The 144,179-nt window shown below is 45.8% G+C and overlaps 1 protein-coding gene across 2 annotated transcripts; it reads left to right on the forward strand.

The window, feature by feature from the left end:
* The first annotated feature begins 26,915 nt into the window (after window positions 1–26,915).
* SHISA2 (shisa family member 2) lies at window positions 26,916–110,980 on the forward strand. Of its 2 annotated transcripts, XR_014967689.1 has the most exons (3): window positions 26,916–28,693; window positions 106,502–109,915; window positions 110,012–110,980. XR_014967689.1 is itself a non-coding variant. In XM_085621610.1 (2 exons), exons 1-2 carry the CDS (start codon window positions 28,396–28,398, stop codon window positions 107,062–107,064), a joined length of 861 nt encoding a protein of 286 aa, XP_085477736.1. In that variant the 5' UTR covers window positions 26,916–28,395; the 3' UTR covers window positions 107,065–110,980. The 2 variants fall into 2 exon arrangements, 1 of the variants encoding a protein (XP_085477736.1); XM_085621610.1 differs by having other exon boundaries at window positions 106,502–110,980.
* The last annotated feature ends 33,199 nt before the right edge of the window (window positions 110,981–144,179 follow it).

The raw sequence follows: 144,179 nt of genomic DNA on the forward strand, positions 1-144,179 counted from the left end.
CCGAGGGTCCCTGCATGCTGAGACTTCACCACGCAGCGGTCTGACATCTCGTGAGGGGTGTCTAGTTCATGACCAAGACGGGGTCCTTCATTCTCTCCCATCAGGTGATGGGGTTGGATCGTGCCTGGGGGGATTCTTGGCTCCACATCTACACACGCTCTAGGTACAGTTAGAGTAGGGTTTGCATAGTAAGAGTGTATTCGATTACTGTCTTGTTTTATATGCCTACATATATACATTGTTTCAGCATCATGGTAGAACTATATCTACTATTCACGCTTTTGGTGCTCGTAATCACTTTTATTTGGTTCTGTCTATTAATTATTGCAGCACATGTATTTTATACAAGAATTATGTTGGTTCAATAAAGTTTTTGAAAGCTTCCCACTGTGCATTTTCTGTTTACTTCTCTGAGAATAAGTGAGCACGAGTGACTGAGCGAAAGGTTCTGTACTGTTTCTACAATCCTTGAGGGGTCAGGATTGTCATGTTCAGTTATTGCCAGAAATCATTCGCTCCCTGATAAGGTTAGGGGGGCTTATGGTGACACTGTGAGCTAGGTGGTCTACCGTCCGACATATTCTGCGGTGATGTCCAGAACCAGTCTGGATGCCATGCCCCTAACTTATGTTGTCCAACAAACGCGCAGATCCTACAGATTAGTGGGAACTACATAACTGCAGCTCTTAAAAAATATTATGCAGAAGTCAAAACAGCTAAGAAAGTACACCTTGAGGGTAGGCTAGAGGAAGGAGGCAACAAATCAAGGGAAACTTTCAGAGTTGTAAAAAAGGTTATGTCCCCGGAGGCCTGCGCCAGAGTCCATCAACTTTCAGTTGAATGGTGTAACCAGCTGGCTTCTTGTTTTTAAAATAAGATTCCAACCATCCACGTTAGTTTTTCCTCTAGCACTCGGTTGGAGGAAAGTCTGATGGACATTGTACACTGTAGTACAGTCACTACTACTAAGGCTTCACTTTCTAGCTTCCAGTCTATCTCCTTGAAGTGGTCACTGGCAGCTATATGTAGACTTAAATCAGAATCTCCATCAGATCCCTGTCCTCCCAACCTGCTAGCATTGAAGGCAACTACCATTATTCCATTGGCCAACATGGTGCTTAATGCCTTGCTGTACACAGCAGCAGTCCGTTTCTCGTGGATCAAGCCTGTTAAAAACAAGCATTTGCAATGCAATAGGTCTCGCATTTTCAAGAGTTTGAGCTATTAGCATTGTAAATGACAATGCCTTTTATTTGTTTTGAAAACCTGCAAGCGGTGCGTTAACGCGCACTTTGGGCTTATAGTCCTTGCTTACGAGAAGCAAGGCTGGCAGTAAAAGAGGCGCAGTTACTGCCACCCTTGCTTCTCATAAACAATGACTAGAAGTACAAAGTGTGTGCTTACGCTACGCTTGCAGGTTTTCAAAACACATTAATAAAAGGCCTGGTAATTTATAACGCCAATAGCTCAAACTCTAGCAAATGCGAGACCGATTGCATTGCAAATGCTTGTTATGTCGTGTACTTTGGGCTTTTTCAGACGGGCCACTTGGACGGGCTCGCCTGTTTTCCGTGCGTCGTAAAAGGTTTCTTATCTTTATGGGGCCATGTGTTTGAAACCAAACACATGGCCCCATAAAGACAAGCTCCAGCGCGATCCTCTTTCGCTTTCGGCATTCCTGGGAGAAAATCCTGTTTGGATGTCGGTACTTTTTATTGTTTACTTATTTATTTCTACGTATTTCTGAGCGTACTATGCTTCTTTTGCCACGTGTGAAGGCGAAGAACCATCTTGCTCATAATTGTATTTCATGCGGTATAGCCAATGGCTGTCTACAACAGAGGGGTAAGTGTAAAAAAAATCAGTCATTCTCCAGGTACCAGAATCGAACGAAACACCTGGGCCTGTATAAACTACTCACTCGTGACATAGGGAATCTTCGGATTTGTGGTTGTAGGGGAGTGGAAGAGCTGGCTTGTATCCCACCGATGCATTTAAAATCTGCTGTCCTGCTGTTTTAGAAGCAGCTACTGCATAGGGAGCGCTTTGATGTCAGACCGCCAGGCCTCGACCAGTGCTGGCAGATTCCTTCCCATCTCATGTGCCTGGCATGACTGACTCCGTCCACCCCATCAACCTCTCAAAGGTACGGGCCTGTCAAGAAACTCGCCCTTTTGCCTAGTGACCTACCCGTTTCTGGCATTGCCGTGGTCCGAGACTGGAAGAGAGAGACTGGTAGTCGGATGCCTTAAAACGTGAGTAGCAAAAGCGGCACCTTTTTTCAAAGTGTGAATTTCACACATGTCCTTGAGTTGTGCGGTTTCCACTAAGGAATTTATTTATTTATTTATTCCATTAAATGTGGGTTCTTGCGGTTTCGGCTTCTGGGCGACTTCAGTATAAAACGGCCCTCTTCCAGCTTGCATTAATCGATTCACAACTCTTTTGTGGGGAAGTTGTGTGCATAGCAGTGTGGCTTACATGTTTGGCTGAGTAACGTTTTTCGTGTTATCGTTTGCATGACAGAGGACGGCAGGGAATCAGAAACGGTAGGTCTGTGTTTATTGTAACTTTAGATAAGCCATAAATCTTGGAGTGCAATGTCAGTGTGGGAGCGGCGTGCGGGGCTCTGCGCGGTCCGTGTTTATGATAAGGCAACCAGGCAAATCACAGGCGTGCGCACACACAGTCACACCATCACACAAGCATATACCTACACGCGGAAACTCTCGAAAGCACGCAAGAGGATCAATACGCGTCTTCGCAGAAGCAAGGCTACATAAAAAAGCGGCTTTGAACATCTTTTGGAAAGAACGGGCTTTGTAAAAGAGTTCTGGTGGGACATTATGCGCAAATTAAACTGCTCTAAGGGACTGCCAACCATGGGGTTCACGCAAACTTTGTAGTAGTGCAGTATCTGTGAACACGGGCACGTGTGTGAAAGAGGAAGAGAGATGTAGAGAAGTGGGACGAGTGTGTACTCGTGAACTCTTCTGTGCTTCACCAAATATGTTCTATAAAAATGTTCAACTCAACGATACATCGCCTCACCTCGCTGTACTCAAATCAGATTTAAAACAAGCAAGAAGGGGGTGGCAAATGGTGTGCACTTTGATGTCCTCAGTGGCCGCGCGGCTCACTGAGGACATCAAAGCAAAAGTGATCAGGCAGTGCTTTTCAGGCTGCCAAATGGTGCGCGCGCCCGGCCGACGCACATGCACTGTATTTGGAGGCCTGAAAAGCCACTGTTTGCACTTCCAAAACTCGCTTACTATAAGTCTCGCCAGAGCAGCGCTAAAGCGCTGTCTCAGACGAGACCTAAAAATGCACTTAACTGCTCCGACGGTCACTCCCTTCCTCCCGATCCTCGCCGCCTGGACGTCCAGGAACTGCTGCACACTGCGCAGGCTCCCAGCTCCCAATTCCTGAGCTGCTCATATGCTGGTAATACTATTCCCAGCATGCGAGAAGCGCTGGGATTGGTCTCGGCACCGAACTGAGGCGCTCATACATAGACTGGGAGCCTGTGTTGGTTTCTACACTCAGCTGTACAACGCAACTAGGTGGAGAAAAGTCAAGTTTACGGAATGCTGGACAATGCAAACATTCACCCCCAGTCACAAGGATCTGGATTTAATCCATCATTCTTTTGCTCACCACACCACCCCAGTTTGGACCCAGCCATATGCAAATCAGTCTTAAGCATTCCGTCCATCAATTGTTTCTTTTGCGTATGTCGCCTTAAGTGGGAAGGGTATGCCCAGATGTTGGTCCCGTGCTCACTACACCACTGGATTCAAGCTAGCCTGGCTGATGAAGGGTGATGCCCTAAAACCCTGTCCCAGGATGCTTGTCTCCGGTCCAGAGAGTACCTGGCTTGGCAGTTTGGGCTGGACTGTTCCCACAAGGAACAAGGTCAAGACTGATTTGCATATGGCTGGGTCCAAACTGGGGTGGTGTGGTGAGCAAAAGAATGATGGATTAAACCCAGATCCTTATGACTGGGGGTGAATGTTTGCATTGTCTAGCATTCCGCCCATCAATTGTTTCTTTTGCATATATACATATATATTTAGGCACACATTTACAAGCCTAGCTATACACATAAAGGTACATGTCATATTTCCAAAGCTATGCATAAACCGGGATAGGCCAGGCATAGAAGGCAAACTCAATGCTTTAGTCCTACTTTCATGCCCGGCCTGTCCCGATTTTTGCTTCTCAAAATCTGGTCACCCTACTCGGGAGAAGGAGGCGGCGCCGTCAAAGATCGTGGCGCAGGCGCCACCAGCGCTAAAGCCAGGCCTGGAACTTCGCACGTGCAGTGATTATCGTCTTGAACGTGCCACTCACGTGACCCCCTTCTTCCGGTCAGGTTGGGGTGCAGTGCAGGCAATCCGGTTTTAGCCTGGCTTGGCCACTAAGTACGTCACGGCAAGACAGGGCACCAATGGGCATCAGGCAGTGAAGGAAAGGATGGCTGGGTAGAGGCAGTCAGAAAGGGAGAAGTAAGTGACAAATGAGAATAAGACGGGCGGCGGATTCTATTAATAACTCTAAATTTTTAATATCGGTTTCCAACCTACTAATGTCTTGTTTTGATATTTTGGTTTTATAAGCGGCCAGACTGAGTATTTTCCCCCTAATAACAGCCTTGTATGCATCCCATGTGGTTTGAGGAGATACTCCCTCTTTATTATTTTCGAAGAAGATCTCCGACTCTTTAATTAGATTCTCAGTGATTTGTATGTCATTGAAAATGGTTCGATCCACCGTCCATCTTATGTTAGACTGTGCCATGCCCAATGGAGTTTTGAGTAGGACAGCGGAATGATCTGAAAGTAAGGCTGGTAAATGCTCAACCCTAATGATTTTACATACTATCGTTTTTTCTACAAGAAAAAAATCGATTCTAGATTGATGGCCCAGTCTTTTATTTTTGAACGTAAACGGGTACGTTTTATCACCTTTCTCCTTCTAGATGTCCACCAACCCCAAATCTTTTCTGTAGATTCGTAACCATTCCCTCATTTTTGGGAGATTTATGTATTTCATAGGGGGCAGGCGATCTGTCTTGGGGTCTGGAATCAAGTTAAAATCTCCTCCTAAGACCACTGGGGTTACTGACGATAATAAAAGAGTGTATAAATTTTGTAGCGAGGTGGGGTCATCTAGATTCGGCCCGTAATACCCAGCTATCGTGTATGGAGTGTTGTGGATTCTGACCCTAGCAATCGCCCATCTACCTTTTTTTTATCAACTTCAGTTCTCTCTATTCGGGCCTTTACTGACTTTTTAAAGAGTATAGCTACCCCTTTTACGACACACTCCTGATCTGTACAAACATAGCAATCTACCCAACTCATTTTTTTTATAATGTCGTCCCATTCCTTTTTTAATAGATGTGTCTCTTGCAAAATTATGATCTCACAATCTATTACCCTTAAGTATTCCAGAATTCGACGCCTTCTACTTGGTAGCCTTAAACCATTTACATTCCAAGATAATATGTTAACGTTTCTTCCTGACATTTCTTCTCTCTCCTAATCTTACAATCCGCTTTACCCCCTTTTCTCTTAATTGACCTAGGTGGTCCACAATAACTCCCATTGATGCTTTTTCTTCTATTTTTGCTGCATTCTGAGGATATTTTTTGAATTTTTCCCTAAATTACTCCCCACCCCTGTGCATTTTTTTGAGAGTTTTTATATTTTGGAATGATACATAACCCACCCTGGGGAAGCCTCCCTCTTTATCTTGTTGGGGTATATTAATGCCCCTTCTGAGCTCCAAGGCTGGCCACTTTTTTTTTTTTTTTTCCCCTTTTCTCTTCATTTTAGTATATGTGGGCTCTTCTCATCCTTGTATATATATATATTTTTGGATTTATACGGATTGTATATGTTCCAATTTTTTTTTTTTTTTTTTTTAAATAAATGTTTAGATGCCCAATCACTAGGCTAAATCACCAAGTGCTAAGTCCGCAACCCTTCACTCCTGTAATAAGTATAATTCAAACTCCAGTAGACGGCCCTGATTGACTCTTTGCCTGGTCTTTCATTTGTTCAAGGAAAAGAGCGACTTCAGCAGGGTCCCTTATGTTGTGCATTTTGTTTCGCCACATAATTCTGGGGCTGGCCGGGAACTTCATCTGTACTGAGGCTCCTAGACTTTTTAGTTCCTGCATGTGTTGACCGAGTTCCCATTGTCTATTTTGGGTAGATTTTGAGATATCTGATCTGATTCTGAAGATCCAATCATCTTTTTTATGAGGGCCTTTCTTTAATGCTTCACTCAGGATTCTTTCCTTGATGTTGTAGGTTTTAAAATTTACTAAGATTTTTCTTGGGTTCTTCCTCTCTTTATTTCTGCCAAAGGGGTCACGGTGGACTCTTTGAATATCGTCATCTAGTCCTATTTCTTTGGTCCATGGGAATTGCTCCTCGAGTAGTTGAACTGTAAATTTCTTGACATCTACCCCTTCTTTTCCTTCAGGGACATTTAGTATTCGTATGTTGTTTTTTCTCGCTTGATTTTCCAAAGATTCCAGTTTTTCACTCGTACTTTTTTCCTTCTCTTTTAGAACCCTTATATCTTTTTCATTTTGTTCTACTTTTTGGGATAGTCCCTCAACTGCTGCTTCAACTTCAGTAACCCGATCATTCAGTGCAATCATCTTAGTGTCTAGGGCCTCACATACCTCACAAATTTTTCCCTGATTCATCTCTGATATTGCAAATTTTGCCCTCATTTCCTCCAGCATCTTTTCAAGGAGCTGATCTGATGGACTTAAGCCTAAGGTCAGGATTTGTGTTTGGTTCCCCGGGACTCTATTCTCACTATGATGTGAATTCAATTGATCGTCTGTCGGAGTCAGCTGAGAGTCCACTGTTGATTTAGGCTGAGCTGGCATAGCCGAGGTGATAGGATCAGAGATTACCTCAGACATCATTAAAGAAGCTGATGGTATGACAGATTTGGAATGGGACTCAGTTAGTGCAGGGACACGAGCCAAGGAAGTTGTCGCAATTTTCGTGGAGTTGGTCCCTTTTACCACGCTCTTTCGGCTTTGTTCTTGGATGTTAAAGAAGGATCTAAGGGAGGGGGTCACACGGGGGGGGGGGAGTGCCACACTTCCACTACTCCCTGATTCTTTTCTAATCCTCCCTTTCGTGTAGAAGCTACTAGAGTCCAGCTTAACCTGTTTTTTTGAGTTTCTCTTCGTACTGCGAGGGGCAATGTGTTGTTTAGGGTCCACTGGAGTTGCGGTTTGGAGAAAGTCTCTATTTCTTAAACAGTAGGTAGGCCTGCTTTTCTCCTGCTCAATGTTTGTTATTACTCCCCTGGCTTGTGTCGTAGATTGTGTCTCTTGTAATTGAGTAAGTACACTTGGTCCTCCAGTTTTTGCAAATCCCAGGCAATTTACCCCCTCTCCCTCACTTCTTTTGCTTTCAATAGTACTTGAGTTTAACATCCAGAGCGACGCTCTGACCGATTTAAGAGAATTGGTTGTGCTTTTCTCTCCGCCCTCACTTGGGGTCCAGAGAACTCCCCTTATTACACTAGTGAGTGAACAAAACACTTTTATTTCTGAGATATTTTGCACAGTAACCCAACTCTCCTGATCCGTACTCTGCTTAGGGCACAAGTTACACAGGTCCACTAGTACTGGGTTTGGTTTTGAAAATCCTCCTTTGTACAGGTATTGTCTGACCTTGTTAGGAGAACGCCACAGCCGCTCCCCGGTTGAGTATGTCTCATACCCTGCCTTGCCTTCCGCTGCCTTGCCTTCCGCTGTTGGGAATGTTCTGTCACTGCCCCCGCTGCCTCAGAACGGAAAGGACACTCTGCTCGCGGCTCGCCGAACGGCTTTGCGAGCTTTTCGTGCAGCGCTCCACACACTCGTAGAAGGGGGAAACTTCTGCTCCTCCCGTTTCTCCTGCCTCACCTGCCGGGACAAAGTGTTCAGTGTAAGAAAAATCAGGCGCCTGTTTTGCGATCTTCCGACTCGGTAGGTTTCTGTGGGTATATTTAATCCCTCTGGTGGCATGTTGTAACCGGAGCCCTTACATATTTCATATCGGGCGTCTACATGCATGCGGGGGTCGCGTAACTGTTAGTATATTTAATAGATTTCGTGTACTTCACCCGGTGTCATGACATCTTCTTCTGCAGCGAAGAGACGGGGAAATATAGCCTGTTCGTTGATCTCACATAGGGCAGTTCTCTCGGAGCTCCCGACCTGGCGTCCTAGCCGGCCGCCATCTTCCCCTCCTGTTCCCGGTTCCCGGCTCAGGTTGGGGTGCAGTGCAGGCAATCCGGTTTTGGCCTGGCTTGGCCACTAAGTACGTTACGGCAAGACAGGGCACCAATGGGCATCAGGCAGTGAAGGAAAGGATGGCTGGGTAGAGGCAGTCAGAAAGGGAGAAGTAAGTGACAAATGAGAATAAGACGGGCGGCGGAGAAGAAAGGGTTACGTGGAGGGGAGTTGTGTCAGAGAAAAAATTGCCAAAATAGGGGACGAAGAAAATGGAACCGAAGTAGAGGAAAAGTGTCAGAAAGGGATGAGAAAGAAAGAAAGTTGAATGGTGGCGTAGAAAGCAGGGTGAGTGATGGAGTGAATAAAAATAGGGACAGAGAAAGGGGGGGGGGGACAATGGACAGCAGAAGAGGGGAAGACGAGCCAGAAGGGGAAGTCGGAGAATGGTCGTAAATATACCGGTAGCTACATTTACCTTAGAGGGAAGGGAGTCTGGGCTTGGGCTCAGCAAGGGAGCAGTACGGCTCAGAAGTAGAGGGCCCGATAAGATAAAGAGTAGGAGAGAAGAGTCAGAAAGGAAGGGGTTAGGCGACAGGAGTAGAGCGATCAGATACATAGATCAGAAAGAGAGGAGACGTGGAAATGAGAGTGGAGGAAGGGGTAAGGGCTGTCAGAAGGAGGCGGCGAGCGACAACAAGAAGAGCATACAGGGAGAGCTGAGAAAAAGAGGGCAGGGTGGAGGTGGAAGAAGAGAGAAGGGCGGAGGTGGAAGAGGAGAGACAGGTGAAGGTGGGAGAAGAGAGAAGGGTGAAGGTGGCAGAAGAGATAAGGTGGAGGTGGAAGAAGAGAGAAGGTGGAGGTAGCAGAAGAGAGAATGGTGGAGGTGGAAGAAGAGAGACGGGTGGAGGTGGAAGAAGAGAGACAGGTGAAGGTGGGAGAAGAGAGAAGGGTGAAGGTGGCAGAAGAGAAGGTCGAGGTGGAAGAAGAGAGACAGGTGAAGGTGGAAGAAGAGAGAATGGTGGAGGTGGAAGAAGAGAGAAGGGTGGAGGTGGAAGAAGAGAGAAGGGTGGAGATGGAAGAAGATAGAAGGGTGGAGGAGGAAGAAGAGAGAACGGTGGAGGAGGAAGAAGAGAGAACGGTGGAGGAGGTGGAAGAATAGAAAAGGATGAAGGTGGAAGAAGAGAGAAGATGGAGGTGGAAGAAGAGAAAAGGTGGAAAAAGAGAGACAGGTGGAGGAGGAGGAAGAATAGACAAGGGAGATGGTGGAAGAAGAGAGAAGGGTGGAGGAAGAAGAAGAAAGGAGGGTGGAAGAGGTAAAAGAAATACTATGGGCAAATGGAGGCGAGCGATCGGAGGAAGAGGAGAGAGCCACCAGAGTGAGAGCGCAGAGAGGTCAGGGGAGAGCGGCATCGGGAGCAGAGGGATCAGAGCGGGAGAGGAGGATGAAAGGACAGCCAGACAGTTGATGGTTTTGGCTGTAAATAGACTGGGGGCTGCAGAATGTGTCGGAGATGAAAGGAGCGGCCGACAGCTCGCAGGAAAAGAGGTGGGTGCTGCTGGCGGGAAAGGTGGGTGCCGCGGAGGGGAGTGCTCTGGGGCTGCAGGGAGTGGCCGCGACAGCAGAGCGCTCGGCAACTTCAGAGGGAAGAGGAGAGCAGGCTGAGGCTCTGGGGGGACGGGAGCAGCCTGCCAGTACCGGCCGGGAGGAAGGGGCTGCACCGGGCAGAGGCAGAGGCAGAGGCGAGCAGCCCGTGGAGCGGCAGAGGAGAGCGGCACGTGGAGCTCAGGCAGGACGGCAGCAGCCCGCCAGGACTGGAACAGAGAAAGGGAGACTGTGCAGCAGAAGGGCAGGACCGGTGCAGGAACCCTTCCTGCAGCGCTCACACGCGTAGGAAGGAAGGAACCCGCCTTCTGCACCAACCAGACCTCCCCCCCCCCAGGACCTGCAGCTTGGGGCACCAGCATCCAGGACTCAGCAGCCCTGAGCACCAAGATCAAGGACGGGTCGGCTCAGGACACCTGCCTGCAAGACAAGAGCAGGTCACCTTTTTGAGGACGCAACTACCATCAACATCCCTCCTCTATTAGGGCATCGACCTTCAGTACCCACCAGTATTCGCCCTCAGGACCTGCTCAGGGCACTTGTCTCCAGGATATACCACCGCGGTGCGCGCGCTGTCACTTCAGAACCCACCAGTCTCGAGCCACGGGGGCAAGGCACCTGCCTGCAGCGCCCACCGCACAGGCCGTCGGGAGCGGACCCCCCAATGCCCGGCATCCCGCGGGCGGCATGGGCCAGGCGAGGAGGGAGCCAATAGCCAGAGCCCTGCGCGCGGGGCCGAGCGCGAGCCGCCGAGACAGGTGAGCTGCGCCCGCGGCCGGGGGGATGGGGACGGGCGGGGAAATGAGGGGAGACGGGAGTTTGGAGAGAAAGAGAGAGAATGCGTGTGATGGGAAGCGGGCAGAAGACACCGGAGAGAGCGGGGCAATAATAGCTGTTGTTGGGACGGGGAGTGAAGGTCAGAAGACAGCAGAAGCTGCGCACCGAGCGGTCCGTGAGGGGGCGGAGGAGACCCAGAGCACACGGGTGGGCAAGAGAGAGTCGGGGCCGGGTGTCGGGGGCGCACAGACGGAGAAAGGAAAGTTACAGAGAACATGAAAACGGACCGGCCCTGAAGCAGGAGCGCTGAAGACAGAGGCTAAGACACCGAGGAGAGGTTTGAGAGAGGCAGGACTGGGGAGGCAGGTGAAGAGAGAGGGCCGGGAACGAGCGGGCAGGAGGAGAGAGAAGGACACACTGATATAAAGGGAGGAGACATACTGAAGAGAGAGGGACCCAGACAGACAGACAGGGGATGAGCTGAGATGCAACAACTTCTACAATGAGGACGAAAGTGAAACTGCATACTGGCTTGCTGAGGGAAGGGAGACAGGAGATGTGCACGCCGCGTGGCTGTAGGCGCGTACACCAACTCAAATCCGCCGAGACCATGCGCGTGCCCATCTCCTGTCCCACTTCCGAGGCAAGTCAGCAACAATAGATCTCGCTGGCGACAGCGCTTCGCGCTGCGTTCGCCAGGCGAGACCTAAAAAAGGCCTTGGCCGATCCAAGTGAACAGTCCAACTACAGGCCAATATCCTTATTGCCAGCCCTGTCTACGGTGCTGGGAAAATGTGTAACGCAGCAGCTCTCCCAGTATCTTGAAATCAGTGATCTGCCCCATCCTAGCCAGTCTGGCTTTAGACTTAACATCAGTACGAAGACGGTGCTAATTGAAGCTGCAGAATATATAAGCAGCACTCTGGATGCTGGGGCAAGGTCCTGTTGATTATGTTAGACCGGTCAGCGGCCTTTGATACGGCCCTTCACTCCAGGCTTCTAGTGTGTCTCCAATCTATCGGGATAGGTGGATAAGCCTTATACTGGCTAACCTCCTTTTTGGAGGATAGAGGACAGGAAATATGGGTGCCTCCTTTTTCTTCAAGATCATGTGAATTGGCAGTGGGGGTGCCGCAGAGCTTTGTTTTGAGCCCCACATTGTTTAATGTGTACCTTACACCTTTAGTCCAGCTGGCAGAAGCCTCCGGGGTAAAAGTAATCTCATACGCTAATGATACTTGGCTGTTGTTCTCCTGTGGGAGGAGAGAAGAGATTGCGGGAGAGTCCAACCTGCCTTACAGCTGTTTTCCACTGGATAACCACCCGTCAACTAACATGTAACTCAGACAAAACCCGAAATACTATTCTTCATTCAAAACGCCCTGGAAACATGGCAGACCGTTTGGCCTAAATACTCCCCTCCCCCAGGTCCTCAGGAGGGAACAGTTAAGAACTTGGGTGTAAAATTCAGCAACTCCATATCCTTCCAACCACAAATCAAGTCTGTTGTAGGCATATGTTTCGGGCTACTGTGTATACTAGAAATATTTATGCATTACCTTTCATTTTCTGCAAGGAAGGCAGTCCAGGTGCTCATAACCTCTAGGCTGGACTATGGAAATGCGCTATATTTGTGACTTCCTGACTATCTGCTCAACAGACTTCAGGTGATCCAGAATATGACAGCCCGCATTCTCCTTAGCCGGCCTCCAAGAACGCACATGTCCCGGCACCTGCATGCTGTTCATTGGCTCCCAATAAAGAAGATAAATCTCTTTAAAACACTTGTTTTGGTCCACAAGGCATTTCATCATACAAGTGCAGGCTACCTTAGAGCATGAATCAGCTTTTACATTCCCTCCAGAAACCTGTGGTCTGCTAATAGCCTTTTGGCAAGGATCCCTAAGATTCGCTGCATTAAAACTGGAGAACGAGCCTTCTCCTATCTTGGGCCATCGGCATGGAACAAACTCTTTCTTGAGCTACAATCAGTGGATGCTATTTCAGTACTCAATAAAAAGCTGAAAACCTGGGTTTTTAAACACGAGTAGACGGTACGACTGCACTCTGTGGGGTGGCCGATAAGTGAAGAGCCTGGGCACTCCTTGAATTAGCTGTGCGCCATAACAGTCGCATTTCATTTCAGTCATTCATTAATTTCAAGATCATTTCTTTCTCGGACTCAACCAAATATATACCTTGTGCTTTCATGCTTTTGCATACTCTAACATAATGTCCCCTTTTTCAAAACTGGCTATTGACATTTCACTTTAAACTGATATGTGAATGTTACAATTGTCCCACAGTAACCAGAATTTCAACACAAGGACACGCCACTATTTAAGACGTATTATGTGACAAGGCACTTTAATTATGAAAATGGTGTGCCTATCATCTCTGAGAGGCACACGTATGTAATCTCACCTGAGATGCGAACAGTGAAAACCTCCGAATCCCCTCTAAAAATCTCTGAAGTTATTGAAATGGTGTGCCTGTCACTGCTGACACTACATCAAAACACAAGAGCAACCCATACGTCCATGTGAACTGGGTAATAGCAAATCAGCTTAAGCACAATCGTTCACAAGGAACTCATTTCCAACAATGAATAATTATTTTTTGCAAATATATCACTGGTGAGATGAGCTTTTCAAGTGTGTGTGGTTTCGTCAAATCAACTGGTGGTCTCTAGCCTGAAGTATCAGTAGCTCATCGTCAGTGTTATACTCTCACCAAGCAAACAGCAGTTTCAGTTGCAGGTAAAAAGATTTATTGAATATAGTAAGCAATGTAAAAGCCCACCTGCTACCAGTAAGCCCACCTCCAACTATCTGCCAACATTAGAACCTATGCTCCTGTGACATGCCCATGAGTCCTGCAGCAGGCGCTCACCATGGCATAGGTAAGATTCTACAAACAGAGGACTGAGAGGACAGTAGCAGTACAACTAGGTAATAACAGATGTCTTATCCCCTGTCCTCCATTAAAACTATCTGGGGATGCTCTCTTGCCCTACTTACCATTGTAAATGTCTCCATCACTCAGGACATCTTTCCGGAAGCTCTCAACACAGGTCAGACCCTCCCACGCTTAAAAAAAGACATCACTCAACCCTCATAAACTCGCGAGCTATCTGCCCATCACTCACTAAACATTAATGTGCAAGAACATTTAAAAGGCCGTCTATGTTTAATTCCAAGATCACATCAATGCTAACAATCTCCTGCAAGACTACCAGTCTGGCTGCCGATCATGCTGCAGCACAAGGACCGCTACCTTATACATCGTAGATGATGGCCTTTTTTCCACAGATGAAGATGACCCCTGCCGCCTGATACCTGATATTGCTAGACCTCTCAACTGCTTTCGACACAGTCGACCAACACACCCTCATAAGCACCCTGAAATCTCAAATAGGATTCAGTGGCAGTATCATTTTCTGGTTCTCTTCCTGCTTTTCCAACTGCCACCAGTTTGTTCACATGGGCACCTCCAGGGCACAATTCATCCCTTTCTCCTTTGGAGTTCCCCACGGTTCAATACTGTAATGTGAGAAAGTGGCTCTGTATATACTGTTCCTTAATAGGTACAGGGTGTACAGAGTCCACAGTCCCCCAGGGTTTGACAGAGGTTAAAGTTAGATATAACCTTACTCTCTAAAGTGGTAGCTTGGTCGAGCAGTAAAGCAGTATCAGAGGACAGTGTAAAGCATTTATTGTACACACTCAGTCAGCAAATGGTTTCACACACTCAATAACTGAACCCTAGGCCAATGGTTTATATATAATAAATATATGCTTGTTTTATTTTAGAACCAACACTTGGGTTTAAAATATACTTTCTCAACAGTAGATGTTTCATATAAATACTTTTGCAATATGCAATAGATTTTAGTAAACAGTTACAAGTGGTTGCAGTAGGCAACTCTATTTTTAAACACAACAATACATTGAGCTCAATGGTAAATTCAAGTTATTTGCAACAGATTACTTTTTAGATTACTTTTGGAATTCCAGGACTGGATCCTAGATTCAGTCCTGGGTCAGTTCTCAGAATCAAGTGATGAAAGTCGACTTAAGTACTGTAATGATTTTTAACTAATATTTAGCTATTTTAACCCCTTCCCCACTCATGACGGAACCACTTCGTCATGAGCCACGGTCGCCGTGTGCTCATGACGGAGTGGTTCCGTCATGCTGCGGCCGTTGGCGGCCGCACCGCCCACGCGGCGCTAATTCCCCGCCTGTGCGGGCGATTAGCGCAGTGGGCGGAGTCATGACGGAACCACTCCGTCATGAGCACAGCTCAACCGTGGCTCATGACGGAGTGGCTCCGTCATGAGCACCGCGCCACCGCGCTGCCCCCAAACCCCTCCCCAGCGCTGCGGCGGAATTCCCGCCGCAGCAAAAGGGTTAAAAGTTGACACTTAGAAAATATTTCAGAGAAAACAATCAATGATTCCCTATGGAAGAAAATGCAGGTTACAGTATGTTCTCGTTACTTTTGTAATTCAGTACTGAGTGCCTAGACTCAGTACTGGGACCTTTATCCAAAACAGGTAAGCAATTACGTTTTCAGATATTATACGATTTTTGAAGAATATTTAAAGATTGCAGAAATCGACACTTAGAAGAAATTTCACAGAAAAACAGTCAATGGTTTCCTATGGAAGAAAATTGAGTTAAGGGTAAGTACAGTTGTAGAGATTTTTCAGAGTCAGTGCTGGGCACCAAGATCCAGCACTGGGAGTTCACCTAGGAACAGGTGAGTAAATTCGTTTTTGTCACTTGGCTGATTTTTAGTGAATATTTGAAAATTTGAAAAGTCCACACTTAGAAGAAATTTCAGGAAAAAGCCAGTCAATGTTACCCTATGAGGAAAGTAGAGTTAGCGGTTTAAGGGTAAGTACCCGACTGGCAGAGTTGAGGTTCTGGTCACAGACTCAGGGGTCTCCCAGGGTCAGGTAGGTACAGTTGGTTCACCCTCGGCGGCTCTAGGGCGGCCGGGTGCAGAGAGAGTTAGGCCCAATGTTATCCTATGAGGGATAGGGGGGCCTTGTTTGGTGGCTGCTGACTGGCAAGCCACGCGGCTGTGGGAGCTGGGCTCCTGGTCACTTACTCAGGGCAAGTGAGGAAGTAGGAAGGAGTGGAGTTTTCACTGCCAGGGCCACTTGGGCGGCTGTGTGCAGAGTGCTTTTGAGCCTTCGGGCGCTCAATGGATGTCAATGGGAAATCTCCGGTTAGGAAAAAGACTGCAAGCTCGGGGACGAGAACTCTTCAGGTGCCACCACCACTTCGAGAGGTAAGTTGGGTAGTTGGAGGATAGGTAGGTACCCCGGGATTGGGCACAGGGGGCCGTGGGGCGCCGCGTGCAGGGGTGCCTTTAGGTGTCGGGAAATCTTACCCTCTGTTGATCGTGGTTGGGGTGGCACCTTGTTCTGAGGCTGCAGGCTTCTTCAGGAGTGTCGAGGGAGGTCCTTGGGTGCCGGACTCGGGGTCACAGTCGCCGTGGGGTCGTCCTCAGGGTCTTTGTTCACTCTGGCACTGGCCAGGCTCGGCTGGTGCAGAGTGTGCTGGGTTCGCGGTTCCGGGCTGCTGCCAGGGATTAGAAGTAGGTTTTGAGTAGAGCCTCTACTCATGGGAGTCCCAGAGACTTAGAGCCAAAATGTAGCCAAGTCCTCCGGGATTTGTGAGGTTGCTGGCCACAAGAGATGCCGGGTTGGAGCAGGAGCAGGTTCGAGGGTCGACAGGCCGGTAGGGCTGGGGCCAAAGCAGTTGGTGTCTTCCTCTTCTTAGCAGCTGCAGGGCAGGTCTTTCTTCTTGCTTCTTGCTCTTCTTTATATTTCAGAATCTGGGGAAGGAAGGTTCAGGGTGCCCCCAAATACTAGATTTAGGGGCGTTACAGGTAGGTGAAGGGCAGGGACCAATGGGTCCCTGTCCTGGGGTGGGTACACCCCCTATCCTGCCTCTCTCCTGTGGGAGGGGGGCAGTGGCCTAGTCCTGATTGGGTAGGGCTTCCCATCTTCAAGACTTTGAAGCAGAGTTGTGTGTCATTTGCATATTAATCAATCTGGATGCTGTTATCTATGAGTACGTTATGAAGAACAAGGGAACCCAAATAAAGTTGGTCAGGGACCTTGGGTGATCAGTTATTTCTAAAGACAGTGGTCCCTAGATAAGGATTAATGAGAGCAAACAATAAATATAGACCCAATCAGTACTATATTTTACAGCTGTCCAGCCAGACAGGTGTTTTTAATATAAAGTTGCTTAAATATGCACAAAATTCAGCAAGAAAAAAATAAAGTGGGACACAAGCCGGTATCCAACTTAGTGGGAAGGACGTACAACATGAAACAAAAAGGCTCAGGCAGAGTAAATTGTTTGTATGAGACACATTTTGGTTGAACAAACAAATTATAGTGGAGACACAATTACACATAATGGGGCATATTCTCAAGGATCTATCGCCAAGTTATCGGCACTTTAGCGCAGCCAAATTCACGATAAATTTGTCACCCCATTCACAAGCTGGTGCTAACAGCCCATATCACCAGTTTACCTGCGATAGCAGCCGCAAAAAACATCGCCACAGATGACCCCGGCAACTAACGCTAATGAGATGCAGAGTAGGCGTTCCCGAGCAAAAGCCCGCGACTACACCACTTTGCAGCATTCTCAACGACCAGCCAGATCTGCGATAAGATCACAAAACAGGCGACAAGGAGCGTTAGCAACAGGAAACTAACGCCTGCTCTTACCTGGTGTAAAGTCGGATGATGACCGGCACCAGACAAGGGAGCACAGTCCAGGGCCACACATGAAGAACAACTGATGCCCAGGAGCAACTGAACATGCAGCCCGGAGCCCCAATAGGGAAACAACACCCACCGCCACCCCCCCCCCGGGCCCTTCGGACAAAGATATTGCACATCAACTCCACGAAGTCATGAACCACACAATGTGCCTGTAGTCGCACAATCACAACACCTAACATACACATGTGTGGTCAGAAGAAGGAGAATCATACATTCATCTTAGAATATCCAAATAATCGGTGTATTATAGAATAAACCCAAAACAACAATTCGGAAGAGTCATGTCGGGTCTTCTCAGGACATTCTGTAAGTCACAGCCTGCAAGACAAAAACCTAGATAAGAAGGTGTGTCATGCGCTCATCAAAGTACAGAGAGAGAGAGTGAAAGAGAGAGAGAGAAAGAGAGAGAGAGAGTGAAAGAGAGAGAGAGAGATAAAGAGAGAAAGAGAGAGAGAGAGAGAGAGAGAGGGAGAGAGGGAGAGAGGGCGAGACAAAGAGAGAGAGAGAGGGAGAGAGAGAGGGAGAGAGAGAGGGAGAGAGAAAGAGAGGGAGAGGGAGAGAGGGAGAGAGAGGGGGAGAGAGAGGGAGGGACAAAGAGAGGGAGAGAGAAAGAGAGAGGGAGAGAGAGGGTGAGAGGGAGAGACAAAGAGAGGGAGAGAGAGGGAGAGACAAAGAGAGGAAGAGGGAGAGAGGGAGAGAGAGAGGGAGAGACAAAGAGAGGGAGAGAGAGAGGGAGAGAGAAAGAGAGAAAGAGAGAGAGAGAGAGAGAGAGAGAGAGAGAGAGAGGGAGACAGGAGAGAGAGAGAGAGAGAGAGAGGGAGACAGGAGAGAGAGAGAGAGAGAGAGAGAGAGGGAGAAGAGAGAGAGAGAGAGAGAGAGAGAGAGAGAGAGAGAGAGAGAGAGAGAGAGAGAGAGAGAGAGAGAGAGAGAGAAAACACGAACGACACTGCGGACCCCGGCCTCACTGCTCACCTGCTGCCACCGGTGTGTCTCCAACCACGTGCCAGTACACACTGCAGTCCCCCTGGTCCCTCATCTGAAACAGTTTCCAGAGACATGAATGGCAGACTCCATACTGTAGCACACGCCATCATCGCTTGCCCGCCCCTGCGCAAACAGGCTGATGCACCCCAGCCCCTCCCACTGCCCAGCGGTGATTGTCTGCTCCTGCGCAACCAGGCTTCACTGCTCACCTTCCGCCACCGGGGTGTATCCAAGAGGGCACACCACATGCCGGTGGGAGCTCCAAGCCCGGGGCCCGCGACCATGGCACCCTCCAGATCATGCAGCCCCGCACCGCGGACCACCAGGTCACACACTTGATTCTGGGTCTTGATTTCGCTATGGCAGAGAACATATCAGTGCACATGGCATCATCGCAGGCTGCACACCCGCTCAGCTCTAGAGGTGCCACTAACTCTGTGAACCGCGAGGCGACGCCATGTGGTGGTAGGCCCGCACTGCCCGCTGGCTCAGGCCTACACTGTGGTCAAGCAGGGCTCACACTAATCCTACCAGTCCAGACCACCAGGACGGCGCATCATCGCAGGATGCACACCCGTTCAGGACTTAAGGTGTCCCTACCTCAGTGCACCGAAAGACACCGTCCCGTGGTGGTGTGCCTGTGCCTGCCGCAGAGTATCCGGTGCCACCAAGTCTGTGCAGTGCAAGCCATGGACCCTTTATGATTGAGTCTTGTGGTGCAAACGCCATCATGTCACCCCCGGCACTGGGCAATGTGCAGTGGCAGGGCCCTAGGCCCTCATGCATAAATGATAACCACACAGAGACACACAGTTACAGAGTGGAAATGGCGTCCAGCACGTGTGCCAGGCCCTTTATATTGGCATGGTCACATGGCCTGTGACGGCTGTGCTGGATGGGTGTGGTGTGGGTGTAAACCATCCATGAGGGAGTGGCTATGGCATGCTGACACCTACACCTGTGATCAGCAGATCCCCACAGGGAAGACCTGGGACATGTAGCATTGTCGTCGTCCCCTGTGAGCGTAAGCCGAGTGGGCTGGCCTGGCGTATGCCAGTCCAGTGTAAGGGTGTGAACAATGACCCATGGGCTCTGGGCGTGGTTCCATTCTGGCCTGGACAAGGAAGTAACTAATGCATGTGTCTCCATTCTAGTGTCGGCGCCACCCGGACCGCAATCGACAATGTGTCACCCGGTGACCCAAGTCCCACAACACGATCAACATGGACGTAAGGGGGAATCATTGACCCTACATTCATCCATACCTCCACTCTTGCAAGATCATAGACATGACACATCGGTGTGAAAATGAATGTTTAATGCATATTCTGATGAGTGTTGTAGCTGGAGCAGTACAGGGCCATGCAAACCCCACCTTGCATTGTTGGCCCGTGGAGGGCCAGCCAGAGTCCTTCAGGGAATGACAAGTAGATCAGACAAGGAGGAGTTCAGTCCGCAGTCTGATAGCTGTGTCATTGGTGACCAAACAGAATATGGCAGTCCATGTCGTGGTCCATGGTGAGTGTCGCAGAGTGCATCGGCGGACAGTGGAAGGTGATGATGCAGAGGGCAGAACCAAGCAGAAACAGGCCATATGGCGGAGATGAATGCTACTGCATCCTTCTGACCACGAAGGCAGATTCATCTGCATCTTCATCCTCTGCTGTTGCATGTGCCTCACATGTTGGTGGTGGTGTTCTGTCTCCAGCACTGTGTGTCAGTGACACCTCAGGGGCCGGAGGTGGAATGTCCGCCGCACTGTGTGGCAGTGACACCTCAGGGGCCGGAGATGTGGATGGGGTGATAGCAGCAGCAAACATCATCGCCAGGCCCTGTGGCAGCAATGCCATGAGGATGGTCTTTATGGCATTGAGGAACCCAGCTACCTCTCGCTGGTGTGCAGCCATGGCAGCCGCTCTTTCCGCCCGCGTCCGCTCCATGTTCTCCATGAGCCTCCGCATGAGTCCCAACTCCCGGGCGCGCTCGCTGGAGCCACTCTGACAAGACAGTCATTCTTGTCTCCGAGTCAGGACTCTGGCGATATCAGCCATGGTTCATTGGAGAGTATGGAGCAGAGTATAGGTGTTAATTAGGGACTGGGAGTGGTCCCTGATGGGACTTAGACACCCACATATGGCGACTAGTTTGACTGTCATGTGGTCGAACCCCACCTGCACCTGTTTAGCCAGCTTCTCCTGGCACCCCAACACACGGAGTTGGAAGGCCATGTGTTTGTCGTGGGGGTCCTGGGAGGCAGCTGTGGTGGTGGGTGCTGCCTAGTGTGTGTACTGTGCAGGTGGTGGGTTCTGCTTGTAGCAGCTGGTCTGCCCTGCTCCTGGAAGTGGGCTGCGGAGGCTCTCCATGGGCTGTTGGAGGGCGTCTGAGTCGAAGGTGTGGTGGTCCTCTTTGTCATCGGAGAAGAGAGGTTTGGGCTGCTCTGCATGAGGTGTTGGTTTTCTCGCTGCAATGTGAAGGGGAGATGCAGTTCAACATTGTGTTCACATGTGTGTAGACGCATTGTACATGTTTACATTCAGACTGCATGACAGTGTACATTTTGACTGTTTGGGGGAGCTGCCTATTTGATGGGGGACAGTGGACATTTTGACAACATCACGGATGTGTGTTTGTAGTTGCACATCATCTTCTCACATTTCCCTGCTATGCCAAATGTGATTGGCCAGTTTCTGCACACAAGCGGCACCAGTTGTGTCCTCTGTTCTGTTGTGGATGTGTTGCAGTTTGTACCACATTGTTGTCATTGTTGCTGTGCTCTGCATGTTATGTGTGTGTGCTGCATTTTGGGAGAGTCACCCCTGCCGCTCTGATTTGGATGCCCCTTATCCCTTTAATGCGGTGTGCCTTTGACTTCTGTGCTTATACAGTGCTGGGATGTTGCGGACTTGGGTACATTGGGCTCTTGGTGGGAGTTGGGACTCTGGGGCATGGTTTGTCTGCAGCTGTGCTATGCCTAATTGTGCATGTGCGCCATTGTGGCCATCTCCCCCCGTCCCCCCAGTCCCCAGTCGTTACTCACCCTGTTGCTGTTGTGTCCGGTCATGTTGAGCAGTGTCTGAGCCCCCAACTCCTGCCACTGTCTCCCCACTGATGACTGTGGAAACCATTTTCTCCATCTCGTCCAGCTCCTCCTGTGGCGCTGGGCTCCCGCCTCCCGTCTGCATTGCTTTCTTCCGGTTGTTTGCGAGTTCCTGCTTGGTTTTGCGCTTGACATCATTCCAGCGCCTCTAGACCTCATCCATTGACCTCTTCAGCTCTCCGACTGCATTCACCTTGTCCACGATGGTCTGCCTTATTCCATTTTTAGTTGCCAGTGACAGCGGCAGCGGCTGTCTGCATCCTTTACTCTCCTTGTACTTGGCCTGGACTTCTACTCGGTCTTCGCCTGGAACAAACCTCCCCCAAGTAACTCTGACCTGGATCTAGGCAAAATGTATACAGGCATACCATTGTTAATGTCCTGATTATGATCCTATATGTTTTGTTTTACGCCATATACACCTCTTTATTTAATACTTATGTGTAATGGTGTCTCCACTATAATTTGTTTGTCTTACCAAAATGTGTCTCATACAAACAATTTACTCTGCCTGAGCCTTTTTGTTTCATGTTGTACGTCCTTCCCACTAAGTTGGATACAGGCTTGTGTCCCACTTTATTTGTTTCTTGCTGAATTTTGTGTATATTTAAGCAAATATGCGTTAAAAACATCTGTCCGGCTGGACAGCTGTAAAATATAGTACTGATTGAGTCTATATTTATTGTTTGCTCTCATTAATCCTTGTCTAGGGACCACTGTCTTTAGAAATAACTGATCACCCAAGGTCCCTGACCAACTTTATTTGGGTTCCCTTGTTCTTCATAACGTACTCATAGATAACAGCATCCAGATTGATTAATATGCAAATGACACACAACTCTGCTTCAAAGTCTCCTCTGCTTCAGACATCCAATGCCTTAAACACTGCTTGGGCATCATCCAGACCTCGGATGTCCAGCATCTACCTGAAGCTCAGCCCAACCAAGACAGAATTCCTATAGTTTGCCAAGAACAACAATCAAAAACAGCACAAACCTGGCTCAATAACATAAACCTTGACTGCTTTGAACCCCAACTTCCACCATATGCCAAGTCACTTGGATTTACCCTCGTCAGCAATCTCGACTTGAAGGCACACATTGCTAAAAATACAAAGGCGGCCTCATACTCTCACCTCTGGATGTGGTAATGCCCTGCTCCATGGCCTCCCAGACTACACCCAAGCACCACTTAGTGGCATTCTTCATGCTGCAGCCTGGAGAAATGCGATCACATCAACCCACTGCGATGAAAATCCATTGGCTTTCCTTGCAGGGCCCTCTAACTTCAACATCAGCTGCATCAATTACAAAGCTACGACGACCTGTATCCCTGCTCGTCTTGCAGACAAACTCTCCATCTCTGATGGTCCTCACCACGCCCGCCGACAGGACACCATCAGACTGCAGACTACGAACGATTTTTATCATCTTTGTACCTAGGATCTGGAATTGCCCCAACACTGCTCCAATTTAGGAAAGAGTTGGAGATGCCCCTCTTTAAAGCACACTAAATGACAATGCATGAACCACCCACAAACCACCTCCCACTCCCATTTCTTATTGACTTTATGCTTCTCTTTGGCCCCACAGCTCTCTGATGCCCTTCGGCTAGGTTCACATTATAGCAATACAATATACATACATACATACAGACATACAGACATACAAACATGCTACTAGAGTTTATCAGTAAAGTAGAGTTAGTCATAATTGAGCCTTGTAATAGAATCCTACTGCTCCACGTAAAGCACCCCAATGCCTGTCGCTGCAGCTGTGCTATGGAAAAAAGACTAAATGAATTAATGAATTAATAGCTGCAAAAGTGGATAATAATAGAACTGTTTGTACAATCTTACATCATGCTATCCTTTGGTCTTTTCTAGCTGGAAACTATTTCTAAACCTAATTGCTGAGAGAATCCCTTTCTTTTAGAATATGTTATGTAATCATTCAGCTAAATGCTGTATACTGCTCAGCCACATGATCTTTTTATTTGTGAATCCATTCACGATCCATGCCCGCTTTTTGAGAATATTTACGTATTTTATGACAAATTGATTTCTTCGAACATGAACGTGCCTCTCTGCTAAACACGACCCAAGCCAATTTCAAAGGAACTGCCTTTCCAATCACATTAACTCAAACAAATGTGGTGTCCTGAAAAGGAAAGCAAAAACCAAAGCAGTCTCATAAATTCGTAGAGTTTCAGCATCAATTTACCCCCCTCCACCTCTCCCCCCAAAGTCCCACCTCTCCTCACTGCCTCTTCCAGGCTTTCCTGCGGAACCCTTCATCGTCTTGTACGCAGCGCTATATTGATTTCTGTTTGCAGGACTGAAAAGGCCTCTAGGAACTATTTCAGTAGCGTGAAGTCTAAAACAGTGTGTCTGCTGCAATGTGCGCGCTTTTCGTTATCCTCCCGCCTCTCCGCATCGACTCGCACAATTTTACACCGAATGTTTTTCATACTTACCACATATGTTTCTTATGAATGTGCATTGATGAAATCCACTGCATGGAGAAACTGAAGGAACCTGCCAGGCCTTTGGGTGGAATGCATCCATCGATGGCCGGATCTGCTGCAGCCTTCAGCTCTCCCCAACCTCACATGACCTTCAACACCATTTCACAATGCGTGCTTTTGGGAGATTTTGTACATCCAGGTGATATGTTATCGTTAAACTGAACTACAAAAGCATACAAGCGGTATAAAAATAGTATCAGTGGAAAGTGGCGCTATCATCTATACATTCATCCTCAGGAGTTTGGCCTTAGGGGTTTCCCCTGGCCAGTCCAACAATGCGCCTAGGTTAAGGAAACAAAATCAAAAAACTGGTTCCCTCATTTTTGATTTGTTCATTAACTAGATACCAACCTGAATAATGCATGAACCCATCATTGTTGTTAAATAGTTCTTTCATCAGTATTTCTTTCAAAGTACAAATAGACATTGACATGTAGACATCTAGGTAAGTATTGGCATTTATATATGTGCAAAGGTAACTGGACATTAAGCATTCATGTCTGGTTACATTTTTGAGCCACTATAGGAAGAACAAACAACGAAAGTGTATAACTCGCATCCTTGTACACTATCTATTGTACTGCAATAACAACTCCCGTTTTACATTGTTAATTCCCTTCTCTTACATGTCTATATCGATGGGTCAGTGTTCCGTGCACTTGCCCAGGCCTGACAACCAAAAGCTAGGGGTGGACGGAAATCGCAGAGTTTCACTCCATTGAATTCCACGGAGTTACACGAAAACGCCACGAGATTCCGTCAAGTTCTGTGAACGGGCAAAATTAGGCTTGATACGCCGCTCGTGCTGATTTTTAGCACCAGCAGCTCGTTCTGTGCTGAAAAATCAGTGCGAATTGTATGACGCAGCGCTCCAGAGTAGATGTTCTGCTCCAGCGACAGCTTTCTGACCTCAAACGGTCGAGACAGCCCATGTTTGGGAAATCTTGCCAGGTGCCCTCCTAGCAACTGAAAATTGTGCTAGGGGATGCCAAATCTCTCTCTAGCTAACTTACCATTGGAGAGTCGTGCATGACAAAAACCTCTGCCACATAGAGGTTGGTGGAATTTGGCCAGAACTCCGTGTTACATGTATGCATCGCTGTATGTGCCTGGGAATGGATGACATAAGGAGACCTTGGTCACATTGAGTATTTATTCTCCTCATTTGAAATATGAGACCTTGAGTAGCATGAATGGTATGTCTAGGCAACAGGGAGAAGGTTGTACATAGCAATATGCAAATATAATGCAAACCCTGGTTACAATGATGCCAGTCCAGTATCATGACGGCCCTGACATCGTTCTTTGTGTACCTACATGGTCAGCTGACATGACCCAGCAGGATTAAGACTGAGACACAATATATCACTGCACGTCTGGACTCGATAGAACCTACACGGTTAGGAGACATCTGAGACAAAAGATTGCTTGATCGATGAGTTCTGCTGATCCTGGGGTCAAGTGCAGGGAAAAGAGGATGTTCTCCAGTGGACCCAGGGCCTAAATAGCCCCCCCCCCCCTGGCTCCACCCCTTCCGCTCCATGGTCCGGCCGGACACCGGAAGTACTTCCTCCGGCCAGTATCCAATCGGGCTACTGGACCGGACTATGGGGGTATGGCGTGGGTCCAGGGGGCCGGGCCCTGAGGGCACGCTCACCGAGATCTCACGCTTTTCATAGGGTTCTGCCTGGAAGTTTGATGTAGTGCCCATCGACTCATACTACTGTAGGGACGTCTTTACTTGTAGATATGTTTTTATGCTTCCCCTATTCTCCATAGACCATCTCAAGCATCAATATAACAAAATAGGTGTAATATCTACCAAAGATCCAGGATTATCCTGTGCCAGGGTGAGTAATTATAATAATAGGGTGACAAATGGGTGAATGGCACCGCATCCGTAGCATGTGTTTGTATGAATCCTTGAAATCTTGAATAATCACTATTAGTGGATATATGAGTGTGTGAGAACTGTTCATCTTTTTGCAAATCATGGCGAAGATTTGATGTGTATGATGCACATCATCACTTTGCATAAAGTTATTGTGACTAACGCTGAGGTTCACTGTGTTATACATTAATACTTCTAGTTTGGCCCTGATTAAAAACATTTTGAATAATCAATATTAATGCACTGATGCGTGTGGGAGGTGCCAAGGTTTTTTTTTGCTAATCATGATAGCATTTTACAAACTATGGCTTTGAGGTGGCGAGTGAAGGTTTGATGTATACTGCACGATTGTGGTGTAACACCCATTCCTAACTGTTATGCCTCACTACTTTCAAATATCACCAGCCGCCACTGTGTCCAGCTTCTTTCAAAAACACTTCATTCCGTTTTAAACAATTCGGTATCCAAAGTCAAGGCGGTGCCTCTGTGCATAAATCGCGAGTTTCCATTTTTTATTTCTTGGCATGTTTTAGCGATTGAGCCGTTCAATATGCAAACAAAATAATAATTAACATTCGAAACCAATAGTCCATTTCCACACTATGCAACATGATGATTTTAAAACATGAAGACACAAATCTAAGAGTTGGGTAGACACTAACAGTATTCGAAGCAAAATAAGCGGAGCAACATTTGACGAAGATGTATAAATGATGCCCTGCGTGTTCTAGAGCTGAGTTTAGGGTCGCCGTGTCTACTCATGAGGGAAACCTCTCTAGGGGTGTCCACCTCACCCCCTGCCAGCGCTCTCTCCACAGTCCCTCCAGCACGCATGCTCCCCTCTGTGCAGGAGGGTGGGTAGGGGGGAGCCGGGCGCCTATGATAACAGAGGGAAAAGCCAGACAGAGCCACTGGTGTGTAACTTTCCCTGAGCAGGGGAGAAGGAGGGGCGAGGGGCGAGAGAAGGCTCCGGCTCCTGCACTCCTCCTGCAGCGCCTGGCTGCCGCTCACTCACTCCTCTGGAGGCTCGCAGGCTGCACACCGGCTCCCAGCCCGGAGAGCTGTCACTCACACGCTCCAGCACAGCCGGGGGAGCGGCGGCGCCACAGCCCGGGCAGCGGAGCCGCTGGGCGCGCGCAGTGGATGTGGTAACGAGAGACGCGCACCTCCGGTACTCGGGGCATGTGAACTGAGGACCGCACTAGGGAACTGTTTTTGTTCTTCACGCTGACGATGTTTAGAAACCACAACAAGCTGAATGCTGCTGGGTGTCGAGTTTCCATCCTTGTGCCCACTGTAGCGAAGAGAAGTGTTACGGTGGCGCCAGGAGAGCAAATGAAAGTTTTGGAGAACTTGTGAGCGCTGTGCCCAGGAGGAGGCGGCGAAGCTTTGAAGTTCTAGTTCAGGAAGGAGGGACGTGAGTCTTTGCGCCGGGAGGGGATGGCGGGGAGCTCTGCTTCAGGATGTCTCGGAGGAGCCGGTGAATGACGGGTGAGGGCTGCCTTCTAGGCTCTGCTGCCCGTTTCTGGGGTAGGGAGTCTATAGGACGGGAGAAGAATTCTCTGAGGAGGTTTTGGATCTTCTTGGACAACCTCTGCTCAGCTAACATGCAAGAAGAAAAGTAAAAGAAAGAGAGAGAGGAGCATCCCCAAAGCCCTGAAATAGGGCATCCTTCTCAAGGGAGACCCCGAGTGACGTCACAGCTGCAGCGGGGATTTGTGGAGAGCCTAGCACACCGCAGACATGCATGTATTGAAGGATTACATCAGATCCCTTCTCTGAGAGAGAGCCTGTCAGACTCTTCCTTCGCGCCAGTGCCCTTCACAACTCAAGTTTCACCCCTACGTTGGAAACTAGCACTGCGATCAAAGACCCTACAAGTGTAACTTTGGTGGACCCGGTCACACCGCAGCTACTGAGATTAGAGTTCTGTGTGGCCCGTGCTCAGTAAGCCCTACTGTCACCAGGACGTCCCAGGCAACAGAATCAACTCACCCGGTGCCTGCCTCAGACCTGGAGACCTGCCGCGCTCTTGGGCTGCACGAGGGGTGCTACCGACCCCAACCAACGGAGCCTCGCGAATGTCGTCCTGAACCACTACGTGGGGTTTACACTACTTTTGATCTCATTTCCTGTAAACGCTTGAGGATTATCGATCCGTTTCACCTTCTACTGCCCCTGTCACAGGGAGCGTGGTTTCCATCGGTGCAGCAGATGCGGTGGCACCGATGGCCAGTGGCTTGAGGGGCCCACCAAACCCAGATTATTGCAGTATTTCACAATTCGAATAGCAACCAGAGGGCCGATTTCCTTCCTTGAACTAGGGCCCATGATACTCTGGCTACGCCACTACCCCGTCACTGAGAGCAGCCTCTAGTCTACCTGTACCGGTGCCAACCTTTGCTGCGCGCCAGGGGGAGCAGGGCGTCCTCCCCGCAGCATGCCTCCCCGGGCGCAGGGGCTGCTGATGCTCCTGGCGCTCCTGGTTGTCCCGGCCCTAGGCTCTGGGGAATACTGTCACGGCTGGCTGGACCCGCAGAGTACCTGGCGAGACGGCTTCCAGTGCCCCGAGCGCTTCGACGCAGAGGACGCGACCATCTGCTGCGGCACCTGCGTGCTGCGCTACTGCTGCGCCTCGGCTGAGGCCCGCTTGGACCAGGGCAGCTGCAACAACGACCGCGTGCAGGGGTCGCCGGAGCACGGCCGGACTGACAAGGACGACCAGGACTCGGCAGCAGGTAAGGAGTTACAAACCATTCATTTGGCGCCTGCAGTACCTGAAGCGGCCTCGAGATGGCGGGAGAGGACGGCAAAACCCAGGAAACTTTACTGGCGCTGCACAGGAGGACGAAACTGTGCAAAGCAGAGATGTGGTTACGTTTCCCGTTCTACCTCAGAGGCAGAACTTGTGTGGGTCAAATACACCTAATTTAAAAAGCTACTGTTAAGGTCTCAGCCTGGAAACTAACAGGGCCGCCTTTGCCTCCTGCGGCAATTAAAGTCCTAAAATATTTGATCAAAATATGTTTGCTGCATATCACGTAAACTATATTGAATTATTAGTTCCGTAACTGGTTCATTTATAGCTTCCGTCAATAAAACCCGCATAGAGAACTGTAATGTTGCCCCTTTACTCCCTGGCAGTGCCCACCACAGATGACTCAGACACTGCTTAGATGTTGAGGGGTTTATTTCTTAATATGATCGCTATTGCAGGAGCGCCGGTGCGGAGCTCCGTCCTCTGTTTCAATCGGCGCGCTAATGCCGATCCTAAGATGGCCGCCGCCGGAAGTCCGGTGACGTCACGCCTAGCGTGCCGTCAACTAGACCGCAACACCACATCTCCTCCCTTTACAACACCAAAGTCACTGTTCCCCTTAACACACACAAACAGTCTTACTTGTGGTCTAGGCTGAACTCCTCAAACCTCCTGGGGAGCATTACTCTTCTTCCGCAGCGTGTTCTCCTACCTCCTGCGCCTGCGGTCGGGGTATCTCCCCCCCTCATCGGACCAGCTTCCCCACACACTTCTAGGGGCTCACTCTCACTCAACTCAGTCCCTCGGTCATCCCGTCGCGGAGTCACGACTTCTCCTCCTCGTGGACTCCCTGGTCCCTTGGGAACACTTCCTGCCTCCTTCTCTGGTCTCCTACTATCGCCTGTCCCCACCGGGGTGGCTCTGGCTCCTGCCTCGCAGTCCAGCTCCCCACTCCGCTCAGTCTCATCGATTCTGGAGCACCTAGCCATCCGATCTTGTGCCCAGATCTTCCCGTCGCTTAGTAATGCTGATGTGGAATAGGGTTCCACAACTTGGAAGGGGGGGGTGAATTTGCTGTCCCCCTTCTTCCCCGGTGAGGGTAGTTTCACCCTCACCCACTCTCCTTTTTCCAGGGCTGTTTCTTTGGTGTTATGCCTTGCGTCGTAGTAGTTCGTGTAAACGGCTTGTGCCCTCTCTAAGTTTCTGCGCACCACTGCCGGTGACCAATGACTCTGCACCGTGAGCCTCTTCCATGCTACATTGTCTCGGGTGAACGGTTCTCTTCCTCGCAGAATGCGGAATGGGCTGTAGCCTGTGGACGAGGGAGTTATCCGGTAAGCCCATAGCATGCGCTTGAGTTCTTTCTCCCAGCTTGCTCCCTGACCGATAGCTGCTTGCACTGACCCCATTATCACCCTGTTGAATCTCTCTACTGCTCCGTTTCCTGCAGGGTGGTAGACCGGTGTGTGCCTGGCGGTTATCCCATTCCTGTCCATGAAGGCCTCCCACTTGGCGGAAGTGAACTGTGGGCCGTTGTCACTGAGGATCCCCTTGGGGATCCCTTCTCTGATGAAAACTTCCGTGAGGAATCCCAGGATGGTGTCAGTCTCTGCGTTATCATCCACATGGACTTCTGGCCACTTCGAGTACCTGTCCACCACCACGGTGAGGTACTTCTGGTCACCACTGGCATCTTGTATGGGACCTAGAACGTCTATGGAAATCTCCTCCCACGGGTTTTCCGGGTAGTCAAAGCGGCCCAGCGGTGGGCGCAGCACCTTCTGCGTCTTGTCTGCATTGTTGCATTGCTCGCACGTTCTGACGTGTCTTTCCACCGCGAGATCCAGCCCTGGCCACCAATAATCCTCCTTCACTCTACCCTTCGTCTTCACGATGCCCAAATGTCCTTCGTGGGCCAAGGTTACTACTCTGGGCCTTAGCGCCCTCGGGGGCACCACTTTGTTGCCTCGGAATAGAAAACACGGGTTGTCCCCCAGCGACAGTTCTTCCCTGACTTCCCAGTATTGTTTCAGTTCTTCTCCAAGTAGCCTCTTCTCCGGCCACCCCTGTGTCACGTATGTTTTGACAGCCGTCACCTTCTCATCAGACCCATACTCTTCTTCCCACTCCTGCTTGCTGATCGCTCTTTCGTGATCGCTCATGAACGCCACTGCGTACTCGGCCCACTTCTCTGTGTCTTGCACCTCCGCCGACTCCTTCGTTGCTGCCCTGCTCAGGTAGTCCGCCACGCGGTTCTTGGTGCCTGGGATGTACTCTACGTCGTACACGTAGTCGAGGAGACGCAGGGTCATCTTCGCTATTCTTGGGGTAGCGTGCTCGTGGCCATTGGAGGTGAGCACTTTGATCAGGGGTTTGTGGTCTGTCCGCAAGAGGAACCGCCCCCCCCACAGGAACTGCCGGAATCTTTCCACCGCCCACACGACTGCCAGCATCTCTTTTTCAATCACGCTGAACTTGCGTTCATTGTCGGCCAGTGTGCGGGACGCGAAGCTGATGGTCACTGTCTCTCCTCGCGCTGACTGTTGAGTGAGCACTGCCCCGAGTCCTCGGTCGCTGGCGTCCGTTGTCAGGGTCGTGGGGGCTGTGGGGTCAAACCCTTGGATGGGTATGGCACTACAAATTTCTCTCTTCACCTCTTCGAATTCTCTCTCCTGTTCCTCCTTCCATGAGAACGCCGTTTTCTCCTTCAGGACCGCCCTCAGGTGGTGTGTCTTTGACGCGAAGTGGGGTACGAACTTGCTATAGAACTCAGCCATCCCTAAGAATGTCCGTACCTCCTCCTTGCTGGCGGGTGTGGGCGCGTCTCTGATGGCGGCTACGTTGGATGCCTTGGGTTTTATGCCTTCCTGACTGATTTCATGTCCCAGGTACGTGACGTTCCCCAGTCCAAACTTGCACTTGTCCCACTGGGCAGTGAGCCCGTTTTGTTCCAGTACCGTCAAGACACCGGCGAGCCTCCGGTCGTGTTCTTCCGTGGAGGCGCCCATCACCAGGATGTCGTCTTGGAAGAACTGGACCCCCTCCATCTTGTTGAACAGGCGGTACATCAGTTTTTGGAATACCGCCGCTGCCGAGGCGAGCCCGAACGGCATGCGTAGGAATTTGTAGCACCCGAAAGGAGTGATGAATGACGTGAGGTGGTTGCACGATTTGTGGAGCGCAATCTGGTGATACGCGGATGTTAAGTCCACTGTGGAGAACCACTTGGCGCCTTTGGTCTTAGCTAACATCTCGTTGATGCGGGGCAGAGGAAACTTGTCCACTACAATGTTCTTGTTGAGTTCCCTGAGGTCCACACATAGCCTCACCTTCCCGTTCGGCTTCTGCGCCACGACTAATGGGGACAGCCATTCCGCGTTGTCGATGGCTTCGATGATCCCGTTGTCCTCCAGTCTCTGCAGTTCCTCTTGCACTGCCTCCCTGGTGCGGAACGGGATGTTTCGCACTTTGTGGGCCACTGGTCGGGCCCCTTCTTTGAGGTTAATCTTGTGGGTGAACTTTGTTAGCTTCCCAATGTCGTCTCTGAAGACTTCGGGGAACTCCTCCTTCCACTGCCTTGCCTCCCTTTTGGGTTCGTCCTCCATCATGAGCACTTGAATGCGGCCTCCGGGGTTAAGCTTTATTTTCAACTTCCCTTGATCCTTCCATCCCAACACTGAGGGCCCCTTTTCCGCCACGTACAGTTTCCCTTCACACGTCCTGCCCATGAACTCGAACATTAGGGGGCAATATCCTACCATGGGTATGGGTTCCCCTGTGAATGTCACTGGGTGAATGTCCGTGGGGCGCAGTCGGTGTGTTATGGCAGGAGCGAAGTCCTCTTCCCATATCTTCCTCTTTATGATCGTGTAGGGGGACCCTGAGTCTGCGACCATGGTGACTTCGACGCCTCCTATTGTCATGGCGCACCTCGGTTTCTTGTCGACTGCGCCGTCAATCCCTAAGATTTGGTCGTCTATCATCAGGATCTCTTCGTCTTCCTCCTGCCCTTCTTGCTCTTCTTCCTTGGTCACATCTTGCGCCACGTATTTCACCTGCTGCCTTGACGTCTTCCTACGGCATACTCTCTCGTAGTGCCCCATCAGCCCGCAGTACGTGCACTTGGCCCGGAACGCTGGGCACCCTTTGTCATTGGCGGCATGCCTTTCGCTGCCGCACCTGTAGCACCCGTTTGCGCTTCCCTGTCCCTGCGCCTGCTGCTTCGCGCTCCGGGACATGGGCTTCCTTTGTTGGCGTGTGCCGTGCTGTTCCGCCGTCGTCGGTCTCTCGTGGCCTTTCCGGTCCTCGATCTTGCACACTGCTTGTTCTGGGTATCGGTCCTTCTTAGCTGTTTCCGCACATCTCTTGGACAATTCTGCCTTCTTCACCATGGCAATTAACGTTTTGAGGGGTTCGTCTCCGTGAGCCCACAGCTTATCCTGGATGGACGCGTTCGCTGCGTGCATTACTATTTGGTCCCTGATTAGCTCTTCCTGGAAGGCCCCGAACTTGCACGTTAGGGCCAGCTTTTGTAACGCCGCTACATACTGGTCGATAGTCTCCCCCTTCTGTTGCGCTCTGTGGTAGAAGTTGTACCTGTCGACGGCTACACACACAGTTGGGCGGTAGTGGGCATCCATGTCGTCGATCGCGTGTTGGAATACGTTGTCGTCCGCTGCGGGCCGCGCCACCTTCACCAGATCGTCGTAAACCCTCTGACCTGCTGGGCCTAAGTGGTGTAGCAGCATCCTCTTCCTGCGTGAGCTCGAGAACTCAGCACCACTTTCTTCCTCCAGGGCGAACAAGAAATTCAAGAAATACGGTTTCCAATCTTCCCATGGCATGTCCGGAACCCCTGTTTTCGTGAGGAAGGGTATCGGGTTCGGCAGGCCCGTCGACGAGGCACTCATCGTACCTCTTGCCTCCGTTCGCCGCTGTACAGGACTCGAGCCACTCGATCCCTGGGTGCTGTCTGTGCCCCCTGCGTCTGGGTCGTCGTCTTGGTCCGTGGCGCCGCCGCTCGCGTGTCGACCTGTGACCCCCGCCACGATGTGTGTGACTTCACCACGTGGGCTCTTCCTGGGGCGGTCCCCCCCCGCTGCGGGACTGCTACGGTTCGGATTCTGGTTCTGGAGGGGGCTGGTCCGCCGTGTAGCGCTCTACCTCCATTCACCGCGACACTGCCGCGCTCCTGCTGATCAGGGGTGGTGACTGTGGGCGTCGATGACTCGCAGGCACGAGGCACTCACCCTCAGAGGCAGCGCTGGGCCGTTTCACCTCCTCGTCGCCATTGTAATGTTGCCCCTTTACTCCCTGGCAGTGCCCACCACAGATGACTCAGACACTGCTTAGATGTTGAGGGGTTTATTTCTTAATATGATCGCTATTGCAGGAGCGCCGGTGCGGAGCTCCGTCCTCTGTTTCAATCGGCGCGCTAATGCCGATCCTAAGATGGCCGCCGCCGGAAGTCCGGTGACGTCACGCCTAGCGTGCCGTCAACTAGACCGCAACACCACAAGAACGTCCTGATTGCTTTTGGGCACATTTTAATCCGTTAACTTCTACTGAATATGAGCTAAGTAAATAGTGTCGCTCTAATAGCAGCCTCTTTATTACTAGGATTGGAGGCCCCAGTAGGAGTTAAGTGCCGCTTAAAAGTTTGTATTTATTGACTGGAAAATGCCCCAGGAATGAATACATTATGTTAATTGGGTTCTGTCAAGAAGGGAGATTGCGATTGGCTTAGCCCCTTCGTAATTGTGTCTGAAAAACAATAGCCATCTTCCAATGCACTTGGCAGTGTTTTTTTAAATTGGCAAACTGAACATCATTTCACTAGTTGAAATTTTAAATGCATTTTTAGTCAATAAAATGAGAAATTGAGGATCAAAATTTCGTGGAGGATATCCCAAGCCTGCCCGAGTCTTTGGCTGTTCTGTTCCGCCTGCTCACAAGGTTTTCTATCTCAGATTCCGGAATGATTGTGAGCAAAAGTAAACGAAAGTTAATTTGTATACTGTAGGTATCTAAGGTTTGCAGCGGCCTGACAGGCATAAGGGCATTTTTTCTGTGAACATTTAAATGTCCGAGCTCCAAATCCCTTATGATACAACTGGAGCCCGGAAAAACTTTTTGCGCCTTGCCATCTCGAATCTCCACCAGGCGTTGGTCATGCCCACATGATCTACACTCGTAACTTTGTCTGTCTGTGCTGTTCAGACCTTGAATGTTTGCACATTGAGTAGTAACTGAGAACATCCGCATCCATGAAAGAAACTCTGAGCAGGGCACTGCGCCTTGTACAGAAGTGCAGGGGCCCCGAATCTAAAAAGAAGTCTGGAATCACACGCGCATAGGTGCAGAGACCCTGCTGCTTGAAGTTCTCAGCATTTTTCCTAGTTAAATCTGTGCCAACATCGATTTTGTAGGTATAATTCTGAGTAAAATATGAATTAATTTTTCACTAACGAAAATATAACCCCGTACTTTTTTGCATGTGTTAAAAGAACAGAGCAGGTCCCAACTCAGTTGCTAACATTCGTTTTTTTCTACAAGGGGAACTCATTTTCTTTCCCATGGAGAAGTCCTTCCACTACGACCCCAGTACCCTTGGGTGTGTTTCTTCTCTCCCCACACTGGAAAGGGAGATACTGGCTATTGCCAAGGTTTGAAGGGGCAGAAAATGGTTTGTGAATACTCAGAAATGTGTATGTCTGTGGGTGTACAAAAACTTCCGGGGCATTCAGACCCTTAAACGCCACTCAGCACCCAGTGTAGAAGAGTTACTCAGACAGAAATCCTTGTGTGAGTACATCCTTTTACCACTGCAAGACTGACTTCTGTGAATTGCACGTGGTTTTACATTTGTAAAAGGCTATTTGAGCATGCAAGGCAGACTAACATGTGAAAACTAGTTTTGTGCATGAGGCCCAAGGCCTCAGGTAGATACATTCTGGCTTAACAAAGGGTCATGATGGGACCAGAAGGGTGTAAGATTCTTTATGAATTTGCCAGTAGATGTCAGGAAAAAAACATGTTTTATAAGTTGGTTATTGGCATTTAATGGAGAATTCTGTATGCAAATTGATTGACTGAGTCATGATTGGTGGTGAGACAAAAATAAAGTGATTGTATAGAAACCAAATGACCTTATAATTCAACACATTTCCGCATAGACTCACAATGGTAAAACCCTTTGATACACCAGGCCCAAAATCACATATTATAAATGGATCTGGAGAGGCGTGCGGCGGCAGCCGGGGATCAAATTAACCAAACACGTACTATGCTTGGGAGGGTTGGTTGTCAGAGTATGGCCCTGTCGCCATACTGTATGTCAATAAAGCCTCATTGAAGCTGCCTGTCCTTGCCATCTATGCTACTAAATACAATTCCACATAAAGTCAAATAAAAATAATGAATACATCCCTAGTGTAGAGTGTTATTGGTGTTTGTTCTAAGGCATTAGTTAAAGTAAGGAGGCCTACTGGCAAAACAATAAACATGAGTGTGACTTCCAAGTCAACTCTGAGACCACAATGTTTATTAATCATAGTAACTACATTGCTAGTAGGTTATTTTGCATATTTAAATAAGAAAGCGCTGTGTTTAATGGCTTGCTGTAAAGATCTATATACAACCTGATGCCCCCCCCCCCCACAGACCCTTGTTTTGTATGTCAACAACATTTGTGTACCAGCAGGTAAGTAGTGTCAGCTCTAATCACCCCCCGGCCAACCCAACACTTGTCACCTCTTGTCCAACATCTTGACCAGTCACCAGTGGTTTCTACTAGAACCAGGTGGTAATATCAGGGTTTTTTACATTGAACTGTCTAGTCCTAGTGAGATTAGTGACTTGAGTACGTGCTGGTAAGATTTATTCGTAATTTGCAACTCACAGATTTCCAACCCAGCAAGAAGATAGTGCCTGCATTCAAGATCCACATGTAACTTGCAGCTCACACGTTTCAATCTCAGCAATATAGCTCGGGTGGTTTAGCGGCTGCTGTAGAGATATGCGCAACCTGTAGGCCACATAATCTAATCCGAGCTCGGGTGCACTAACGTTGCAAGGCTATATTTGTCACTTTATACCCAGTGGAAAATAAGGGAAGCCATAGTTGTTAAATACAAAAAACAACTCAAACGAGTATATGCATGTGGAGAGAAACTGGACAGTTCTGGCACTGGATTCAGCGATTCCTGACCAGCAGTGAGGACCCACGGGTGTGAAAATCCACAGGAAGTCTGTTTCCACACCACCACCAGCCCCCTTCTCCTCTCAACCCAAAGCAGGAGAGACTTCGTCCTCTCTGCAGGCGCTAAACCCAGTAAGCTATTTTGCTGGGTCTGAAATCTGTGATATCCGAATGACCCGCAGATATAGGATTAGACAGTCAAGTGTCAACAACACTCATGCTACCAGCTGGTTCCAGTAGAATCCATTTGTGACTGCACAGATACTATTGTGGCCTAGAAGTGGCAAGTGTTAAGCTGGCCTGGGAGTGACTACAGCTGAATCCAGTCACCTTCTGTTACACAAATGTTGTTTATGTAAAAACAGGGCTGTATTTAAGGGTCTCAGTTCCCTTTAGGTCCTTAAAGCAGGCCATACATACCCTAAGCTGAGCTATGTAAATATGCAACATGACTTCCTGAAATTGTTAATATTAAGAAGTATGGTCTAACAGTTGTCTGTGAAATCACAATTATTTTTGGTAAATTCTTCTGCAAGCAGGCCTCGTATCTTAACTAACGTTTTACAGAGAACACCCAGGTACTTTTAGCTACAACGGGCACGGACAGTGTTAAGTCGCCTGCATTGGATGCAGATATTTTATGAATTATTTGTGAGGAATCTTTAAAAATATTTTTTCGTCACAGCTCTGTGTCTCTTCTGAAATGCAATTAGTGGCGGCTTTTGGCTGGTGCAGTAAAAAAAAAAAACATGGCCACATTTGGCATGCAATTAGGCACGGCCGTTCAGAGAGAGGACAGGTGCAGGCTGACCGTCGAGCAGGGGCAGCTGTGGGGGGCGGGGGCGGGGCTTACTGATGTGTGCAAGAACTGTGACGTCAGGGCAGGCAGCCGACCACACCGTGTCTCACCAACCAATCCTTTTCGAGTTCAGATTATGAAGTAACGTGTACAGCTGAATCTGGCGTGGAATAAGGACGGCCACATCCATTTTATTCATTAGAAATGGCAATCGGAATTCTCAATCTGGGAGAGCAAGTGAGATAATGATTTATTATGCACTCTACACAGAATAGTCAAATGCTCGCTCGCTCAGTGGGTTGAGTGCATGCTGCAGAGCTTAGTCTGAAATTTACAACTCACCGATGGCAGTCTCAATCAAGCTGCTCTGTTGGTTGAGCACTTGATGCAAGGATGTCTGTTTATGATCCGAGTTCTTGCCTTACACTCTCCATAAACTCAATGGGTTGCACTCATGCTGCAGAGATGTGCGTGTAACCTCCAAGTCACCAGTTTGAACCCATCCTTCCAGGTCGCCAGCTTGAAGGCAAGCCATTAAGCATTTTTAGCCCTTTTTCAAAACTAGGTTGAGCAATTGCATAACATCTGCGATCAAAGCGCTAAACTTTTCATTTCGAGATGTGTGCTATATAATGGTCGATCGTTTTCAAGAAGTATCCCAGAAAGTTTTCCAAGCCCAAAGTGCCCTAGGCAGTTTCCGAGAAGCACAGCGCGCTTCTATACTAAGGATGTCATGTCCTGAGATCTGTACCAATCTCTGGGTACCTTGTATTTATCCAGCATCACAATACAGCATTATTCTTCTGTCTTTGCTGGAGGGATTTATTGTGATCTTTATAAAATAGACAAACTCTTGCGTTGCGTTCATGACTGAATATAAGCAATGCTTGCCCTCATAGTGGGTATGAACCCTACATTTGGTTCAGCGTGTGGGAGACATGTTTGTGTCCTGCTAAGTCTCACCTAACTGATTGAGAAGGTCCCCCTTCCTGCACATAAACATCATCATCATAGTCTTTATTCGAAAGTTCAAATTCATAAAAGACACAAGTATCACAAAATTACAATTCATTAAAAACACAAAAATAGATGTAACAGAATCATAAAAGACATCATATAATAAATATTAAAATGGGTATTAAAAAAAGATTTAACAGTAAAGCAGACGACTAGATGATAGAATGTCGTATAAAATAAGGGGAGTTAAAACAGCAAAAGTATTCCATAACTCTATTATACAAAGCTCAGTTAAGAATAACAGAGTGGGCGTAACAATTTGTTCCTTAGATACCATGCCCAGCCCAAATATTTGGCAAGACCAATGGAAATAATTGGTAGGGTATTAGTGCGTAAGATCCTCAGGGCCACAATACTACTCCTAGTGCCCAAAGCCCTACACAATGGAGACAACCAAATGCGTCTTGGGACAATATAAGCGTGGCATACAAACAAGAAATGACCAATCGATTCAGACTGCGTGCCACATACAGGGCATGCATCATTACCAGCATTTGACCAGCTACTAGTCAGAGACCTGAGTGGCAAGGAACCTATTCGTAGCTGAAAATATAACTTCCTGTCACTAGGTTTGGTAATCAGGTCCCAGGAAGTTTCTAGGGCTGGAGTAATTTTTGTCACTAGGAACCAATTAGTCATCCAGGAGTTATTAACTTGGCTCCAGATCTTAAAATCAGTATGTTCCCAATACAGCATTTTCAAGGAGCTCTTAGAAGGGAATGTCGTTGTCATTGGATCACTCCACAACCCCACAAAGCCCAAGTCAACCAAGGCAGCACGTATCTTCCTAAGCCAGCCAATCTTGTGAGAAGTATCAGACTTGATAACATCCAAGAGTCCCCTGGCGTTGGAGGAGAGCTCCGGAGTAGACCACAACATCCGCCAGTATAAAACAGGACGGAGGTTGGCTAATTCCAGAATAGCTCTCCTACCTAAATCATATCTTAAGGGGACCAATGGAGTACTCTGCGGTAGGCCTGTAATACGGCGTAAGAATTTATTTTCGACTACCGTTAGGGATCTCAAGGAGTCGAAACCCGATAGTTCTGCCCCGTACAAGACAGAGCTTAAAGCCTTTGCCTCATAGACTTGAAGGACAGGTTTAATTGGCTTAGTAAAAGAGGTTTTAAACTCCTTGAGTAAAACCCCAGTAGTCTGCTGTAACTTCAAGGAGGACATCATGACATGCTTATTCCACTTATTGTCGTTAGATATGTGCATACCAAGATATATAAAGCTGTTAACCTCCTCTAGTGGCTGGGCATTCATAAAGAACTTCCTTACTCTGTAACTAGGAGGTGGGTTGAAAACCATAAGTTTGGTCTTTGAGACATTTACTTCCAATCCATGGGCTAGACAAAAATCATCAAAAACGGACAAAGCTTTTTGCAAACCACTTGGTGTTTTTGACACAATAAGAGTGTCATCCGCAAACATCAGTATTGGGGTGGCTATCCCCGCCAATTTAGGAGCATCTGTGGGAACACTGAGCATACGATCTACAATCCCATTAATATACAAGGAAAAGAGCGTCGGGGCCATAGTACAGCCTTGGCGTACACCGCGCTCGACTGGAAACTCAGGAGTGACATCATCATAACCTCCCCATTGGACTTTAGCAAAATTGGACTCGTGTAATCTCATAACCAGAGTCAGAACTTCCAGAGGAAGCCCCAGCTTTGCTAAAACGAGCCACAACCTTGACCGAGGAACTAGGTCAAAGGCAGCTCTCAAATCAACAAAAGCCACAAAGAGACTGCCTTTCCCCAGAATCACAGTCTTCCAATGTAATTGGATGAAACGGAAAACCTGGTCCACTGTACTAACCGATCTACGAAATCCAGCTTGGAATGTGGATAAAACCCCATTATCCTCTTCCCAATCTAATATTAAATTCAGGACCATCCTCCCGATGATCTTCTGTATTGTATCTATCAGACTAATGGGTCTGTAGTTACTCGGGAGAGCCTTATCGCCTTTTTTGAAGATTGGGATAATAATGGCGGCCCCCCAAGATTTTGGTACAGGGGCACCTTCAGCCACCGCATTGGCCACTAGTGCAATGTACTTACTCCAGCAAGTTCTATTCTGGAGAAAGACATCAGACGGAACCCAGTCGGATCCAGGTGCACGTCCTGTGGCTACCGAGGCCAGGGCTACAGAGACATCTTTGGGGCTGAAAGGGCCTTTGTTATAAAAAACATATGGGATTGTAACCAAATCGCTATATAAAACACTACAGGCATATTGAGGCTTAAAATACCTGAGCCATTCATCCTGGGCCACATGGTTTGAAGGGGTATCGGGCAAGCCACCCCTATTCCACTTAATAATGTTCCAAAACTTTCTTGGGTCATTCCCATAGCTTGCGCCCTTCAAATCTTGCCAAAAGAGCTCGTCCCAAGTCTTTTTAGCTTGCACAAGGCATTTTTTATAGGCCTGCCTTGCCAGCTGGGTGCGAGTCCTATTGCCACTAGAAAGGGCAGCAGCTAGATTCGTTCTTGCCTTTCTACATTCCCTATCAAACCAGCGAAGCCGCCCAGAAGGGCGTGTTTTATTTTTAACAGCTGGCTTCAAAAAGTAACCTTTTAGTCTTTCAAAGAATAACTCATGAATACCTGTAACTTGGGACAAACCTCCGTCGGAGGCCAATGCGTCCTCTAGATGCAAGATGGCACCCGCCAAATCAGAATCTATTTTTGCTAGGGACATATCATTAGCCGCCACCTCCCGCCATCTAACCCTACGCATATTATTAGAGGGCACAACTTCTGGCGGATGGAGTTCAATTGTACCTACTGCAGAGGAGGTACCGCTCCACCACTGGTGGGTGACACAAATGGGATTATGGTCACTCTCAACTCTAGATTCCACCACCATATCTTTAATGGAATGCCATAAATTATTACAGCAGAGGACATAATCAATTCTACTTTTGGAGCGACCATTATCAAAAGTGTTAGCACCCATCTTGTCACCCCGGGTTCTACCATTCAAAGCCCTAAGACCATGCTCATAACAGAGTGAATTTACCTGGACTATGACCTCAGACCAACGTTTAATTGGGGGAAGAGCCAAGGCTGGGATATCCCAAAGACGATCCTCCTCGGGATCAAGACCCCATTCTGAATCTGAGGCTGAGGGGTTCAAACGTGACATTAAAATCTCCCGCAATAATCGTGCCCTTCGTACTGCCGTAGGTATCCATAAGAGAATCCAGAGTGGCCAAAACTTGCGACCTTTTCCCCTTTGTCCCTCTAAGATAGAGGTTAAAAATAACCAGGTCTTGCATCGAGACCAAGGGCAACCTAACTAATTGAATATCTTGAGACCCAGTCTGGAACTCACTAGCCTTAGGGAATAAAGCCTGGCGAGCCCAGATGGTTAGGCCACCCATAGGGCGGCCCTTAGGGCCCTTAGCTGCTGGAATGTGGAAGTTTAAATATCCTGGCAGAAATAATGGCTCAACAGACCAGGTTTCCTGGAATAAACAGACATCAAAGTTACCTATGAACTCTAGCCATGCAAGGGAATCCATCTTCGCCTTGAGGCCAGCAACATTCCAGGAAATCAAGGATCCAGGGCTAGATCTCGACACCCCGCTCTGGGCATCAGGACAATGTGTAACTACCTGTGGACTCAGAAGCTGAATAGGCAAGTTTAGAACTTTTTCCTTGGAAGGGGAGGAAATACAAAAGTCAGCCAAGGAAGAAACATCAGAATATGCCAGTGGCAAATCAATATTAGAGCAAGCTCCACCAGGGATCGTTGCGCTAAAATGATCAACCACTGGTCAGTCTATATCATTCCAATAGCAAGTACCATTATTATCATTGGGAATCAGAGCAGAAGACCCACAGTTGAAACCTATCCCCGGCCAAGCGGGACCCCTTCTGTCCTCGTGGATGGCAGCTTGCATGTAAAAATAGTGTAAATCATGCACCTGGATCCCCGGGAGAAACCAAGAAGGAGCATGGTGACATATAAAGTTAACAACACGGCTGTCTTTAAAATTGATAATAATAGAATCGCCCGAAACATCTTTGGGTCGTGATCCTACCCAGCTAACCCTTCTTACAAGCAACATTTTTCCATCCAAATTGTTAGGAATGGGCGTATGCTTGTTTAGCCAGTGGATCACTTTATTCTTGAGTTCTTCACAGGTTTCGGGTTTTGGGTTTTTTATTTCGGGGACACCAGTTAAAACCACTACATAAGGAAGAGACTGAGGGGGAAGATGGATATGGGCCAAGGCAGGACGAGAAGTGAGTTCGATTGAACCAGTATGTGTGACAACCTCGACATCCTCTGGGACAACAATTGGCTGTAAAGCCTTCTTAGGAGGAACACAATTTTTATTCCTTAATTTTGAGGGACCCTGTCCAGAGCTATCATGTGTTAAAACTGGTCGTGTACCAGGAAGAGCTGGAGGAGCTAAAACAACCGATGGAGAGGTGACTATAGGTGGAGAGCTCCGGTTGTCACTTGCTTTTACGGTGAGTTTAACTACATTCTTTAAGGAACAGAAGTTGTCTAGAATTGTCTGCTCTAGGTTGTCAACTTTATCACTAACCAGTTTAATTCTTTCCAAAAGCGGTAGCATTAGAGAGCGAACCAGTTGCTCAATCGAGGAAAGAATATCATTGGCTTGTGACTGACCTAACGGGCAAATAGAAGCCTCAACAGGGTCTGAACGCACTTCATGTGGGGGAGTGGCAGAAATAGAAACATTCTCTGCGATTTTGGAAATTTTACACTTTCTTGCACCTTGGACGTCAATACCCCTCTTCCTTTTGGGAGGAACTGCTCTGGGTACTTTAGATACTTTATTGTTGGCCCTGGTTAACGGGGCAATGCCTCCAGGGCTTACATGACCCTCATTTGTAAGAGGGAGATTGATAGCTTCAGAGGCGCTTACACTTGTGTTTTGCAAAGATAAAATAGGACTAGAGTCAGAGATTCTATGGTGGAGCAAATTATCACATGTTTGTTCCACTGGCCTGGTCGGTGACTTAGCCCGGGCCAATGCGCCAATAGATGAACGCCTATACATAGGTTCAACTGAAAGGCGGCGTTCGGTGATAGAGATTTCATGCTCCAGGACGGAAACTGCTCTAGTGATGAACTGGTCAAGAGTTCCCGTCACTGAGGCAGTACCCGTAGTCCACTTCCCTTTCCCAGCCATGGTATCACAGTCACAAGTGCTAACAGAGTATTAAGTCAGTGGCAGAGATGGATGCGCAACCTCGGCGAAACAGTCCACCAGTCTTACTTGTGAGTCACAGGAGCTCAGAGAGGTAGGCCGACCCAGCCTCTATAAACCCCTTGCGGTCACAGGCAACCCGCCCTTTGCCGACGCGACCCGCGACACAGGGGGAGCCGCGATCTTAGAGACGCCTCTGGGCGCGTTGGCGGCGTCAGCAAGGGCCGATGGACTGATATATGGGAGGCGTCGATAGGTGCAACAGAACTCAATACATTTGGCGAAAAAGGAACTCAAACGGGAGAGAAAGCAGTTCAGAAAGGTTCCAGCATGAACTAGTAATCTATAACAAACTCAACTACGACCCTTATCAGTCCAGAGTTAATAATAGCATATATCCCAAGTGTCAATGCCGGATGGTGTTGCCGAATTCAGGTGCATCTGGGAGCACGAATGCAGGACTGACGCTGGGATGCCTATATATTCGTGTACAAACAATGTTGCTTTGATGATCAACGGAAGCGCAAGAGTGATTAATAAAGCCAAGCAATCACTGGCGGCACTTACAATTCTGATGGTCTGCGGCAATTGTCAGAGGGTATGCCCTGCCCGGCCTCGTACGGTCCTCGACGGGCAAGGACGGGCCCGCCCTTGGCCCGGGCTTGGCCCGGGCACTGCCCGCGCGGGTCCCGCGCTGCGGGGCACTCCGATGGTTTAAATGCAGCCCGGGCGCTGCCTGATGATGTCAGCGGCAGGCGCCCGGGACTGGGAGCGCTGGGTAATGTAGTCGGTGGAGTAGACAGGAATAGGCAGGCAGGAGACCGAGGTTACGTGCTCCCCACGACAGGCCGTTCCCCTCACGGCGGTCTTGCTAGAGGATTCGTCACACCAGGGCTGAAAGCGATTCCCGCGCTGCGGGGCACTCCGATGGTTTAAATGCAGCCCGGGCGCTGCCTGATGATGTCAGCGGCAGGCACCCGGGACTGGGAGCGCTGGGTAATGTAGTCGGTGGAGTAGACAGGAATAGGCAGGCAGGAGACCGAGGTTACGTGCTCCCCACGACAGGCCGTTCCCCTCACGGCGGTCTTGCTAGAGGATTCGTCACACCAGGGCTGAAAGCGATTCCCACACCGTGTCTCACCAACCAATCCTCTTCGAGTTCAGATTATGAAGTAACGTGTACAGCTGAATCTGGTGTGGAATAAGGACGGCCACATCCATTTTATTCATTAGAAATGGCAATCGGAATTCTCAATCTGGGAGAGCAAGTGAGATAATGATTTATTATGCACTCTATACAGAATAGTCAAATGCTCGCTCGCTCAGTGGGTTGAGTGCATGCTGCAGAGATTAGTCTGAAATTTACAACTCACCGATGGCAAGCTCAATCAAGATGCTCTGTTGGTTGAGCACTTGATGCAGGGGTGTCTGTTTACAATCCGAGTTCTTGCCTTACACTCTCCATAAACTCAATGGGTTGCACTCGTGCTGCAGAGATTAACCTCCAAGTCACCAGTTTGAACCCATCCTTCCAGGTCGCCAGCTTGAAGGCAAGCCATTAAGCATTTTTAGCTCTTCTTCAAAGCTAAGCTGAGCAATTGCATAACATCTGCGATCAAAGCGCTAAACTTTTCATTTCGAGATGTGTGCTATATAATGGTCGATCGTTTTCAAGAAGTATCCCAGAAAGTTTTCCAAGCCCAAAGTGCCCTAGGCAGTTTCCGAGAAGCACAGCGCGCTTCTATACTAAGGATGTCATGTCCTGAGATCTGTACCAATCTCTGGGTACCTTGTATTTATCCAGCATCACAATACAGCATTATTCTTCTGTCTTTGCTGGAGGGATTTATTGTGATCTTTATAAAATAGACAAACTCTTGCGTCGCGTTCATGACTGAATATAAGCAATGCTTGCCCTCATAGTGGGTATGAACCCTACATTTGGTTCAGCGTGTGGGAGACATGTTTGTGTCCTGCTAAGTCTCACCTAACTGATTGAGAAGGTCCCCCTTCCTGCACATAAACAATCATTTAAAAAAAAATGCCCTTTGGAACTTCTATGTGTGTTGCATTAAGCAGCACACATAGAAGTTACAAAATGGCATTTAAAGATTGTTTATGTGTGGGAAGGGGGACCTCCTGGCACATAAACAATCTTCCCCTGCACGCAGACACCGGGGTGCAAGTGTGCCCGCGTTAGCGCTAGGCTGCCAAGTGTAGCGCCAGTGCAGGGGAAACGCAGGGCTGCACCATATTCTTGTAAATATGGTGCAGCCCTGCGTTTCTGAAGTGGCGGATTGAGGCGTTAAGCCAGGAAGCCTAACGCATCACTGCGCCACTTCCCTTGTAAATATGCCCCTGAGTTTAGTACTTCCTAAGAATGCGAGTTTGTAGATCTCTCCGGAAGTGAGAGGGTTCTTAGATGGAGCGCAGCCATCCCAGTAAACCAGTTTGGGATTTTGAGTGGGGCCTCCGAGAAGGATTACGGAAGTGTTCCTGGAGTTTTTGGATGTTTATCTCTCCTGGTACCCCTGGTACAGGACAGTCTTTCTGTGCAGCCTTTTTGATCCCACCATGGGGAGGTGTCGGGAGTTGTGATGGGAGCCGCTTCAGATTCAGCAGGGCACCTTCAAGATTGGTTGTCCTTCAAAGGAAAGCTAGTGGGGGGAGGGGGGGACTCTGGGATTGCGGTGATGTGATCTTTGTGGTGGGTTGGGTGCCCGAGATCTGGGGCCGCTATGCTCTCCACTGTTTGGAAGGACACAGCTGTGGATTGCTGGGGTGCCCCAGTAGGACATTCCACAGTTGATTCTGGTTAGGTTAGAATTCGGTTTCCATCCGTGATCTGAAGGAGTACAGAGCCATTGGCGAGCTGGGCGATCTTGGACAAGTTTCTGTATTTCTGTGCCTTTGATTCATCATGTAGAAATGCGGGAGAGGGACTTGAATGGCCACCCACCCTGACACTGTCATCCTTTCATTGCAGGCGCGCTGAATTTGCTTTCAGAGGGCTGATCAGTTCCTCCCAATTAATACGAATTATATTTATACAACAAAGTTTGCTCCTTGGCTTCTTTACCCTGACATGTGCACATTTTCTCCATGGTCACCTACTTGCACATTGGACAGGGGGCTCTGAGACTACTTCTCACAATGGGTGGGCCGGGCCAGGGCGGGTGTCGGGGGATGTATTTAGATGCAGAAGTTTGACAATTACCTGTGCGTGTCACTTTTGCAACTCATATGTATGAAAAGTGGGTCATGCTGCCTTTGAAATAGTTTGCCCTGGATTTTTCATTGCTCAGGGAGCTGTCAAGTAAAAGAAACAGGATCAGAGAGACTTCTGCTTAGAAGGTACAAGCCCTGCACTAACAATACAAACATGGTTACATTCCTGCCGCTTACTTCTTTATTAGTATTGCAAACTTTTCACGCCATCTGGGTTTTTGCTGTTTTTCTCTTTCTAATGCCATGTTTTTAGGGCCTGTTTTTTTTTTGGATGGATGTTAGGCACTGGCTGCACCTGTGAGTTTGTGCTGAAAAGTCAAACCTTCATTTTTGAACACTTGTATCAACGAACCTGGGAAACAGATTTGCACCAAACTGTGAGCTTTCTTATAACTTGCGGCTGCAGTGTAAGATCTAACGATTTAGACAAAACCATTTTACAACTGTTTTAAATGAAACAGCCCTAAAATTAGGGTTCTGCAGATTGTTCTTATTTCTGAGTGAATTTTTGCTTAAATCCTGAGTTTTGTCCTCACAACACCACAGTTTTCTTCTTCAATACGTCTAAGCTCTCGAACAGACCACTCACCCGAAAGTAGCAAAACATTCTTGCAACTGCTGGTTAGTACTGAGAATTGATGTGCTTTTTTAGGTTTTGTATGTGCTAGCACATTTGCTTGTGAGAGATATTGTTTTATAAATGGGGTTTGGACCCCGCCCATTGCTCACCATTCGTGAGTTAATTGTCTCATTTTGTGCCTCCTAATTGGGCAACGTGTGCTGGCCTCACTTCCTTTTCTTTTGTTTGGAGCATGGACCAAGTACTGATTGCTTCATCTGTGATAACGTTCCTTCCTCTGCTAGTGCTGTGATTGAGGTAATATTTTTCTTTATTGCTAGCACACCCATTATTGTTACTTCTTCCCTCCTACTCCCTCTCTCCGTTTTGCTTCTTCCTTCCCATGCCATACCCCCTTTGCCTATGTTCCTGCTTCCCTCCCAATCCCCACCCTCCCATTGACTGTGTTGATTCTTTCCTCCCAGCCTAACTTTGTCTATGTTGCCTCTATCCTCTACCCCCACCCTCCCGTTGTCCTTGGTGCCTCTTCCCACCCATCCTCTACCCTTCTGTTGCCCCGCACCGCACCTTCATCTGCCATAAGGGGGAAAAAAGGTGCTATGGCGTGACCAGTGCTGCCAGCATCATATGTCTTTTTTTAGCTTCTTGTTCCTGTGCCATTGCACTTTAAAAAAAATAACTTTTAGCCACGCTGCTTTACACCCTGACTAAAAGACAATGGCAAAGACAATAGCTCTCGTATAGGTGAGACCAATTGACTTTGCCAGTGCTTGTTTCTCACGCGTTAAAGCCATTTAGATTGCGACTTTGAAACTGGTCTTTGTTTCTAACAACTTAAAAGTTGACGTGAAAGCACACATTTTTTATATGCGAAAATACATAGTGAAAGTTTAGCAGCCTTATTTCAGTAACCGTAGTATTTACGAGAATTATAGGAAGTTCGGAAGAGAAAACTTTACACACCCATAATTAAAGTGATTGCATTCTCCCTATTTTTACCCTGTCAAGAACTTCTTTATCGAGAAACAATACACACTCTAGTTTCCTGCTCGTATTTACCTCATCATGTGAACGAACAGAAATCATTGCATTGCTTCTGCTCTATAGCATAATGACATGCCAACTCACACTATGCCACCATGTGTCATGATATCAGAACTCTTGGTCAAGGGTCGATGCCACATGGTGAACACAGAGTGAGCTGAAAACCCCTGCATCTAGTGGGTTTCCAGTTTGTGCGTGGGGCCTCTGCTCTGCACGGTGGTAAAACCTTCATTTAATAAGGGCCATTGGAATTATGCAGTAGAAGAGCACCACATTCTGCCGTAGGGTTGAATAAATTATGTGGCATGAAAAGGCAAATTATGCAGCATAATAGGGCCTATTTTATGATAGTATTACTTCATTATTTTGTCATTTTGGGCCATATTAACAGTGCCTTGGCCAAGGTTTCACCCCATTTGCACCACTTTAGCATACAAATGCGGTAATAAGCTACTGAAAGATGAGAAGTCCACCTTTACGAAGGGTTTCCCTTTGCACAGCGACAAGTGGAACTGCTTTTTTCATAGGAAACTTTGAACCGTTTGAGCTAGAAACATCTTTGTTTGTTAAAATCTGCAAATTATGCAGCAGATGATGAATTATGTGGAAAAGGTGGCACATCCATAATTATACGCAAATTTCCACAGAACTGCATAACTTCTGTGGCTCTGCCTATAATATGCAAAGCTATATTTTGGGGGACAGTAGGAGTGTTTGTATTGCCAGTGAAGGGCACAATGCCCCTCCCCTTGTTCATGGCTACATTCCCCCCAATGTCCAACAATGGCTTCTCATGCATTGATGGACTGTAAGCTCCACCCCCTAACTGAGCCCCTCCTCTCTCACACGGTGGAAATCTGACCAAGGTTGGCAGGTTTGAATATACATTACCCACTCTTCCTGGCATGGTCTGTGCATATGGTGCTAAAGGTCTATTTAGTTGTATATGCTTCTTTATGATTCCCAAAAGACACACATTTCTCCCCTTTATATATATATAAAGTAATTTTCCCCAAAACAATTTTTTGTACTGCTAGTGGTATGTATGTGGCTGGTTGTGTCGGCACACATCTTCCTGCAAATCCTAAAGAGGGTAACAGGGAAAATTCTAAAAGTATGCGGCCTTTGCAGACTCTGCAAAATACCAATGTTTGTAAAGATTCATGAGAAAAAGAGACTTCTCTTATGCTGGCCTTTTCCCAACCCCAGTCTGCCAAATAAATAAATAAATAAATAAATAAATATACATATATATATATTTTTTTTTACTTGGGAGAGGTAAAAGTGTCATCGGGGAGCATACATTATAAATCCGAATGAATAGAACCCGGATCTATGGAATATAATGCTGCAGATAGACCTTACTGCTTCAGGAAAACCAATAGTGGCCACATTTTGCAGTCTTACGTTTGGGGTTAGGGATGGAAACATTGGGGTCCTTAGGGAAGGGGAGGGGTGGCTAGCAATTGGGAATGTGTTGGATACCCAGAAAGAGGTAACTGGACGGATAGTTATGAGCCTACCTAATGATTAATTATACTCACACATATACAGGGCTAAGAAATCCTGGAGCAAGTTTCAAAATTGACTGTGAAAAAGTGTAAAAAAAAATACACATTGTGAGGGAAGGGGAGAGTGGGATTTTCATGTGCAAAATATTTTCCATGTGCAAAATAAAATAAGAAACTTGGATGTGCTTAAATACATGCCAATCAATACTTAAGTCATCCTGCCTGCAATCTGCTACCCAGTGGCCTATTATCAGTGCAGAAGGTGCAGTGGCAACAGTATCGCTAGGGACAGACAACAGACTTGCTTATACCTATCATTAATTACCCAACTGGGTAAGGGCAAATGGGGTATTTTCTGGGCATGCATCAGTGCCCCTGGGAACCTTGCTATGACACTGCAGATATCACGTGGTACATTAACTCTCATGGCAAAGCGCTTTGACAATCACCATGGTAACATGATAATACCACTACTATGGTCATCATGCATGACAGGAAACACTTCTTACATAGACCACACTACAAACCACCACCATCCCAACCAAGCACTCTCTATTGGAGTAGTGTGCTACCCACCAGCAAAGAGCTTTGACTCCTCATCAGATGTGAGAAGCACTGTGTAAATATAGGTATAATACAATAAATGAATGCCTCACTCGTACATCAAAATTACTGGAGGATGAAGCTTTACCAGAACTTGTAAACTTCTGGAGACCCCGGGTGAATAAGTCATATATGCAAAAATGCCATCTGGTCGTTTTAGGTCTGGCTTGACCGTGGAGCTTCTGAATGACCTATGCCTATCAATGCTTATTTACACAAGCCCGTGCACCGCCTGTGCGTCACTTTTAATATGGGCAAAGTGACGTACCGGCGGCGCAAGGGGCTCGTAAATAAGCACCGTAGAGTGGCTTTTGGATTCAGCCAGATGAGTACTACTCTTTCAGGGGGCTATTTTACTTCTGAAAAGTACAATAACTCATCACACTGTTCAAAACATTCAATTACTTATCTCCTGTATGTATTCTGCACAGAAAGCAGTCCTTTTTCCTACTTTCTCCCAGCAATGGAAAAATCAATAGAACAGGATTTTATGCCATAAAAACGTTTGTACATGCTGCTGCCCGAGTAAACAGAATTTGTGAGCGTCTTTGTTTGCTTGTGTTGGCACGTGAAAGCCAAACCTGCCAGTTTTGTTAATGCTGTTAATCTATATCTTGTAAATAATGTTCCCAGAGATGAGGGGTTCGGGTGGCTTCTCGGATTTATAATAAATAGTAATAATAGTGCTCGCAGGGTGCGCCCGTCCGGGCCCCACGCGCACCAGCAGGATCAGTTGTCACGCGCACATGGCGCGAGCGAGGCGCACATGGCGCGAGCAGGCTGGGCCGCGTTTCAAGCACGGTTGGTTTCACTAAGCGGCCTGTCCACCCTGCTGTCGGCGTCATCATTCAGTAGCACTACGTATACATAACCCAATTGCGCAATATAATTGGTTCAAAATACGAACCGCGACCCCCGTGCTCTCCTTAAAGTGCACACTGATTTAATTTCTGGAAGTGCTGAACTCCCGAAGGGAGGCTAATGTGGGTTCGTGTCTGTCGCAGGGCACACAGCGTGTACTAGGGTGACAGGGAATAGATTATTCTCAGTGAGGCATCTGTCCCGTCCTCCTCAGCAAAGTCACTTCAATCTTTCTGGTCCTTCCTACCCAGCACACGATGAAAGTCATTCACTCCACCTGGCAGGCAGACCACTCCACGGGACGTTTGATCTTGGGCCCGAGCAGCAAGTACTGCTTGGAGGCCCCTTTCTGTAAGGGACGCCCCTCACAGCCCTGTACATAATTGGCAGCGAGTCGGTGAGAGGGAGACCACACACAGATTTACAGGTTCGGAAGAGCCCAGGGCACAAGTACTAAAAAAAGAAGTGGGGTGACTAAGCTAGTTAGGGAGTATGTAAGTGACCTCACGGCGCGCAACATCGTGGCACACATCACGGCGCATGACATCACAGGAATTGACGTCATAGGAAGTGGCATCACAAGCCACAACTTTACAGGAAGTGGCATCACAAGAAGTGACATCAGATCTTAAGCCCTCACATATATGTTTAGCAGGTCTATCATGAGTACAATTGAGGGCAATTCCAGTAAACATGCAAACCCTCCTGATTATGGGAGAAGATTCACACTTTCATAAGCTACATATAAAAATGTTTGCCTTTTGTCAGCGTAAAGCTTCCTTTACCCAAGGATTGAACAAACTAACTCTCCCGCCAGCCTACTCAACCAGGCATAATATTCCATATGCAGCACATTTCCATGTAGATGTGATAGCTTTAGCTGCCTGCGCTCTCCAGAGGTGCGACCATTCTCCTATGTAAAGTATTCTTACTCAGCCTTACACACCTGATCCCATTTTAAGAGATCAGGGCTAATTTTTCACCAGCAGACCATGACTCAAAGCAAGAGAGAAAGACAGAAAGGGAAGATAGGAGAGAGACAAGAAAACAATGATGAATGCATAAAAGGGGCTGGAAAAAACCCTGCAAGAGCAAGAATAAGAAATTTTAGGGTATTGAAAGAAAAAGGTTATTGCAACCTTGACATTCAGCAACATACCCAAAGAAAAAGTTTGTGTATTTTTGTTTCTTCCCAAAGCCACGCACAAACTATTCTATGAGGCTATTTGTTCCTTGTATGTGTGCTGCTGAATGCAGCTTACAAGCAAAGAGGAAATAACGAGGAGAAAGGGATATATTTCTTTTTGCTACGACTTTACAAGTCTTTGTAAATATGGTTCTGTGTCAAAATACATCGATGAATGCATGGGGACGCCCTAGCACCACCCATGTAATACCTACCTAACGCAAGGCAGGGCAATGTGTGGCACTGTAAATCCCAAAACAGATCTTACGTCAGGGTTGTGCCAGAAAAGTGACTTAACCCTGCCTCTAAATCTTGGCCTCAACTTATACATTTATTTTCATTTAAACTCTGCCACAAAGAAAGTGGCAACAAGGAGAAAACTAACAGTAAATCTGTTGTGGTTAATTGGTTGCAAAGACTGCATTTTAAAATATCAGTCACCTGCTGCAGAGTTCTGTGTTTTCCAGTAAATCTGAATAAATAATAATTGTAAGATAAACTCAGGATGGAGGTTAATGCACTTGCTGGAAAGATCTGTGGTTTGTCTAGCCTCGGTTTTGACTCAAAGTAGCATGGAGGGTTAATGCAAAGCACATGTAACATACAAACAACAGATTTTATTTTATGTAGCTAGGGAAGTGGGTTACTTGCACTTGCATTGTAAACCGTTTAATGGAGCACAGTGAGCTATGCAAGATATGTGACTTCCACACCTTGTAATCCCCACTGCTCCGTGTAACACAACCCATACAATGATTTACAAATACATATGATTTATTCTAAATGTAAAATGTATGTGTGATGTAATGAGTTCTGACACCCTACATTAGGATGAGTAGCACTATACAAGAAAACGTAGTGGCACTTATATTATTTCAACGCCTCCTCAGAGGTAGTAAGCGCTATATAAATTACATTTATTTTGTGTACATACTGGGAAAGACCAACACATCTGACATTCTTACAGTGCATGCATATCTCATGAACAGAGCCTGAACAAAGTGAAAAGCTACCTCTTTAAGGTATATGTGAAGTGCTACCAAGGTGTGAGCCTGTGTTTCCCCTCTGCTGCAGTTGCTTCTAGGTGTGAGGCTCCTGACTGCTCCCATCCAGGAGACTCTAACAAAAGGAGGCCTTTGTTATGCGCCCAGCAGGAGTCTGAGATGCCCGTCCCCGCCTGCACGTTGTTGTGGATCGAAAGCATACAACGTGCAGGCGCTGCTTAATGTGTCCCTGTGCTTGAAGATTACACCGGGACAAATTAAGCACATTATTCAGGGTGTATGGCGTCCACCCTGTGAAAATAGTGGGTGAACACCGTCAACCCACGTGCACCCCCGTCTTGGACATTAGTGGCAAAATTTAGGCGAACATCATACACTGATGGACTGTCGCACGAATGATCACATTCTAGAGATGCTCAGATTTGTTTATGTTGCCTAATAACCATTTACATCATTCGCTTTGTAGGTTTCTTGTGTTTGACGTCTTAATATTGTATTAATGAGTGGGTTAGAGTCTCCAGTTAGCATGTAATGTTTTCCCTTAGTGTGGCAATGATTGTATACCCACAAGCAGGCTTTGGGCCTAGTCCTGTAAAATGGGCACTTGTGGTCAGGTAACTGGATTGGAGGGCGGGGGTTGTGCATTTCCAGCTGGATAGCAGCAAGTCAGCTTTTAGAATGATAGCCTGAACGCAGAGCTGGCTCGTGCATGAGAAAGAGTGCTGGTCCACAGGAAGGCTGAGTGTGATTGGGGGGGGTCTGAAGGCATCCATCCATCTTTTGATTGGCCCAAAGAGTCTGCCAACCATGAAGTGAGCGCCGTAAAGGTGCTTCCTGCTTGCGAGGTACAGGAAGGCTTGAATTCACACCAATGACCCTAAACGCTGTGAATATTGTTCAGAATCAGAACATCGAGAGTTATACACATCAACGGGGCTGTTTCTTTTTGCTGGTATTGCAGGGAAGCCTTTCTCAGGCAAAAGTGGGAGCATCTTTTTTTTAGGCCCAAGGGCATGGAAGCAGTTTTTCACACTTCCACGATGAAATCTCGGCAGGATTTCTTCTGAGGGTAGGAGGTTTTGCTGTGCATTAGGGAGACCTATTTGGCACCAAAAAGGACCCTCCTCGGCTACCATAAAGGAATCTTGTAAAACACCTCTCTAGTGTTGCAGGCTAGAGAACGATTTCCAAGGCCTCGTGTGTACAAGGATGGGTGTGAGCCCTCTAGTTCATCTGTGCAAGTGCTGAAAATGTTTGACCCTCCAATTTTAGTCGTTTGTGAAAGAGTTTGCGTACATCAGTTTAGGAGTAGACTGGGTAGAGGGTAATGTATTTCTGTTGTTGTTAGATCGCCAGAGCCCTTAAAACACATATTTTTAATTTAGGACTGGGTAAAAAATTGTGTAATGTATTTTTCTAAGTCCCCTCTACAAGCATTGGCACAAGCAAGCATTGGTTGCCTGGAGCACTTCAGCAGACTGAACCTGGCGCTTACACCCATTAATGACTCATAAGTGCTGGTGACCTGGGCTGTTTGTTTCCTTGAAGGGCTGCCTTTTATTTGACGCCTCTTTTGGGCGTATAGTTACAATTTTTACTGACCACAGCTCTTTTCCATCCAAACATTTCCCCAAAAGATTCATGCTTGCGCCAATAAGAAACATAAGTGTTTTTCATGTATAAAAGTGCAACCACCCTGTGAATGACGTGTCTCTGCGGCAGCAGCGCCAGGTTTCCAGGCCTGGACGGATAATCTCCGGTGCTCATTCAAAGGTAGTCCCTTTCCCAGGAGTCTGATCCCAGTGCGCTCAGTGTGTGCGTTCAGCCGAGTCTGGCAGGGGGGCCTCTCCGTCCACACGCTCGTTCTCGGCGCAGAGAAGTCTTTAACCTGAGGCCCCATCGGATGCCGAGTTATTTTAAAAGCGGCTGCAGTTGTGGCGCGATCTCTTTCCCAGGAAAGCTGCGACCGCAGGCATAATGGATGCTGGCAGGGCTCTTTCATGTGGTGAGGCGGGCATGCTTCAGATTGCTGAGGCGGGGACCGTGCACCACCGACGAGCAGGACTAGGAGGGCAACATGCTGGTAGACAGGCCCCCAAAACAAGACGCGCTGTGATAGGCCCCCAGGAACAAGACGTGCTGTGATAGGCCCCCCACCTCCCATACATCCCGCTGATTTACACACATGCACCCCTACAAGCAGGGTTGGACTGGGATTAAAAATCGGCCCGGTTACACAAAAAAAATTGGCCCACATTTGCATATCGCCTTTCCTCAAAACACTGATTCGGCAAAATGTTAATAAAAAAAGAAAAAGGGGGGGGGGGGGGGAGGTTTAAAAAAAAAAATCACGGATTAGTTTACACTGGTGAAACACACCTGAAAACAAGTGAGGCCACTCTTGCTCAGGCCCCCTGCCCCCGCTCAAAATGCACACATTAATTGGCCGGCCCAGCGAGAGAAAGGGAGTGACACCTCTGCTGTTGATAAAAGGGAGGTAATGGATCCCCATCTGCCTCCAGAAAGGCCACTCAGGCACCCACTGGGCCGCCGGCGGCATCGAACAACGCAGAAACTGCCTCAATCGGCCCCCCCAGGCTGCTCCAAAAAGCAGCCCACAGCTGGAATTTGGCTACCGGCCCCTCGGGCATTGCGCTCGTTACCAATCAGACATTGCCTACAAGGACTATCGGCTCGTACAGCAAACATACTGTGCCGTGCGCAAGGCCTTCTGGGAGTATACTCACACATCTGAATGGTTCTGAATTTGTATTAATTTTGTAATTGTGAGACGCTATGGCACAGTTAAGCTGGAGGAACTCTCCTTTAGCTGAAGTCAGTGACAGTAATCTATTTGACACACACAGCGCATGCTGGCCCAGTGCAAGTGTACCCCCGCTGCCCTATCTAGAAACGGAGAGCCTGTCACCAAGGCTTTAAATGGGATGAAAAAACTGGAGGGGGGGGGGGTCTTTTAGAGGGGCATGGCCGATGTAATTAAGGGCGTGGCTTAAAAGCACCTAAGCTGAACATTTATGCTTAGGTTTGTGGTATTTCGTTACTCCTGTCATTATATATATATTGATTGATAGATATAAAATACAACAAGTAGCATTACACTTAGAACAAGCCAGTACTATTGAATAAGCATGAATAAGCAACAACCATGGATTCATAACATAGAATATTGAAAATGCATCAGTTCTGAAATGGTAGGACTGTGAAAGAACTATAAGGAGTCTCTTTGAAGTTACTTCACAGGCAGTGAAGGGTGGCCCGGCTGCAGAGTTAAGGTTTATGTTTTTTCATCCTGAGGGTGAAGGCAAAAATGGAGAGTCCAATAGGGACCCGTCTCAGCACCTGCTTTTTAGAACTGCCGGTGCTGACCACTTAAAGCCCTGCCTATAATGTCAGTGAATAAGTACCCCCTCTGCCCTACCTAGAACCAGCGAGTAGATAACGCCAAGTGCAAGCGCACCCCCTCTGCCTTAGTTAGAATCTGGTAAGTAATGCCAGTGCGAGCGTACCCCGGCTTCAATATTTGGAAATAGTGCACAGGTAATGTCAGTGAAAAAGCACCCCTCTTCCATATTTGGAAAAGAGGGCAGGTGATGTCAGTGAAAGAGTACCCCCTAATCAATATTTGGAATTAGAGGACAGGTAATGTCAGTGAAAGTGTACCCCCTCTTAAATATTTGAAAATAGAGCAGGTAATGTCAGTGCGAGAGTACCCTCTCTTCAGTATTTAGAAATAGAGGACAGGTAATGTCAGTAAAATAGTACCCCATCTTCAATTTTTGGAAATAGTGAGCAGGTGATGTCAGTGAGAGAGTATCACCTCTGCCCTATCTGTAAACAGAGGGCAGGTAATGGCAGTGAAAGGGTACCCCACTTTAATATTTGGAAATAGAGAGCAGGTAATGGCAGTGAAAGGGTACCCCACTTTAATATTTGGAAATAGAGGACAGGTAATGTCAGTAAAATAGTACCCCATCTTCAATTTTTGGAAATAGTGAGCAGGTGATGTCAGTGAGAGAGTATCACCTCTGCCCTATCTGTAAACAGAGGTCAGGTAATGGCAGTGAAAGGGTACCCCACTTTAATATTTGGAAATAGAGAGCAGGTAATGTCAGTGAGAGAGAACCCTCTCTTCAGTATTTGCAAATAGAGGACATGTAATGTCAGTGAAAGATTACCCTCTCTTCAATATTTGGAAATAGAGGACAACTGATGTCATTGAAAGAGTACCCCCATCTTCAATATTTGGAAATGGAGAGCAGGTATTGTCAGTGAAAGAGTACCCCCTCTGCCCCATCTGCAAACTGAGAGCAGGTAATGTCAGTGAAAGAATACCCCCGCCTTAATATTTGGAAATAAAGGGCAGGAGATGTCAGTGAAAGAGTACCCCTCTGTCCTATCTCGAAACAGAGCGTATGTAATGTCAGTGAAAGATTAAACCCCCTGCTCTACCTGCAAACAGAAAGCAGGGAATGCCAGCGCAAGAGTACCCTCTCTGCCCTATCTGCAGAGAAGGTGATGCCAGTGAAAGCATTACCCCCTGCCCACAAAGAGAGTAGATGTCATCATCATCATCAAAAAGCTTTATTTCGGTTATTTGCTAACCATAAAAGACATACATAAAATATACAATACATTATCACAAAAACACCAACCATTTCATCATAAGAAAGTGCAATAAGAGAGTGCTTACAAGGTATGGACACAAACGAGGGAAATGGTTTCACTGGTCCAGGCAGTTTCTCAGTCTAATACATAATTTTAAAAACTCCTTAATTTGGAGAATACTGTCACTGTGCAAAAGCTGCAAGTACAAAAGTGCCGGTCTGATTTGTTTAAAACCAAGTTTTTTTAAAAGAGTCACTAAATATAGTTTGCGTGGAAATTCATAAAATTTACATAAAAAGATAAAATGCAGCATATCCTGCGGAGACTTTCCGTCGCAGCCGCAGGGCGCTGCCAATTTGTTAAAAATGTCACACTTAGGTCGAATAAGCAGGTGATGGAACTGGTTGAACCTAAATCTGGTCAGTAAAAATTTCTCATGTGAGGACAAAGACCCTTCCAAATATGGTTCGATGGCCGCAGTAGTCTTAAGCATAACAAACTTTCTCACACTTGGTTTCTGAAGCTCCACTTCTTCTCTCATAATCCTCTTGTCCATCAGAAATGTTTGTTTAATGAGCTCCAGATCTCCCCTTGTAATTAATTGTGGGTTGGCAAGGAGTTCAGGGCGACCAAGTTTCTCGAAATTTGATTTTAGGTAACTTAGCCAAGGAGAGCTCAGTGCTTTGTCCAGCGACAAGAAATCCTTTATGATTAAATGTGTTAGGGGTATGTTCTCATTTAGCCAAATTTTAAGCCAAAACATCAAAGGGCGTAAGGAAAGCAAGTCACATAAATATTGAGACCCCAACTCCTCATGTACAGCAAGATTAGCCGTACCAGGAGGGACACACAATAGACGCTTCATAAATCGATTTTCAGCAATCTGTAATTGCTCTCCGTTGACATACCCCCAAAGTTCACTACCATAGGATACAGTTGCCACAGACTTAGCATTGTACAATTTCAGCATAGCACAAATTGGCTTTTTCCCCAATTTAGTGGCAAAATTAAATATTGATGCGTTAACCCTCACCATTTCACCTTTTTTCTTTGCAAGATGAGGTTCCCAATTTAATTTTGTATCGAAAAGGACTCCTAAGTAAGAAAATGTTTTAGTTAGAGGGATTATTTCTCCACCAATCCTAAATGGGAAGGGTTTTCTTGGTTGCTGACCAATTTGTAATACAAAAGATTTAGTGTTATTTACCAAGAGGTCTCTATCTCTCATAAATGTATTAAACGCTGTTAACAATGATTGAAGTCCCCTCTCTGTTCTAGATATAAGTACTGCATCATCTGCATAAAGAAGTATTGGAATTCCACGCCTACCAACTCTAGGGCAGTCAGCACAAACATCCTGTAACACCCCATCTAAGTCATTAATGTAAAAGTTAAAAAGAAAGGGGGCCAGAATACAGCCCTGCCGGACACCCTTTCCAATACTAAAATTATTTGATACACTCAAATCCAAGGAATATCTTACATTGGCACTGGTATTACAGTGTAGGGCAACCAAAAAATCAACCAAGCCGCTATCAACCCCTTTCAACCTCATGGACTGCCACAGCTTACCCCGGTTGACGCAGTCAAACGCGGAAGACAAGTCCATAAAGGCAAGATGAATGGTACCTTTCTGTATTATAGTATATTTGCTTAGGATCAGGAAGAGGTTAAGGCATTGAGTAATTGTCGATCGGCCTTTACAAAATCCGTACTGCGAGGGAGACATAATATTCTTTTCCTCCACCCACTCTACCAATCTTTGCAGTACAATTCTTCCTACAATCTTGACCATAGAATCTAATAAAGAAATCGGTCGATAGCAGTGTGGGCTGCCCTTATCCCCCTTTTTAAAAACCGGGACAATTGTGGAAACACCCCATGATCGTGGACATCCTTCTTTTGCAGCTGCATTAAAAACAGACTCTAGAATGGGTGCCCAAAAACTAGGATCGGATTTAAATAAATCAGGGGGCATCCCGTCCGGGCCGGGAGCTTTTCCACCTGTGATACCCTGTATGCCCTCCAAAACTTCGCCTCTATTAAAAACAATCTGTGCACCAATTTTACTACAGTCAAAAGTTGTATCCATGTCCCCTGTGCAGCAGTACAACTTCTTAAAGTGCACTTCCCACTCCTCCTTAGATATATAGCTTTCAGTACCATTTCCCGGGTCCTGTGTCAAAAATGGTTTTCTCATCAAGGCCCAGAAAGCTGTGCTACTTCCAAGGGTGGCAGGATCTAAGATCTCTGACCACGCCTCTTCCCTGAGAGATTCCTTATGTCTTTTAATAGTTTTTTTGTAGATCATTCTACACTGCTGAACATCAGCTTTTATCCTAGGCTTAGATGTCAATGCTACTCTTAAATTTCTAGCTGCTTTTGAACAATCCTGATTAAACCACCTAGGACCTTTTATGGAATCCGATTTTTTTATAGGTACTGATAGTAACTGAGATACCTTCACCGCTAAACAGTTGAAGGCATTTAGGACAGTGTTTGGGAGTGCACCCTCTTGTGTGCATAACGAAATTTCGTCAGCACAAGTGGTTTTAATTTTGATGTACAGCTGATCAGGGGTTACCATGGACCATCTCAGTCGACGTCTGCCATCTGTGGTATTCACCCTACTAATAAGGGGTTCCACTCTTTCTTTAACTATCAGTGGACCCCTCATAAGAGCAGTGAGAGGATTGTGGTCACTGAATTCACTGACTTCAATAGAGAAGAATCCCACAAAAGACTGCATTACAGGTGTTAACAAGATAAAATCTATAAAAGTTGCCCTACCGTTCCCCTTAAATGTTGGGGTATCAAAGCACTTATTCGGGGCCATCAATGCCATCATGGGAGTTAATTCTAACTCATTAAGCATATCATTGAGGTGTTCCCCCTCAGTTGAGTGCTCAAAATGGAAATTCTCACAGTACGGGCAATTAAGTTCCGTAATCATTTTAAAAAGAGGGTCTCCACAGGGATGAACATTAAAGTCACCATGAGGTTATGAAGACAGTCCTTCATGGAGTTACTAATAAAAGAATTCAGTGTAACTATCTGACTAGAGTTAGTACTACAATTAGTGGCATTATAAAAATTTACCAGACCGGCCATACAGTTATCTCCAATTAAAACTAATCCAATAATGCCAGTGTGGTTTGTTGTAATTCTCCGAACCTTACAACATAATACTATCGAGATAAACACAACCAGGCCCCCTTTAGGTCTGCCCCTAGTAGTTGCTACTGCCGGGACATAATAGGCCTTATACCCTTCCAGGAAGTAATTACAATCGATTGACCAAGTTTCCTGTAGACAGATGACTTGGTACTTTTTAATATACTCAATCCAGTTGCAATCCTCCATTTTGGTGCCTAAACCCGCAATGTTCCAAGAAATTATATTATTAGAGTTGTTGACAGCCGAGATACATTCCGTACATTCCAGATTCACTGAGCCACGAGTTACCTGCCCAACGGATACCTCATGTCAGTCACATAGCTCTAATCCCGAAAGGGCATCAAATCTGTTGTGAGTTACAATGTTAAAACCATTACCTCTCTGTAATCCCACATTGTGAACATATTCCCCATTGGGAGGCAGTGACTGTGAGGGTATACGCGATCTAAAGGGGCCAGGGGTTGGTGGATTTCTAATCAAATGGGAGTAAAAAAACCCCAGTGGGCGTATGCAAATACTATTAGGTATGTTGGCCAATGCAGCAGCTCTAGGTAAAACTGTGGCAGCATGTTGAGGATGCCTAAAATTGATGATAATGCAGTCACCATTTGTTGCCTTACTAGATGATCCGAACCAGCTCACCCTTCTTGTTGTTAATATTTGATCAGCAAATTTAACGGGAAACCCACAATTCTTATTAAGCCAGAAGACCGTCCTATTCTTTAAAGAATCATGATTTTCTTCAGACACCTGATATGCTTGGGGCTGAATGGGTGGGACATTTGTAAGTACAGCCACGTAAGGTGCGCATTCAGGAGGACTATTTACATGACGATTTTTCTTTACATGGCTATAGGGCAAATTTCCCTCAAAAGTTCCAGTAACGGTGGTATTCTGCATTGTTAATGTCGTGGCATCCGATAAGACAGGATCAGTAACAACCACTGTATTCTGCGTGTTAATCTGCCTGTTTGGTGGAATATTAGGTACATTTCCTTTATATGTTTCCGGATCATCCACAGTTAATTTATTATTTGCTGCATCTAATTTACCTGATGGTCCAGCCAGGTGCGATTTTAGCAGGCCACCTAATCTTTCTACTTCTAAGGCCATAGTATCTAATTTGGCTAGCAAAGGTTGCATCAACTCTGCAATTTTTGCCTCTATTTTTCCCTCCAGTGAGTGAAATAGAAGTGTTAATGGTTCTGGGGCGATGTTAGAACTGATTCCGCCCGTACCACTACCCTCTTCTAAATTCTTTTGCAATGCCCCACTATTAGAGACTCTGTTACCCCTCCCTGTTTTACTCTTGCAATGCTTGCCCCCGCGCTTAGCTTGTACCTTCCTGCACAGTCTCACTGGTCTATGCTGGGGCGATAAGAGTGATGGCTCTTCCTCTGTTAGTTCAGATGCTACTTCTGGGTCATCTACAATCTGATCTGCGTGTATTTGTGCTGCATTAGTTACGGCAGCCCCATTTCCCCCATCCTGTCCATCTATAGGAACTGTGAATACCAAAGGAGACGATAGTTCTGCACATACGTCAGAATCATTACCTCGCCCTAGGGAAGCTCTACGGGTATTATTAATTTGGGTCACCTTTTGCACAAGATAGTTATCCATAGAACCAGCCCCCTTGGTGGGTTTATTCATCTTGACCTTAGACATATTAGCAACCCTAACAGTAATCCTTAGGTCCAGGCACGTTTTACCGGGGGCTATACCAAACAGCTAACTTCAATTAGCACCTACAGATAACCACGTTACACAACAACGTATGACGACTGCACAAGTTCTGCATTACATACGTACAAAGTCCGTGGCCCAGTCCTGTCTCTTCTGTCCTCTGAGGGCCTCAGAGGGCCCGCCCTTTGCCCAGGCTTAGCCCGGCGCCGCCCGCGCGCGTCCCGCGACGCGGAGGGAGCTACTGCTTTTACGCGCCTCGGGCGCGCTGTTGGCAGAAGTCGGCAAGGGCGCGGTGGCTCACGGGAGCTGTAGTCTCCCCTCGCTGCGTCCGGTAGCGTTGTCCTGCGGCGAGGGAGACAAACAGCGTAGGCACCCCGGTATGCTGGCCTGGTAGGTGTGGATGCGGCGTTGCAATGGCAGAATAGAGTAGATGTCAGTGCAAGTGTACCCACTGCCATATGTACACAGAGAGCGCAGGTGTTGTCATTGAAAGTGTACCCATGCAGCTATAGCTGCACACAGAATAAGCAATGTCAGTACAAGGGTCTCCATCTGCCCTATCTGTAAACTGAGAGAAGGTAATGTCAATAGAAGTGCACCTCCCCTGATCACCCTGGCAGTAGAAAATGTCAGTGCAAGTGTACCCACGCTGCCACATCCACACACAGAGCGCAGGTATTGTCAGGGAAAGTGTACCCACTGCCCTATCCGCATAAGAGAGTACATAATGTCAATGCAGGTGTACCCAGGCTGCCAACTCTGCAAACAGAAGGCAGGTATTGTCAGGGAAAGTGTACCCACTGCCCTATCCGCATAAGAGAGTACATAATGTCAATGCAGGTGTACCCAGGCTGCCAACTCTGCAAACAGAAGGCAGGTAATGACAGTGCAAGTGTACCCACACCAGAGGGCAGATAATGCCAATGCAAGTGTACCCACACTGCCATATTTGCAAACAGAGGGCACGTAATGACAGTGCAAGGGTAGTCACGCTGCCATATCTGCAAACAGAGAGCAGGCAATGTCAGTGCAAGTGTACCCACAACAGAGGGCAGGCAATGTCAGTGCAAGTGTACCCACAACAGAGGGCAGGCAATGTCAGTGCAAGTGTACCCACAACAGAGGGCAGGCAATGTCAGTGCAAGTGTACCCACTCCAGAGGGCAGGTAATGTCAGTGCAAGTGTACCCACAACAGAGGGCAGGCAATGTCAGTGCAAGTGTACCCACAACAGAGGGCAGGTAATGTCAGTGCAAGTGTACCCACACTGCCATATCTACACAGAGTGGGCAGGTATTGTCAGTGAAATTGTACCCACACTGCCATATCTGCAAACAGAACAGGTAAAATCAGTAGTGCAAGCTCTTCTATGCTGCACTACGTGTAAGCAGAGAGTGCACAGACACTGCCCCACCCACTCACAATGCACAGGCAGTTCCAATCCAGGGATGCCTCAAAGCTGCATGTACAAAGAACGCAGAGGGAGTGTCATTGTAAGTCTACACATATGCCTTATTTAACACAAGAACTAGTATGAGTTAAGACGTCCCCTCTGCTGCCGTGTCTATAAACAGAACAGGTAATAGAAGCCCAGTCATCTCCAGAGTGTGCTGTCTGCAAACAGCACAGGCAATGCCCTTACAAGTGCACCAATAGTGCACAGTCTGCAAGTAAAGCGCAAGCACAATGAATGTAGGCCTACCCACACTGGGCTTTATGGACTGTCCGTGTTTGGGCAAGTGTACTCAGAGCGCAAAGAGAGGGTGTGGACGTCATTTTGGGGTCGCCAGGCATTGCCTTTGTGACCCCTAGAGTCATCAGTGGCAAAATCAGTGGCAGGAACAGAAGCAGCTCGTCGGTGGGGGCTTCACTCAACTCGTTTTTCGTCCATTTTTTATTATTCTAATAGTGAATAATATTACATTATATGCAATTCGTTTAATAAACAAGCATTTGCAATGCAATAGGTCTCGCAGTTACGCGAGTTTAAGCTATTGGCATTGTAAATAACAATGCCTTTTATTTAGGTTTTTAAAAAGAAAACAAAAATAAAAGGCATTGTTATTTTCAATGTCAATAGCTCAGACTCGCGTACATGCGAGACCTATTGCATTGCAAATGCTTCTTTAAAGACTGCCATACCAGCCCGTATGTCAATGCTCTGATAATAGATTGCATTTTTGCACTTGATGTATTCTGAACTTTTCCAATGTGTCTTAGTACTGTTACTCACTTTTATGGTTGCTAAAAAGCTTCCGAATAAAGTTTGAAATTGGTTGATTGATTGAATTCCTGGAAATATAAGGATCCCAATTCAGATACATACTCCAGTTTACGCCCAAATGAGGACAGGTTAAACGAGTGACAACACAGAAGCATTTCACTATAAATTGAAAGTCAATTTTTTTGTCTTTGTATATTTTACATGCAAGTAATATGAAGAGTTCTAGCGAAATATTTACTGATATAATCACTTCCGGAAGTAGCTTCAGCACCACGGTAGTGTGCTGAAATAAAAGCCATTCAAGACAGGCAGAAATAGAATATTGCTGCGCAGGCGTGTTGGTGCACTTGTCTTAATTAAAATGAACCAAGACTATAACTCCCTTAATACACTGAGATATTAAATCAAATTCCAGCACTGGAAAAGTTGTGTCTGGTGACTTGGCGTCATGTGGTCTCCAATAGTCATAAGCGACGTGGAACGGCTGTGAGCGACCAACGCAGAGGTGCGGATACCACAGCCTTCTCCATACGGTCACCCTCACTAATTGTTTTGTCCCTGTTTAAATCTTGCCAGTTTTTTATTGCAGCCAGTAATATCGATTAAGTACGATATCCATAGAATTCAACAGAAACTAGTGTTTAACGTCCCCAATTCGATCTCGGAATATGGAATGACACTTCAGCTTGGACAAAAAGGCTCTTTTTTAGCATGAAATCAAACTAGTTGACTGAAATTGCCACAAATGTAACGATGAACGTTTGGTCCTGCAACGAGCGTCAGGAAGCAATGACACAGTTACACAAGAGCTCCTACATGGTAAAAATCAAAAGTTACTGTTAAAAGCGAACCAGAAAAAAAATCTTTCCACATGTTGATGCCATATACTTCCGAGGTGCTGGCCGGCCACCAGCTCCCAGAACTGGAGCAGGGGTTAAAGCCATGCCGTTCATTGAGCTGTAATAACAGACCAAGGAGGGTGACACACCGGATGCCGGATTCTGTGGCTCTTGTTGTACAGGATCACTTTTGCAAGAGCTCTGCGCTAAAGACAGCATGAGCACGCTAAAATTGTTTTTTTTCAAGTATCCACAGTGCGGTTGGACTTACTGTAGCTGCCGGCAGCCTGGCATCGTCCGGTGGGGTCTCAGTCGATGCCGCTCCTCTGGACTCTGCCTTCCTAGCTCGCGTCTGGTTCTTACAGCGAGTCAGCGCTTCCCAAACCGTGGGGCGGTGCTGGGTCCCACTGATGGTTACCACTATCTGCACCCCCACGTTTGAGCCCTCCGATCTAGAATGCCCGCCTGTGACTCTCCATTGCAAGACGCCCCTATGCCAAGACCAGCCCCACAGACTGCAACGCCAGACCCACCCACCGAACTCCCATATTCTGACCACACCTGGCTACAGCCGACGTCAAACCCGCTAGATGCCAATGGGACAGCCCACTGCACACCCTTCCCAATCGCCACTTCCAATACAGTTCAAGTTGTTTTGTTACTGGCAGATGGACCGAATACTAAGCGTGCGTGTGGTGAACGCCCCCATTCTTGTATACTGCTATCCTCATTAAGTATGCATGACATCTCGAAATTATGTCATCAGCAATGTTGCGGCCGATGACGAGATTACATTTGAAACACCAAATACAATTTGTTTAAAAAAAAAGATATATGAGGATGATGAGAGACAGAAGGGTGGTTAGAGAGAAACACAAGAAGCGGCAGGGAGCCAGCGAGCGAGCAGGACGTATCACAAGACGTGTGCACATCTCATGTCCTCTGAGTTATGCTAACGCCGCTGTACACGTGAGAGCAAGCAAGGAGGAGGCGTGTTAATGTGCCGTGAACCTTACGCGTGCACATCTCCTGTCCTTCGAGTTCTGCTGATGACGCCATACGCGTGCACGACTGCTGTCCTTTCTACGCGTGCAGATATCCTGCGTGCGAGGAGGCGTGTTAACGTGCCGCGAGCTGTATGCGTGCACATCTCCTGCCCGCCGAGTTCTGCTGATGACGCCATACGCATGCACGACTGCTGTCCTTTCCACGCGTGCACATATCCTGTCCCCCTTCATCAACGAAGTGGACAACAATAGATCTCGCCAAGGCAAGCAGCGCATGGGCTGCGTCGCTAGGCGAGACCTAAAGATGGGGTACACATAGCTGGAATATGACTTTACCTTGCAACTGATGTAACTTCAAAAAACTGCTTTTAAATGTATGTATGTTATGTGCGTGCTTGCAGTTTTGAGTGTGTTTATGTAAGAGAGAGTTTATGTGTTAATGTGTGTGCATGTGTAGGCAGAGTGCGTGCTTGTGTTAATGTGTGTGTATGTGTGAATGCATGTTTATATATAAGCATATGTATTTGTGAGTGAAAGTGAAGGTCAAGGGGCATGTGAAGTCACTTCGGCTACCTCTGGCATTTTGGTGAATTGACGTCCATGGTGTGGTACCACAATATTGACATACAACAATATCGACTTGCACAATATTGTCAAGGTAGGTAGATGTGGCATTAGAATAGCACACTTATACTCCTCTATGAATGCTTACCTTGATGACGTTGTACACGTTGATATTTTGGAGTCTACATTGTTGCAGGTTGATATTTTTGTGGTCGATATGCTGACATACAACCCATCAAAGCGGACTACAGACACTTAACAAGCTGTCGTTGGTTGCATGATGTGGTTGATTCTAGTTTAATATTGTCTTGTTACTTACCGGTAGTCTTCATTACCCCGATTAAGGTCCTCCTCGTCCCAGCTCTCACCAAGTGAGGCAATCGTGCCTCATGACAGCCAATAGGAACGCCAGTATTTTTTAAAATTAAATAAGCCCCTCCCACCCACCGCAATGCCTGTTATCAACAAGTCCAGACACAAACACAGCCGGAGGGAGGGAACAGGACTGGGATGAGGAGGACCTTAATTGGGGTAATGAAGATTACCGGTAAGTAACAAGACATTACCCGAGGAACTCACAAGCAGAAAAATAAGAAGAAAAACAAAAACCCACGGCACCGTAGACCTCTGTCTAAACAGGAAACACGGCACAGCACACAGGCTTACCGACCAACGTGTCGGGGCAGGAAAAAAACCAAGCATTACAGTGGGTGGGAGGGGCTTATATAATAAAAAAAACAATACTGGTGTTCCTATTGGCTGTCGTGAAGCAGGATTGCCTCACTTAGTAAGGACTGGGACGAGGAGGACATATGAGGGGGTAATGACCTTGAACCTGGTGTCTGTCCCAGGAGAGTCTAGGACTATAGTTTGCTCCTGGAACAGCGAGTCCCTCAAAATGCATGAAATAGGTAACTCTGATGTGGTGGTCACAGAGGTGAACTAACTCTAGTCAGGGTGGGGCCTTCTGCCAGAAGCCTGGCTCTGGCTCAGCTCAAGGTCCTCCTGGAACCTCATGTCAAAACGGGAGATGATGTAGCATAGCAGCTACAGGTACGGAGATTGCAGCATGGGAAGGCAGGTTTGAATCCCTGCCTCGCCTCACGATCTTATACATCTTCCTGTGCTGAAACAAGAAAAGTGTAAGCAGGCGCGCAACGCCCATTGGGCTCAAAGGGCTTCAGCCCCCCACCTCCCCCGCTTCGTGTGTGGTAGCCCGGGCTGAGACAGGTTCTGGGGCACACACACAGCCGCACCCGAGTACTCCACGGGTCTTTAAAGGACCATTTACATGTTAATGAGGCTTTGTCGTTTTTCACCCCTTCTTAGAGCCCCTGCATCTCCACACTTCCTACTGCTGGAAGAATTATACCCCCCCAAAAGTTTTTTTTTTCTTTGTAGCCCCCCCCCCCTACCCCCCCTGAAATTTGGCTCTAGTTGCGCCTCTGAGTGGAAGTAATCTAGCTCTGTTGTGAAATGCTCTTAAATCCTTGGGGTTGTGCTGTGTAAAACTGTCCAAATAAAATGTGCATTCTGTCTGTCACCCACACTCTAATCTCATTTTCCAAGCATTAACGTTTCATGTCAGAAAGAGAAAGCCATCTAGTGGCTGAATTTGAAAGTGAAACTGGAAAATCTGGGATAAATCCCGGATTCACTGCTTGACCAAACTGTGTGAGCCTTGGCAAATATTATGTTCCACCGAGCCCTCTTTTTGTTCATCACATGTTCCCTATAAAATTACTCTTTTTTTTGCTTGAATAGCCTATAACGTGAGATAACGTGGCAGGGAGTGACAGGCAGTGAATTAAAGAGGCCTGAGGTGGATTCGGGACTGTGCACCCTTGCTGTTCACGCTCTGACATTTATTATTTGACAAATAAACCACTGCAGACAGCCAACATAATTTACAAAGAGTATGTGAGGACGTGTTCACTGGTTTTATGAGTGAGGCTGGGTTTTGCTGACTGACAGAGGGATGTAGTTCAAGACCTGGGATTTTTGTTAGAAAGGATGACAGAAACATATGTTGTGCAAAGCAATTGCACAATGGGTGGTTGCAACTCCCTGACTATGCCAGTCCCGGTGCCGCATCATGAGGAGGACTGACATTGTGTATCAACTGGGAAGACTTGGGGGTTTATTTACAAGCCCCTTGCGCCGCTGGTGCATCACTTTTTATGATGCTCCTGTGGCGCAGAGTGCAGACCCATATCTGTGAGGCCACGCAAAGCCACTTTGCAATGCTTCCATGGCCTCGTAGATATGGGGTAAGGCAACACAGTGCAAGTCGCCGCGTTGCCTTACACTGCATCAGGGAGGAGAGGAGTTCCATGGATGTTGCGTGGGTGTTCCCAGGCAACACCCATGGGTTTTGATGCATTCCCAGATTTACATGGATCTGTAAGCCTGCAAAGGCATCCAAACTGTACGCCTCCCCAAACGGACCGGATGGGCAGCAGCAGGCACCGGGCTTTTTCCAGATGGGCTAGAAGGGTGGGGGCTGGTTTTGGACCAGTGGGGGGAGTGTTGGTACAGGGGGCCGGTTTTGCAGCGGACTGCAATATTGCCCCCCTGTACCAAAAGCAGCAGAAGTGTTTCCCATCAATCCCACCTCCCCCCTCGGGCCGGTCAGACTTAATTGCCAGGGCTGGTTTGCATTCCCAATCTTGCTCTGTCCCAGAGGCAGGCGTAATGAGGAGAAATATCACATAGATTGTTTTTGTGCGGTAAGGTGTCCCTTTCTGCATACAAACCATTCTGACAACAATGCAGACACCTTTGCACCATGGTGCAAGGGTGCCTGAGTTGGTGTTAGGCACCAAAGTGTGTGGACAGGAATGCACAGTATCTCGTAATACAGTGCATTCCTGCCATTTCGATTTGGCGTAGGGCAGCGCAGCAAAAAGGCTTGTGGGACTGCCCTACGCCAAATCATTGTAACTGCATCCGTGTTCAGCTTCTACACTTTACACTTTTGGGGAACTCATGCTTTGCCTTGCATTACTAAGCTGCATCTCCACTCTTCATTATTTGCCAGTGAATTCTAGTCTGCGGTCACCTGCAAAACCTTTTGGTCTGATTATTTTATGCCTAAAGCAGTGTGATGGATTTTCAGTGCCAAATATTAGGTAGGGCGCCCTTACTGTATTCTGAGATGGTTAGGCCCCCGGAGGACATTTTGTCTATAGTGCAAGCACCCCCACTATGTCCTATCTTTAAAGGAAGCATAGTACAGACACTGAAAGAATTCCCATACTGCCCTGAGTCCAAATAAGACGCAGGTGCAAGTCCATGTTTAACCACTCTGCACAGAAGAAGAAGATGTTAGCATAGCCTCATGTCTTACAAACAAATATATCAATACTGGCTCATTTAGAGTGACAAGTTAACGCTCGCTTTAGAAATTTGTGGGACAATGTGGAATAACAGGCAGTACCACCGTTACCTCACACTTTTGCTTATTTAACCTCCCCCTCATTGCGTTTTTATTTCTGAAGTTAATGAAAAATGTGTTTTTGGTATGCTTAGTGCAAGTTATTCACTTCTCTAATGTGGGAATACTGCATTCCCCTTAGCAGTCTTACTATTAAAGTCTAAATGCATGCAAATTGGAAAAAGCTAGGTAATCTGGTAACAGCATATTTTTCCCTACTTAATTAGGTAACTATCCTAGATGAGATTGCGGGGATGTTAGTTCAGGTTAATTCTTAAAACTATTCAAACCTAAAAAGAGCAGGCCATCATATTAACCCACACCGTCCTATCCCTCAGTAGATGCCGCAGGCGCAGTGTTGGGGCAAGTTTACCCATTCTGCATTCTTAGCCACCAAAGTGCAGGCAGTGTCAGTACAAGAGTACCCACACGCCCAGTGCCAGCCCACTCTTGATCAGACTATCACTTGGGCGGTAGGAGGGAAAGAAGGGCTCTCCTGCTGTTGACCGTACCATTGTTTACATGGTAGGAGGGAAGGTAGGATTGCTACTCTTGAGCATACCACAATTTAGGTGATAGGAAGGATTCCCCACTCTTGACTGGACCACCACTTAGGTGGTAAGAGGAAAGTAGGATTTTCCGCTCCTGACTGGAACTCCGCTTAGTTGATTGGAGGAAAGACAGGCTTCCCTGCCCTTGATTTGATCATCACCTGTGTGATTGGAGGGAAAATAAAATCCCAGCTCTTGATTGAACCACCCCTTCGGTGGTAGGCGGGATGGTAGCGTTCCATGCCTGCTCAGTCACTATTCTTTCTTCTGAGGCTGCCAGCTAGGGAAGTGATGGGTGCCTATTGGGATAGACTTTGTTGTGAAATCTGTTATATTAAAAACGAATTGCATATTGGATTCTTCCCATTCTTCCCCTTCTTGAGCAAGATAAAAAACATGCACCGTATTTTTTTGTAAATATTGAATAACACATAGGAAATCTCTAACACCATATTAGGATTAGAGTTACAGCCAGATGACAGAGTTCTGAAAGCCCAAACATCCTAATGTATTATCAAAGGGAACAATTTTAGAGGAATTTTCTTTATTCTACACGTTCGCTCGCTACTCGAGTCGAAAGATATCTCATCTGCGGCGTGCCAGCTCTCTGCCAGCTCTCTGCTTGAAATTGCTAGGAATCCACAGACTCGCCACATATGCTGGCTCAGCACGTCACTGAAATATGTTTACTGGAAATGTAGTCTCTCTTACGTTTGTCTACTGTCAAACTGCAAAAGGGTAAGGATTCTAGGACGAAGTAAACTTTGCAATCATTTTTGCTTTGAATTCACAGTCTTTCATCGCTGTCTTCTGTTTAAATTAGCATCCTGGCCAAAGCTTAGAGTTCATCTCAGCAATGCAGCTGCTGCCAGATGGCAGAAAGCCTTATTCAGCCGCGTTGTCCTTATGGTAGGGAAGTCCTACCCCACCTCACTGGGCTCTTCTGCACACTTTATCTATAAGCAGAAGCACAAAGCAAATGGATATCACATTTTGCAAATACCTTTGCCTGCCTTTGAAATAGTTACTTCTATGCATATTGTTTGCAGTTGTATATGACTTAGATATCGACCTTAGGTGCATCGCAGACTCAAAAGACGACTGAAATGCGAAGTAAAGATCCTAACACAGTAGCCTTCAGCGATGTACAGAAGCACAGTTCTAAAGAGTTTAAAAGATTAAACATAAGACAGTAGCCGACAAGAGTGCATACATTTCTGAGCAGGTCAGCCATCATAACTATCATCCGCTGTTGAACTCTACTGTTAGGGTATGACAGACAATCTGGGCCCCAAAGAACTGCTTTTGGATTTTTGTCTTCCTTTTTTGGGAAGGCAAATAGAAATACAAGAGTGTCATTGGCTCAAGGTTTCCCTGCAGTAACGATTCAAAACCTATTGCTCAGGTTTAAATGTTGAACTGCGTTGGACGCAAGTTAAAACCATTTAGAGTGGGTACATGCATTCACCTGTGACAAGTTCAAATACTGTAATGCTGGGGAGATGAGATTAATCAAGGAAGCATCCAAGACCATTGGATTCACAGAATGTTGAATCCGGATCTTATCCAAGGAACCAATGCTAACCATAAGGCCCATCATCACCCCAGAAGAAACCGCCACCACCAGGACATCCATCCACTCCGGGGCCCCATCGGACCCCTGTCCCCACCACGACTACTCCAGAAGACTACAACCCATAGCGCCATGCTCACACCCATTCCAAATGCTTCAATCTCTTCGGCGACCTTCCCTGATGCTTGGAAAAGGCAACTTTAAGCCCACTGCTGAAGAAACCCTCTGTGAACCATTCAATGCTCGCCAACTACAGACCGATCTCCCTGATACCAGTTCCAGCCAAAGTCTTAGAAAAAATCATCAACATACGCCTCACTGATAACATCAGCATATACTTTAATTTTAGTTATCCCACTTATAGGTGACTCTGTGCTCCTTTCTGCACAAATGTCTATGGTTAAGCGCCCTTTAAAAAGGAGAAAAAGTATAGGTGAAAGGGCGCAGCCCTGTCTCGTTCTCTATTAACCATACAAGAATCAATATCAACAAATTTAATAATCAATCAAGTTACTGCACCTATATACAATTGAATATAATCTGTATAAAGCCAGTGGGGAAACTGCATTCAGTTTTTAAAACCTGGTCTGGAGAATCAGAAGAGGGTTATTTGTATTTTCCAAGAGTGTCATGCTTTGGGTGGATATAAGACTAATTGGTTAAAAACAAGTTTTTATTATGTAACTGCACGTTGGACACTTTATCCTCTGAATTTCACCCTCTTGTTAACTCCAATCCAAAGTGCTACTTAAGGATTTATACAACTGTGAATATTAATGATCTATATGCACTGAACTACCCCCCTTTGATTAGTAAACTGAAGGCGCTTTATATGAGATGGCGCAATCTACCAATATCGATAATGGGGCGTATTGCACTGATCTGTATGTCGGTCCTACGTCTGCACACTTTCTTATTTGCTTCAATCCCTTGTGATCTTCGGAGGAAGTTTTCTAAAGAGATATAGGGAATGTGCTCCACCTTTATCTGGTCCAATAAAGCACCTAGATTGGCAAAAGGCACTCTCTATAAGCCCGTCAATAACGGGGACCTTGCCCTCCTCGATTTAAAAGAGAATTACTTAGCAGATTTTGCACATTGCTGTCATAGGTTTTTGAAGTCCAAAATGGATGGATAATATTTCTTAAATTAAATTTTTCAGGAATATAAGATAAATGATTTCTTACGCCTTACCAGATCGCCCAGAAAGGTTAAATACAAGATTTTGCAATGGTCCCTAAAACGAAAGGAACAATTATTCAAACATTATGATATATCTGCCATTAGCGGTGTAACTCATTTAGCGGATATCTACATCTGCCACCTTCCTTTAAAAGATAAAAAAATGCTTTCAGTTGGGAGAGTAATGGCTATCGAAGTATTGTGGAATTTCTGAATCTGAAAACCTAGAAGGATTAGACCGAAGTTGTTCCCACCATTAGGCACTCTAAAATGATGATTCAATGGCCATTTATCCACGTAAGACACTTTCTAAATGAGAGTTGGACCCTAGAAGAATTATGGTAAGTTTGGATTTAGTCAATGATCCGATAGAGACTAAGAGATAGGAATGACACCCACCGCACCACACACGCTAAGAACCTTGGGATTATCATCAACAGCAAACTCACCATGACTGCTCAAGTCAATGCCATCACCGCCTCATGCTTCCATACCCTGAAGATGCAAAGGAAGATTTTCAAATGGCTCCCAATCTGCACCTGGAAAACCATCACACAAGCCCTAGTCACAAAAAACTGGACTATGGGAAGTCCTTCTATGCCGGGATCAACAAAAAACTCACCAGAAGGCTGCAGACCATTCATAACACAGTAGCCAGAATCACTCTCAACCTTCAATGCTGCACTCTCATCACACAACACCCGAAGGAGCGTCAGTGGCTCCCCATACACAAACGAGCGCAATTGAAACCCCTCACCCTCACTTTCAAGTCACTACATAACGCTGACCCTGCATACCTCCACAATTGCATCTGCTTTTGCAAACCTTCCAGACACCTCTGCTTGTCCGATTTCCTGCTTGCACAAATGTCAGGCTTATGGAAAATCGGATCTGGCGGTTGAGCCTTCTCCTACATCGCGCCTTAACTATGGAACGACCAACCGCTACACATAAGAACCTCCGCCTCACTTCTTGAATTCCACAAGAAACTACAAACCTGGCTTTTTGGGTAGTCCATCTAGGCCATAGGCGTGGTTAGAATCACACCTGCTCAGCAGCAGGATACCTTTCCGGGTGATAGTGGGCTCTACAAATCTGGAGAACATAACAATCTGAGCTAGAGTAAATTAGTCACATTTTCAAGTTTAAAAAAATCTGGTTTTCCAAATAAAGAGTTGACTAAGGATTAAAGAACAGTTCTAAGATACTTTACCAAAAGAAGTGATTTTAGATTTTCCAATACATAGGTGCACAATTGATCTTTTTTACTTGGGTGGACACTTAGTATCTGCTCTGAAGTTTATTGCAGAACTGAAAGGACTTGAACTATCTCTGAAAATGGAAAGCTATTCTCTGTTTTAGATACAAGTTGACAAAGAAAAACTGGGGATTCTCCAGATCGGTCTTTATCTGGGTGATGGAGAACCCTAGAGGCTGGATGGGCCGTCACCGGTGTCTAGGCCACAAACACAATACCCTCCAGAAAGCAATAGACATACGCTCCTCTGGCAATACAGATGCTCTGCCACCAGCAGCAAGACTTTACTGAAGAGCCTTAGGCCAGCATTCAAGTTGAGTGGCAGGCAGTTATACTGGAAACTCCATCCACCACCATAGACCTGAGGAATTTCTGATGAACTTTCCAAATGGAAAGATGAAAATAAATGTTATTGTTATTGTTAGATTATATTTGTAGAGCGCCAATCACCATAGGTCTCTAGGCGCTAGTAGCGTGGACCGAAGTCCATCGGTCCCAAGTGTAGTCAGCGCACTGTAGGAGGATTAGCCGAATGCCTCAGTAAACAGGATGGTTTTTAGCTTTTTCGTGAACGGCTGTAGCAGGGGTTCCCTCCGCATGTTGTCCGGGAGTCTATTCCAGATCTGAGGGATCACGACTGAGAAAGCCCTTCCCCCCTACGGTGGTTCTATTGAAGCGCGGGCAGGCCAGCAAGCTAGCCTCAGATGACCAGAGATGCCGTCTAGGCACATAGGGCTTCAGGCGATCTGTGATGTATTTGGGTGCTCTTCCGTGATTGGCTTTATGCGCAATACACAGACCCTTGAACTTGACCCTCTGCTTGATAGGGAGCCAGTGTAACTGTTTTAGCAGGGGGTGGCATGTGCTCTTCTAGGTAGTTTAAAAGTCATCCTTGCTGCATCATTAAGACCACATGGAGTCTCCCCAGGAGATTTTCAGGGAGCCCTATGTATACTGCGTTGCCGTAGTCCAAGCGTGACAGTATTAGGGCTGTCACGACGTTGCGCATGGTAGAAAAAGACATCGGGTATCCAGCTTTCGGAGTGGCCACAGCAAACTTGTACAGCTTCCCACCACCGCTGACACCTGATTGTTTAGAGTAAGTTTGGTGTCTCATTTGATGCCAAGGCTCTTTACAACTGGTACTGGTGTCGGGGTGGTACTGAGCTCTTGGGGCTAGAAAATCAGTCCACAATTGTCCAAACAATCAGTCCACAATGTGTCACAGACCTTTCGCTTTTCACTGATGTCCCAAAGCCCCACTCAGCATATCAAGGTAAAAAACCACAGAAAGGCTCCCTAATCGCAACAAGTACTTTCTCAATCAGAGAAGACGTCAACAGCAGTTCCCTTTGTACAAAGATAAAGCAAAATTGTGTGTAGATATGGAACATTTTTCAAATTCTGTAATCCCAGCATCCAGGTCTAAAGAACAGAGGGAATGATCAATGGGTGCATGGGAAGCTCCACAATACCAGTGACGTCATCTCTATTATGCAGAGAGCAACATTGCACCTCCTGGAATATTTGATGCCCAAGATCAAGCTGCAGAACAGGTTCTGAAATTCCATTTGTGCACCAGTAAATATTTCAGTATGAGACTTATGTTAAAGGCAATTAACTTTGAGATGTAAGAGTTCACAGCAATAGCCATGCTGGTATCCACTCAAGCACTTCAATTCAGTAGGTGGATCCTCATTGGGTGTCTGTCCATGCTTACGGGAGGTGTGTTACCGGGGCACAGAAAATGGCAAAGACACAATCCCCTGCACACTCTGGCAGTCAAAAAAATATGACTATTGGGAGCAAAGACAATAGATGAGAACTAGATCAGTACCAGGAGATGTGTTCTGCTAGATAAGAGCTGTGGGCAAAAGAGACCCGTCATAATGCAAACCAATCAGGGCAGCTCAGGATACAAAAAGGGACACCAGGACCAGCAGAATTCTGTAGGTAAAGAATAAAACAATCTAGCAAGCAAGCACAGATAATTAGGCTATGTTTGGCTGTATACTAACAGGGTTCATTCACGCTAACACATGAAAAAACACGCTAGCAAGAAACATTCATCTGACAATTTTTAAAAGTACCCTAAACAACAACAAAAACAAGTAGCAGTTATTTACATGGAGCACAAGAATCACGACTTGAAATTGTACATGGAAACAGCAGCATTATAGTGGGTCTTGGAAGGCAGCCCACTGACACAGAGATGTGATTAATAATGAATGGCTTCAAGGTGGATAAATAGATACCACAAACAGTAGAAGAGAAAGCTCCACTTGGAAAGAAAGTACAATTGTGAGTTACAAATTTGCAAGAGGCTGCAATGAATTAGAAGATTGGGCTGCATAGCCGGGCTGAATAACACCACAGGAATCCAGACCACAGATGTAGACAACCCAGTTTCTCAGGGAATCTGTGCCACAACTGAACTCATGACTGGCTAGACTGCAGGCTATCTCAAAGGTACACATCAGAACACTGGGAAATAGTGACACACAGAAACTGCACATGAGCAGTACAAAGGCAAGGGCAAAAGTTCACTGCAGATACAGAGACCGACACTGTATACAAAGGGCTCAAATTTAAAACAAGGCACACAATACAAGAACCCCGCAATCCGCGCTAGACCACTAAAGCAGAAGCAAATTTAGAAACTCAAGAAAAAGCTGTTCCTGCAGTAGTTCTAGCAATGGATTATTCCAAGCATTTTGTCTCAAACAATTTTTCCAAGTGTTATTTGCTGCCTCCATTGAACTCCATGCGAATGTATTGCATTATCTGTGATTGGCCACATGTGGTGCTTGACTTACTCCAAGAAGAGTTAAGAACAATGGTTCAAGGATGGCCCAAAAGGGTCCAATAGAAAAGGTGACCCAGGCAGGGTCACTTGTTTTTTAAGATAAGTGAAATCAATTCCGTAGGGAGCAGGAGACAAAGTACGTAAAGGGTCATGTAGGTCAAAAGATAGCAGGTATTTATTTAAACAAAGTCAATTTTAGAATGCTCACAAAATAAGAAAAGCGTGGTGTGAAATAGTGATAGTAGTTTTTAAAAAGACATCGCATTGACAACAATATAGTAGTTGAATTCCATAATTGATCTTTACAAGTTATAAAGAATTCATGTTGTGGGGTGGTCGACGGCGTTTCGAACCCAATTATTGGGGTTCATCTTCAGGACAGTGGTGAGCATGTATTTTGAAGTTAAACTGCCCGTAAAGTTCCTAGAGTCTCCAAAGTGGGAGGCAGGGGCTTCAAAGGTTAATTATTTGAAAACAAGCAGCTTGGCAGTACATAGATCCGCCTGGAGAATGTAATTTTCTTTAGAGGGGCGACAGGGCAGTGAATGGGAGCCTGAGGCCGAGCAGTCAGAGACGTCCTGCAGCTGTTGGGGCTGGCTGATGAATGACTTACTCCAAGGCATTTGAGCCTGTTTTGTTACTATTAATATTGCAGCAGAGGTAAGCGTGTACCATGTGGCTAGCAGTTGTCTTTGTCATTTCTAGATGTGTTTTTGTATTAGTATGTCCCTCCCTATTCCCATCTTTAAATTTCCATAAATACCACCCATTTGGTAATAAATATTTCCCCATTCTCCAGCCGCTCCCCCTTGCCCCTCCCACATTTAGTAGAAAAACGTATACCTACATGTGCATATATAAATGCACATGTGACAGAGATTTCTGTATTGAAAAGGTAGGAGAGGCGAAGGTGTTCGGCCAGAGGTTTGTGAATTCAATTTTGCAGAAAGCAAATAGTACAACCGGAGTAATGCTTTACATACTTCAAAATGCAGTTTGTCAATTGGGCCCAAAGTGCATAATTCAGTGTGACCACACCCATGTAGTTCTGTGCGAGAAAATCTTATTCTGAATGTTATGCCTCATTTTCAAGTTGAAAACGCTGTACAGGATATATTCAGGGCCGGACTGGGAACTGAAAGCAGCCCTGGCAAATTTTGGCAGACCAGCCCCCGTCCGGCGCGTAGCGAGCGCGAGCAGCACGCGAGCCCGACCGCTATCTCCCCCCAAGAAAATTTTGGAAAACGACAGATCAAAATGGTGAATTTTACAGCACATTTATCATTACATATTCAATTGTATCAACTTTCAAAGCACAGTAAATAGTAGGTGATGACCTTAAAGAGAACCAGGTTACCCAGTCATATGTACCCATAGACATTCTTTCAGAGAGCACCAAAAATAGACAAGTAGTGACTCAGAGGGAACAAAGTAAAAGTTAGACCTGCCCACCACATGGTGTGTAGCGAGCAAGCACCCAGGCCAGCAAGCATGGAAATGTCTCACATGAGCCACCAGCTCCAGGTCACTGAGGCCAGAAACTAAGGAAATAGTCCACATAATTAAGCACCCAGGCCAGAAAGCATGGAAATGTCACACATAACCACCCAGGCTGACAGAAGGCATGGAAATATCTCAAATGGCATGGCACCCTGGCCAGAAAGCATGAAAAATTAACACAAAGGCCCTGGCCTTGACATGACACATCTTTAAATAGTGTTGCAGGTCCACTAGCAGCATTTAATGTACAGTCCCTGGGTACATGTAGAACCACATTTCTAGGGACTTACAAGTAAATTAAAATTGCCAATTCGGTGTAAGCCAATTTGACCATGTTTGAAAGGAAAGAGCGCAAGCACTTTAGCACTGGTTAGTGGTGGTAAAGTGCCCTTGGGTACTCGTGGTGGCACTGCCCTTGTTGGTTTCTACCCCGGCATCAGGGCTAATGGAGAAGGCAGGAGCAGAAAAGAAACTAAGGAGGGTTTTAAAGGACCTATTGGTGTGTGAAGTGCCCCACACCTGACGACTTAAAAAAACTTTTCACTGTAAGAGAGAGGAGGAGGAGGGGGCATAAACAAGGAGCCTCTCCCCTAAAACTCGCGCAAAAGCTTCAGAGGCTACCACTAATTTCCTAGGGAGGTTGCAACCCCCTTTATGGACGTCAGCAATGCAGAGCCTCCACACACGAGCTGGAAGGCTGCTTTGTGCAAGGGTTACCAGCTCACCTTGTCTAGCACTATGATAACAGCTCTTGCCGACCATGTGAAGGGAGCTAATAGTGTGACACGCTCACACCGTGTGAGGTAGCAGTTCTAGCTTCCACATCTTGCCCTTGCTGCCCCTGGGCCCTTAGGAGCAAGTAGGAGGCTGTTGAAGGGCTTGGGCTGGGATCAGAGATCAACTCTGTGATGTCATCAGAGGATTGGTGATGTCATTTGCCTAACACTGCGCCTTCTGTAGAGAACTCTGTGCAGCAAATTTGTTACAGATTGGAATCGATGAAAGGCAGACCCTGCCTTTTCAGCTTTCTGAGGCCAAAAAGCACAAATACTATTCAGCTGGATATTGTGTTCCTTAGACATTGAAATAGAAACATCATAGAACACACAGGGATTGGGTATTATGAAACAGCAAGTCTCTTTCGAAAACTTCTGTCAGATTGCACACTGGGAACTGCAGCTACCGTCACTGTGGCCCGATTGCATCTTGTAGAAGTGAACCATCCGCTGAACAGTGAACATTGAACACACAAGTGCGCATTTTAACAGCGCAAACTCCTTTCTTGTGAAATTCGGACTGAAATCCGAACAATTTAAAAAAATGTAAGTCACGAACCAACTGAGCCAGCATCAAGGGAACGCACTGAGGGCTCCTACAAATGTACACGTTAGCCTAAGCGGCAAGTGCCAGTGGCAACACCAGTGGCCAGTGGAAAACAAAACAAAAGGACTCACTCGTGTAAAAAAGAAAGAAAAAAAACACTAGAAAGCCCTGTTGTCTGCTTAAAATATATTTTTCAGCACAAGCCCCAAGTTTGGGCTTGTGCTGAAAAATATATTTTAAGCAGACTTGCTGACCCCAACCTTTGCCCCAGTTACAGCCCCCAAGAGTCAAGCAGCACAGCGCCACCAAAGGGAGCACACGACATGTATCCTGCCTGCTGGCTCGGAACATTTCAACTGGCCTGGCCCTGCTCGGAGTCTGACACACACACACGAACAACAGACAACACCTGACCCTGACGAAAAGAAAACCCATTTTTACAGAATCTGACCTGAGCGCATCAGGGTTTGAATTCAGTGCTGCGCTGCTGGGGGCAGCGGGCGGCCCGTGGGAGGAGGAACCAAAGCAGGCAGGCCTGCTCACAAATAAATCCACACTCAGGGTCCAGGGCTCTAGTGTGCTGTGCGCCTGCGCTGCCGGCGCAGAACCGGGCCGGGGATTAAACAAAAAGTTATAGGCCAAGGCCCAGACTGGGCCTTAATTGAGTGTTAACAGGCATTTCCCGCCTAGAATCTCTGTTAACAGATCACCATCTGCTTTCATTTCATTTTGTCAACTCCCATTCTGCTTTTTTGCCTATTTTAACGGGCCACCCAAAGAAGAGGAAAAAATGCGGTTTTATTGACCCAGTCCGCATCACTAACTCGCACCAACCGTACGTAGCCCTTTTAGAATGCTATTTTGTTTGTTGACGTCTGATGGGGATCTGAGACCTACCTTGACATCATTTCCTGGACAGCGCCTTTAAATTTGCTGTTTCCCAGTGGGTGTCTATCATTGTTGTGTCAAAGGAGAGGATGTGGCGTAACAACCAGAGTTGCCGACTTTGGAGCTGGGGAACCGGGTTCGAGCCTCGGCGTCAGCTCAACATCCTGTGATTCTGGGCAAATCACTTCATCTCCCCGTGCCTACCAAAAATGAATGTGTTTCTTTGTAATGTGACTGGTGCTCAAGTAAAGGGCTCCAATACGTTTGGGTTGCAAAAAAATAACAAGTAACCGACTTCCTGCTCATTCGAAGAATTCCTCTGAAGCAGAAAGATATACGATGCCATTTAGAAGCTGATAGTGTCAACAACACGTGCCAACACATTTGATGTTATGATACATTTTAGAGGGCCCGCCAAGTGGATGAACGTCATTCCTTGATTGTTTTGAGCACCTGTTTTGCAAAGTACATAAAGGGCTCTTTTTATTCGGAATAGTTTCTCTGCAGTAACATACGAACCTTTTTTTACATTTATGAAGTGCAGCAGCTGATAAAGAGGGCCGCCTCGCTTATTGTGTCGCTGTGCGCGTTATTGAAAGTATTTGCCCTGTTTAAAGAGCATACCAGACTCAGAAACTCGCTGAAACTCTGAATTAGTAAATGAGTTGCAGGTAGCACAGCACAGTTTGGAAGAAATCGTGTCAGTGGGGAACCAGCTTTGAATTTGGCTGGACGTTCAAGCATCCTGTGATTCTGGGCAAATCACTTAATCTCCCCATGTAAAGTGCTTTCATACCTTCGAGTCGAGTACGCGCTATATAAAACTGCAATAAAAAATAAAATAAAAATACCGCCATAGCAATCATACCTACGTACTTCCGAGCTATGCTATGCTGTCCGAGCTCATGTTCTAATTTATACAACTCTTCCAGTTTAACTGAAAACCGGCATCATACAGTTCTCTTCTGCTCTTGTGCGCGGCGCCTTGTTCATGATGAAGCCCCGCGGGCCTTTGCTTGAACGCCTGCGCAGGCCCAGATCAGAGCTGTGCACCTGTGTCTGAATGTAATCACACTTTCTGCAGCACATGAGCTAATGGATAACATTTCCAAGAAAGGCAAGATTTGTCAGTTCGCTCATGAGGTGCAGAAAGCAAAACTTAGAAAAACCTTTTGTTTAATCCCGGCCCGGCACACAGTGCCATGATGAATCTATCCACCCCCCCCCCCCCTCTTTTCTACACCCTCCAGATGCCGACCCCTTATAGTCTATGTGTTGTCATCTGCCTGCTGGTGACAGGTAAAGGTAATGCTCATGTGAGCTGGTTACCTGCCAGGGGCAGGGCAGCCCCAGAGACCAGGGCGCAGCGGCACTCTCAGCAAAGCGCATAGAAAAGAGAAAACCGAAATGGGGCGCTGCGGCTGTGCAGAAAAAGCCGCCGGCCTCGTTATTTTAGCGCTATGTTTAATAACTCCACACATAACCTGAACAGCATTCTTGATGAAATGTCAACTTAATGTTACAAAGGCAAACAATAAAAACGCGCAGACCCGCACACGATGTGAAATGATGTCTCCAATAAGCTGCCCCCCATAAATGACAATGGAGCTAATACAAGCCATGCACGTTTCGTTCCTGCCCCACTGTGGCCCTCTGGTCTTAAGACTTCAGCTCTGCCCCTCCCGCAGTTGCCTACATGTACTTCGATCCTACGGTTATTTACCCGCGTTGACCCCGCGCTCCTACTGCACCTTCTGGCTTATGCTGTGGTATTGTGTAATATATCATCTGATTGCAAATGCAAACAATGTGCAAAAATGCAAATGGCACTCACCTGCGGGCGGCAGACAGTCGGCAGCAGGGACATTGGGACAGGCAGGGGCCAGGGCTAGAAATAATTAAATTATGGGGACGGTGCCAAGAGAGGGCCTCTCTCGTCGTCTGGCTTAGTTCTCTGGAATGCGGGTAACTCACGCGCACTTTTTATTGAGCGAGCCCTAATGCGCATGTCACCAACAGCCGCGCCCGCCCCACCCCCACCCCCCTAAGGTGGGTGAACTGTAGAAGACTAAGAGACCACACAGACGCGGCGGTGGGCGCCGGGCGGAGACATCTGCGTGCTGCGCGTGCGCGCATGACCCACCCCCTAAAATTGCACTCGCACTCCAATGCATATGCATTATTTGATTAGCAGCAGAGATTAAGTTTTGCGTGGAGCGCGGAAAGAGTGAGAGTCATCATGCAGACGCACGCCGCCGCGCAGCAGAGTACAGTAGTGACGAGTCAGTGACTACTGTACTAGTGACTGTGTACAAAAAAATCGGCCCCAACAACAAAACCGGCCCCCGGCCAAAAAACCGGCCCCCACCCCTGGCAGCCTCCCGGGGGATTGCCCGGTGCCCGGCATTGCCAGTCCGGGCCTGGATATATTTACCACGCGTGGTAAATACCTCACCTGAGGCAAGGAAATGTACTATCTGTGATAAATAACCCATCCCATTCTGCCTGGCTCATAATGTGGGCCCTGGTGTATACTGTTAGTAGAAAATACACCGACACTGAGGGATTACCTCAATTGGTCAGCTCAAAAGTTGCCCCTGTATGGTCTGAATAGTTAATAATGTTTCTTTAGCTGTGTTGTGCATGCCCTAAATCCTAGAAAAGAACAGCTCTCTCCTTTTAAAAAAAAATATTAATTAGCATTTGCAGTATTCAAGGAGTATCTAACATGCACACTTGCATTGGTTAATGGGATCACTCTCGATAATTATGCATTCTAAGCTAAACAGGAAATGTCAATAACATATATGTAAAAAGCACAGGAAGGAGGTAGCATATTTTGTGTGCCAGAGACCAGTTTGACTTTATGCTCCTGTTTGCACTGTTTATGTTTTTTGGGTCAAATCTCAGTTCAGATATTTTATATTTTCATCACAAACAGTGAGCTTGTATCTAACTTTCACCTTCTTGAAAAGGCGTAATCCCATGTAATCGACTTTTGCGTGTCACTTCTTTGTGTAATATTGTCAATGAAGACATCGAGTCATTGATGGACTTTCCAAGAGGTGTCCTGGCTTTGGCCTTACGAGAGATCACGAGATCTGTGGCCCACATTTTGTAACACTTGGGGGCATACTTACAAGAAAATGTCGGAGCACGGAGGTGCGCCAAATTTGACAGTGTCGCACTCCGACATTTTCAAAACCCTGGGATGCGCCGTATTCATAAGAATATGGCGCACCCCTGTGTTTTTCCTAGAGCTGGCGCTAACTTTAGCTGACTAGCACCAGCGCAGGCACCCTTGCACTATAAAGTAAGGGTGCCTGCGTTGCAGGGAATAATTGTATATGTGCAGGAAGGTGCTCCCTTACAGCACATAAACAATCACTAATGGCGATTTGTTACTTCTATGTGTGAAGAATCTAATTATTTAACTATTGTTTATTAGCAGGAAAGGACACCTTCCTGCACATAAACCATCATTAATTACATGTTGCTCTGTCTAAGCAAACACGAAATTAAATAAAAATATTTCTCCTCGTTTCACCGTTCTAACGCCTCCTTTTACATTGCGTTAGTTTTTGGCACTGCCTCAGATTTATACCTCCTTATAAATCTGGGGCAGCGTCAAAAGCAAGAAGTGTTGTGGTGGAACGCCCACAGCAACACCCATTGCATGCCCCTCATAATGAGTGATGCATGTAAATGGGCCTTATTTACAAGGCAGCATTAAGCCACAAAAAGTGGCTTAACGCCACTTTGTAAAGATGGAGAAGGGCATATTGCTACCAGAATGACGCTAAAAGTGAGGTTTTGGTGGCGAAATACCCTTGTAAATATGCCCCTTTGTGCTTGGTATTTGGTACTGTAGTAACACAAACCCTGTGCAAAGTATTTACTTCCAAGGCAAATCAGGATTTGTGTGGGAGAGTTGGCCAATTTTGTCAGGCGGCGTTCCATTGTTGGTACATGGGCGTTCCCAGACTATTCCAGGCTACCAAAGCTATAAGAATGACTTGGGCAACAAGTATTAGTAGTTTTTAATGTATATTGAATTAATAAACAACTGCTGTTGTGCTCATCAATAAGTCAATAAGTTAGACAAACAGTGCCACCATGTGGCAGACTGCCATAAGTGACAGTGCTGACAAATAAGTACCGGTACTGAGCTCCAGAAACCACAGGCTCAAATTAAGCACAGCCCTACAGTGTATGGCATATACCATCTTAGTTGGTAAAACATTTAGCAAACAGAATGGGGTCCTCTTTTCTGAGTACTGTGGTCGACCCCCGTTTGGATGCAGCTGCAACCCCAGTTTGGATGCAGCCCTATTTACACTGTACTGAAATAGAAAACTTTAAGGAAGGATTTATATCACCAACCGAGAACAGTCCTGAGTTACAAGACTCGGTCTTCTGTAAGCCACAGAGAAGAGACCATCTGTAGTTCTGGCAATGATTAATCTTACCCACGGCTATCGAAGGTGCACATCTTGACATACAGATAAACCACCTGAGGCAGTGGTGTTGAAGGCTTCCACTGGCAGGTAGTCCATTGGCAGGGAACTTACCTACTCATCCGTGAGTGGGATTTGATTGCTTTGGTGAGTACCTGCGCCTTGGACCTTCTGACATCCCTCCTCCTCCTCAGTTCCCACTAAAGGTTTCTTAGAGGTGCTACCACCCAGCAGTGATCACTGATATTTATTGCACAAATCAAGTCTCAATTTTCTCTGGATCCAGATAGTAAACTGCATCCCAGTGTGTGTCATTTCAGTGAAGAAACTGCACACATTCAGACAAGTCCTCTGCTTTGAAACCAGGAGCTGTGATGGTGGTCCGGGCTCAGGGGAAGTGTAAGTTTGGCAAGGGCCGGTCGACATGCTATTAAATTAAGTGTTAAACCAGTGATCCAGCCATCCAAGGAAAGCAAGGCGTGGGGGCATTTGCCAAAAGCCACATCACTTTTTCATCTCTGCACTGAAAAGTACCACCGCGTCTGGGAATCCTGTGGTGACTCAGCAACACAGAGCGAGATGGACAAATGTTAAACTCATTACCAGCATTTTTGCAGACATGCTCACAAGGGTCATGTTTACGCTATATAAAACGTTATAAATAAAATTAATAAATAAATCATCTTCCAGCAGTAACCAGCACTAAAAAATACTGTGTTCTCGTATATTACTATCATCATAGCGAACAATATAGTCAGTAGAAAAAAATACAACCTTTCTTTTAGATTAAATTGAGGCTGCTTTAATTCTAGCTTATTTATTAGATTCTGAGTTTGCGCCCAACATGGGATTATTATTCATGTACACATGCACACGGATTTTTCCAGTGCAAACCCTTCTAGCCATATTACCTGGAAGAGTAATAATAATGTAATTATCACTTTTGGTTTTACTGTTTTATAATCCCAACATTGAAACTCAGGATCGGGTGTAAAGTGGATACCAACACACAGGGTAATTACACCATTTATTGTATGACTCAGTGAGTGAGTAAGACAGAAACAACCTGCTCAAAGCCAAATCCAATAAAAGGAGAAAGTTGAGAAGTTTTGTACTGCTCTTCATTCTGTGTTTAGGTTATGTAGGTGTACTGTCAGCAGAGTGGTATTTAAGGATAATGCAACATAATACGACCCTCAGGTCTTGCCAGGAAGCTCCCAGAATCAGTGATGGATTGAGCCGAGACATTGAAAGCTCTGGGGAAACATACAAACAGTAGAGGTGTTCTACATGAATGCAGCCAATAATATAACATATCACTCAGGCATGATGAATCATGCAACGTACCTGTCACAGGCAGAATTGCTATTAATGTGTATTTAAGAGCATAGAGCGCTCATATTACTTAATTCTCACAAGGAAGTGGTGGGAAAACGTTTTGGTTAACTTATGGTTCTGTGTTTGAAAATTGGACCCCTCACTGCAAGTCATGCAGAGGGAATTATTGCATGTGACTGTGGAGTTTTCTGTAGTACATATATGATATCTCTAATATACATTTTGAAAATATAGCTATTATTTAGTGACTTTTGATCATGCAAATATTCTTGACTCACTCTCTTGACTTGCAAGTAATGCTTTTAAAAATGTGTCCAATTGTTCTTCCCTATAACGTTTAGGGGGGGAAGTTACTAACATATGATGCATACCAACGTTGCTACTCTATGGTGTAACAAAGGGAGTGAGAAACAGCATCATATATACTAAGATACTTTTCTCTCCAATGTACAAACCCTCGCACCATACTGCAGGGGAGTGTGTGCTCTGTCACACATAGGTTTTGTACTTCCAGTACAAAAACCTTGCTATGATCCTTTCCCCTGTTTGTATGTATACTGTATAATGCAGCGCTCATGCAAAGTTTTAGATGCACGAAGAACTCAAAGTCTTTCATCTCCATTACGCCTGCCCCATGGAGAAGTAAGGTTTTGGTGCAAATCTCAACCTTCATTTGTTAGTACAGAGGTATTTGTGTCGAAACCCTTGAGTGGTTGCATGGGATTACCAATTTACCACCCATAGAGCGCCTACTTGTGGCAAAGTAGAGCTACTATGCTAGTTTTGGTTACTTTGGCCAACTTTCCCACACAAATCCTGACTTGCGTTGGAAGGTAAATACCACCACAACACTTTGCATCTGGTTTGCAGTATAAAAATAACACAAACCCAATGCAAAGTGTTAATAAATATGGGCTAAGGAGCTAATGATAACCAGATATTATCTTAAGCATCTGATGTGATGCCCATATAGAAAAGCGCTCTACAGAGGCCTCAATTATGAGTTCCCTAGAAGAGAACATGATAGTTATTGTACAGTGACAATCCAATTCCTCTGGGTTTGGCATTTAATAAGTGAAAATATTGAACAAACTTTCCTAGTTAAGCCCTTGAAAGTGACATATAACATGGGGAACATGGGGCTTGCGGTACCCTCCATACCAAATTCTGCATCTCTGCATACTAGTCAGCCCGTTAATGCCTCCTTGTGGGTGATATCATTTTTTTTAAAGGTTGATCCCAGTAAAGTAAATGAAGTCAAATCCTTTTAGAGAGGGCAATGCCAGCCAGTAGTGGGAACCTAAGTACATCTTTGGGCACTGCTGGTTGTTTGAGAGGGAGTCTGTTGTGGCAAAGATCAGTTTATGACATGCCACAGCTAACTGTTACGCAAAATATCCATGGGGAAGGCATTCTGAAACCTGTTGATGGGGTCCCTTGGCTTGTGTTAATTTCTGAAAAATATATATTTTAGTAACATTTATTTTAGTAACATTTCAATAAACCAAAGAATAATCAAGATTGGTCACATAAAACCAATGACGAATTGGAAACTAATATTGCTTACATTGTTCCGCGGTCATTTTGAATAGGCTAGTTATTTTTTGCTTTAGGTTTTTATGCTGACATGCTGTTTTTTATGGTCTGGCTTGAAATTGCAGCTGTTGCCAGATTATTATGTGAGCCTTACTAGAAATGGGCTATAGCTCGCCCCACATGTTGGGAGCCAGAAGTACCTGTTTTGATGGGGAAGGAGTTGTGCGTTTCCACAAAAAAGGTGCTTGTCCTCCACTAGCTTTGGTCATTTGGTTTATTTATCTGACTGGCTGATTTTGAACTTTCAAGGGTACACACATGGCCTTGTAATGCTGTAAAAGTGTCTTAGAAACTAGGGGCTAGATGTATGATGCATTTTTGCAGTATCAAACAGCCCGATTCATGCAATCAGGATGTTTTCAAACGCACATATGCTTTTTCTGATGTCTAAATTCATGGACATTCAGTAACTTGGTACCGAATCACAATTTATGTTTTGCGATTCGGTATTTGGAAGGGGCATGTTGAAGGCTTCTCTTCCTAATACCGAATCGCAGTGTTATATACAAATGTTTTGCGACTGAAATGCAGTCGCAAAACATTCACAATTTACTGCCAACTCAAAGTTAGAGGTAATCCATTCGCAAATGGGAAGGGATCTCCAAGGGACCTCTTCCCTTATGAGAATGGTTGGAAAAATATTTGTAAAAAATATTAACCATAAATGTTTAATTTTTTTTATTTTTAAATGAAAATGGTCTGCATTTAAAAAAAAGATTGCTTTATTTAGAAGCAGTCATAGACATGGTGGTCTGCTGACCCCAGCATACACCATCCCAGTGATGGCAGCAAATCCTAGTGGGTTGCAAATTGCTACTTACCTCATTAATATGCATGAGGTAGGTCTATTTACAACCCAATAGGAATCGCTAATGAAACTCAATAGAGTTTCATACATTAGGAATAGTGATTTCCTAATTGCGCATGGAAATTGCAATTAGGAAATTGCTATTCCTATTCTTCATAAATCTATTCCTGTAAAGTGTATGCTATGTGTCTTTCTCTGACAAAAGTACAGATAGGAGGAGGCCAGTCATTAACCTACATTGAGTTTTAGGTCTGGCTCGACAGTGCAACTGTCACCTGACCTTTTAACATACACCAATATTAGTCTACAATTATGTGCTTCCACACAAATACATGTCGATCGCCTTATGATGCTTCACATTACTATACAAAATTCCTTTAAAGCCCGACCTAGTGGCATTACGTTTTGTTTCTGTATGTATTTGTGGGCTGAATACATAGATAAATAGTAATTTAACTGTATCCCTCAAAATGTGTTTTCTATGCAGACTTGCCCAACAGGTTGCGATGTAAAGATGTATTTATGTTTTTTTTAAAGTAGAAAGCCTTGTATTTCTGAAAAGTGTCCAAGTTTCAGAAAAGAACTCCACTGCAAAGAGCTTCGTCTCAATATGTAGCTAATTAGATATCATGGGATTTTTAGATTGGTTTAGTTATTCTATATCATAGGGGTCCCTTTCGTATCATAAAGGGTGAAGTGCCCCAAGTGTTTTTCAACTCTATTGTTGGTGAGGTGGAGTGCTGATCAGTGGATATGACCATTTGTAATGTTATACTGGGAGTTTACATTGGTTAACTTTTTAAGAAACATTTTCGAGTACAATAAAAAGTTTAAAAAAAAATCTTGGTGTGCTATGTAGTTTGCCTTGGGTAAAGAAAAATAGCTAAGTAAGATACTGGTAGGAAAATGGTTCGAGAAGGAAATCTCTTTATTGTCTCCTTGAGACAGTCTTTTACTAGCAGAAAATAATGCAACATTGTGTAATGCAAAATATTGTGAATTTCACAAATGTTACATATGTTCATATTTTTGCAGGCATGGATACAATTTTGCTTGGGGCATAGTATAACTATTATGAGGGAAACCCTGCACAATTTTGAAGTTATACATTTTAAACCTATATTAATAATACATTATTTCGACCAACCAAACTACAAAGCGGTATCACCAAATATCATTGTAACTTATGAAGAAAATGCTTCCTTTTTTAATACATCCATAGTCCTTGGAATACATTTTCAGACAGGAGTCCAGTAGGAGACGCCTTTCCAGAAGAAGAGCATGTTCCTGTCTCAGATTCACTTTGCCTAGTCACTTCCTGAGGTATTATTTCCGGAAGTAATTGAGACTTGCTTCTCACAAGAGTTACACGAGTCTTTTTAAATAGCGCTGTGACGTGCACCGCTGTCTCTTTACGTCCGCGTACCACTGAATTCATGATTAGTTTTTACCTGATTATTAAAATATCTTCTTCTTAATAACAACACTCCTGCCCAGAATATTGCATCAAACGACATAAATCAGAGACAGGGCGCTAAATGATGTACGCTGCAAAGATCTGTGAAAGAGGTGTGCTCTGGTAATTCTCACTGTTGCGTAAACGTTTGCACTGTATTAGGTGTGGCCTCTTTATCTTCCGTTTTCTTTGTGCTGCTTGCTATAATCATTATTGTGAGATGATTCTGTGTTGAATAATAATCAAAAACTCACAGGGAGACATTTAGAAGATCAAAATACCTATATAATAAAAGGCAAGACTACTTGTAGGGTGCAGATCACGCGTTTTGCTCAAATCAGAGGGGCATATTCACAAGGTTCTATCGCCGAGCTAACCGCACTTTATAGCAGCCAAAGTTGCGATAAACTTATCGCCCCAATCACAAGCTGGTGTAAACAGCCCACAGCACCAGTATACCCGCGATAGCAGCTGCAAAAAACATCGCCACAGATGACCCCCGCAACTATCGCTAATGAGATGCAGAGTAGGCGTTCCCATGCGAAAAGCCGCGACAACACCACACTTCAACATTCTCAACGACCAGCCAGATCGGTGATAAGAACACAAAACAGGCGATAAGGCGCGTCAGCACCCGGAAACTAACACCTGCTCAGACCTGGTGCAAAGCCTGGACCACAAAAGGGAGCCCAGCCCACAGCCACATTGGAAGGGCAACAGATGCCATGGAGCCACTGGTCATGCGACCTGGACACCCGAGAGGGCCACAACACCCACCGCCACCACCCCAGGACCCCAACACCCACCCGGAACCCCCCCTTCCGGACCACCACAGAGGCAGCGCAGACAAAGACAGCGGACCCCCGGGAAACGCACTAGCCTCACAGACCCAACACCTGACAATGTCATTGCCCACTACAAGCTCAAAAGAACAACCATCGTACGCATCCTGACCAAAATCGCCTAACAGGCCGACGGCACCAACACAGCGGACAACCAACATACCACCCCACACAAAGCTGCTGGCTGTGCTGCACCTGTTGGCCCCTGGTACTCCCCAACCAACACCCTCCAGAGTCGGAGACGTCTCACAGCCAGCCACATCCAAGTCCCTCACACCCGTCCTGGACATCACCATCAACCTAGTACCCCAGTCTCTATACGTCCAACACAATGCGCAGGATCCGCTGGATACCAAGCAAGGACCATATGCCATAGCCGGATGCACGCACGTGTTGGGGGCAATCCACAGCACACATGTCCTACCTGTGCCCCCTGGTGACACAGCACAAAATCACCGCAACAGAAAGTACATGTCTCACATCAATGTGCGGGCAACATCTGAACACCCAGGAACCTCCACCAATGTCGCCTCCAAATACCCAGCCAATGTGGATGATTCCTTCATCCTCCGACAGTCCATCAGCAACCAGCGTTTCCAGGATGGCACTAAGGGAAATGCACAGCCACTTGGCAAGTTCCAAATGAATACCCCACTCACCTCAACTCCACAACCATGCAACTCACAACTCTGGCAATGCACACGTCACAAAATCAAAACCAACATGCAAAACAACATGCCCGCCCACCAGACACGACAGAACAACTCACAATGGTAACCTGGGCAAGCCGTGAACATGAGCCCTCAACGGCATGGCTCCTCAGCCACACACTAGCCGAATGTGGGGAGAGGTGGCAACCAGGCATGTGTGAAGGATGCAGGAGAACCATGATTGGGAAAGTACGCAATGCCAAGAGTGGCGGAGATGTGCTGGACAGACTGCAGTATGCACAACACACCCATATCCGTGGTGACATACACCTCTGGTGTATGGAGTGTAGTGGACAGTGGATGCAACCATGTCACCCCAGCCAGTGGGGGAATTCGCAGAAATGTTGCCTGTTACGTCCCCCGTAAGCGTGAGCGGAGTGGGATGGCCCGGCATACGCCAGGCCAGCGTAGGGGTGTGAATAAAAAGCACGTAGCCCTGGGCGTGGTCCTCTTCCAGAAAGCCCAACGTCTCTGCCAGGGCGGCACCTCTCACCATGCCACGAGGCCGACGCCGTCCTCGTGAGCAGAGTTGCCTGCGAACCTGTGCGCCTGCCGTACCCCGGCCCTCTGGACCCCGAACCTGTCAGGCCCGCCCCTGCGCAGCCAGGCCACACTGATCACCTTCCGACACCCGCGTGTGTCAAGGAGGGCCCACCACGTGCCTGCGCAAGCTCCAAGCCTGAGGCCCGCAACCTTGGCCTCCTCAGACCATCACGGCCTCCACACAGGCCCTCTTTAGTCCTTTCTCATTTACGAACTCTACTGCCGCCTCCGGCCTACACCACGGTCAAGTAGGTCACACATTTGGAACCGAGTCTTGATTACACCATGGCAGTGAACATTATTTAAGGCAGAGTTCATGTCACTATACTGCTTTCGATGTGGTGCCACCAAGTCTGTGCATAGCATTACAACCACACGTGTCTGTGGGCCTACGTAGACTACCACCCTCGGCCTACGCTGTGCACGAGTAGTTCACAGAATTGGAACTGAACATCGATTATTCAAAGGCAGAATACATATCATCACACGCAAGGAGAGGCATAAAAGGATGACGCATTGCAGTCTGGAGGGAATAGGATCATCGTTACGGAGGTGGTCGAACACTACCGACAACTGCCCTGGTGTCACTAACTCTGTGCATCGCGAGCCGACAGGTGAGTGTGGGCCACTGCTGACCACTGCCTCCGGCCTACACTGCGGGCCAGTAGGTCACTGAGTCTTGATTTAGCGATGGCGGAGTTCATATCAGTGTATCAGCATCATCGCAGACTGCATCCCCTCTCAGCACCGGTGCCACTAAGTCTGTTCCCCGACATTCATGGACACTCTCTGGTCGTACATTGGTGGCGTCTGAGTCTATGGACTAGGGGCTAGTTTTCATCCTCATGTAGCTGATACCGAATTGGTGGTGAAAACGAGGCTGTCGCTTTCCACTCCACCATTTGCTGCTTCGGGATAACATCAGACCTTCCGCATCATGCCCTGGAGGACACCTTCCTCTGTCCCCGCCAGCCTCCACCACATTCGCCTTCGACATCGATGAGGATCCGCTCACTGCGCGTGGACCTACCTCAGTAGACCGCAAGTCACCGTCCCGTGCCATGGTGCCTGTGCCGGCCACTGTGTATCCGGGGCCACTAACTCTGTGCTGGTCAGGTCCGGGACCCCATCTTCTGAGATATTGGATGGCCTCTGAGGTGATGCCCTTAGGGTCATCAATGCCGTGTGTCTGTGGTCCTGCGCTGTCCGCTGCCTCCGACCTCAACTGCGGTCCACCAGGGCTAACACATCAAATCGAGTCCTGACCGGCCCGGATATTGCATCACCGCAGGAGGCACACGCCACCACCGCCAGGACCTCCTCCAACCGCCATCTGCCAGAGTTGAAACGGTGGTCCTGACAGACTTACGGAGTTGCTCACACCTGTCATGTATGCCATCATCAGACTGATACCCTGCTCGGCACTCCAGGTGCCACCAACTCAGTGCACCACAAGCCATCGTCCGTTACTGATTGAGTTTTGTGCTGTGGAAAGGTTGCGCAGCAATGTCACCTCCAGCAGTGTGGGAGACCTGGGACGTTGGTGAGGAAGATGATGCAGGTCTTACAAACCCCACTGCATCTGCATCAGGAATATCTCGAAGGGACACAATCCGAGACTTTTTCTTCACATGGACGCGCTCAGCTGTAGTGCCCAATCTCAGTGCACTGCAACTCACGGACACTTCTGTTTGCATGTTGGGTGTCCTCTGGACTTTCTCCGGCTCCCTCCATGTTGCTCAACAGTTGACTCTGTTATGCAGGTGTTTTTAGTTTCCGTTGCACTGGTGTCCACTGTTCAAGTGGTTGCCAGCACCAAGCACTTCATGTGGGCTGGCTTACACTCACCCCACACACATCCAGCACAGTCGTCACTATACATGTGGCCCTGCCAATAAAGGGGCCGGGCACATAATATCTGCGTGTGTCCCTGTGGTCTTGTTGTATGCATGACGGCCCTGGGCCCTACGACATTACATTGTGCTGTGTACAGCGGATGCAGACATGTCACTGCAGGCAGCGGGCTAGAACTTGGACATGTAGCTTGCGGGTGCTTCCTGCTGTGTGGTCTGTTGCAGGTTCTCTGTTCTCCTCTAAGTAGCTTGGCTGCCCAGGTCCAGGTGGTGGGTTGCGTGGGAGGTCCATGGGCTGTTGTAGGGCATCAGTGTCGAAGGTGTGGTGGTCCTCTCCGGCATCACAGATGTGTTGTCTTCTGTGCTCTGCTGGAGGTGTTGTGTGCCCCTCTGCCATGTGAAGTGGAGATGCATGTTGACATTGTGTTGACATGTATGTTGGCGCATTGTTCTGGTTTACATGCAGACTGTATGACAATGTACATTGTGACTGTTTGGGAGGTGCTGAATTCTGCTGCGGGACAGTGTACATTTGGACTACATGACGGATGTGAGGTCATACGCGTACATTTCCATTTCACAGTTTTCTGCTCTGTCAGATGTATTAGGCATGTTTCTGTGCATGTGCGGAGCCAGTTCCTCTGTTCTGCAGTGTTGGCTATGCGCATTGTACCATGTTGTCATCAATATGGGTGTGCTGAGATTGCTATGTGTGTGTGCTGCAGTGTGCCAAGGGGATCAGGGACATGATCCTGGGTAATTATGGGTGTGCAGTGTGCTACACCTCATTGTGTATGTGTGCCATTGTGCCCATCTCACCCATCCCCCCAGGCCCTGTTCGATACTCTCCCTGTTGATGTAGTGTCAGGTCCTCTCGAGCTGTGTCCGTACTCCCTACTCCTTGCAGCATCGCCACACTGTTGACTGTGGCCCCGGTTTCCTCCTGGTCCTCCTGTGGCGCAGGACAGCCACCTCCTGTCTCAGTTGCTGCCTTCCTGTTGGCAGCGGGTTTGTGCCTGGTTTGGCTGGTAGTGTTCTGTCACCTCCGTGACGCTGGTCTTGTTTTCCTGCGGTCTGCATCCCGTCTTCCTCTCCCTCTTCTCCTTGGCCTTCCCCAACCCCGTTGTTCCTTGCTGGTGGTCTGTGGGGGTTGTGGGGTTCGCGTTGGCCTCTGCGCTGGGTCAGGATGCATCTATGTTGCTAAGTGCTTTGGCTTGTTTCTGGTGTGTTGTTTCTGTGGTTTTTATGGTGCATTTTCACGGCAACGCATTAGATTTGCAGGCTGTGGCTGGTTTTCGCTGCTTTTTGTACCGCAATTGGCCTCATCGCATGAGTTTTTGTGTTCGCGTTTTGCATTTTTGCGGCGTGCGTTGATTTTAACGCTGACATTTGACACGTTATCTGGTGACTATCACATGCTACCACCGCGTTATGAATATTTGGTTGGCACGGCGTAATTTTCCCGCGATAGGCTGCGATGTTGAGAGTTGTGTTAGGCTACTCTTGCGGTAGTTATCACATGTTCTTGTGAATATACCCGAGTTGTTTATGTGATTCTACCCCACCGTGCTATGAAGTGATACCGAGGGGCATATTTACAAGGCCCCCCCCGCCAGCAGATCATCAATGTTTTTGACGCTCAGGTGGTACAGAATGCTGCCCCATATTTACAAGGCCATGCAAAGCCACCCATGGCCTTGAAAACATGGCCCCCTTTCATTCAGATCTCTGCGCCAAAGGAGCTTACCATGGGTGTTTCTATAGGTGTTTATACGCAATGCCCATGGATTCTGACGCATTCCCGGATTTACAAGGTTTCGTAAGCCTGGGAATGAGTCAGATTCTAACGCCTCCTCAGGGGAGGCATTAACGTGGTGCACAAGGAGAAACACCTTTATTTCTCCTTGTTTTTGCTCTTTCTATATGTGCTGCATTTTGCAGCAGACATAGAAGAAGGAAACGCCATCAATGATTGTTTTTGTGCAGGAAAGTTTCCCCTCCTGCACAAAAACAATCATCCCCACAATGAAGGCACCCTTGCTCGATGGTGCAAGCGTCCCTGCATTGGCTCTAAGCAGCCAATTTTGCACCAGCACAGAGAAAAGCACAGGGGTGCGTCGTATTGCTGTAAATACAACGCATCCCTGCACTTTCCAAATAATGCAGCTTGGTGAAGCAAGATGGCTTGTAGCGCCGCACTTTGTCATTTTCTAGTAAATATGCCCTCAAGTATCTGTGTTGTCATTTTGCTGGCGAGAGTTTAAGGTTTCCGTCTGACTGGGTCGGTAGGGTGCAGTGGTACAGCAAGCGAGTCATGGGTGCTGGTGGAAGAAAGGAAAGTGGCTTGGATGCAGTGGGCCCCTAAAGCCTTAGGACTCGCTATACCTACTGCACGTCTCAAGCAGCCGGATATCCGAACAATCCCACTGTAGAAACCCATAAATGATGCAGACTTTCAGGACTGAGGCAGAGTCAATGTCAATGTGGTGATAGTGGCATGGGCCGGATACATTAAAGCCTTTGGACCCTCTACCCTTCAGATTTACTCCTTTGTCACTTTAGACATTTGCGTTCTTCTCAATTAGCATCTCTAAAGGTCAGGGCATTCCTAAAGATGTGCTCTACAGGACACTCTCTGTGTTGAGCTTCTTCCTCCCATTTACCTTCTAAATAAAATTCTGACCACAGCGTGGAGAGCGGCTCGGGGCATATCACGCCCAGGCCCTTTGAGGCTTCTCAATCCACTCTTGATTCGGGACTACTTTGAGACGGTTCCTTCTTTAGATTAAGCATGTATACATGTTCTCATTCATGCAACGAGCAGCTGTGCTTTGTAGTGGACGCCCACTCATGCCTTAACCAGGAAACTCAATCTCCTGCAGTTGGGAGATTAAGAGGGAAAATAACAGGACAACTGTATTGTGTAGCAATTACTGTGGGGGCTGCAGTGTTGTGGTGGAGATCTTTCAATCCCTCAAAACAGGTGCAGATTCTCAGCAACCGGGGAAATGTTGATAAGTGCAGCAAGCAATCTTAAGCCTCAACTCAGATGTCCCCGCAACTTACAACAACCGTGATGGTCTATCATGCCATAGGCCACATTGAGTTATTCTGTGACATTGCACTCCAAATTAGTAATGATTGGATGCACAGTCTTGCATACAATTATTAGGCTCATCTCTCATAGGGCCACCAGATCACATGCAATCTAAATATATCACATGCTAAAATGCAGGCCTTTGTCACATTAAACACTGCAGGGAAATACACATGACTTATGAAGCGTTTAATTGACGTGTGCCCTATGTAGTTGTGTTTTTCCTTGTGCCACCATGCTCTCACTCCCCTTTGTACTGCCAGGTCCTTGTTCTGTCATGCCTCTGTGTGCGTGAGGCATTTCTTGTCCCTGTGCCCCATTTGCACTTCATTGCTTGTTCTTCAGTGCTCCTCTATCCTTCCATGTTCCGCTGTGTTCCTGTTCCCCAGTGTGCTCCCATGCCCAAGCTCACCCTTATCCCTGTGCACCCTTCCCCCTCCTTTCCTGTTCCGGCACGCCTGAGCTGGCAGATGTGCTTACACTACATTACTAGCTCCTGATACATTTCCCTCTTGAGCCAGGGACCCCTTCTGAGAAAGTATAATGTTACTGGAGCTTCCTGACCACCTGCTCAGTCCATGAAGAGGACAGTGAGGCGAGGAAGCAGAAGCCTCAGCGGATAAGGGGGGGAGGGTGTTGATGATGTAGATCGGAGGGAAACCTCAAGGGAAGTTTCTGCTGCAAATAGGGTGACCCCAGTGTTAACTTAATTAGCATAACATGGGGATTGTATCACAGACTGCAATGTGATACTATGTGTATGCCTTTCATGGTTAAACTCACACTTCCTGTCCCCAGTCACCGTTTGTATTTAAATGGCTAGCTAAGGTATTGCAAAACTCATTTCACTTCTGTATGGTTCATATTCCTTTATTTGGGTTTAACAAAAGATTATTGAAGAGAATTTAGCTAACTCTAGGTTCCAAACTTGTGAGTTAGTTGCTTCCTTGGTGCAGAAATGTCACTAGTTACTATCAAAAGCTCTGAACCCATTAAGTCACTCCACTTGTCCCATGATTTGTGTGTTGGTCTGTCTCCATATTTCTTGTGACCAAAATAGTTCTTTAAGCACCCTGCATAACTTTTTAATCCACATCTGTATAAAGAGTGCGAATGTAAACCGTGCCTCCTGTGGAGGCCAGCGGTGTGCTGTTGCAGGATCCACATAGACATCTAGCTAGCCAATTTTGTTGGGTAGCCCTGGGTGAGAGGGAGTAAGGAAGCCTAGATATACCTTTTGATTTAGTAGGCCTAGGCAGTGTAGTGTTATACGGTTCCTACAAATTTAGTAGGACTGTGTATTAGGTCAACAAAACTTCACAATATAGAGACTGTTCTGCTCATGTCATCAATAAATGTTGGTTTAGCTAGCTCATAGTATCGCATCTAAACTCCTGAACCTCCAGAGTTGTAAATGCTATTGATAACCCCGAGCAATTACTACTCTTATTCACAAGGAAATAGTGGAAACAGATCTGATCCCTTTGTTTTTCACTTTTGCATGTCCAAAGTTTTACAAAGAAAAGAAACAATAATACATTTTTAAATGTTTATTGAAAAGATCCAATCCTTTTGATTAAAACATTAGACAGATGAGACACATCATTGTTATAAGCATTATTAGAATGGTGAAAAAATAAACAATTCATAAATGAGTGCTAGATTTTACAAAAATGTTAAGTGCTTTATGAGCTGTAGATACTATTTATGCATTCACATATACTAGTTCCCATGACTAATTTTTAAAGATCATTTAAGATGTTATGCTCGCCTACGCATGTGTTTACTTAATCTCACTTTTCCTAAACAAATTTGAAATATATTTGTGCAATCCCCACTTGATGTGCACAACCTTGTCGATCATCTCCCAAGCCCCTCATGTATTGTACAGTGCTCTGTTGCTTCCTAGCTAAGTTTTCGCTGCATGACTACTAAGACATACAATGATGACAGTTAACTATTCCTCCAACCGTATATTTGCGTTCTGTATGTGAGGCTTATATAACTCATGTTTAGGGTTAGGAAATGTCACCAACTTCTAAAATATTTACAATTTAGTGGTTTCTCCTTTAATAATCAATACTCTTGCACATATTCTCCCACCTGCACACATCCTATCAATATTATGTACTAACACTATATTGACTGGTACACGTTAGTGCTATTTTGTGCGGTCAGTTAATGCCTTAATTAGGTGCTCTGAGACGTGCCATGTGAATTTCTTTCTAAATATTATTTTGTAATGCAGATCAGCAGTTCTTAACCTGTGGTCCGGGGACCACTGGGGGTCCATGACACGTATTCAAGGGGTCTGCGACTGCTTAGAAAATTCAATAATACTTACAGATTAATAAAGTGTATGTAGATAAAGAAGCACAATGAAAAAGTTTGTAAATGTGAAGAAATTTGAAATTGGAAGCTAAAAATTAGGTTGGTATCCTCAAATTGATTTTTGGGAGCAGTGTAAGTGCATCAAATAGAATAAAGTACAACCAATGGGTGGCCTCAATTGAGTATAGAAAACCACCAGCACTTGTCATTGAAGGGTAGCACTTCAATCCTATGTCGATGTCTTGCTTTTTTGCTGCATACACCTCCAGCAGGTTAAAAACACAAGTTATGGCCACTATTTTTATCACAGACTTACTAGTTCTCTGGTTTTGGCCTAGTTTTCCTACTAATGTTGCTCACAGTTGAGTCTTAGGTTGTTAAAGTTATGGATTGTGTAGCCACCACATACAGGGTAATGTCAGGACCAGACTAGAGTGCAAAAGAGGCCCTCCTCTCTCTTCATTGTCCCTCCTTTTCTGTCTCCTCTCTCTCGCTTAAAGCACCATCTGTTTCTGCTGGAAGAACCTGGGTGAAAAGTGCGAGAAGTGCCATTAGCGGCCCACTGGAATAAACGGCCAATCTGTCCCAGGGTCACGGGCATTGACTGTATTTCATTAAAATAGATTTCAAAAGCTTTTTCTTGTGATTTAAGGTAATTCTTTAGAGCAGCATGAATGTCATCTTATTCCCTCCAAAACTCTTTTACTCTTTGTATACTCGGTGCTAAACTCCCTGGGACACATTTACAAAAGAGATTCGGAGAGTGGGGCAACGCAAAATTTGGCAACACCGCGCTCTGACATTTTTTAAACACAGGGATGCGCCATATTGACAAGAATACGGTGCACCCCTGTGTATTCCCTAGCGCTGGCACAAAAATAGCTGCCTAGTGCCAGCGCAGGCACTCGGCCGCCATGTTGCAAGGGTGCATGGGCGATTGTTTATGTGCAGGAAGGGACACCTTCCTGCACATAAACAATCAATAATGGCGATTTGCTCTTTCTATGTGCGCTGCAAAATGCAACACACATAGAAAGAGCAAAAAACGAGGAGAAATTAATAATTGCTCCTCGTATCGCCATTCTAAGACCTGGTATTCCCAGGCGCTGCCTCAGCTTTGTAAATGTGGGAAAGCATCAAAAAGCAATGGGTGTTGCGGTGGAAGGCTCACTGCAACACCCATTGCACGCCCCTTTGCTGCCGAGGACTGCAGCAGAAAGGGGCATATTTACAAGGCGGCGTTAAGCCACGTTAAGTGGCTTAGCGCCACCTTGTAAATATGGGAAATGGCGCTAGGCCGCCGGAGTGTCAAAAAAAGAGACTCTTCGTTGGAGATAGCGGCTTGTACATATGCCCCCCGGCTTGATAGATTTGGAGTTAAGCTGTATGACTGCTCTCTGCATGTTGGCTGCATCGCCTTTCTTCCCAGGGTCCATTTGCATCCTTACTTCTGAAACGAAGCACTGGTGAGCAGTTGCTATTTTTACCTGCTGTCCTCTAAGCTTTGCTCAACATGTCCTAATTTTCGCACCTACTTCGCCGTCCTAACGAGCATGGGGAATGTTTCTTTTTTTTTACTTCTCTCTTTAACAAACTTAAAATAGCCTCTACCTCCTCGTTTAACAAGCTTCAGTGTTTACCTCATGGTCTAGTCTCACATTTGCTCCCCTGACCACCTGCCCTCCGCCTCTCTCTGCATTCCCAAGTACACCGCAGTCCCCCTGCTGCTGCCAGTCATGGCCATCAGCTGTTGCCGGTGCAGCTTGTTTGCTCTTTACTTCTTTTGTTTTCTTCTCAGTATTAACTATAGGAAACCTCTACAATAACTCCTATGCTGATCTCCCATTAAGTCTCTCTTGAATGCATTCAAGCACTTTCCTCCTTCCAGGGCTTGCTTCAACTTATCCTCTGTAGGGTTTACTCCCCGCAGTTACACGTTTCTGTCCCCCATAAGCCAGTAATGCCAAAACAACGTCTGTGCGCTCTTAAACCAGGTACAGGGGAGGCTGTGACAGAAAACAGGCCCGGGCACCAAAGTGAAAGTGCCCTCCATTAGTGAATCTGAGAGCTACAAATCTGGGCCTTGCTTATAAAAAAATAGTTTTGAATCTGTAGACACTATATATTGCATGAGGATCATTGTCTTAAGGTGCAACAATTGATGAGTAGGCTGAGGCTCTGTGTTCTACAATAATGCTTTCATTCTTTCCCCAGTCCATATCAAGTTCAGGTCGTACTCTGTTGTTGTATATAATAAACATAGATATGATATACATGTAGCAATATACATGTATTAATCTTGTACATTTTGCTAGGAGGGGAAATGTGTGAAATTCTACTTCAGTGCGTGGCACATGAAGCATGTATGAGGTTCGAGAATAGCATGTTTGGAGGGTTCCAAAATCACCCATTTTGCCAGTCAGAGGGCATTTCCGTTCTCAACCAGTTTTACATGATACAACTTTTCACATACCACTGCCTAGTCCTTGTAATGTATAGGTGTTTTGCAAGGTATTGGATACTCCATGTGCGTATGCTTGCTGCAGGCAATGCTTGCAGTAATATTGGTATTATCGACAGTACAAACCGGCCAATCGGGCCATAGCACCACATATAGCCAAAAAACTGGCCCACATGCTGGACTGTGAGACCAACCCTTCTGGCACTGCCATATTGCCCCGTAGGCCACACCCACCATCAGTCGGAACCATCTTCCTTACTATTTCTTAACGTTGCACCTGATCACATGACCAGATCTAACCTTGCCTCATTGCATTAACAGTGCCTCACTTCATGTGAGCTCTGTAACAAATTCCCAATGGTCACCCCCACATACCCTACATAATCTCTTCTCTTAGATGCGGAAGGCCCGTTTATGCTTTTATCAGTGTTTTTTTCAAATAAACGTCTCTTAGTATGTTGCACCCCTATTTATGTTTGATGTGTAATGGTGTTTGTGGCAAACAAAATGTATTCGATCCAACTATAAGGGGCTTTGGTTCAGCCTTCTTCGGCCATTGGCTTCTCAGGGTCCAGAACCTCTGCCTATTGGCTTTAGACATAGTCAATCACATCTTGGATCTGCTCACAGGAGTATTTTAGTCTCTTTCCATTGGCTGTTTGGATGTATCTTATCTCCTCCGTTATCAGATATCTGCAAAGTACACTCTGTCATTACACATTTTAAGTCAGATGTACAAAGCATATTTGAGGTCAGAAATGGGCCGATTTTCCGAATCGGGCTATTTGCAACCGAAAAAAAGCTTTTTGGATTGTACAAATATCAAATTGCGATTTGGTAACACGTGAACGAATCACAATTTGTTTTGGCTACCAAATATTGATTCAGTATTTGGAAGGGGTTTTCCTTCCAAATACCAAATCAGAATGGTATGTATTCATGTTTTGTGACCAAATTCTGGTCACAAAACAGTCCAAATTTACCACCAATTCAATGGGACACCTTCCCCTTTGAGAATGTTTAACAACATTTTTTAAGGGCAGGCCCACGGTCCACTGCTTACTCTTAAAAAATGAAATTTAAACCTTTTCTGTTTTTTAAAAGCCGCTCATTTTCCTTTAAGGAAAATGGGCTAAATTAAAAAAAAAATAGGATTGCTTTAATAAAAAGTAATCCCAGACATGGTTGTCTGCTGACTCCAGCAGGCCACCATCTGTGTGATGGATGTGATCCCTAGTGGTCGCAAATTGCAACCTACCTCATTAAAATTCATGAGGTTAGTCGCTTTACAACCCACTAGGAATCGCTATTTTAAAAATAAAATTGTCATATATGAGGAATTGGGATTTCCAATTTGCAATTCAGTAAGAATCCCAATTTAGCTGGAGGACCAATGAGGGAGGAGAGGTCTTGGAGATCAATCGTGGAAATATTCCACTGGCACTCATTCTTGGCACTTACTTACCAGGCCCTTCAGAGGCTTGTATCAGCAAATTATTGGCACCCAAAAACCCCATACTTTCCCTTTGGCTAGTCTTACCCAGCAAACAGATTTAGTTATTTTCTCCTACACCAAAGCTTTAGTGATTTGAGCATTTGAGCAGTTGATGCTGGCAGAGAATGAGGATGGAGGGGTGGGAGGGAGGACAAATAAAAAATAAAAATAAATACCACTTACCTCATCTGCCGGTCCCATTTCTCCTCTGCTTGTCCGACAACGGCGGTGAGTCCCGGAACCAGGAAGCACCCAGGCTCCCCATTGCCAATCACAACACTGCAATGCAGCATTGTGATTGGTCTGAGCACCGTGGATCGGCGCTCAGATGGGGATTGGGGGCCTGGGCATTCTTCCGACCAGGCTTCATTACACAGTCTGGTGAGGAACATGCAAAGTGCGCATGACTATTTGGCCAGCCGGAGATAGCCAGACAAACAGTCATGCACACTTGGAGTGTGCAAACCACTCCTCCCCCGTGCCACCAGCCCCGCCTGCCCTAATCAAGCCCGAACCTGTGAAAAATAAAATGATAATAACTATGTTACTATCATTTTATTTTTCCTGCTCAAAGAGCAGTGGGCCGAAGCTCCTCGGCATTTGAGACTACCTGTTCTCGTGGAAAGACCAAGCCTTTTCGTGTGAGAAAGCAAAACAAATTCAATGTTAGAAGGACACATGTATACGATTAAATAGGCATGAGTTTCTCATACTGTGATTTAATAACTTACAAAGGAACTTGGAAAGAATATCAATTAGTGCAGTGTCTTGCAGGATATTTAGGCTTTTTAAAATTAATGCTACCCGTAATACAGAATATTTACGAACGTAAAAATGCTACATTTAACTTTTTGCACTATGTACTGACAAAATACTCCTGATCACATAAAATTAATGCTTTATTGATCTTTTTCTATTCCCTGCAGTACCCATCTACGTGCCATTCCTTATCGTTGGCTCCGTCTTCGTAGCCTTCATCATCTTGGGATCCCTGGTGGCCGTTTGCTGTTGTCGATGCCTGCGCCCCAAACAAGAGCCTCAACAGAGCCGAGCCCCTGGAAACAACCGGATGATGGAGACCATCCCCATGATTCAAAGTGCGAGCACTTCACGCGGATCCTCCTCGCGACAGTCGAGCACGGCTGCCAGCTCCAGCTCCAGCGCCAACTCAGGAGCCCGGCCGCCTCCCACAAGATCACAAACCAACTGCTGCCTGCCAGAGGGGACCATGAATAATGTATATGTCAACATCCCCACCAACTTCTCTGTGATGAACTGCCAGCAGGCTTCACAGCTTGTCCCACATCAAGGGCAGTACCTGCACCCGCAGTTTGTTGGCTACGCGGTGCCGCATGACTCTATGCAAATGGCGCAAATGACTCAAATGCCGGCATTTTTGGATGGGTTGCAGGGTGGATTCAGGCCAATGCAGTCACCCTACCCCCACAGCAACCCTGAACAGATGAAATACCCACCGGTGACAGTATGAAGTATTAGGTAGCGTCTGATCACTGAAAAACAGAAAAGCACTTTGGAGGAAGTTACAGTGCTTAGTGCGTCAAAGAAAGTGAACTTCTGGCGCTTTGGACAGCCCTGCTAAGCATTTCTTGTTTTCATTGGAATGAGTTGCTAAAAACATGGTTGGAAAAACTTCTTGAGTTGACATTACCAGATAGGCTTTCATTCCAGTGGATTCCGGTGGAGGATTAGCTACAGGGCAGAATTTATTGCGCTCAAAATGGCGGCGATGCCTTTCAAATGACTGAATGTTTGCTATACTGTAAAAGCCCGAGCCATTAAGTATCCCTGCGGTACGGCAAAAGTCTGTTTTTTCCAGGTCAATGCAAGTGTTGTTTTTTTTAGTGTACATGAACTGACAAATATTTAGGTAAATAAATCCCCAGATCTGTTTAATTCTTAAGACAATCATGTGCAAAGAGTAGAATAAACAATGGAGTTATTGGCTGAAACAAATTTCCTTCCCAAGAGGAGTTCTGTGATTTTAAAAAAAAACACTGTTAATTAAAGTGAAGCCATATGTACTATTCTTGTTTGTATTTTTATGAGCAGGTTGCTTGGTTTCTGTTTTTGAGTGCGCTTGTTTTGACATTTTTTAGCACCTGCCCCTAAATTCACGAGCAGGGACACTAGAAACACCTGGATTATATGGGAATCGGTGATGCTGACATATCTATGGGTCAATTAAGGAAAAGAGGTGTTGTGTGATTTGACAAAAAAAATGCTAATTACGCTGCAAAAAAGTTCCCCTTAATATGGATAGATCCCGGATTGTCGGTGTAGTGGGGTCAGTAACACTGATTGAAGCGTCAACATATGTTGTTAAAAAAAAATTACAAATTGTGATATCTGGGTAGTGAAGGCACCACTAGAATTAACAGGAGTTAAAAGACAAGTAGGCTTTGATTTCTCATTCCACCCCCATTGGAAATGTCCATGTGCCTTCAACAGTTCGAATGTGATGAGAGGGAGAGGCCGATAATTAATACTCATAAGAAGGTTGTCAATATGTTTATTCATGCCTGTCTCACCCCCCTTTTAGGCTGAAAATCATAACAACTGTCCACAGCAGCTCCAAGGCCTGTCTTGATACCTTCACAACACTTACAGTCAAATGTACAAAGTCATTTTGCGGTCGCAATTCTCTTCAATTCTCTAAATCCTCTAAATCACAGGGTTTGCAACCTCAAAAGGTTCTTTACAATGTACTAAATTAGCATCTGCGATTTGGAAAGGAGTTGGTAACTCATTTGCAAAGGGGAAACTGTTCCCATTGCACACCTTCCTTTTGGGAATTATGTTGGACAGGCTCGGAGGCAACAGGCAGTGATCAATAGGACAATTGCCTTCTTCCCTCATGTCTACCTAAAGGGGAACATTTTTTTTAAAGCAGCACCTGTTCCTTTAAGGAAAAAGAGCAGTTATAAAAACAAAAGTTTACCGTCTGGCAATGTTAACTCAGGGATGCTGGTCTGCTGTTCCCTGAATGCAGTGCTCAATTTGTAAAATAATTAGTGCCAGGCCCCAAAGTTGAGTTCAAAATCCCATGGGCCACACTATCAAAGGATGGAGTGCCGAATACCAAGGATGCGTAGTCTGAATTGCCTCATGCCTCTTTAATCCACCAACATACACTCAGACTCTTTATCTCACTTTTAAAGGTTCTTATTCATCCCTGCTTACTTGCTTTGCCATTGTCTTTCCGTCTTTCTCTTTCTACGCTTCCCCCCTTATGTGTTTTTCTCACTCCTGCTCTGGATCATTCTGTTGGGGCAAAATTAGTGCCCGTCCCCAAAAATTTGTGCCGGTGGGCCCCACCTGCAACCACCACCTCACATTAAACACTGCCTGTATGCCACCATCTGTGTGTTTGTAGCTAATCATGTGGGCACATAAATGGGTACCTGCCTACTTAATATTAATTCGGCAGATTGTTCTGTGATGGACATTTTGTGACACTGCCTGTTAGTGCATAGATCACATTGCAAAATTAAAGCAGTTCCCAAAAAGTGGGTGCACAATTTGCACCCATTATTTGCACCCTATATGTTAATACATCTGACCACATGTATGTACGCAAATTGCAGCCGTTAAAGCTTGCATTCTAAGCCTTCTGATTGGCCGAGACAATCTCAGAATTCCATATTGGTTGCAAGTACACGTTATAAGCCATTGATTTGGTCACCTTTCTTTTCAGTTGCACAAGGTAGTTTGAGACTGGCTGGTCAGAGAATCTGTATGTCATTATGGGAGAATTAGTTCTTGTAACCCTTATTACTTCGGCTCGCGTGCTACAAAGAGTATACCATGCATTGCCTTGAGATGCTTGTACGAACTGCGAGGCTTGATTTGCCAGTGACCAGCATGACCCAAAGCCCCCTTTGAGAGTTCCATTGTAGCATACCTCTTCAGGAGCTTGACGATTGCTCATGCGTGCTTTTCGTCCAAAGTGCATAATGACAAATGTTATTGAAGAACATACTCCTGTGGGACATTGGATTGTGGTTCCATGTACGGATTCCACCCGACCATCAGTGTGTTACATGGTACAACACCAAGCTCAAATCATCAGATTCCCACAGAGAGCCTCTGCTCTCATATTAAACAGTAGCATAAACCTAATCATACGTGTCCGCAAACTCCATGAGAAGAGTGTGGGCTAATGAATGATTAATTCTAAGACTATTCCTCAACACCTTCTCCCAATGCACTTAGTAGTACTTCATTATTGGAAACTGGCCTCCACGACTGAGCAAGTTGCAGTAGGGTTGGCAAATCACTAGACTTCGGTGACGCAGTACTCAAGACTCACTATCACGGATGTGGTTTTCTGCCCAAAAAATGGGGGTGCTCACAAGCAAGCTCCACTCCACTTATACATAATGTACAAGAATGAACATTTACATTTCCCCCTGAAGCAGTGTGGAGAAGGTTTCAATTTCAGTGCCACAAGTTCATTTTGCGTCCCATAACTTCCACATATGCTGTGTGAAGGAATGCCGCATCAGAGATACAAGACACCATGACGGTAACATGTAAATAATGCAGTGGAATGTGGACTGTATAGGGTGTAAGAGCCCATTGTCACATCACCCCGATAATCATTGGGCGATTCGGAACTGAATGTACAATTCTGCCACAGACCCGAGTTTTGTCCTCTTAAACACACATGTTGACCCTGTAAATTATATTTCATAACTGCTGATGCTGAGAAGATATTCACTGTTTATCAATTGACCAACCGACCACGTAAAATATTTCCATTTACGTGTGCGTGTTTAGAGGCAAAGTCTACATGTTTGAATTACACTTCTTAGCCCCTAGTCCATGGATAGAGTCCATTATCATTTATGGCAGTGCAGTATGCTTGCTTCTGTTGGTTCCAGGAGTCGGACAGAACACATTTTATTGAGCAATGAGTTTCAGCTGCCTCACTGGCTAGCATCCTGCAGGAAAAAAGGAATATCTCTCTTCCCGACCCAGAGTCACTTGAGCAATACATATTTTCCCATCAATCAATACGGTATCCCTGTATCTTGCGAGATGCACTGTCCTCATTGCACAAGTCCAGTCACGAACACCTCCTCGGCTGATAACATTCAGGTGAATCGGTTTGTATATTGTTTACTTGTAAAAATAAATAAATTTAAATATATAGAACACGTGCTACAACTGATCTGGGGAAAAAATATTTTAAATTGTAAAAAAAAATGGTTTGTAAGAAATGTGGTGTTTTACACGTTTTATAATTGTAATGTATAATAATGTAAAACAAATGTTGACGTTTGCTATAGTTTTTAATTATTATAAAGAGCACTTGTGGCAAAGTGTTTTTTTAAAAACCAAGAAAAACGTCTCCAATTCCTAATAAATATTTTATGGTGTGATTTGTTTTGTCTCTTTAAAAAGATAAGCTTATTAATGTGAAAAGATTTTGTCGAGATTCAAACAAAACATCTGAAAGTAAGGGGCGATACAATGACAACGTTGTCATTCCTTTCAGTGATAGTGCCCAACCTGCCTGCTTCAATTACCTATTGCTCCTTCTCCTATTTCAACCTCCAGTCTTCTGTCACAACTTTCTCAAGTACCCACAGAACACTCTTCCTGTCACTCACACCCATTCTCTTTCCATTTTCTCTTTCCTCTTTTCCAACACGTTTCCAACCATCATCAACACTGTGTCTGCCTAAGCATATGCAACCCTACCATCCTGTCCGCATACTGAATTGCTCTTGACCTCGTTGGCCCTTTGGGACTTGATAAACCTAGATTCTCCTTGATGTATCATTCTGCCTTTTTAAATCCTAACCCAGTGGTTCTTGACCTGTGGTCCGAAGACCCATGGGGGCCTTTGAGGCCTACTCGGGGGTTTAGCAACTGCTTTACAAAATTAAATAATATTAACATTAATAAAGTATATACAAATAAAGATGCAAAATTGAAATTCTGAAAACTTTTTAAGTTTCATTGTGAATCAAACAAAATATTTCAATATTTGAGTATTTGTTTGGTCTAGACTGTATTTTTATGTATTGTTTTGAGCCTCAAATCATAGAAATTGCCTGGGATGCGGACCCCAGTTTCCAATAATAACTCAAAGGGGTCCTCAGATTCCAGTAATGAATCAGTGGGTGTCCACATAAGCCAAAAGGCTAAGAACCACTGTCCTAACCCATTGTCCATTGTCAATTCTCAATGTCTTTTACTGTTATATTTCCCCTGGTCATATACCATCATCTCCTTGACCTGCTCCTTGGAGCATTTACTCCTTTCTGAAACCTTGACTTAACTAGGGTTCAAAGTAGGATTTCTGCCACAATCTATTTAAATGATGAAAATCATGGAATAGTGTTCCTAGTGGTGTGTTACACCCATATAGTATACATGACCTCTGCCCGCCACTTACATCCATAGACCCAAGCCAAATGAAAGTTCCCCTCATCACTGTTACAACCTGTGTGTCAAACCATTATACATATCATGGTACAGTGTGTAAATGTATGTTCAATGCTAAGCCTCACTACAAAGTCTCTATTTCATCAAAATCTCTGTAAACACCAGTTTTGCTCATTATTTACTGCAGTGCACTCTTGGTCAAGCACCTCATGCAATAACTGCAATAATATCACGCTCTCTTAATTGACAACACCTAATTCACCAACCTTACTAAAATGAACTAATAAATATCTTGTTCATATTCTTTTATCTTGATACTGCTTTAGCGTTTACTGGGCCCTTACAGAATTTTCACTCATCTTATTCTACTCATATACTCAATTGGTCCTCCGATAGATCTTGCTCTGTGCTGAATGGGATTGGATATTCGGTGAATGGACAGGAATAGGATAACTGTATCTAAACCCAATTTCAACAACTCATAGATACATTTTCCACAATACATAGACAATTCAATTAATGTTCACTCAAGGAGTGACGAGACAGAACAGCAGAATCAGATTAAATATTAAAGTTTAGTTATTCAATCTAAAAGTTAAAGAACATTTGCATTCAATAAAGTGGTATACAGCTCTAATAATCAATTAGTAAAGGTTTTAATGAAATATACCAAGCCTCTGAAATTCAGGGAGCATAAGGTGGAGAAATCTTCCTCAGCCGAGGCAGATTCTAATCACATAATGCATATGTATTGAAAGAGATAGGTAGCCAGGAACAGCCTGAGTAAAGACTCTCAGGAGAGTTCAGCAAGGTTCCAAGTAGCCTGTCCAGTTTGTCACGACAGTGATCTGTCTCAGTTTGCAGCTGTAACAGCTAGAGTCACAGCGACATGACCTGAACCTTTTCATCCGAAAAGGTTCAATCAGCAATCAGGACACAGTCAACAGTAATGAGACCAAGTTCCCAAAATCTCAGAAACCAGTAGCACAATAGCCCAAAGACGCTCAAGGAAGCTCTCAGAAGCTCCAATAAAGCTCAAAAGGTCATAGCTCTTAGCACACAAAGCTCTCACGTTCTTCTAAAAATGAGCAATTATGCTGGAACAGTTCCGGGGTGACTCCCTTTGACATCACCTCATATCTATCAGATCATTCCGTTCATTGGTTAATCTGCAATAGGGTGATGGTGATGTGGCAAAAAGAAGACACAAATCTGGAAAATGTAGGTGAATATATTACGCAGTTCCTATGGCTGTGTCAGCATAAAACAAATTGAACAATAGGGAATTAAAAAGAAAGCAGAAGGGTTCAAAAGGTCTTTTTCCAAAGCAGTTGTTCCAGAGTGTAACAAAAAGTGTTGCAAATGCTATTCAGTCCGGGAGATGTCGAAGAAAACAGTTCTCATTTCAATACAACTTGCAATATTGAAATAAATTCTCATACGCTTGGAAGTGTTCAAGCTTTGGGATTAAGTGCTGTTTAACAGTTTCACTTTTCTAAAGAAGTCTTTCCCTGAGCCCAAACTGATGAACACCCTTAAATCACAATCCCATTAAATCCTATCAAAAGTTCTTTCCTTTTTTTATATTTAACAATTTTATTAAATTGAATGCACAGAGCCGTTCCGGCAATTTCATGTTACACATCAAGCATGGTAAACAACAATACACTACATCAATAGGCACATAGTACATAATCCAGACACATGGAAGATTAGATTTCAGTCCGTCTGCGCATTGCCATGTCTTCCGTTGGTGACGTACAGATCTCCCCCCTAAAGGCGTTCCATCCCCCCCACTTTTTATCCCACTTCTTGGGGCAAAAGTTCTTTCTGCACACACGGACACTTCTATGTTGGGGGCACCTCTTCTCTTCTCAGATCGTCCAAGCCAGTCATATTGTTTTGTACGGATCTTCCATGACAAATGCTACCAGATTCGTAAGAATACAATTCTGTATCCTCACTAATCAGTTTGTGGCAGTATAGTACCAATTTGGCTTAGGGTAATAAAAACAATCGCCCTAGTATATCAACTGCCCTTTTCCTATGTCCCCTAAAATAGCCTGGCTAGCAGTGGTTTGCTATTGTACCTTAGCAGATCTTGTATACTTTGGCAGGTTGAGCATCTGCTCCGTGAGCTTTACCTATTCCTAATTCCTTTACAGGCTCCTTAATCACTTGTTCTGTGAACTCCCTTTTGGCAGTTCACTCATTTTATAACTGACCTTAGGTATCAGGATTTTCTGTTGCAATCCACTGATGTTATCAGTTTCGGGGGGCCCTCTCTGATGTATGAAGTTTTTGACAAAACTTGAAAATCCTCCCAATAAAATCCCCACGCACTGTTAGTGTGGTGCCACGCTCAGTCTTAATAATTGGTATCACTATTGCACTTTCTGCTCTTGAGCTGTGCTTCTAATAAGTGTCCGGCCTTCTCCCCACACTCGTGTGAACTCTGCTAAATCCTAAACAATGCAAATTCTACTTGAATAGTAAATAGGTATCATACCAACGGGGTTCTCTATATGTCAATGTAGAGTAGCTTTGTTTCAGTTTTTGGTCCTGACTACTTTGATGTAAGCTAGTATTTTGATGTCTGGTTTAATTTCCAGAGACATGTATGGGTAACAATGAAGAGATTGGAGGAGAGGGCATGGAGGAGGCTGAGTTTATGGTATCTTAGTAGAGATGGTGCGCATGGTATCAATGCTATGGCCCCAACCCTTTGGGAAAGGCTCTTAGGTCCTCTGTATCAAACATTGTTGTGAAGACATTGAACTTGATTTCTGAGGATTGGAAGTATTGTAAACTGAACTCTCATAAGGAATGTTTGCGCTAATTGTGTCTAAGAAGGAAAATCTTTGTTTATGGAGAAGTGTCCATTTTAGGCCAGTTTTAATGGACCTTAGTCTGAGATGATGGTACTTGTCTTGGTTTGTTGTTAGTGCTCGCTGTTTTGTAGTATTTGGGGGTAGTTTTGAGTAGGCCAATAGAGACTAGGATCCGTCAAGTGTTTGTATACTCATCCAGGCATCTGAATTGATATGAAACTGTCTTTCTTCTACATTTGGTCAACATAAGAAAATCACACAAAAACATGCAAACCATTGATTTTGAAGGAGATTAAGTATGGTACAACTGATCAGTATGACTCCACTTTTGGTTGGCAGCACTTTGATGTAAAAATTCACCCACAGTGCAAAATCAGCATGAGTGTGGGAAAAATGTAAGAAGCACAAATCAGATACATGTGCAAAATCAGATTTAGGTGTAGAATCACCTTTGGTAGAAAGTAAGCTGGATTGTGGTATCACATTTAAGAGCATAATCACATCTAGGAAGAAAACACATTTGTTAGAAATGAGGTCTCTAGTTGGCAGTGATTTGCACTCTGTCCAAGTAGGTACCCACACTTTAGTCAGGGTAAGTGTAGTACACACTAAGGGTATTATTTACAAGAAATGACACATCGCTGCACCAAAGCAGCGATGTGTCAAAATTTCTTGCGCCGCCATCAAAAAACCTTACGACGTCCTGGATGCGCCATATTTATAATACCGGGCTCCATGGAGAAAGATACCAAGGATGCATCAGAAATTCTGACTCCTCCATGGGTAGGATGCCGCAAGGAATCCGGCCTAAAAGTGGCGCATAGTTCGTCATAAGACTGACACAACTACAGGAATGCATCAGAAATCAGAGGTGATGCGTCAGTTTTGACTGACGCAAGTAGCCTCATGTGTGTGGACCTATGTAATAGAGTATGAAAAGGTGAAAACTCACCTTGCACTCTACTACATTGGTCCTGAATGTCACGCATACATATGGGCATAGTATGTGTACCACTATGCATATGTAGGTCTGACATATCATGTGAAAGTACAATGTGAGTGCATACATGCAAGTCTGTGATGGTGTGTGATGTGATATCTACTTTGTTACCTACCTTATGTGTGCACTTATCTGTTTAGGGGATGTGACTTAATTGCAGATTTCACTGTTTCAAGCCACTTCAGCTGGTCAGATGCCTATGCCACATCCAATGCATTATTCCTATGCCTAGGTTTTAGAGGCGTAGGAATTTTGACGCATCTCAAGCTCAGCAGCCTGCTTCCCGAAGATGAGTCCCGTTTGCAAAATGTCATAACTACCACTGCATCCGTTTTATGGGGTGAACGCCTACCTTACATATATTAAAACTAATGCGACGTAGCCGATTCTGACGAGGTAAAAACCAACACAGGCCGACGAAAGGTAACGCATCTGCCTAAATGGTCACCTTGTAAAAATGGAGCAAAGAACGCTCAGCCGATGCATAAAAAAAAGCAGCAACAGTGGTGCACGCTCTTTGTAAATATGCCCCTAAGTTTACCTGTGCTCACTCTCTGGTTGCTTGGCTCAGAGCAGTCAGGCTAAACTAAAGAGGCAAAGTATTTGTGCACACAGACACACATGCACAGTAACTCAGTGAAAACATCACAAAAGTACTCCATACCAGTTTAGTAAAATAGCAAATATGTATCTGAGTAAAACAAGACCAAAATGACAGAAATCCAATATACACAAGTCAAGATATTAATTTTTCAAGATTAAATGAAATTATAGCACTTAGAAAAGCAATAGCTCCAGTCGGAGTTATTTCGACTTGCATGACAGGGATGAATCCACATGTTCAGGCCGACGTGATGGAGCGCGGGCCGGCTACGGATTCACGCAGACCCGAGTACCTTAAATTGGAGAAGTTGAGAATCAAAGACGAGGCAAGGCACCGGGAAGGTGTGGCATCGGTGAGGCAGTTGCGGTGGTTCCTTACTGCTATACAAGTCATTGGTGTGTTGGCACTCGGAGAGTGCGTTGTACAACGGAGGTGAGGCATCACTGAAGCTAGTGAGGTGTCGGTTCTTGGTGGCGGTGCAGTTGTTGAGCCACTGACACTCAGGGACGATGCGAGGAGCAAGGGAAGGGATGCGGTGGTTCCGGCATTGCGGTGGTTCCAATGGCGGTGCGGTCTTGATGAAGCATTGTGGAAAGACATTGGTTTTGAGGCATTTGTGTCACGCCATGGGGCCACAGGTGCTGCGGCGGAGTCGGAGTTGTGCGTCACAGACTTCAGTGAGGCAGTATTAGAGACTCACATGGTAGGGGTTCTTTGAAGGTGCTGCTGCAGCATTGCAGCTTGTGTTGTAAGTCGCGGGGACCACGGCTTCGGTGCAGGCTTTGGTGCCGGCTCCAAAGTGACGCTTGAAGGCACCACTTGGCCTGGTAGGGCTCTCAGCAGAGGAGCCCAGGTGCTGCAGGTTAGGTCTTTGATGGCCCTGAGACTTCCAAAAGGAGTCAAGCTCAACTCAAGCCCTTGGATAAACTTTAGAAAGCAGGATGCAGAGAGCAAAGTCCAGTCCTCTCACTCCCAGGACCGAAGCAGCAGACTATCACAGCAAAGCAAGCAGCAAAGTGTCAATCCCTCCTGATAGCACAACAGCTCTTCTTCCAGGCAGAATGTCCTCAGTCCAGAAGTTTTCTGAGTATATGGTGTCAAAGATCTAGTACGTATACCCATTTTAGCCTTTGGAGTAGGGAGACTTCAAAGAAAGGTCTTTGTAGTGCACAAGACCCTGCCCTTCCTGCCTCCAGCCACTTTACAGGAGGATATGCTCCTTTTTATGGGGACAGACACAACCCTATTCAGGTGCAAGTGTCAGCTCCTCCCACCACTCTAGCTCAGAAAGTCTTATCAGCCTGGTGATGGGACCTCAGGAAATGCAGGGCACATGTCAGGTCCCTTTGTGTGGGACTGTGTAAAGTGAATTCACAAAGCCCAACTGTCATCCAACCCAGATGTGTATTTTCGGGACAGGCAGAGGCACAGAATGGTTAAAAGTAAGAACATGCCAACTTTCTAAAAGTGCCATTTTCAGACCTGCAATTTAAAAACCAATTTCACTAAAAATATGTGTTTTTAAATTGTGAGTCTTGAGACACCAAACTCCAATTTTCCATCTGCTCCCAATTGGAAGATACACTTGTAAGCTCCAATGTTAACCTATGGAAGAGATAGACCTTGCTGTAGTGAAAAACACATTTTTTGTTTTTCACTACCAGGACATGTAAAACTCAACACTTTCTACCTTTTAAATACATTGTACCCTGCCCATGGCGCTATGTAGCGCCTACCTTAGGGGTGCCTTACATGTAGTAAAAGGAAAGGTTTGGGCCTCGCAAGTAGATGAACTTGCCAAGTGAACAAGGCAGTTTAAAACTGTGCACATAGGCTTTGCAGTGGCATGCCTGAGACAGGTTTGAAGGGCTACTCATGTGGGTGACGCAATCAGTGCTGCAAGCCCGCTAGTAGCATTTGATTTACTGGCCTTTGGCAAATGTAGTGCACTGTACTAGGAACTTATTCATAAATCAACTATGCCAATTATGGGAAACCAAACGCCATTACATTTTAGACACCGAGCACATGCACTTTATCACTGTTCAGCAGAGATAAGGTGCCCAGAGTTCTAAGACCAGCAAAAACAAAAACAGGAGGTCAGAAGCAAAACGACGGGAAAACACTCCAAAAGATGCCAGGTCTAACCATATTTAACTGCAAAATAACCCTTTGTGCGAAGTAAGCAGGATTGTGGTATCATATTTACTAGTACTATCACATCTACAACTACATTAAAGTGGTACGGCACCAAGAAGCGTGGGGCAACACTTGCAATAACACAAATTACAAATAGAAGGAAACATATTTATGTACCAAATTATATTTTAGCGCAAAATTACCCCTGGTGCAACACCAACAGGAGTATGGAACACTTTCAGATGCATACATATATTTAGATGCAAAATCACCCTGGTACACCAACAGCAGGAGAATTAAAATATTTGTAAGAGCAAATATTAAGTGAAAAAAAATAGGCTCCAAATCATCTTTAGTCACAAAATCGCATTTAGGTGAAGAGTCATCCATGGTGCAACATGCTCAAGAGTGTAGATACACTTTTAAACACATTTAGTTGCCAAATCACACTTAGAGGCAAAATCAACTTTGGCACTAAACGAACAAGAGTATACAGCCACAGTTAGGTGTAAATCACATGGATTCAGAAGCACAAATGACATTAGGCAATAAAACACCAAAGCTAATATGAATGTGGTGTTATTTAGGTGCAACCGCACACACCACCGACAGAAAAGGCAGAAGTATGCTCACCCATTACGTGTAAAAGGCCTGTATCACTACACCATCACATTTATTTGACTGCACATTTTATTTTATTTTTGTTTCGTGTTTCGCAGTCAAACACCAGTATACTAGCAAGTGCTATTAATAGAATATGAAAGACATAAGATACATAATAAAATGGTATAAAGTGTCCCATCAGGGCAACTTATCTACAATAAATATGGAGAGCCTGTACAGATGACAAAAAAAGTGGAAGGAAGATCATAAAAGTGAGGAACAGGAAAAGTCGATATGTTCGGAATAGCAGAGATCAAATGAATTTTACACAATAGACATACAATACATAATGTGCGGTCGTGCCTCATAAACTCTCAGAAATTAAATAATCCCAATTATATACAATGAAACTAGGATAGCAGCAATGAATAAAACCAAGATTTTAGTACCAAATTAGTAAAGAATGCCAGTAGCAGGAGCAAAGCATCCCTATGCCCCCTAGCTCTCTGAAAACAGATAACACAATTACAGTACCATATAACAGGCCATGCCTCCCTACCCATACTTAAAAACTTGTGGATAGCATAGATCTTCAACACCACCTGCACCCTCAAGCTATCTCAGGTTGTACCAAAAGAAGGTCGGGCCCGCCTTTTCAATTATATCCAAAAACTGTCAAGAGGCACTATCTCTCTTTACGCCCCCCAACCCGACTTGCATAAGCCTCCAAAAACGTTTTTGTCCTGAGCATTTTAATTAAGCCAGTCTTGGTATGTTAGAACCCTAGATGCTCTCCACTTTTATACAATCAATGAGCGAACAATTGAAAAAGCTGTTGATATAAACACCTGCCCCCATTGGCCAAGTTAGACCCCTGGCTCTGCTTGAGAAGCCCAAAGAGTAACAAAGAAGCTTCTGGGTCTATCTTAACCTGGAGTCCAAACCTAAGAGCGGAGAAAAACGTTCACCAAAACTACCCCAACATGTGGCAAGTATAAAAAATATGAAGCTAGTCCCCCGCCCCCCACTGCTGGAATCGAAAGCAGCGATCCTTGACCAATCGGTGCATTCTATGAAGGCTGCAGGAGTGTAATAAGCCTTACACTGGGATAAAAAGACATCCTCTTAAAATTCGCTGCTCTTAATGTCTTATAGCCTGTTACCGAGATAGTCTGCCAGTCCTCCTCAGAGAGGCGGCTGTGCAGACAGACATTTAAAAAAATACTGCCACACCCCCTGATTACATAATAACCTATACAAATTTCCGAGCTTAGACCTTAAAAGCGAGCATATAGCAGGATCAGTGTCTTGACTTCCTGTCAATTGTTCCTCAAGAAAAGGATGATCTGCTGGAAGCCCCCCAATAAAATTCTTACAACAATCACCGCACTGAGCATGAAGTTCTTGCCGTGTAATGCATTTACGTTACCCCTTAACAAAAATTGCACCAGCTTCTTAAATCCACAAGCTTTCCAAAATCTGATCTGAGTATATGGCATTGTCAGGCCAGTATAGTGGCACTCCTGTAATGTGAGATTCATGTAACCTAATGGAATGTGTTTAGATAGGTATAGTGATTTGAGTCACGCTCCTAGTTCCTGAAGCACCTTGTGTCTAGTTTTCTTTGGGTACTTCCCTGTTTTAATAAAAACTGGCCACCCAGTTTCCTCTTCCTGCATAATTTTACCTATAAACAAACAAAAATCGATCATCCACCTTCCATCCATTGTTCTTGCCAAAGCATCTAAAAAAGACGTTTCATAATATGTCTGAACATGGAGAAGCACCAGCCTTCCCTTAGAAATATCTTATTGAAGTACTGGGTTTTTTACACTAGGTACCTTCTTGACAATTTTGACAATTTTAATAATAAACTGCATGATTACTTAAAATCTTTACAGTATAAGATAAAATTAAAAAAAAAAAAGAAGCTTTATGAACGTCCCGACTCACCCCCTCACAAGTCCCATCCACACATAAAAGTGAAAGTCACTTTGGGTTAAATATTAACATATTAGTCCTGATTAGCTGTCCAAAGCAGAGTTCTTTTAAAAGGAGTGATGTATAGGTTGTACCAGTATTTCCCAACTGATAAGGGGAGGCACATGAAAGTTCGGTAGAGTCAATTCATGTACCAAGGGCTGTTGACGAAAGATGGATTCTTCGTGGGTCTTTAAACCAGCCCAGGTTAGATAACTGGGGCGGAAGGCTTCCAGTTACTTTACAGACAATGCCGTTAAGTGGGAGTCGAGTGCCATTTTTACCTGGTGTATAAATTTCGCAACTCTGGCTATCAAACAGGTCGTGGAGACTGAGAGGCACCAGTCCGAAGCCTCTCTGCAAGTTCTATAGTCCGTATTCCGTAAAATCGGAAGCAGCAAGCGATGGCGATCATTGGCCAGCTTTGTGCAGCAGCACAGCAAGTGTAGCCAGGATTCTCTGCGGTAATTGCATAGACGACAGGCCAGGGTGCCATCCGTACGGGCCCATTTGGGGTTGAAGTCCATGATCCTGAGGGCCAAAAGTCGAAAATACAAAATTTTCTTTCTCGCGCAAGTGGATACTGGATCTTGCAGGTAAGGTTGGGGTTTACCTGGAATATATGATTTGTCCAGGGCCTGAGTTAGTGGATTTTGCCGAAGAGATGCAAGGTCAAGTCCAAAGGAGATGATCCGGACTTGGCGCTTAACTACTTGGGCCCAGGCTGAGAAAGGAATTTCGTGCAGGGGCAAACTCCTTCTTTCAATTTTCAATGCTGCAATAGCTTGTCCTACCTTTGAGTACCAGGGGGAGCCCACCTCATCAAAGATTGATTTTAGGGAGTGCTTTAGCGAATGTTCTGGTGCTTTCAATACTCTAATATAGAGTTTTAAAAGGTCCCCCAGTAATACCAGCTCCGGTCGCTTAAGGCCTATTTCTAGCCTTAATCTAGTGTTCCTTGCGTATCTAGGGGCCTGTAGCACCATCTTATAGGCTTTCGCTTGGGCCGCGTTTACCACTTTGTCAAATGCACCAGGGTAGGCTATATGCCCATATGCAATGGCAGGGATCAGTTTTGCCCGGAGCACTGTCAACATTGGTTCTGCTGAGGGACTGTCCAAGCGGTGGCATAAGCGTCTTAACGACAGAATGGTTTTGTTAATTTTAGGTTTAAGCTCCTTCAGATGTTTGACTGCAGAGGCACTCTCAGAGACCCAGGTGCCCAGATAGTTGTAGGATGGGGCAGTGACGATACGGTGCTCCCCCAGAGACCATGAAGCTTCTTTTTTGAGGGGGTATTTGCCAAAAATGACGATTTTGGTCTTGCTCACGTTGATCCGTAAGTCATTTGACTTATTGTATAGGGCCAAACTGCTTAAGGCTCTTTGGAGCCCCACCCTAGTGTGGTCCATGATCACCGTGTCGTCTGCATACTGGAGTGTTCCCAAGACGAGCCTCCCCAGTTTTGGAGGTGCTAAGTTGGCATCTTTCAGAGCTGTCCCCATGTCCGCAGTATACAAGTTGAAAAGCATGGGGGCCAAGACGCACCCCTGCTTGAGGCCCGAGTTGGTTTCAATTCTTTCAGTTGTTATTGTGGGGCTTAGCTTCACCTTGACCCAGGTGCCCTCATAGAGCGCTTTTATAGCTTTTAGCAGAGCCTGTGGTAGCCCCCACGAGTCAAGTTTTGCCCAGAGCCGGCCCCTGTTCACTCGGTCAAAGGCTGTGGAGTAGTCTATGAAACAGCAGAACAGGGGCGGTTTGTTCCTCGTATTGGCCTTCTTCGCGAGGTAGGAAAGGGCTAAGATGTTGTCAAGAGTGGAGCTATGGGCCCTAAAGCCGGTCTGTGTGGGCGGAAGAATGCCGTTCTTGTCCACCCAATCCTCCAGATCCCTGAGAAGAAGGCGGGCGTATATCTTTGCTTCTATGTCGAGGAGAGCTATAAGCCTAGGTACCTTCTTATTCCAAACAAAATGCCTAAAAAGTATGTGCATATCCCTAAAATAGCTCTTACTAACTTTAATGGGAACCTTCTAGAAAATAAATAAAAGCAAAGGTAAAATAGACATTTTAATAAGAGCTACCCTGCTGATCAATGTCAGGGGAAGGAGTACCCATCTATCCAGTATACCCTCAATTTTCTTCAATATTGCTACACAGTTTAATTGATAGAGCTGGGAGTAGTTATTCATCACAAATATCCCCAAATAATGTATCGGGCTTTGTGAGCAGGCTTGCTGCTGCAAGAAAATGGAGACATTACTAGCTGAAGTATTGAAAAGGAGAAGCTCAGTTTTATTCTGATTAATTTTACCAACCCAGTTCTTGTAAACTGCTCGAATTTGTCCAGCACACCCTGGACAGTCCCCTTCGCAGGCTTCAAATATAGGATAATGTCATCAGCAAACATCTTTAATTTTGCCATACCAGACATGGGGGCCTCAATCACCTCATTACCCCGAATGCCCAGCAGCCATCATCCTGGTAATGTGCAGGTGCCCCATAGAGAATGCACATTGCGCACTTACCCCTGGAGAGAAACCTGGCGGTTCGGCCAAAGAAATCTCTTCACACATTGTGAGTCCGTCCTTGGCTGGAGCGGCAAAATACAGTTCGCTCTGTTCTGGTCCGAAAAAGGCTACTAAACATCCAGCAGTCGCTGCTTACCTTAGTCGCCAACCAGCTCTCCCCTGTCGTCTTGCCCAGGGTCGGATTGGTAATGCGGGCACTGAGGCAATGTCCAAGGGGCTGGTACCCAGTTCCAGCTGTGGGCTGCTTTCTTTAATAGTCTGGCAGGCCGATTTAGGTAGTTTCTCCATTGTTCGGCTACCGCCAGCGGCCCAATGGGTGCCTGAGTGGCCTTTCTGGATGCATATAGGTCTCCATTACCTTCCTTTTATCAAGGGCAATGTGAGCATTTTGAGCGGGGGTAGGGGGCCTGAGCAGAAGTGGCCTCACTTGTTTTCAGGTGTGTTTCACCAGTGTAAACTAATCCGTGCATTTTTGTACCCCCCACCCTCCTCCTTTTTAGGTCTTGCCTGAGCCAGCGCATGCTTTGCTCGGCGAGACATTTAGTGTGTGGGATTTTAAAGTCCGTCCACACGCTTTTGGCTGGCATAGTGCGTGCGGTTACGCGCACAATGATGAGCAGAGGCGCCATCTGGCTTTCCTCTCTCGTCATGGTGCGTGCACATCGCACACCACTCACCAGCCTGCTTTTGCGTTTTGCCGTCGCGCGCGTGCACCTCAATTAACTTTCGCACATGTCTTGGCCCTCACTCTGCTCCTCACTCCTTTTGGCTTCACTCTGCCAGCCCCGCCTCCGTCGGCATCCTTCCTCCCAATCTCTTGCTCCCTCCTTCCTCTAACCTCACTGTACCCTTTCTCTCCCCAGCCCCTCCTCTCTGCCCACACTCCTCTCGGCTCTACTTCCTACGCTCGTGGGGCACCGAGGCTTCCATCTCCCCCTTTCCACCCTCCACTTCCCCCGCCCCTTTCCTTCTGTGTTCTCCCTGCCCCTACTCACTCCTCAGTGTCTGTCACTCCCTAATGCCCCGGTGCTCTCTATTTCCTATTTGTCCTCCTCATGCTTCACCCACCTTTCCCATGCTTCATGCCTCTCCCCTCCCCGGTTTCTGTAGTGCTGTGTGTCACTGCCTTTCCACTGGTCTCTCTCCATGTATTTTTCACCCTTGGCCTCCTCCCTCCTCACAATTCCCCGTCAGTTCCCTCCCACCCTCTCTTCCCTGCAAAAACAGTGGGCAGAAAACAATGTTTAACACACTTTTTCAGACGTGTGGTTAACCCAAAATGTTAAGCAGTTTACAAGTATCTTCTTGTTAGTGTATAATCGCACTCTAACAGCAGTCAACTGCACATTATTTTAATTTTACAGAACAGAGAATCTATTTGTACATCTCATTAGGTATTTCAAAATCTTCTCCTCAGCATAGGTTATATGATGATTCACAAAATGTGACAACCTCGTAGAGGCACTGTACGCTTTTGACCCTTTTTAGGTCTCGCCTGAGCTAGCGCATGCGCTGCACGGAGAGACATTTAGTAGGGGCTTTAAAATGTGCTTCCACAAGCTGCTTTGGCTGGCCTAGCGCTTGCGTTCACGTGCGCGTGCATGTGTGCAACCGCCAGCTTTATCTGTCTTTCCTCTCACTTGATTGCTTCCTCAACGCTCCTCCGACCCTCCCCTCCCCCGCCGCGTTGCGCTGCTTTCACTTTCGCACGCGGCCAATGCTTGTTATGCTTGAATACTCCGCCATTGTTAGGTCGAGCCTAGAGCAGTGTGTCGGCGTCCATTTAAAAACAGTCAACAAGGGAAGGCTTGCATCCTTGGAATGCCAACGCTGCACAGGGACAGTGTGTTCTAGATTAATCTACCCTCTCCTGTAGTACGAATCAGGCCCCTGCTCAAAACGCAATGTGCATCGGCAACAGGACACTATACTGGATAAAAGAAAAAGATGTGCTTTCTCGTTCTTTCCTGGTAGTTTTGTGGCGCTAGCCTAAAGCAGACATTCATCAACAGAAGCAAGCAAATACCACAGGTCAAACAGCAAAACACGCAGGTGTGCGAGTCTGTAGTATAACCCCTTGCCTATTACACCCTCCCAGCTCTACTTCAATACAGACATTTTCAGGTGAAATCCATATGCGATGCTAAACCGACAAGCAGCAGGACGGAGACTCTAAGTTTATGTAGTTTTTAATGGACTGTCTCATCACTACTTACCCTGCAGCGCCCTCGGGAGGCAGACGTGCGCATTACTGCTTTGGTAGCACCAAGTCTGCTGGGACACACTCCTTCCTACTACATAAACACTGCAGCATCTGTAGAGCACACATTACCCCTTTTGAGAGCGCTGAGCAGCCATAAGCCCTTCCGCAGACAGCAATTTACTCTGGGCAGGGCGTGTCCCTGGAAGGCGTGCTTTAGTTTTGAACCTATATGAGCAGGCCTGTTATGTGTGTGTGATGCCCAGCGAGGTAAGGGGGCGTGTGGCAGGACCATCAAATCATTACACACACCTCGCGACACACACCCAACGTCCGATCTGCAATCAGTGGCTCTCATCAGACCCAAAGATCACCTTCGACCCAACACTTCCTATAGAAGCCTTTCTATTACACGTAGAAGTTGCCTTACTAACCGCCTACGCTATAATGCCCCCCTGCCCTCCCCCGCAGCCTCGTGCACACACCTCCGCATCAAAGCCACGTGGCTGTCAGAGTGCTGCCAACACAGTTCCCCGACGTAGGCCTGGCTTCAGTTAGGGGTGTGTTGGATAATGGACGGTAACTATCGGTGCGATCCTACAACCAGACAACATCTCGGTCTACAATACGGAAGCGAAGAGAAAGGCCGAGAGCTGAGCAGACTCCGGCGGAAGTGTTGAGCTGTCCCCTCACACCAGACGTTTGTTGTACACCGGTGCCGTGAGATGAAGGTTGTGTTACAAGTGATGAGATAAGAAGGATACACACAAAACACAGCACAGTGTACACAACCAACAAGACATCCGCCTTTAAGAAATGTTATGAGCCGCAAATCTTAACATTGTGAAGACAAAATTACACAATATTTCACTGGACAATTAACACAAATGAGCTTCCAAGAGTGATGCCCAGCCAGCCAGTCAAACAATGCTAAACCATAACAAGCATTGGCATAGCCAATAGGTCTCGCATTTGGGACCTTACAAGTGTTTAGCCATGCAACAGTTGATGTTGTTGCACCAAGGATATTGTGCTGCATAACAAACTACTTATAAAGTCCCAAAATCAAGACCTATTGGCTATGCCAATGCTTGTTCTGTTTTGCGTGACATTTCCAAATGTTTGTGCTCTTTCGACTTATGGAAAGTTGCCAACAGGATTTAAATAAAGAGGATTATAAAAAAGGAACACTGATAACTGCTGTCACGTGCAAATTCCACAGACTCATCCGTAATTGACTGCCAGTGATGAAAAAGAACGCCAGACGTACATTCATTTTATCTTTGTGAATGTTACGAACATGGCACTTTTGTTACTTCCGGTTAGGTTTAAGAGTGAATTTTGTGTAACATTCCCATGAAAGCTCAACTTTATTACATAGCCCTTCAACATCGGTGAGGGTTGTTGTTGTTCCGTGCCACAGTCTGTCAAACCGGAGTCCTACTTCTATTTCAGCACCCCTTTGAGGTTTGCAAATCCAGTCGCCAATCTAGGATGCATTTTGTGAGCGAATTAACCGTGTCTCACCTCCGATGCAAAGCAAAGGGCTGGCCAGGGCAGCCCCCTACCCTCACCACTTTCTGACCCTGGGGGAAACGCAAACTGCGACCTTCACTCTTTCATATTGGGGCCTTGTCACATTTCCGGTGAACGATGGCTGCGTTGCGAGTATTGATTCATTTGGAATATAAATTATACGATACAGTTTGGAATTAAATTTAGTAGAACGCTACACAGGAGGGCAATAAAGCACCAGCTTATTACTTGCCAGCAGCATGGCGGCAGCTGGCGGGGCGGAAGCCGGGCATCCGCTCTGGAGACGCAGCATTAAATATCACTCACCTCAGCCCTTCAACGTCACTAGCTAATTTTAGACGCAACATAAAAACAAGCCTTGGCATAGCCAATAGGTCTTGCCTTTGGGGCCTTATAAGTGTTTAGTTATCCAGCACAATATCCTTGGTGCAACAAATCAACTGTTGCATGGCTAAACACTTATAAGGTCCCAAAGGCGAGACCTATTGGCTATGCCAAAGCTTGTATTAATAAAATTTCGCCGAAGCGTTTTTTTTTTTGCGAAAGGCAATATGCAAATGTGGGCCACTTTTTTTTGCGTGGTCGGCCCGATTTTTAATCCCAATCCAACCCTGGTCTTGTGGTGCTACTGCCACTGCATTTGCTGAGCTAGGGCTTCTCGGCGGATCATGTGGGATCCGTACGCTACCGGCCTCTGTTTGACTGCACATTGAAGTTCAAAATCACCTTTTGTCCATTACCGACATGAGTGTGGCCAACCTGCTCAAATCAGATTGAGGTGTAAATTACTTTTAGATACAAAATCATTTGTGTCTGCAAAATCAGGCTTTGCGTACTGTAAGCAGCATTACTGCATGTTTTTGTAGTGAGATCACATAAATGCAAAATCATTTTAAGGTGCCAAATCAGAATTGGTGCAACTTCGGCAGAAGTGTGGAAACACTTTTAGAAGCACACATAAGATTAAGGAGCAAAAACACATTTAGGTGCAAAATATCACAGGTGATAAATCACAATTTACGCTGCGTCAATGAGAGAGTGGAATTATTCTTTCCAATCCAGAGGCTTTAAACGGTAAAGGAAACTCCTCCACTAACATAATGCACAAATAGAAAATACATCTTATTGACTTTTCTATGTTGGTAAGCAGTTTAGTCATGCAGAGAAGAAGAGACTAAGAACAATGGGGCAGATTTACAAGCCCCTTGTGCTGCCAGTAAGTCACTTTTTGTGACGCACTGACAGCACATTACACTGCCCCATATTTACAAGGACAGGAAAAGCCACCTTGTAAATATGGCCCCTTTTCATGCAGCACTTTGCGTTGAAGGGGCGTTCCATGGGTGCTGCTGTGGGTGTTCCCACGCAACACCCATGGAACCAGACATATTTCCAGATTTACGAGGAATCGTGATCCTGGAAATGGGTCAGTTTGCTACGTCACCCTAGGGGTGGCGTAGCAAGGCGCAACGAGGAGAAATGTTTTAATTTCTCCTCGTTTTTCCACTTTCAATGCGTGCTGCATTCTACAGCACGCATTAAAAGAAGAAAATGCCTGTATTGATTGTTTTTGTGCAGGAAGGTGCCCCTTCCTGCACAAAAACAATCTCCCCATGGCGCAGGCATCCTTGCACCATGATGCAAGGGTGCCAGAGCATGACAGCTGTTTGTGCGCCAGCTCAGGAGAGAGCACAGGAATGCAAAATATCATTGTAGATATGTCACATTCCTGTGCCCTGAACGTGCCGCAGCGTGGCGCAGCCAAAGGGCTTCCGGTGCCGCGCTGCGACACTTTCTTGTAGATGTGCCCAAATTTGCCTTGCTTCATTCCGCATATTGTATTATTGAGATACAAAAGGTAAACGATTGCAGTAAAAAGGAGAAAGAACAGATTATGGCACTGTAATTCAAACATACCCTAGAGTGAATGAAAAAATCTGGAGGTCAGAAAGCAAAGGAAAGCCTCGGTGTGACTTTTAACATCATTATATAAACATCTTTATGTACACAATTTGTCTAGATGCAATTAAATCTATTAGCAGAGGTCAACTTCCTTTTCAGTAATAGCATTTATTCATCGTGTTTTCTTGAGAACGAAATATTTGTAATTCAGTGTGATAGGTTGGGATCCATTCCCAAACACCCCTGCTCTTCTGGTGTCACTAATAATGACTATGAGGCAGTTCAGCCGGGATAATTGAGGAATAGATTGTAATCAAAGCAAATGTTGGCAGAGGATTGTCGGTGCTTGCTGGTGATTGTCAGTCATGGATAGAATCCGCTTTCAGCAGACTTGCCAGGCTAACTCGTGTAATTTATTGCAATGAAATTATACTGAATCCTTCTCCTTTGCTGTCAGCTGTTCAGTTCCTTATTTATGACAGGCGGACAGGGATGTTTTTCTTTTCAAAGACAATCGCTGACACAATATTAAGCAGCTACAACAATGCATTATATATAAATACCTCTGGTAAATGCAAAATTCAGCATTCCACTTCCTGCTTTCACTATACTTTAAAACACAGACAGAAAAACACGTGCATAAATCAGTCACACAATTAAATCTACTCTGATAAATGTCATTCGGATTCTTGCCTTTTGGAAGACTTCAGATTCACCACTATGCAGAGGTGTTCAAGAGACCTGTAACATGATTCTGCAACCCTCTGGTGCCTGGGCATTCCTAACTTCACAAGAGGCTCAGGGAAAACTATTGAGAGGCAGGGAAGCACACAGACCATAATATAAGTGTACAGAGTAGGAGTAGCAGCAATTCTTGAAGTGAGTTCCCATGCTGCCTAAAAAGCAAGGCTCACAAGCATAAACACAATTGTTCTAGGCTTTGTCGGTCCACAGTATCACTAAGGGAGTATCGAGTGGTCACAATATTGTATAGATTTTCTATATGTATCTTCAAGATACGTAGCTGTGGAAGTAACATACTAAATCAATATCTTGCCTGCCAAGTATGGCACATGCAAAAACAACAATTGATGGAGCGAATGCAGAACAATGTCATACATTCACCTCAGTACAGAGATCTGGGCCTAAATCCATAGATTATTTGCTCCCCATGCCATTCCAGTTTGAACCCAGCCATATGCAAATCAGTCTTGACCCTGTGTCCCGTGGAAACAGGCCAGCCCGAACTGCCAGGCCAGGTCCTCGCTGGACTGGAAACAAACATCCTAGGACCGGTCTCACCCCTCTTCAGCCAGGATAGCTTGACTCCAGTGGCATGGGGAGCAAAAGAGTGATGGATTTAACCCAGATTTCTTGACTGGGGGTGAATGTTTTGATTTGTTCTGCATTCCGTCCATCAATTGTGTGTCTTTTGCTTTCTCGCCCTAAGTGCGCCAGGTATGCCCAGACGTGGGTCCTGGGCTCACTGTGTCTCTGGAATCAAGCTATCCTGGCTGAAGAGGGGTGAAACCCCGAAACCAGTCCTAGGATGCTTGTTTCCGGTCCAGGGAGGACCTGGCTTGGCTGTTCGGGCTGGACTGTTCCCATGAGGCACAGGGTCAAGACTGATTTGCATATGGCCAGGTCTAAACTGGGGTGGCATGGTGAGCAAAAGAATGATGGATTTAACCCAGATCTCTTGACTGGGGGTGAATGTTTTGATTTGTTCTACATTCCATCCATCAATTGTGTGCCTTTTGCTTTCTCGCCCTAAGTATGGCACATCAGTTCCTCCCTCTAGCAAGATTGCGTCCTTCCATGTTAGGTGATGCATAGTCTCCTTGGAACCCAGGACACATATTCACAGACTCTAGGGGTTTACGTTAACTATTGGACTGGTCTTAAGGTTCCCTCTGTACCCCAGATAGACAAAGGGATTTCCCCCATCATTCTTCTAGTGTCATGCACTACTAGGCTTTTAGAAAGCAGGCTCCATAGAAGGATTCAAAGGGCTGTCCCTGGGGTGTGACACCAGAAGACCATCTTCAGAAGTGCTTGTTCAGGTCCTTTCTGAATTAGAGGTATGCAAAGGTCAGGACAGATCTTTTTGTATTTCTCTTGACAGGTAAGGTAGGTATTCATGCTTTAGGCTGGTAAGACACTGACAGGTATTCCTCAACCAATCCCTAGCTTTGCTTATGTGTCTCATACACCCTTTACTGTAAGGTGATATGGGCAAAATTGAATTGAACCCTAGTTAGGGAAGCTTCTAAGGCCACATCCCATCCAAACAAGATGGCAGAGTCCTTTCTCCCAGTGCAAAACTTCTCTTTTCACTGACATGTTAGAAATACATTTCACAACTCCATGAGACTAGTTGGCAGGATGTTGCTTGAGGTTCATGGGGCCACAGTGTGCACTGTGTACTGAAGCACACAAATGGCACAGCGTGAGCTTCAGTTCACATCTGCTTTACAGACTTCAGGCAAGGCCCTTTAAATACCCTCTGACTAATCTATCTATTGTGTGGGAAGTTCTTTAAAGCCAGCCATGAAGGCAAGTGGATCCTGAAGGCTTGGCTATTCATTAATGACCTCCCCTCGCCATTGTATTGATGCAATTTAAAGCCCACCCCTTCTCATTCATTATTCAAAATAATTAAGCATATACCTCTGATCACTATTGAATATAAGGAAATGTAGAGCAATGCCATATATTCCCCAGCCATGAACGGTAGATTGATGTAATACACACAGGAATGATAGCAAGAGAAACGTTTAACATCCTCTCACAACTATGTGCATTTTTCTATGAAGTATAAACATATTAGTTTAACCATTGACTATGATATGTAAGGATGTCCTGTAACCATATTGTGAGGAATTGGATATTTGTTTGATAGGTGCGTGAGCCCTGGTTGGGCAGCAAGGACAGTCCCTTTCATGGTAAGACACAAGCAAACCCCAAAATAACCTGTGCTCAACCCCTGGTAGCTTGGCAAAAAGCAGTCAGGCTTAACTTAGTGGCAATATGTAAAGTAGTTGCACTACACTTCTTACGGTAAAACAGTGAAAACACCACACAATAAGATCCCACATCACGTTAGACAAATAGAGCAAAATGCAATAGGTAAAACAAGACCAAAACAACAAAAATCCAATCAGTAGAACCAGAGTTAAGATTTTTTAAAGAATGAAGTGTAAAATATCGCCTAAAAGCATAAAGCGCCAAGTGCAGCTATCTGGTCAAAGTCAAAAGTTCAGGTCGACGCGTTGGAGCGGGGGTTGGACACAGTCACAAATCAGTCCTGCTGAAGGTTTACCTTCTCAAGTTTTGTGCGAAGAGTCCCGTTTGCGATGGAGAGGTTTGCAGAGAGCAAGGAAGGCAGTTGTTGACATGGAACGAAGAGCAGGCTGGGCATCGTGGATGTGCAGGCTGGTGCTTTATCTTGGGGGTCCCCGGCAGGCGGTCGATACTGCTGTGCGAAGAGGCAGACTGGCGGGGGCTCGCGCTAGATTTCATCTTGGGGGTCCCCGGTAGGCGGTCGATACTGCTGTGTTAAGAGACAGACTGGCGGTGGCTCGCGCTAGATTTCGGTACGAGTGGTGGTCACGAAGAGCCCAAAAACTTGATTTAGGAGCCTGTGAGCCACACCAAGGGCCCAAGACCTGAGAGGCACCACTTGGGAGTCAGGAACCTGCTGTAGCTGAGTGCAGGAGCTCGTTGTGGAGCCTTTTATGTTCTTGAGGATCAGACCAAGATGTAAGCAGATTAGCCCTTGGAGTCAATCTGGGATCCTGGATTCAAGATTAAGTTGCAGGTCCAGTTCTTCTTCCCCAGACAAGAGGGCAGGAGTCCATAAATTGGCAGTCTTTGTAGCAGCACAGCATTCCTCTCTGGCAAAGTATCGACAGGTCCAGAAGTGTACTGAAGATTGGGTATCTGAGTGCCTTCTTTTATCGGCAATTGCATCTTTGAAGTGGGGAGAAGCTTCTAGAGGCATGCCTTTAGAGTGCACAGATGCTCTGCCTTCCTGGTCCAGGCTCCAGACTAACTACAGGGGGTATGCAGCCTTTTGTGTGGAGACAGGACACAGCCTACTTAAGTGTAAGTGGGGCTTCACCCAGCTCCTCCCGGCCATTCTGCCAGTGATGGACCATCCAGTCACATCTAAGCTCCCCATTGTGTGTGGCTGTCTAGGAGGAATAATAAAGCCCAACTGTCAGTTACTCACAGTCATGGGACTCAGAGACAGGCTGCAGGCACCAAATGGCTAAGGCAAGAACATGCCAACTTTCTAAAAGTGGAATTTTCAGAATTGCAATTTAAAATCAGACTTCACCATAAGTTAGCTTTTTAAATTGTGATTCCAGAGAAAACCAAATATGAACTTGTTATATCTTCCCATTATGAAATTACACTTATCAAATATAATAAGGCAACTCCAATGTTACCCTTGCAGTAGTGAAAAAACAATTTAAGGTATTTTCACTACCAGAAAATGTAAAACTTATAAGTACATGTCCAACTTTTTAAATGCATTGCACCCTGCCCTCAGTGCTGTCCAGGGCCTACCATAGGGGTGAATTATTTGTATTAAAAAGGAAGGATAGGGCCTGGCAAAAGGTTTATTTTGCCAGGTCAACATGACAGTTAATAACTGCACACACAGGCTCTGCAATGGCAGGCCAGAAACATGTTTATAAGGGCTACTCAAGTGGGTGGCACAATAACTGCTGCAGGCCCACTAGTAGTATTCAATTTACAGGCCCCGGGTACATGTAGTGCCACCGTACTAGGGACTTACAAGTAAATTAAAAATGTCAATTGGGTATAAACCTATTCTACCATATTTTAGGGAAAGCGCACAAGCACTTTAGCACTGATTAGCAGTGGGAGCAGCGGCAGTCACCCCACTGCTCTCCGAGCAGTTCGAAAAGGAAAAATAAATTGATACTAATGCAACGTTATTATCATTTTATTTTTCCTACTGCAGTGGCTCAGTTAGTTTTGTGCGGGCGGGGCTGGGCTCCGTGACGCCACAGTACTGCAGGGGGAGGAGTGTTGGCACTATCCAAGTGCGCATGACCGTTTGGCCAGCCGTCTTGGGACGGCCAAACAGTCATGCGCACTTTGCATGTTCTCCATCAGCTTTATTGTACAGCCTGGGTGGGGAACATGCCCAGGCTCCCAATCCCCATTTGAGTGCCAAACCACGGCACTCAAACGAATCACAATGCTGCATTGCAGCATTGTGATTGGCTTAGGGGAGCCCCGGTGCTTCTTGCGGCCGGAACTCGAGACAGGAAGAAGATGAAGAGGATTGAGGAGAGGCAGTAGCCGGCCGTACCCAGGTAAGTGGTTTTCTTTGTCTTTTTCATTCGCCCACCCTTCCTGTCTCACCACCCCGCCCAGTAGCAGCCGCTACTGAGCAGTGGTAAAATGTCCTAAGGCCAGCAAAAACACAGTCAGCAAAAACAGGAGGACTTATGGCAAAAAGTTAGGGGAAAACCACACCAAGAGTGCCAGGTCTAATACATATAGTTAATCAAATATCAGTGTCTCTGACCATAGATGCTCGCAGAGTGAGAGTGTCCTCATTGTTTTCTATCACTAGTTACAGTATTGTATTGGATGAATCACTGATAAAGATTGTAATATTTTGGAATTATTGATACAGTTGGAAAAGTTGGGGATGAGGGAACTTGTTGGGAAACCTTCCAAAATTAGGTTGACCACAGTATGATTGCCATGGATTTATGTAGCCTCACCTAACTCAACTATGCCAAAAGCAAACCATATTTACTCAAAGAATGGTAAGCAGGTTTAATTGAAACATCAATACAAATGAGTAACACCATAATTAAGTATGAAACCCTTGATAGGCAAATTGATGAATTAGAAAATACAATTTACCCAATCCTCTCTAATTAGACCTTAACTCATCTTAATATTTAATTGTACAAACGTTGGACAGATACAGAGAAGAAATTAGCATACCCAATCAGGGCAAGTTCAAAAAAAGTTTGGAGTTACAGAGAGAGACTCATTTACATTTTTGCAAAGAAATGCAGTCATCGAAACTGGCATGATAACATGGCCCAGCAATAACCAATGAAGCAACAAAATACAGCCGGCTCATTTTAAATAGATTTCTCAGATGACGAGAGCATGCATAATCACAAATCAGTCTCAAGACATCAGGATTTTTAAAGAGAAATATTCTTACGCTTAGTCAGCCACTTAATCGATTAAAAAGCAAAGGGAGAAGCTGATGCAGAACCATGAAGGAAGGAGATCATGTGGGAATATGCCCTAAAATGTTGACAAGAAACAGATAGGTGAAAAGACATAATCATTTGTGCGTTCAGAGCTCTGGATTGACTTATACCCTGAAGACAAATGTGATAGAAGAAGGCAATGGCCTACTAATGAGCTCCAGTATGTGGATGAAATGCTTTGCAAGAAGTATCAAAAGCAGAAAGAACTGTTGATGGACAGAATGCAGAGCAATGTCATACATTCCCCCCAGTACAGAGATCTGGGCCTAAACTGGGGTGGCATGGTGAGCAAAAGAATGATGGATTTAACCCAGATGTCTTGAATGGGGGTGAATGTTTTGATTTGTTCTGCATTCCGTCAATCAATTGTGTGTCTTTTGCAAGAAGCATCAACAGCTGTGAAATCGAGTGGCTGAATAAATTACAGTGTCTCTGAAAAAGTCTGAGTTGCCTCAACACTAGACAGATGAAACTAAGCATTGACCTAACAGTGCAACTGGTAGCCTTAAGACATCAACACTTCTCATTCAACAAACATCCTCAAGTTGAACAGACTTGCAACAACTGGAAGCAGATAATTTCATTGGGAAGGTCTGTGGCCCCACTACCTGGGCAGCCAGAGACAGTCAGGATCTGTATGCACCTCCACAATTTGGCCATCCAAAAAGAAAGATAACTGATGCCGACCACTGATGACATTCTTGCGTACCTGAATGTCACAAGATAGTTCTCCAGACTGGACCTTAATACACAATATTATCAATGCCAGCAAGAGGAGTCCAGCTGGTCCATTACAACTTTTTACACTGGCTTAGGGTTTCAATGATACTGGAGTCTGAACTTTGGCATCTCATCCACAACTGACGTGTTGCAGAATGCTGTGAGAAGAACTGACAGACTCTAATAGGTCATGAACGTACGTTCATGCATCGAATGTCTAAGGCCACTTGTGGCAGCTGAAAGAATTTCTTCTGAGGATATCCCACTGTGTCCTAAACCTACAGCAGAATATGTGTGAATTCCTAAAAAACCATCTACAGTTGTTTGGATACATGTTCTCAGACCAATTGGTAAAGGCTAAAGTCACAAAAAAATGAAGGACATAAAGATTGATGATCCCCCTCAGATGTCTGAAATTACTTCAGGATGGCCAACGGTGTGTAACGTTTATTCCCAACCAGGCCATCACCACAGAACCATTATGCATCCTAACTATGAATAAGATGTCGTGGACCGGAACTCAAGGTCAAGAAAAGGCCTTCTAGCACTTCAAGAGTACCATACTTTATGACGTCATGAAATATTTAGATCCTGCTAAACGCACAGAGCTAGTGACTGACCCAAACCTATATATACTGAGTGGTTCTATGAGACGAGCAGTCACCTAAAATATTGATCCAATTGCATTTAATAGCTGGGCCTTACCGGTACAACATCCTTGTACTCCTAGACTGAGCTGGAGGAATTGGTCTTCAAGATGGCGTGGCTACACTGCTATAAATTGTCATCACAGACCATAATCTGCTTCTACTGCTATTTCAGGGCATAACACTTAATCTACCATCCTGGATAGAGAAGTGAGATTTGGAGCTGCAACAATACTAGCTCAACATTCACTGTTGTCCTCGCATATGAAACCATGCAGACTAGGTATCCAGGAACCAAAGACCATCACCGAAAACTGGATATCACCAAGCTTTAAGCACTGAAGAAAATATCAGCCTTTGGCTTGCCAAAGGCCATGCACCTTGAACCTTGAGCTTTGAAGGCAGAAACTGACATTAGAATACTCTTATCAAGCACAGGTCTTCAGAGGCATGGTTCTTGGCACATTTAGGGCCCAATTACAACTTTGGCGGTGCAGCGCCGGGTCTGCCCTGCTGCCGTACTGCCAAAGCTGTTGTCAGACCACCCGCCAGATTAGGAGTTTCCTACTACCTGGTGGGCTGGTTTTTGGCATTCCTACAGCGATGCCTCTTAAAATAGGCACGACAATGGGAATGGCAAAAGCAGTTCCTGCACGGCATGGACGGAGAAGTCAATGTCGTGCAGGAACTGGGGCGCATGCACAAAGGGGGGTACATGTTGTGGCACCCTGTGTGCATCCACATGCGGAGGAGGCATGGGGGCCCTGCAGGGCCCCCATGTCTCCTCTCTGCCACAGTGTTTATCAAGGAGGAACGTACGTGAAACCGCCGGCGGAGAGGAACCCCGTGATAAGCTTGGCAGGACCGCGGTGTTCCAGCCAAGCATATTGCGGCCTCCTGACTGCCACAACGGTGCCCTGGCGGCTGCGGCGGGGCTGTGACGGTCCCACTGCTCTAATCACAATAGGGCGGTCAGGAAACTGCCACCGCCGCACCTCTACAGTCTGGCGGTCCATGGACCACCAGACTTGTAATCGAGGCCTTAGTTAGAGGATAAGGCCTGCTGTCCCATATTTCTACTTCTGAGTCTGGAATGGAAACTGGATGAAGAGTGGAAATGGTGTCAGACTGAAGAAAAAACAATAGCAAAGCACACCTAAGAATACAGGCAGACCAAAAGCAGCAGCCAGAAGCTTTGTAGCAGAAACAGGAGTGAAAAACGAGTCAATAACACAGGTGTGATGCACCAAGCATACTGGTCAGTTCCCTTTTATACACTCAGAGAGATTTGGCATGGAATGGGAAACAGAGAAAGAAGAGGAAGTAATATTTTGAGATAATGGATTGGGACGATGTTAGACATGTCATCCTTAGGGTTGTCTTCCCCCACCTTTTTGTCATTTGGTCTTCCATTTGTAATGATTATTTTTGTTGGCCTTAGGACTCTGAGCACTTTACCACTGCTAACCAGTGCTAAAGTGCTTGTGCTTCACCCCTATACATGATGACATTGGTGTATACCTGATTAGCATATTTGTTGTCCTGGTAAGTCCCTTGTAAAGTGGTATACCATATACCAGGGCATGTACTTCAAATGCTACTAGTGGGCCTGCAGCACTAATTCTGCCACCAACAGACATAGCCTTTATAACCTGTCTCAAGCCTGACACTGGCGTGCCTGTGTTCGCAGTTTACTGCCTCTTCGACTTGGCATTTAAAACTACTTGTGAAGCCTTAGACTCCCATTTTATTACATATAAGTCAACCCTCAGGTAGGCTCTATGTAACCCTAAGGGCAGGGTGCTATGTAAGTAAAAGTTTGGAAATGTTTTACATGTCCTGGCAATGACAAACAGCCTAATTCGTTTTTCACTACTGTGAGGCCTACCTCTATCATTGGCCACCATTGGAAATTCCTTGATATACTTTTAAACTGTAATTTCTGATCAGAGAGGACTTGCCTTTACATGCTTGGAATGGTAAAGATAAATCTTCCTTATTGGTGAAGTTAGATTTAACATTACTGTTTTAGAAATGCCACATGGGATAAATGAACGCATCGAACTTGCTTGCTATCTTTGAACTGGTCGTATATGTTTGATAATAATTCTTCTATAGTCTCCATACAGCGCTCATTCATTCTTTACAGAATTAATTTTTTCTTAATTTTTTCCATATTTTCTCTATAGCTGTTAGTTTTTCACAAATTCATCTCTTCTTTATATTTCTTCTCAAATTCATTCCTTTTAACATTTATTCACCATTTATTTACTGTTTTTATATAACATACACACTCCAAGATGGGCGCCAAAACTATTGTACCATAGTCCTTTCACTATGTTACTCACATAGATAACGCATAAACATAAGATGGCCACCAAACCTAACTCACCTACACCGCCAAGTAAAATTCTCTAAATCGAAGCTCACAACGGATTAATTCACACAAAGTATGTAACCAAACAAACCCAATTTTAATTCACTTTTGCGCATTACATGGGCTAAAATCACTCCGTTTGTAAACTATACAGCGTGATAACCTTAGTAACGAAACGATCCGAAGTTTGATGCACCTTTGCGCATAACACGGGCTAAAATCACTCCGTTTGTAAACTATATAACGCGATAACTTTTGGGCACCACATCCGTCGTTATTAATCTCACTGTGTTTCACAATGAGTGCAGTAAACGCCATTAACCGCAACTCTAGTTGTACATAATCTCACAGCTTTTATCATCATACGGTCACCTCTTTAGCTTTTAAAAAAACACGCAACGTTATTAAACACTTTATTTCACACACCCGCCAAAAAATCGTATCGGCACAATATATTTTTTCACCTTTTCACCATGTTTTAACTATATTGATATGACATTTTCTCACTGCATATTAAGCTTTTCGACAGGAGCACCTTTTCTTGCATAAACTAAATTAACAACACCGAGCACCAACGCGCGTTCCTCTCTCACTTGCTGTAGTCGACGATCCCAATCATGTTTTAATAACCCTTAATGCAACAGACATACCATGTCATATTCTTACCTAAATCAGATTATTAACACATACCCGTTTGACTTAAAAGAACCAATAGATTAAGAACACCATTGTGTACAGTGGTTCATGATACTTATATTCTTATCACAGGACTGATCCCTGACGAAGGGTGCCTATACCCGAAATGCATTGAATAAAGAAAGTCCAGATGACATAATAACAAAATTAATCCTTTATGGAAAATGCATAATGTATGAATAAATACATGAATTGCAATACAACCAACCACGAGTCGCCTCAAATATTTCAAAACATTGATTTGCCAAACGCTGTGCCCAGGGGGACACATCTAGGAATGAAGTGCAGTAACTAATCACTTTTAGAAAGTGGACATTTCTCTGTACTTACTGCTCGTTGTGCCTGACAGTCTGTCTCCAATACACGTCTGCATTTCCTCTAGACAACCACAAACACAGGAACGTGAGGCTCATCTGCATTCTGAGCACTAATCTGCATTCATTCGCATTCTGATGGGTCTTTCTGGGCAGGAAGTGGGAGAGGTGGCTTACACTTACATCTGAATAGGCTGTGTCCTGTCCTCACACAAAACACTGATTTACCCCCAGGGTTAACCTGGCAGACAGGACTGGCCTGAAAGGGATCATTTTGCACTTCAGGCAGTTTTTTTAAAGTCACCCTCTACATCAAAGGCACTTTTAGGTATAAGAACTGGGTCTCTTCCCCCCACAAATCAGACACTTCTGGATCTTGAACTGAACCTCAGAAGGACTGCTGAGCTGCTTAAAGGACTCAACTGGAGTGATTTTCTGAAAGGACTGCTTTTCTACTTGTTGCCCTGCTGCGTGCTACTCCCTGACTATGCCTTACCTCTCAGTGATCTTCAAGGGCTTGCTGGCTAGCCACCTATTCTTCTGAAGACTCAGATGCACAAACAACTTCCTACAATTCTGCTGGTGCTGCTGGACTCTGCATTCTGTGAGTCCTACCCTTGCCTGAGGTGCCCCACAACTCTGGGCCTCAGAAGTGGGTTCTGCAGCTGCTTTCATCATCTACAGCTCCTGGGCCCCTGCAACCAAGCTTTTGGGGTCTTTGTGACTGTAAACAGGTCCATTTGCACCGGGACTGCGCCGCCCGTGAGTGTGCTGCCGCAGCATTGTGTCCTCGCACAGCAAGCATCGCTGACTGCGAGGCCCCGTCTGCCATCTGCGACACCTGGCCAACTCCTTACATCAACAGGATCATCTCTGGAGATGCTCTACTTGCTTTCAGCAACCATCTCCCCTGCATACTGGGCACTTTGATCAGTTTTAGAAGGTAAAACTTCAGCGGGACCTGTTTGGAACTGTATCCAACCCGTGCTCCATCGCGGTCAGCCTGAACTTTGGATTTACCCCCGTCGGGCATGACATAGAGCAGTTCTGGCTGGTAGGGCATAAGGGAGGTGGCGTGGGGGGTTGAAAACAACAAAATATTTCAAATTAACCACTTACCTCTTCCGCCGTCTCTTCTCCGTCATTTCTCCGCTTCTCTTCCTGACTCCGAGTCTGGAGCAGGAAGCACACAGGCTGCCCTAACCCAATTCAATCCCTGCTGTAACCATGACAGCAGTGTTGTGATTGCTTTGAGTGCAGCCGTGGCCTGTGCAGGGAAGAGCGGTGGAGCGGTGGGGTGGTGGGATTGGGTTGGGGGGAATCAACAGATAACCACGAGGAAAAATTAAATAAATAATTAATTTTCCTTTGTTATCGTCTGTCGAAATCACCACCCCACCCGGCCCACCGCCGCACCACTCTTACCTGCATGGGCCGTGGCTGTCTGAGTGCTGTGGTTCAGTGTTCATACGGGGAGTGGGAGCCTGTGCATGTTCTCCACCCAGTCTGTGTAATACATCCGATGGAGAACATGCAAAAAGTGCATGACTGCGTCGACGGCCCAAGACGGCTGGCCAAACCATCATGTGCACTTATTGTGCACAAACCACTCCTCCTCCCTGTGACAGCAGCCCCGCCCCACCCTAACCTAGCCCCGTAGCTACGAAAAAGAAAATGAGAATAACGCTGTTATTCTCATTTTCTTTTTTTTTTCCACTGCTCTGAGAGCTTTAGCGGAGAAGCCGCCCCTGAACTAAAGTAACCTTTTAGCGCTATTTACTTCTACGCACTGTTTATTGTTTATTCTTTGGAAAATCATAACTCCGGTTCTACCTATTAGATTTTTGTCCTTTTGGTTATGTTTTATTCCTAAAAACACAATCTATAGTTCTAACCCTGTGTGGAGTCTTTTTGTGGTGTATTCATTGTGTTACTGAGTGTGTGTTGCACAAATATTTTACATATTGCTTTTGTAGATAAGCATGACTGCTCTGTGTCAAGCTACTAGAGGGGGAGCGCAGGTTATATTATTGTGCATCTAGCTTATCCTGCCTCCAGTGGTTTCCCCTGCTTGGGTGCATACCTCAGCCAACCAGGAATTCCATTTCTAACAGAAGGTCACAATTGAAACAGATGATAAAGTAAACTTTCAAAGGAAATATCTGGCCTGAAACATACCTAATCTGAAAGGAAAGTATCTGGTTTCTCACAGACATATTCTGAACTAAGCTACAGTGTTGTCTAACCAATGCCAGGAAAACATCTGCTTGAATCAATCTCACCATTCTACATGGAAACCAGCAACTGGCAACCAAAAGCAATTCAAGAAGATTCATAGTAAAATAGCCCAGTTTACCATGGCCAGGACTAACACATGCACAGCAATTGACACATGCTGCTCCAATGCTGCCAAGTCAGGAAGCCTGCCTGATCCTAGCCCGAAGTACAGGATGGATCACCTTTCTAGACAGCAAGAGACCGTATTGAAAAATGCGTCACTTCGACCAGGATTAGAGTTTGCTACATCAGTCAGTGTGTGAGCGGAAACAACCCTCTTATCAGAACCAAGATTCTCCAGACTACCCTAGCTGCCACCCAGTTCAGCTCATGAAAAAGCATTCTGGAAGTACATCATGATAGAGATGTTGAGACACAGCTGGCACCCTGGGTGCTATGCCGAGTTAGGCATGAATGAAATGTGTGCTTCTGCCACTGAACATGGTGTCTTCCTGAGAGGGGACTGTATTGTACCATGATCCCTGATCAATGAAAACTTCAGCTAGCTCATTACAGACACCATAAAACGATGAAAACAAAAGCAAGACTTTGTGAGAGGTTTGGTTCCTGGACAGGAAAATAGGCCTGAAAACCTCATCAGTAGCTGTCAACTCTGTCAAGCCTTGGGCAGTGCTAAATAACTAGCCCTGATAATCACCAAACAAGGGTGTGCAAAACTATGAACCGATATAAGCACTGATATCTGTGCCATGCTAGGTGATAGACGCCCGATGATACTAGTAAATGCCTTCAACAAGTATCCAGTCTTTAAAATATTCTCACCCAATGCATTTGAGGCACTCTGGTAAAGCAGGAGAAGGTGCTAGTCACTTATGTTCTCCAGAGAGTCCTGGAGAGAAATAATAGGCTGTCCTCCACAACAGTGCGTTTTAGGAATACCTACAAGCTCTCAATATAGATCCCTTTAAAATCATGTTGAGGTGGATCCATGCCATCCGAGTAGTTGAGTGATTTACAGAGACATTGAAGAAGACCCACTGAACCAGCCAGTGATGTTTCATTTTGAAGGATCTCTGATGGAACATGAGAGAGGTGGGCAATCGGCAGGCCTTAATGGGGGTTAAGTTATGTTGGTACCTAGGAATTTGGCTTCAGTAGGCTCTTTGCATGATGCAGAGAATATTAAACTTGATCTGCGACTCTCCCTGCACTCAATTCAAAGTTTGAATGGCTAGTTTCACATGCCCATATTTCTACAAATTTAAACACATCTTGTCACCCTGGTTTTCCTTGATAGATCTCTTTAGACTATTCCTGGTGCACTGAAGCCAGGCCTCTTGTCAGCTCTACCTGGTGAGCGTTTTGCAGCAAAGGAAGTTTTTTTGTCAACATGTAGAGTTGTATGTTGATACCATTTACTAAGGTATAGCATTGAGGAGCATATACGGTTCCTGATTTTCTTTTGTAATATTGCAACTTACAGGAGTTGACACATCACAGACCTTACACACTAAATATACTGTGAGGTGTAGAATCCTGTGGCCAATCATTCTGTTGCAAAAAAATGGTTTTTTGAAGTACCAGTGCACTC

Source organism: Triturus cristatus, chromosome 8 (genome assembly GCF_964204655.1).
Source record: "Triturus cristatus chromosome 8, aTriCri1.1, whole genome shotgun sequence".
NCBI lineage: Eukaryota > Metazoa > Chordata > Amphibia > Caudata > Salamandridae > Triturus > Triturus cristatus.

Bases quoted from the DNA above. Each gene is read 5' to 3' on its own strand.
- SHISA2 (XM_085621610.1), top strand. From the start codon at position 28,396: ATGCCTCCCCGGGCGCAGGGGCTGCTGATGCTCCTGGCGCTCCTGGTT. The intron at 28,694-106,501 runs GTAAGGAGTTAC...TATTCCCTGCAG, and splicing joins CGACCAGGACTCGGCAGCAG to TACCCATCTACGTGCCATTC.